At 49.7% G+C, this 115,478-nt stretch overlaps 2 protein-coding genes and 1 non-coding gene across 4 annotated transcripts; 2 read left to right on the forward strand and 1 right to left on the reverse strand.

Moving 5' to 3' along the window:
• The first annotated feature begins 20,535 nt into the window (after positions 1–20,535).
• On the forward strand, positions 20,536–89,916 carry RAB7A (RAB7A, member RAS oncogene family). 2 transcript variants are annotated; one of them, XM_065884897.1, is made up of 6 exons: positions 20,536–20,764; positions 73,477–73,537; positions 76,239–76,365; positions 83,764–83,982; positions 85,489–85,617; positions 88,519–89,916. In XM_065884897.1, exons 2-6 carry the CDS (start codon positions 73,485–73,487, stop codon positions 88,612–88,614), a joined length of 624 nt encoding a protein of 207 aa, XP_065740969.1. In that variant the 5' UTR covers positions 20,536–20,764; positions 73,477–73,484; the 3' UTR covers positions 88,615–89,916. The 2 variants fall into 2 exon arrangements, with proteins under 2 accessions (XP_065740969.1, XP_065740970.1); XM_065884898.1 differs by having other exon boundaries at positions 20,603–20,764; positions 73,484–73,537.
• LOC136130132 (U6 spliceosomal RNA) lies at positions 46,046–46,152 on the reverse strand. The gene has a single exon (XR_010656324.1). It is a non-coding gene; the product is annotated as a U6 spliceosomal RNA (small nuclear RNA).
• A 20,483-nt stretch (positions 89,917–110,399) lies between the features above and the next one.
• H1-10 (H1.10 linker histone) lies at positions 110,400–111,041 on the forward strand. Its single transcript, XM_065884896.1, has one exon. The coding sequence runs from the start codon at positions 110,400–110,402 to the stop codon at positions 111,039–111,041; it is 642 nt and encodes a 213-aa protein (XP_065740968.1).
• Positions 111,042–115,478: the final 4,437 nt, after the last annotated feature.

Consider the following 115,478-nt stretch of genomic DNA (forward strand, 5'->3'; position numbering starts at 1 on the left):
TGTTTACACAGCTGAGCAAGGTCTGGGCCAATTCCTTTTAGCTCCTGGCATATAAAAAGAAGAAGACTGAAACAGGGTAGTACGTCTTCTGGTACAGTGTAAAGGTTTCAGTTTACCAACCTAATGCTTTTAACATAAAAATGATGATGCAGTATAACTGGGACATTTTTAAAATAAGTACAGAAAAGGGCTTCCCAGGTGGCGCAGTGGTTGAGAGTCCGCCTGCCAATGCAGGGGACACGGGTTCGTGCCCTGGTCCAGGAAGATCCTACATACCGCGGAGTGGCTGGGCCCGTGAGCCATGGCCGCTGAGCCTGCGTATCCGGAGCCTGTGCTCCGCACGTCCGGAGCCTGTGCTCCACAACAGGAGAGGCCACAACAGTGAGAGGCCCGCGTACTGCAAAAAAAAAAAAAACAAAGTACAGAAAAAAATTAAATAAATAAATCTGTAGAACATAAAAAGTATTAATTCATTTTTAAAAGGTATTGGAAACTGTAGGAGAGAATGCTAATTTTGCCCCAAATCAGTTCTCTACTTTTCATGTTATCATGACCCTCAATTTTTAGCTGGATATATGGTCAGCCAGATCAAATGCTACGTTTCCCAGATTCCCTTGCAGCTATGTGAGCCATATGATTAAGCCTGGTCTATGGGGTGTGGGACCAAGTGCTCTGTGCACTCCAGGTCCCCTGAAAGGGAAGAGGCCTTTTCCAATAGACAGTCAGCCACATTGGGCCATGCAGACTGGGGCACCCCAGGGACAGTTGAGCAACAGTATGTATATTTGAAGCCTGGCTCCTTGATACTGCAAAGCTGGGCTATTAATAGATGAGAAAGAAACCTGTCAAGTACACAAGTGTTCTGGTTCTATTCGAGCAGCTGAAAGTACATCCTGATTATTCCTGGTTTGCAACTATGCAGTTATATGATGAGCGCCGCTGTCTTGCAGATATGACTTAATCTGTACACAGTGTACACAGCATTAAAATCCTAAATGTAGTACCTGTTTGTGAATGTGTGGTGCAGGTGTGTTCTTCCTGAGTCCCTGCAATAGGGAGTTGGGCCCAGAAAAGACATTTACTGTGTAAAAGAATTAATGATCTAGGAAGTCATATGTGTTTTTTACTCTGTCTCAGGTGTTCTTTTGGCAAGGTAGCCTGTTCCCAGCTTTAAAGGAGTTTCAGCAAGATATAGAAAGCTCATTTCATGGAGATGTTCATCACTGTGAAATACTGGAAATGAAGTAATAATAAATCGACATGGGAGGGATTAAAGAAATATTCATTTAGTCAAAGGAAAATTGCAGGCATTAAAATAATGACAATTATGTGTCAAGTATAATATGCTTTGAAGTTATGCTAAATCAAAGAAGATTATAAAATAAGGTTCAAACTGGGAATCCACCTGTGTCAGGAAGTGTGTACACAAAAAGAACAAAAAAGTCCTGATCACGTACTGTGTGCTAGGCCTCCTGCTGAGTCTTAAGGATACACAAATTAATAAAACATGGTCCTAGGCTTCCTTAGTGGTCCAGTGGTTAAGACTGCACTTCCACTGCAGGGCACAAGTTCAGTCCCTGATCAGGGAACTAAGATCCCACATGCCACGCAGCCAAAACAAAAAAGCCATATGGTCCTATTATGGCTCTCTGTTATGATACCTGCACCCAGTGATGTGCAGTTAATTGCTTAAAAGCTGCCTGTCATTTGTGGGTGGGGGGAAATATTTTGTAATTTTGCCAGTTTCTGTGGTGTAAGCGTTTCCACCGTGGCTGATTTCAAGCTACCAATGGAACTTTACTGAAGGAGGGAATTGGGAAGAGATGTACACAAGTGGCTCTTCAGAGTCAGCACAAGCTGCTTCCTGCATGTCCCTGGAGCCTTCCACCACCTAATGTCTACCAGTCAGGAGGTGGCTGTTAAATAAACAATAACGTATTCATAGAACGGAATACTAATCAGTCATGAGAAGATCATACTTTGGAATAATTAGTCATATTTGAAAAATGTCAAGGTTTAGTTTCAAGTTTCAACACAAGCAGCTGTGAGTGAAAATGACGGTGTGAGTGAAAATGGCAGTGTGAGGATTACAAAAATTGCTTCCTCCAGAAAGTCAACCAGGAGATTGGCAAAAATTGTCAGAATCAACTTTTTGAGAAGTGTGGAAACTAGCCAAGGTCTTGAAACAAGCTGGAGAGCACTTATTCAAGAATAAGGGTGAACACTACAGATTCAGTGCAATGCCTTTCAAATTACCAATGGCATTTTTTACAGAACTAGAAGAAAAAATCTTAAAATTTGTATGGAGACACAAAAGACCCCGAATAGCCAAAGCAGTCTTGAGGGAAAAAAATGGTGCTGGAAGAGTCAGACTCCCTGACTTCCGACTATACTACAAAGCTACAGTAATCAAGACAATATGGTCCTGCCTCAAAAACAGAAATATAGATCAGTGGAACAGGATAGAAAGCTCAGAGATAAACCCACACACCTATGGTCAACTAATCTATGACAAAGGAGGCAAGGGTATACAATGGAGAAAAGACAGTCTCTTCAATAAGGGGTGCTGGGAAAACTGGACAGCTACATGTAAAAGAATGAAATTAGAACACGCCCTAACACTATACACAAAAATAAACTCCAGATGGATTCAAAACCTAAATGTAAGACCAAACACTATAAAACTCTTAGAGGAAAACATAGGAAGAACACTCTTTGACATAAATGACAGCAAGATCTTTTTTGATCCACCTCCTAGATTAATGGAAATAAAAACAAAAATAAACAAATGGGGCCTAATGAAACGTAAAAGCTTTTGCACAGCAAAAGAAACTACAAACAAGACGAAAAGACAACCCTCAGAATGAAAGAAAATATTTGCAAACAAATCAACGGACAAGGGATTAATCTCCAAAATATATAAACAGCTCATGCAGCTCAATCTTAAAAAAAAAATAACCGAAACAAAAAATGGGCAGAAGACCTGAGTAGACGTTTCTCCAAAGAAGACATACAGATGGCCAAGAAGCACATGAAAAGCTGCTCAACATCACTAATTATTAGAGAAATGCAAATCAAAACTACAATGAGGTATCACCTCACACCAGTTAGAATGGGCATCATCAGAAAATCTACAAACAACAAATGCTGGAGAGGGTGTGGAGAAAAGGGAACCCTCTTGCACTGTTGGTGGCAATGTAAATTGATACAGCCACTATGGAGAACCGTATGTAGGTTCCTTAAAAAACTAAAAATAGAATTACCATATGACCCAGCAATCCCACTACTGGGCATATACCCAGAGAAAACCATAATTCAAAAAGACACGTGGGGCTTCCCTGTTGGCGCAGTGGTTGAGAATCTGCCTGCCAATGCAGGGGACACGGGTTCGAGCCCTGGTCTGGGAAGATCCCACATGCCGTGGAGCAGCTAAGCCCGTGTGCCACAACTACTGAGCCTGCGCGTCTGGAGCTTGTGCTCCGCAACAAGAGAGGCCACGACAGTGAGACGCCCGTGCACCGCGATGAAGAGTGGCCCCCGCTCGCCGCAACTGGAGAAAGCCCTCGCACAGAAACGAAGACTCAACACAGCCAAAAATAAATAAATTAAAAAAAAAACATACTGAAATTAAAAAAAAAGACTCATGCACCCCAATGTTCATTGCAGCACTATTTACAATAAATAGCCAGGTCATGGAAGCAACCTAAATGCCCATCGACAGACGAATGGATAAAGAAGATGTGGTACATATATACAGCCATAAAAAAGAACAAAATTGGGTCATTTGTAGAGACTTGGATGGATCTAGAGACTGTCATACAGAGTGAAGTAAGTCAGAAAGAGAAAAACAAATATCGTATATTAACGCTTATATGTGGAACCTAGAAAAATGATACAGATGAACTGGTTTGCAGGGCAGAAATAGAGGCACAGATGTAGAGAACAAACGTATGGACACCCGGGGGGAAAGTGGCGGGCAGGTGGTGGTGGGATGAATTGGGAGATTGGGATTGACATGTATACACTGATATGTATAAAATGGGTAACTAATAGGAACCTGCTATATAAAAAAATAAATAAAATTTAAAAAAAAAGGGTGAGCAGTGAGTGTTATGACATTTTAACTTGCCCTAGACTCATCCTCTGTTCTCCAGGTCCACAGTAGCCTTTAGAAATAACAGCCTGCATTTCTGGTGCTGCATGGCAGCTACCAGAGGAAGAAGAATGGAGCTAGAACTCATTAAAGAGATGCTCTCAAATGGATGTCATTATTTGATCAGTCTGGTGGTTCCCTGGAAGCCCTCAGTTGCAAGGCTGCCTTGGAGCTCACTCAGTGTGAAGTCTTCTCTCTAGAGGACATTTTTAAAAGAACAATTACAGGCAAGTTTTTTAACTATGTGATTGTTAGAGGCAACAGATAAGAGTTGGGTCAAACAGTAGACCTGAAAAAAAAAAAAAACTTAAAAGTTTAGGGAATAGAGTTCCATAAGGGCTTTGGAAGCTTTGATGCATTCCGGGAAGTCTGGATGGTCGTGCGCACGTGTGGGTCTGTGTGCCCAGGGATGTGCACTTGCTCAGAAAAGAACTGAGAAAACCCTAAGCTCTCACCTTTGTTGACCCTGAAGCATTGCCCACTCAGGAAATGAAGTCTAAGGTGGAGTTGTAAACTGCCTGTCTGCACCCTGAAAGCCTGTCCTAGCCACACTCACAGCCCCTTGGCAAAGAATGGGAGATTTATTTGTTCCAGGCATTTAAAGAAATCTCTGTCCTATCATTAGCTGACCATTAACTGAATAGAAACTTCAGTGACCTTATGTGACAAAGAATACAGACACTATAGAATTAGCTCAGGGTAGTTCCTTAACTACTACGACAGGCAGTAATGACAACAGGCCTTGGGGATGGAGAAAATCATATTTCTAGAGCTGTACATTCAGTTATTTAAAATTTCCAGTTTTCACCAAAAATTATGAGAACACTTCCCAACTCATTTTCTGAACTCAGAATTACCCTGACACCAAAACCAGACAAAGACATCACAAGAAAAGAAAACTACCCGCCAGTATGTTTTGTGATCGTAGATACAGAAGTCCTGAACAAAATACTAGCAAACTGAATCCAGTAGCATCTAAAAAGGATACACCATGACCAACTGGGATTTATCTCAGGATGCAAAGCTGGTTGAACGTATGAAAATCAATGAATGTAATATACCATATTAATTGAACAAAATGGAAAAAAAACCACATGAGCATCTCAGTAGATGTAGAAAAAGCATTTGACAAAATCCAAAACTCTGTATGATTTTTAAAAACCACTTAACAAAATAAGAACAGAAGAGAACTTCCTTGAATGGATAAAGGGCATCTAAGAAAAATCCATGGCTACCATCGTATTTAATGGTGAAAGAATAAGAAGTTTTCCCTGAGATTAGGAATAAGACAAGGATGTCTGCTTTCATTACTTCCTTTCAGCATTGTTCTGGAAGTTCTTGCCAGGGCATTTAGGCAAGAAAATGACATAAAAGGCATTCAGATTGGAAAGAAAGATGACATGATCTTACATATAGAAACTCTTAAGGAATAAATACACACACACACAACACACAGTGCTAATAAACAAGCTTAGCAAGGTTACTAGATACAAGATAAATATACAAAAAAGTTCTATATCTGTGCACTGGCAATGAAGAATCTGAAAATGAAATTAAAATTCCATTTGCAATAGATTGAAAAGGATAAAATACTTGGGAATACATTTAACAAAAATGCAAGATTTATACACTGAAAAGTTCAAGACATTGTTGAAAGAAATAAAGAAGATCTAAATAAATGGAAACACACCTTGCATTCATAGATTGGAAGACATAATACTGTTTAGATGATAATCCACTCCAAACTGATGTATAGATACAAAGCAATTTGTATCAAAACTCAACTGCCTTTTTTTTTTTGGCAGACACTGACAAGCTGATCCTAATCTCTTGGAAATGCAAGGGACCCAGAAAAGTCAAAGCAACCTTGGAAAATAAGGACAAAGTTGGAGGACCTCACAGTCCCCAATTTCAGAACGACTGCATAGTAACAGTAATCCAGACAATGTGGTACTGGCATCAGGATAGACATGTGGATTAACGGAACCGATTAGAGAGTCCAGGAATAAACCCATACATCTACAGGCAATTGATTTCAGTTAGGGTGACAAGCTCATTTAATGGGATCAGAATATTCTTTTCAACAGATGGTACTGGGACCACTGCAAAAGAATGAAGTTGGATCCCTAACGATACCATATACAGAAGTTAATTCAAATTGATCAAAGGCCCAAATGTAACCGCTAAAACTGTAAAACTTTTAGAAGAAAATGTGGGAATTCCCTGGCAGTCCAGTGGTTGGGACTCCATGCTTTCACTGCTGAGGGCCCAGGTTCAGTCCCTGGTCGGGTGGCTGGGATCCTGCAAGCTTCGCGGCCAAGAAAACAAAGAAGAAAACGTTAGATGTAAATATTTACGACCTTAGAGTACACAATGGTTTCTTAGCTATGACATCTAAACCGCAAGCAACCAAGGAAAAAAATTAATGGGACTTCATCAAATTTTAAAACTTTCATGTGTCAAAGAACACTGTCAAGAAAGTGAAAAAATCCACAGAATGGAAGAAAATATTTGCAAATCATATATCTGCTAAGGATGTATGACCCAGAATATATAAAAAACACAATAATAAGACAACCCAATTGAAAAATGGACAAAGGATTTGAATGGACGTTTCTCCAGAGAAGGTATACAAAAGTTCAATAAGCACACATGAAAATATACAAACTTCATTAGTCACTAGGAAAACGCAAATCAAATCCACAACGAGAAACCACTTCACACCCACTAGGATGAGTACAGGAAGAGAAAAATGGGCAATGACAAGCGTTGTCCAGGATATCAGGAAATCAGAACTCTCACCCACTGCCGACGGGAATGTAAAATGATGCAGCAGCTTTGGAAAGTACTTTGGCAGTTCCTCAAAAAGTGATACGCAGAGTTGCCGTATGACCAGCCAGGTTTATACCCAAGAGAGTTGAAAACATCGGTTCACAAAAATGAGTACGTGAGTATTAATAGCAGCATGATTCCTAGTAGCCAAAAAAGAGAACAAATGTCCGTCAACTGATGAATGGATAAACAAAATGTGTCTCTCCATAGAGCGGAATCTTTCTTGGCCATAGAGAGGAGTGAGCACTGACGACACACCACAACACGGAAGAACCTTGAACACGTTAGTGCTCAGAAACCAAAACGCAAGGCCGCATGTATATGCAACTCATATGTATCCATATATGTAATATCCAAATACTGCATATATGCATTTATGTGCAGTATTCAGAATAGGCAAATCCATAGAGACAGAAAGTAGGTCACTGGTCTCCGGGGCTGGGAAAGAGGGAGTGGGGAGTGGCTACGAACGGCATGGAGTTTCTTTACGGGGTGAAAATGCCCTGGAGTGAGTGGTGCTATCTCCACAACCCTGTGGATATACTAAAAACCACTGAGTTGTACACTTTAAAATTGGTGAATGGTAAGTTCTGTGGAATATGAACTATATCTCAAATAAACAACAAGTAGGTTACAAAATAATGTTTCATATGAGTGGTAGGAAGGCAGCCTCTAAAATGACCCCCAGTGATTTTCATCCCCTTGTGTATCCCTTGGTCTTTGGTGCGGGCCAGATTTAGGGACTCATAGCAAACAACACAGCAGAAGTGGTGGAATGTCGCTTTTGATACTAAGTTCTAAAAAGATGGAGCCTGTCCATCACCCTTCCTCTCACACGCATCCCTCGCTCTGGGGAAGTGGCTCCAGGCCCTGAGCAGCTCTGTGGAGCTCCCGGGTGGGGAGGAACTGCTGTCTCAGACAAGCCATTGCAGACCTACGCCTGCCAACAGCTGCGAGAGTCAGCATCCAGGTGGGTCCTTTCCCCGTCAAGCCTCGAGGTGACTTCAGCCAGCACGTCAACTGCAGCCACGTTACCCCTGGATTCCCGACCCTCAGAAACCATGAGATAATAAAGGTTTGTCGTTTTCAGCTGCTAAGTTTTAAGGTGATTTGGATATTTTCTGAAGGTAACTACTGCAGTATGTTATATCAAACATAGACAAAAGACACAAATGATGTATACCACGTGTTGTTTTACCAGTTGTCTCTAGGTGGAATGATTGTTGGTGCCTCATTTTCCTATTCACAGATGCCTGATTTTTCTAAAATGTTCATTAATGAACATATGTTGTTTACATAATCAGAGAGAAAGTGAAAGTGATAGCTGATTTTAGGATGCTCAGGAACCATTTGGTAACGTAAGTGCCTTTGGTATAACATTAGGTAGAATAGGCAGTATAAAAACGGTCCATAGGGAATTTCCTGGCAGTCCAGTGGTTAGAACTCCGTGCTCTCATTGCCAACGGCCTGGGTTCCATCCCTGGTCGGGGAACTAAAATCTCAGAAGCCACGTGGTACAGCCAAAAAAAGAAAAAAAAGTCTGTATACTGATACTATCGCATAAAAATTCCATCTGCATCTGGACAAAGCCTGGAAAGGAAAACTCAAAACAGTTAGTTCTTTGGAGTCTCTGTTTTGAGTATCAAATTAATCGTTATCACGATGTTTAATTATTGAGTTCCATTCAGCGGAAACATTGAAAGTAAAGAAAGATCCCTGAGGCAGAGTGGAGGCCAGGCCCCAGTAGGAGGGGGGAATCGTGGTGCGTGCTGTATGGGATGCAAGGTCAGGCGTTGGAATGGAACAAAGGACGGACCCAGGAGAGGAATAGGACACCAGATGGGTGGATCCCGGTGCCTGGTTTAATGAAAGGGCAGAGAGAGAGATGATCCAGATAACTGTCCCACACTTGAGATACCTCCAGAGAGCACGGAGAAGGGAAATGAGGCTACCCTCTCAGCATTATTAATAACAGCCTTCCCCCCACTACCCGAAAGTAAAGCGTTCCTAAGAAACCTTTCATAAGCCAAATGGCGTAAGGCGAAGGAGCAGTTACCTTAGGACACATCTTGCTCACAGATGCACAGAAGAAATCTGGATAAGATGCTTGCAGACACAGTTTAAGGCTTGTGGTGGCTTGACGCTGAACTGAGTGTGGCTCCTGGGGGAAGGAGCTTGGCGGGGCCGCTCCTGCTGCTGAGAGCGTGCGCTGCCTCTGTGACAGCTTGCTGCAGAACACACGATGAACACTACTTCTGCTTTTTGCCTTTTATCGTAAAAGTGAAAATCCTCTTCAGAGATCTTTTGGTTAGTGAAAACAGGTAGTAACGTAGGTCTTTCGTAAAAGCGAAGTGGCATAAAGCGAACTTTCAAAAAGTGGGGAATACCTGTATTAGGTTATTTTGAAAGTTTGACGTAACAGTTTGTGTTCTGTTCGCCTTGTTTCTTCCAAGAATGGAATACGGTCCTGGCCTTTTAAGTTGCTCACTAGTGCAGTCAGTGGGAGAGGAATGTCTAAACGGTGTGATAGTGGTCATTAATATTCAAATACTGTCCAGATATTCAATGCTGTTCATTAATACTCAGATTATCCTCCTTTCAGGGTCATAGTAAGATCATGCTTCCCTGCCTCACGGAAGTTGTTGTGACCAGGTGACAGGCTTTGTCTAAGGAAACATGAATGGAGGCATCACGTTTTACATGTGGGCAGGGGCCTTGAAGAGGCAGAGCAGGAGTTTCCACATTTGCGCCCTGGAACAAACACAGCAGCGGCTGGTCTGCAGTGGTGGAGGCTGGCGCCATCGGCCCGGGTTCCTGAGTGAGGACGAAATTAAAAAACAGTCTGGTGGTGGATATACAGACCTACACAGGGGATTCAGTTATATAGCACATGGCATGCACGCGCATGGGCACGCGCGCACACACACACACGCGCAGAAAGGAGTACAAGACTGAGGAGCTCTGAATACGACCAATGTCCGTGTCCTCCACTGAAGAGCTATAGCTTTGCAAAAATGTCACCCTTGGGGGACATTCAGTAAAGTGTTCAAGCCATCTCTCTGCATTATTACACCTACATGTGGATCTACAATTAGCTCCAGAAGAGAAAAGTGACAAAATTATTCCTGTTCCGGTTATTTTCCGATCTTGCTGAATACGTCAAGGAGAAATTCTAAGTGTGATAGCAGTGCGTGTGTTGCATTTCTCTGACACTTGCAAATACACATTTTGAACAAAGAAAGAGCAGGCTTCCTTCAGCAGACAATATCTAGTTATAATTCAATAATGCTTATTTTCATTATGCTTCTTTTGCCAGTTATCTTCTATATATGTCAAGAGAGACTCGTTATCCCCTTGTGATGGTGATACAAAGTTTTTCTTAAAAAAAGTTAAAAAAATTTCTAAGTCAACTCCCTTTCCATAAATAGCAGTATTGATGGCATGGGAAGATGGCTTGCAAACAATGGAGTTTGAGGGAACACAGACCCCCTGGGAAGAAAATGTAAAATTAAAAAAAAAAAATTAGTGTTAATTGGTTGAAGAATCTCAATGTCTTGTAATATAAGTATGAAATATGCTCTGGGTAGCAGATTTCTTAATGACATTAAAAATTTTTGAAATGTAACATACATAGGAAAAAGCATTCAAATAATAAGTAAGTGTATAACTCAGTAAAATTCTCCCCAAGTGGAGTATAAATGCCATGCAATTCCAGCCTATATTCTAGCAGAATTTTTGGGGGTGGAAATTGACAAGTTGATTCTAAGGTTTACATGGAAATGCAAAAGGCCAACAATAGCCAAGGCCATCCAGGAGGGGAGGGAGGAAGTTGGAGGGCTCTCACTGCCAGATATCAGGGTCTATAAGTATAGTGAGTAGTCTAGTGTGCTACTGGCATAAAGACGGGTAAACAGATCATGGAACAGGACAGTCTAGAAATAGACCCGTAAATACCCAGTCATCCGATTTATGGCAAAGGTGACACTGGAGAGCAGTGGGGAATGGGCCATCTCGTGAACGGATCTTTCAGGTCCCAGCTGCTCCGTGAGCACTGCCATCTCTGTTGGGCCTGCATCCCGCACAGGCCGTGTGTGAGTTATCCGCAGAGCCCTTTGGGGCCGTCCCACAGCTCAGGTCCGTGATGAGGGAGGGCTGACTCAGGTTTGAACTCTTCCTGCCCCCCTGGCTCATCCTCTTCAGGTGCCCCTCTTCAGGCCAGCCCTCCTGGCTGCGGAGCCAGTGAGAGAGCTGTGGTCTCCGGCCTCCACGTTGGCCCCCGTGATTCTTACCGCGGGGGTTCACGTCCTTCCGTGGTCCCCTCTCCCACCGAATGGGAGCTGACCTGTGTGACCAGCTGAGTTCTGTGGAGGTGATGACATAGGACTTCAGGGGCTCGGGCCTATCCGACGTTACAGCGTCTACCTCAGTCCTTCAGATCGTTTTCTCAGGGGGAAGCCAGCTGCCGTGTTGTGTGGACACAAACAGCCCTATGGAAATAAGCTTATTGGTCAGCACCAGTCGGCCAGCGTGTGAGCAAGCCCCAGGCAGGCCTTCAGATCATCCTTCGCGGCTCTCAGCTGAGGCCGCAGACAGCACGGAGTAGAGATAAGTCACGCACGTGACCTTCAGTCTGACCTCCTGGCCCACAGGGATCATGAGATAAGAAATGACCCCAAGTTTATGGCCCTCAGGTTTGGGAGTGCTTAGTTTTGTAGTAGTAGATCGCTGATACAGAGGCTCAAGCCTGCTGCCCTTTGGACCAACCCCTTGACTCTGGGAAAGGCCTGCCTAGTGGCTTTACCCACGCAGGTTTGCAGGCAGCCGCCCTGCAGCTTCCTCTTTGAGCCCCTCTCCTGTCCCTGCCAGGAAGGCAGAAGGCAGGATCCACACATCTGCTGCCCACGACGCAGAGGTTCCCTTGGGGAATGAGATGCCAGTCCGTTCTGCTTCCCCCACCCCAGCTTTACACCTCACCTTGGCAACGGCTGGGGAGGGGGAGCCCAGTACTCTGGGCTCAGCGGCCCTGTGACTGCAAGAATTCCCTCTGTCCCCTCTGCCCACGATTCTGCTGCTGCTGCTTGTGTGGGTAGGGGAGGAGGGGAGCCGTCGTGGCGGGGCCAGTCCTGCCGCTTCTCTGTGCCTGTGCGCCCCCGTCTCAGCCGATGTCCTAGTCATCCGAAGTGTCAGATCCTCCATGCTCTTTGCCCTCAATTTTAGACCTTGGCTGTCAATACGAGGAAAACAGGAAAAGGCCCTGTTGACCTCTGGATCAAAGGCATTCACGACCCACCACGACCCAGTCTTTGTGCGTGAGTTTCCTTACTGCTCCTGCTTCCTTCCCTTGAACTCTGTTCTCCAGGAACACTAAGCCGTCAGCAATTTCTGGAATGAGTTATGTCATGCGCTCTCTTTTCTCTAAACGTTTGCACCCAGCTATCCCTCCCAAGCCGTCGCCTTCCTCTTGGCCCAGCAGGTTCTTAATCATCCTTCATGAGTCACCGCAGCACCTCCGGCTCTGGGAAGCCCTCCTTGACTACTCTGTCTCCCAGGCTACCTCAGGTGTTTCTCCTGGGCCGCCCTCACTCCTTCACTTCCTATACCCAGCGATCACCACGCTGTACCAGTGGCAGAGGCAGACAGCTCCCCAGCGAGGTTTGCTCTCCCTCTTCTGGAGTGCACAGCTGTTGCCTCACCTGGGCCCCTGTTTCGTAGGTCCTCATGCATCCAGGTATGCAGCATGACTAGCTCTTACCAAAGTAACACGAGCAGAGGTGGCATGTGTCCCTTGCATACCCAGGCATTAAGAAGAAGATGTGCCATCTCCACAAAGTTCTGCCCCTGCTACCAGCTCTATCTGGACAATGGCAAGCCCCTTGGGAATGGTGTGGCCACAGGGGGGAACGAGCCCGGTCCCCACGTCAGTGTGTGGAGGAAAGCCGCCTGCTTCTGTTTTGTTTGAGATCTGACTCCTTTGGAGGCCTATTTGTTATAGCAGGTAGGGTTGCCTTCTGTAACACAGTACCGTGACGGTGTGTTTACCAATATTTTCTTTTTTAAAAAAAACTTATTTATTTATTTATCTTTGGCTGCATTGGGTCTTCATTGCTGCGTGCGGGCTTTCTCTAGTTGCAGAGAGCCAGGGCTACTCTTTGTTGCAGTACGAGGGCTTCTCATTGCAGTGGCTTCTCTTGTTGCGGAGCACGGGCTCTAGGCGCGTGGGCTTCAGTAGTTGCGACACGCAGACTCAGTAGTTGTGGCTCGTGGGCTCTAGAGCGTAGGCTCAGTAGTTGTGGCGCACGGGCTTAGTTGCTCCACGGCGTGTGGGATCTTCCCGGACCGGGGCTCAAACCCGTGTCCCCTGCGTTGGCGGGCGGATTCTTAGCCACTGCACCACCAGGGAAGTCCCTACTAATATATTCTTGATGAACTAGCCTTAAAGGAAAGGGGGGAACTCTTTATGTGAAAGGAGAGGAGTAGGGGGATGGGAGAGCAATGAATTTGTTAGTCATTCAGTGAATATTCGCTGAGTGTCTGTCATGTCCCAGGCACTGTTCCAGGCGTTGAAATCACAGCATCAAACCAGGTAGACAAGGTCCCTGCTCTCAGGAAGGGGGAATTCTAGGAGGAGGGAGAATTTCCCCATAAAACAAGGAAACGAATAATTACAGGGGATCCTTGCTCATTGAGGTGACTTTGGAGACAATGTAACAACGTAACAAGGTTATATTGACCCGTGAGGGCCTCCCTGTAGTGTCATTTGAGTTCAGTGGTAAGAAGGACCCAACCCGGAGAAGATCTTGGAAACGGGGGCAGGGGGGACTGTCTGGGCCAGGGGAGCTGGATGGGCAGTGGCAGGGGCAAGCTCAGTGTATCCGGGAGCCGGAAGAAGCTGGTGCGGCAGGAGGGGCCTGATCCCAGGAGACAGGGAGGCCGGGGGCCGGGGCCACTCGCCACCCACTGCCCTGCTTTGTTTCTGTTCCCCATACTTATCACCATGTAATATACCATAATATTTTATTTCTTTATTTGGTTGAGCCGGTTCTTAGTTGCGGCCAGCGGGCTCCTTAGTTGTGGCATGCGAACTCTTAGTTGTGCCATGCATGTGGGATCTAGTTCCCTGACCAGGGATCGAACTTGGGCCCCCTGCATTGGGAGCACAGAGTCTTAGCCACTGGACCACCAGGGAAGTGCCTAATATACTATATATTTCACTTATTTACATGGTGAAATTCTGTGTCTGCCACTAGAATATAGGTTACATGGAGGCAGGGATTTTTGTCTGTTTTGTTCTCTGCTGTCTCTCCAGTGCCCGCCACGCAGTAAGTGCTCAAGCTACGTTTGTTGAATGAATAAATAGATGAAAGATACAAAGGCCAGATGATGTAGGGCCTTGAAGGCCGTTCCAGGGGGATGCAAGGTGCACACAGGGGGCCCGTGTTGGTCAGGTGAAGGCAGGACGAGACACCCACAGCTTGTCAGGATGGAGCCCCAGGAGGGCTTCAACGCACAGCATAGGAAGAACGACGGGTGGAGGCGGGCGCCCCCCGTCCCCACAGTGCTTGTTAATCTGAAGCACAGAGTCTGAAAGAGTCAGGCGCAGTGACCCCGAGAAGGGGCACCCACCGAGACGCGGCCCATGGGAGAGAACGTGGGAGGGCCACAGCTGCTGAGGGCACAGCGCCTGCCTCCCAGCCGGTTGACTTGGGGTAGTGGGGCAGCTCTCCAGCAGTGGCTGCACTGACGCCTTGCCTCTGGCCTGGCCACCTCGCCCCTCCTAAGGTCGTTGACGTGCTCGTCCATCCTGGGCTGTGAGTGGGGCGGAAGTTGTCATCCTCGTGCCACAGAAGAGGAAACTGAGGCTGAGTTGTCACCAGGGCTCTTTTGGATGCAAGTGACAAACATCTACTTGAACTGCCTTGTCTTACCTCAGCTCCCCGGAAAACAGAGCCCGAGGCCCAGCTTCACATGCTGCTACTTTACGCCCGGGTTCAGGACCCGGCAGACCAGGTGGGGAGCGGGAGGGAAGTGCGAGGTGAGTGTTACGCTGGCGTGATGCTCAGCAAGGACCGCCGCCAGGTTGACACAGGACGCTGCCACGTGGGAATTCTGATGAACACAGACGACGTTTTAGTACCAGTATTTTTATTTGCTAATTCTGACAAACTTATTCGCACGCGCCGTCCCCAGGAAGGCCGTTAGGAACAGCCACTGGGGAAGGTGGGAAGGTGAAAGCAGATTCTCCTCTCAGCCCCTCACTTCCGGCGTCCGTCCTGTTGGCCAGTTTCCCGGTGGGGATGTCCACGACCTACGTTTCTGGGCTGTGGTTACTAGGGGAGCCGAGGCCTCTGAGCTTCTAGGCAGGTAGGACCTGGGTCCTGCAGCTGCTCAGCTCCATGGAGACCAGCCCCAGAGCGGCTGGGGCTCCCCAGTAAGCACGTGGCAGAGGCTGGGGGACAGGGAGGACTGGAGCATCTCTGGATGAAGCGCCCCTGGTTGTGTCCCTCTGACGCGTCCCTGCCGCCCCACTTTAGCTCTGCCGCACACGGGCTGCGCTCTCCAGGTGGCAGGAAGCCCCCAGCAAGTCTAGGCCTGGCTGACTCTTTCTCCTGGGAAAAAAGTCTTCTTTCTCCCAACAGGTCTGCTCCCTCCACCCCACAAAAAAGACCGTGATGCTCTGGAGCTGCTCGAGTGCCCGTCCGTGAAAGGGTCACTGTGGGCAGAGGGCTGCAGTGCAGCCTTGTGGGCAGGAAGGCTCTGGAAAGCGGCCTGTGGCTAGTTGTCGGAGAAGCAGGGTCTAGTGTGATGTGTGGTTGTCTTTTTGTGGGTGTTCCCCCCCCCCCCCACACACACACACAGCCCACCGGCACCTCCTGGAGCTCAGGGACTTGGGCTGTTTCATCTCTGTGTCCCTGTGGTCAACCTGGAAGCTGATTTTTTTTTTTTTTTTTTGGCTGTGCTGTGCAGCATGTGGGATCTTAGTACCGTGACCAGGGATCGAACCCGCACCCCCTGCAGTGGAAATGCAGAGTCCTAATCACTGGACCTCCAGGGAAGTCCCTAATTACATTTTTTAAAAAAATATATTTATTTTTGGCTGTGTTGGGTCTTCGTTGCTGCGCATGGGCTTTCTCTAGTTGCGGGGAGCGGGGGCTACTCTTCGTTGTGGTGCGCGGGCTTCTCATTGCGGTGGCTTCTCTTGTTGCGGAGCACGGGCTCTAGGCACGCGGGCTTCAGTAGTTGTGGCTCTCGGGCTCTAGAGCACAGGCTCAGTAGTTGTGGCAGTCCCTAATTACTTTTGAATGAATGGATGAGCGATCACATCTTAAAGAAAAGTGCCTGAAGCCACCACCCAGAAACCGACATGTAACTCTGGTCTCCCCCACATGTGATGGAGCACCTTGGAAGTCACTTTCACGTGCGAGTCCCACAGTGACCCAGAGAGGCGGGCTCATCAACACCATTTCAGAACGAGGACACCGGGGCCCAGGGAGCTCGGGAGAGCACCTCAAAGGCACAGGGCTCTGGCTGAGCGCTGGGCTCAGGGCAAGTACCAACAAGGGAAGACTAACTCCTGGGCTAGTGAAAACTGCCAGGGGTGGAACCTTTGAGCCAAACCATCTGTGTTTGAATGGAAAATCTCAGAGAACTTTATCAATCATGCAAAGCTGCACCACATAGAAAAATTCAACGTTTGACCCTGCGTTGAAGTGGTCAGACGTGTACCCAGCGGGTGCTGGGCCATTGAGGCAGGCCAGGGCAGGTGCTGGTCCCCAGGCTGGACGAGGAGGGAATGAATCAGCAGACATCAAGCAAGCAGTATCCTGGGGCTGCGGCGGGCCTGGACGGGCCATGGGTTGCCGTGGGAACAGGGGAAGGGCCGCAGTGAAGCAGCCTGTGAAGGGAGACACACCTCACACATAGACACGCACACGCTCTGCTTCAGACCCTGCCCGGGCTTCTCCTCACACGCAACACACACGTCAAAGGCCTTCCCACCACCCATGAGATTCTGCGTGAGCCAGCTCTGCCCGTCTCCCCACCCCCTCTCTTCCCTCTCTCCCTTCCTCATTCTGCCCAACCACACTTGAACAGGACACCTTGTCTCTGCACAAAGCTATTGCCTCTGCTGTTCCCTTGTCCAGTAACACCTTCTGCTCAGGTAATCTCAGCAGGGTCGCTCCATCTTGTCAACAGGTCTCTCTGCTCAAATGTCACCTCCTTAGGGAGCCTTTCTCACCACCTGTGTCGAATATCACCTCTCCTCCACCCTCCCTCACTGTCCGAGAAGCCCATCTTATCGCCTGCATCCCACTTATCACTCTGTGGATTTCTTTTTTTAATCTAAATATTTTTTAATTAAAAAAGTTTAGTTTATTTATTTGGCTGCACCGGGTCTTAGTTGCGGCACGCGGCGTCTTCGTTGCCGTGTGCGGGATCTTCAGTTGAGGCGTGCGGGGATCTAGTCCCCTGACCAGGGATCGATCGATTGTGGGCTCCCTGCATGGGGAGCACAGAGTCTTAACCACTGGACCACCAGGGAATTCCCTAATTTAAATATTTGGTAGTTAATAGAGTCCCATAGTTAAAACTTAAAGATAATATAGGGACTTCCCTGGTGGCGCAGTGGTTAAGAATCCGCCTGCCAATGCAGGGGATATGGGTTCGAGCCCTGGTCCGCGAAGATCCCACATGCTGTGGAGCAAGTAAGCCCGTGAGCCACAACTACTGAGCCTGCGCTCTAGAGCCCGTGCTCTGCAACAAGAGAAGCCACCGCAATGAGAAGCCTGCACACCGCAACGAAGAGTAGCTCCCGCTCACCACAACTAGAGAAGGCCTGCGCAAAGCAACGAAGACCCAACGCAGCCAAAAATAAATTTATTAGGAAAAAAAAAAGTAAGGCCAACCCAAATGCAAAAGGAAGGGAAGTAGATTCCACAGCTCAAAGGAAGGAGGAACAAAGAATTTACCACTTTTTTTAATCTACCGTGGTCTACCTTCAGGACACAGATTTTGTCTAGTTCTCCTGTGTGCCAGATATGCTCACCTCCTCCCAGAGGCCCTAAAAATCTCATCCCAGTACATCATTGGCTCACAGTGGATCTTGTGTAAATCAGGTCCTGGTGCAAATGAGGCCCCTCAGGAGATGAAGTTCCTGTGATTCCTCAAGAACAGTTTCTTGAATATGTTTCTCTTGATCTGAAGACCTGTGAGCTACGGAAATGTTTTCTACTCTCCACAGCACAGAGCCAACAAACAGAGTTGACAAGCATATGACAACCGGAGCAGACCCTTCTTTTCAAAAGGGGAAAAACAGGAGTGACATAGCTACGACTGGGTCACAGCAATTTTGAAATCCAGTTAGGCACATGTTGTCAGTTTTCTGATAAGGGTCCAATCCTGCTCCTTGGGAATAGTTCTCTGCAGCTCCTGACTCCACCTTCTTGGCTGAAGGGTTTCTTCGGAGTAGTCCTTTCTTTTTCATGAGAAATAGCCATGTTTGCATTTGAATAGCCATCTTGGTCTGCTTCTTAGAAAACTGGGGGTTCACAGGTCTCTTTTTATTTTTGTGCTCTGCCTTTTTCTGTGTTCTCTAGTTGTTCCTTTAAGCCTAGCATCTTGAATGGCTGCAGAGTGGGGTGGAATTACCATAATTCTTGGCTTCGGAGTCCATTTCCAACTTGCATTGCCCTGAATACTCTATAAGTGGTACTCACTGAGCATCTACTGTGCCCCGGCACTGTTGTAATCAAGGATATGGCAATGAATGAAACAGACAAAATCCCTACCCTTACGGAACTGCCATTCTAGTGGGGGAGAGGGACAGTAAACAAGCAAGAAAGCAATATGAAGAAACAAGAAAGCAGGAAGGGAGATAGCAAGTGGATGTTTTATGTCTACTGTGATAGGAAGGGGAACTTCAGTTTTATTTAGGGAAGGCCATTCTAGCTGAGAAGATGACATTTAAGTCAAAACATGAAGAAAGTGAGGGAGTGGCCATACAGATATCTGAGGGAAGAACTGTCCGGATCGAAAGAAATACAACTGCAAAGGCTTTAGGTACACGTGTGCCTTCTCTTTTCTTAAACTAGTGTAGTCTGAGCCGACTGATCAGAGGGGATGTTAGAAGGAGATGAGGTCCGAGAAGTATCTAAGGGGTCAGGACTTTTTTTTTTTTTGGCGGCGGCTTGCGGGATCTTAATTCCCCAACCAGGGATCCAACATGGGCCCTTGGCAATGAAAGGGCAGAGTCCTAACCACTGGACTGCCAGGGAATTCCCAGGATAGGACCTTTTGTTTGTAAAGCCTTTAGTTTTTATTCTGACCTATGGGAATAGTTTGAGCAGGAGAATGACATGGTTTGACATTTTTATAGAATTACTCTGGCTACTGTGTTAAGACTGGATAGGGAATGAGGTGGGAGCAGGAAACCAAGGTTGTTGCCATAATCCAGGTGAGAAATGATGGCGGTTCAGGAAAGGGGGAGTCACATTCCGGATATCTTTTGAAGCTTGTGGATGAGGGGTCCGAGAGAAGGGGAGTTGAGTTAGTTTCCTAGAACTGCTGTCACAAATCATCACAAGTTTGGTAGTTAAAACAACAGAAATGGGCTTCCCTGGTGGCGCAGTGGTTGAGAGTCCGCCTGCCGATGCAGGGGACGCGGGTTCGTGCCCCGGTCCGGGAAGATCCCACATGCCGCGGAGCGGCTGGGCCCGTGAGCCATGGCCGCTGAGCCTGCGCGTCCGGAGCCTGTGCTCCGCAACGGGAGCGGCCACGACAGTGAGAGGCCCGCGTACCGCAAAAAAACCCCAAAACCAAAAAAAAACAGAAATATGTTCTCTCAAATACAAAAGTCTAAACTCAACACCGTTTCTCCCCGCCCTTGCTGCTGGCATTCTTTGGGTTGTGGCTACTCACTCCAGCCGCTGACTCCATCGCCACGTGGCCTTCTCTTCTCCGTGTCTCTTATATGGACACTTGTCATTGGATTTAGGGCCCCCCCCCATGGTAATCCAGGATGGTCTCTCTCCAGAGCCTTAATTACACCTTCAAATACCCTTTTTCCAAATCAGGTCACACCCACGGGTTCCAGGATGTGTAGGGTGGGTCACTATTCAACCCACTACGGGGATCAAGAATGATTCCAAAGTTTTCGTATCCAGCAACCAAAAGAATGAAGTTTGCATGAACCAATAAGAAAAGGCTATGAGAGGAGCATGTTTTTGAAGATGGAGCCAAAGTTCTGAGTAGATTCTAATGTGTGCAGGTGGAGCTGGAGCTGGGTAGGGTGCCCCGCCCTCCGCAGAGCTCTAGTGGGTTCAATTTCTTTGCTTCTCTTTTGGTGTTAAGTTCAGGGTCTGAGGCATCGGTGGGTGGGTCCAGCATGGCGCCACCCCGCTCCCGGCCGGGCCTCAAAGATGGCCGCATCCACTGGGGGCAGACATGTTTGGGCCACGTGACCCAGGCCCAGGCCCGAGGCGGCTGAACTTGACGCACGGTAGAGGCGGGGCTCCTCCCCCGCAGCCCTGGCGTCGAGCGTCTCGTGACAGGTACTTCCGCTCGGGGCGGCGGCGGTGGCGGAAGTGGGAGCGGAGCCGGAGTCTTGGCCATAAAGCCCGAGGCGGCGGCGGCGGCGGCGGCGGCGGCGTTGGGAGCTTGGACAGGCCGAGGAGCCCGCCGGAATCGGAGCTCGGACTTTCCTTCGCTCCTGTCGACCCCTCGTCTCCTCCTCGGCGGACCCCTCGCGACGCGCCCGGCCCGGAGCCTAGCGGAGCGGCCGCGGTAAGTGGCGGCCCGGCCCCATCCCCCTCCCGGCCCTAGGTCGCCGGTGCGCGCCGTCCGTGTCTTGGGCAGGCCCGGCCCGGCCTCTTGGGGAGCTCCGTGTCTTCGGGCCCGGCGTCAGGCCGGCCGAGCGTCCGCGGGGGTGTCAGAGGTCGCCGGGTGTGACCCCGGCTGGCGCCGCGCACGCCCGTTTCCCGGGGCGTCCGGCCCGAGACGGCCAGGGCGACCTGGCCTGGGCGGCCCGGCACTGGGGCGGCGGCCGAGGGCGGGGGCCGGCCGACCAGCGGCGGGGGCGCCGCCCACCCTGCTCCGGTGCCAGGCAGAGCCGCGTGCCCGCCGTCCGGTCCTACCGATGCGGATGAGGGTCCCCGACGCCGCGACTCCACGGAGACCCGGGTCACGTGTCCCGGGCTCCCTCGGGCGCCTCGGGCTCCCGCGACTGGGAGCTTTTTATCACAAAGACGTTACGGTGAGGCGTGGAAGAAGTTTCCAAACTTGCTGGGGGAGAGACGGTGGCTGGGTGCAGAGCTGTGTTTGGTTCGGACCGCGGCGGGGCCCGCTTAGGGCGTTCAGTTCGGGCTTCCCCGAAAGGAATGGTTCGCAAAACTGGGAAAATTGAAAATAACAGTAGCAAACATTGGAGCGGTTACTGCATGTTAGGCAGCGTGGCAATATTTCTGCACCGATTATTGTATTTAATTCTCAGAATAGACTTCTCAAGTACCATTATTGTGCCTACTTATAGGTATGGAAATGGAAGATCGGAGAGGTTAAGTCATTTGCCCAAGGTCGCAGAACTAATAAGTTATGGAGCAGAGATTTGAGTCCAGGCGCCCAGACGCCAGAGCACTGTGCTCGGCCTCTGGATTGTACTGCTTTCTGATGCCCCTGAAGCTTGTGAAGTGTCTTTTGCCCCCTGGTATCTGTCTCTCTCCGCCTCCTTTCTTTCTAGTGATGTCATTTGGGAAGCCTTTTCTGGTGCCATTAGTTCTGCCTTAAAACCATAACATATTACATTTGCAGTTGTGAGTTTTAGCGCACTTTTTTGTTTGTAAGTAGTGTAGTGCCTGTAAACTGGGAGCTCCAGTATCATAGCAGAGTACTCAATTGAGGTTTGAAAGTTTTTGTTACCTACGTCTTTTGTCAAATGAGTTGGGCTGGCAGTCCTGCCATGTGGTTCTTTCCTGTTGAAAATACTGTATCTTCTCTTTGGATTCCAAAAGAACAGGCTCTTGTCTCTTCCTTGTGACTGAAGCAGCTGATTCCCCGCATGACTTCTCATCCATGGATTGATAAAGTCTTCTATTGGTGTGCTTCTCTCTTCAGACTTAGGAGAGTTTGTTCAGATTTGAGTCTAAGAACTGGAAAGTGAGTTGTGAGTACTTCTCCTGAAGATCCTGTCCAAGCCCTGTTGTAGTCTGATTTCTTTTCTTTTTTTTTTAAACCTTGTCACCCAGCCTGATATCCTTAAGTGGGTATTAAGTGTGGTAGCCTTAAGTATTGTTTCATCCATTCATCAGATGTTTTGAGTATCTACCATGTATCAGGCATTGCCTGTTGACTCAGGGAGATAGGCCTGGTTCCTATCCTCAAGGAATTTAAAGATGGTGAGTGACCATGGCCAGGAATTCTCTTGTGGAATGGCTTGGCGGTAGAATTTGAGATTTTTTGTAGAGAGGAGTTATTTTTCATCTCAGCAAGTGCATTCAGAGTAATCCAGGCAGCACGGTGTTCTGGGTAACTTGAAAGCCTTGTTCATTTTAACAACAGCGTTTGATTTGGTTTGCTTTTGAAGAGAGTTCGTAGAAGATAATATCACAGTTTCTAAATTGGTCGTGTGTTTTGAAGGGTAATTTTCATCTCTAAACTTGTTTTACCTTTTGCTCTCCAGCATTTTTTGTTGTTCGCTGAAGAGGGGGTTGGTGTCACTGTCACCTTACAGAGCGAATGTCCGCTTCGGGGGCTGTCTGAGCAGAGGTGCGCTTGGCGGGCTGGGGCTGCTGCTTTAGCCGACAGTGGAAGTTTCATGTGCCGCCTCCCAGTCTCAGTACCAGTATCATCCTAGATAAAACCCTCCGCCACCCCACGTCCCACAAGTCCTCTGGTTCCCCTTCTTTAAGAGGGGATGTGAGTTTTGCATTTGTGGTAGAATTTCAGGAGTAGACAAACAGAAGGGGGAATGGAATGTAGAAGATACTCTAAAACAGCTTTATTTGGACAGTTTTTCAGGTAATTGTTAGCAACCTCGTGGAGCAAAAATATTTCTTGGTGCCAGCCAGGCCTGACCCCTGCCCTAGACCCCATAAACAAAGAGCATTGCTTTATAGTACGGTGTGGCTTTGAATCCAGTTCCTGACCCCACCACCAGGCGAAGCAGAACGTTTGGGTTGTTTGATTAGCTTTTAATAAATTTCCAAAGGGACCTGCCCTGAGAACATCCTTGCCCTTCGGTTTGGCGTTAGCCTTTCTATGCAAAGGTGTAGCAAGCCCAGGCCACACACGTGGGAGAGCCCTTTTATGCACTATTTCTCTCTGAGATTTGACGTAAATGTTTACCATTATTACTGTCATGAGTTGTCTGGCTCTCCATCTACGTAATTCACATACGGCTAAGGAGAACTCACCAGGCTGTTGGTCTGGGAGTTGGAGTCCGGGTGTTCCGGGGAAGTCTGGAGGAGTCCTCCTGCATGAGGCCCAGACGGCGGGTCACCTGGCACTGATGTCATCCCTGAAGGAGGCTGGAGCTGGGGAAGTTAGCTCCCCCCACTTCGCTGCTCCTGGCTTTCTGCTGCTTCCTGTCTCCCCTGTAAGGTGGCGGTTGTATTCCCGGCATTTATTCCTCTGCGTGATCACACCTGCGTCTGTGACTGCCGTCTGCTAGAGCTGTGTGCTTCTGTCTGCAGTTTGCTGCAATGTGTTGATCTCTTCAGTTATTTGCTCTCGCACCTTCCCTGTATTTTCTGCTTTTTCCTTCCCGCATATGGCATTAAACACAGAAAAATAGTTTGCACTTATATTTTAAAACTTGTTAATGGCGGAGTGGTTAGTGTGATTTGTGAATCAAAAGTAAAAGTGACGCGGTGCGGGAAATCAGAACAGGCTTTTTAGCACCGTCTCCGACTAGTTTCAATTTTAGTACTCCAGGCTGTGATTTCAAAAACAATTTAAGAATAGCTACTTGCAGAATGTCTCCATGGGGGAGGAAGAGAGCTTGGGAGTTGGTTCCAGTGGTGACATGCAGTATTGGCCTTGTTCATCTCCCTGAAGATGCAGGGCTTAATGCAGGGGATCTCAGGCCTCGCCCGGGGCTCTCTGTTTTGGTGATGTCGTCACTGCCGCGGAGATCAGTCTCACTGATTCTGTTGTCCATATCCTGGTTGTCTAGGACTGCTTGCTGTCCGCACAGAGCACGTTTGAGCAAGCCCATCAAGGGAGGCAGGGACCTTGCTTGGCTCTCAAGTGGCCTTGCGTGTGTGCCCGTCCCCAGGTGCAGGGAAGAGCCTTCTCTGGTCTCCCGCCCCCCTCACAGCTAGAGGGCTTGCTCTTACTACTGCCTTTCCTGGACTTAAGCTCAGCTCAGTTAGGGAATACTTTAAAATTTCCATTGTGAAGTAAAAAGTTACATCGTTGGTTTCCAATCTTGGTATGCAGTTTTAACTTTAAAAATTTATTACCGTTTGAGTTGTTTTGAGAGTACACAACAAAGCTACTATGAATTAACCTTTAAAAAACCTGATTGTAACAGCACAGACTTTATGAAAAATAATGCCTCTTACATGTGCTATTCAGTCAGGCTACCGACAGTTCTCTGTGTACTTACACGCCAGGGACCCCAGAAATAACTCTGGGTCGTTTGGGTAACCCACAGGTTAAGAGCCACGTTAAAGTCCTCCAACCTGTCCTGTTCAGTCGATGGTTGTTAAAGAACGTTCTTTTTTTTTTTTTTTTTTTTAATTAATTAATTTATTTCTTTTAGGCTGCATTGGTTCTTCATTGCTGTGTGCGGGCTTTCTCTAGTTGTGGTGAGCCGGGGCTACTCTTTGTTGCAGTGCACGGGCTTCTCGTTGCGGAGCACGGGCTCTAGGCATGCAGGCTTCAGTAGTTGTGGCGCATGGGCTTAGTTGCTCCGTGGCATGTGGGATCTTCCCGGCCCAGGGCTCGAACCCGTGTCCCCTGCCTTGGCAGGCGGATTCTTAACCACTGCGCCGCCAGGGAAGTCTGCATTCATGTTTTGTAGAAACTTTTCCTACGTGGTATTTGTCTTTCAGTGTTTTTTAATGTTTGCCTAGTGCTTAACAGTTCACATAGGATTTCAGCTGGTGTTCACAGCAGCCCTGCAGGCTTAAGAGGGTGGCCGAGCCTGGGTGCTCCGGTGGCCCGGCTACTCTAATGCTAGTCTGGGTCTCCTGAAACACAGCTGAGGCTCTTCCTGATGCACCAGCCTGGCTTTTTGATTATTCATGATTGCTGTAAAGCACTCAGCATTTGACTCCTTATAAAAACGTATCTTTCTTCCACTGTTTTTTATTTAAAATGACAGTTCTCTTTTGCTGATTATTAAATAAGCCATTTCTTTAAAAAAAAAAAAAAGCTAGGAAAATTCAGAAGTAAAAAGAAGAAAAATTCAGTTCACTACTCTGAGGCAGACCGGAGTGTTAACTGGTTATTTAATTCTTATGAATGTATACTTTAATGAGTTTCAATTTTTAAAGTATGGTATGAGAGATTAACTTTGGAGGGCCCTGGATATTCTTTGGATCCTTTGACTCGTGGGACCCCTCCAGATAAACACTCAGTGGTGGGAAGCTGGGATCCGGAGACTAGCTGGATTTTTCAGATGTTTAGTGGCAGCAGGTGAAGAACCTGATGCATTCGGTACCATAATGAGGTTTTTGGCCGTGGTGACAGTGGGTCAGTAGGTTGTTGCAACTTGTCATTTCTACATGTTAGTGAACTGTGAATTTGCAGTAGGGCATGTGAAAAGCGTACAGATAAAAGAACAACTTCGAGAGTTCTCATAAACTCAGAAATAAGCCCCCTAGTGCCTCCTTCAGGTCATTGTCATCCCCTCCTGCTGCTTTTTAAAATACTGTTCTAGTTTTCCATTTACCTTTTTTTTTTTAATATTCATTCATTTATTTAGGCTGCGCTCAGTCTTAGTTGTGGCATGCGGGCTCTTAGTCATGGCATGCATGCAGGATCTAGTTCTCCAACCAGGGATCAAACCCTGGACCCCTGCATCGGGAACTTGGAGTCTTACCCACTGTACCACCAGGGAAGTCCCTCCTCCTGCTGATTTTTAACACTGTAGTTTAATTTTGTCTGACTCGACTTTGTGTAAATCATACACTGTGTATCCTTTTGTATCTGTCTCTTTGAGTCATTGTTGCCTGTGAGATTTTCTGTTGGGTGCAGTGGTAACTCCATTTTCATTGCTCAGTAGTATTTGATTATATGATACACCGTAGTGTTTTTATTAACTTATTGATGGGCATTTGGGTAGCTTGTAGTTTGTGGCTGGTAAAAATAATGCTGTATCGGGACTTCCCTGGTGATTCAGTGGTTAAGATTCCACGATTCCACTGCAGGGGGCACGGGTTCAACCCCTGGTCAGGGACATCCCACGTGCCATGCGGTGCGGCCAAAAAAAAAAAAATGCTGTATGGATATTCTTGGGTTTGTCTTTTGATGACTGTATGCACACATTTCCATAAGTTAATACTGAGGAGTGGAAAGTTTTAGCATGTGTATCTGTATATTGCTAGGGCTGCTATAACCAATACCACAGACTGGGTGGCTTAAACAACAGAAATTCATTTTCTCATGATTCTGGAGCCTAGAAGTCCGAGATCGAGGTGTTGGCAGGGTTGGTTTCTTTAGAGGCCTCTTTCCTTGGCTTGTAGGTGAACGTCTTCTCCTTGTGACCTCATATGGTCTTTTCTCTATAGGGGTCCGTGTCCTAACCTCCTCTTCCAAGGACACCAGTCTGATGAGGGCCCACCCTCATGACCTCGTTTAACTTTAATCACCCCTTTGAGAGCTCCGTCTCCAAATACAGTCATATTTTGACATTTTGAGGTACCAGGGGGTAGGACTTCGTAAATTCTTGGGGGGTGGGGTGGGGGACAAAATTCATTCCGTAACGGTATATGCTGCACCTCGGTAGACGCTGCCAGCTTTCCGAAGCTGTATACTGCTTTACCCTCCCATCAGCGGTATGTGAGAGTTCCAGACATTCCACATCTTTGCTGACGCTTATTTTCATTTTGCCCTTGTGGTGCTAGCATCGTATCTCCCTCCGGTACCAGCATGGGGAATCCTTGAGGGGGTGGGGAGGTTGTTTCTGGAGCCATATGTGTCATAACTTGAGACTGCCTCTTGTAAATGCTTTTTAAATCCGTTGGGGATAGAAAAGCAGAATGACTTCAGTCTAGTGAACAGTTAGCCCCCCTTAGTTGCCCTTATGGGTTAGTTTTTGCATTTATAATCTGGACTCATTCCTGGGGATGGAATTGGCTTCAAAGTGTCACCTGCAGGGTATAAATCAAGCCATGGTAGAGAGTGCTTTCACTGAAGTTCTTCCGTCTGACACTTGGATTCCCTCATACACGTGCTAGGACTGGGTCTGTTTTGCATGTTCTGACTGACCATTTAGGTATTAGTTGGTGTTTGACCAGCCGCCTTCTGGCTGCGTGCTCTTGAGCTTTGTGCATCCACTGTAGACCTCGGTTTGATGGGAATAATATTACATGCCCCTGCCCTTTCCCCACTCGAATCTCCTTGAGGGCAGGGATGAATCATTATTCTGGCATGGATCTTGAAATATTACTCAGTAAACTTAAAAATATTTTTCCAGTTCTCACTTTGGACACTGTTTTACTATCTGTAGCATGTAAGTTTTGCTTCTGGGCCACTGATTAATATGGATAGCCTTCCTGAATGATAAATTATGTGTTCTGTGTTCATTTGACACAGTTTTATTGTCTACTGTAAGAAAATACTGCTGACAGCTGTGGGGAGTATCAAATAAAAAACACTGGAGGTTTAGGAATAATTGTAAAAACAAGACAGGTGAGAGTCACAAAAATGCTGGAAGTGTTCAATGACTGGGTTAGGTGGTGCTGAGTAGATTTTGGATGAATTGATATGGAGGAGAGACTTGGGAAAGCCATTGTAGTTGGAGGGAATGGCATAGCAAACGAATCGAGGTGGGGGAACGTAGGGCAGATGGAGGGACTATGGTACCTCACATTGGGGAAGGGCAGTATGTACGGGGGCCAGACTGTGGTGGGGAGGGGACGAACTCCAGTGCCATGTTGAAGGATTTATGTTTAACAAAGTGGTACTTCACTGGGTGGTGCTAGGATAGGGCGTAATCCTTTCACTTGATCGTCACAATCCTATTGGGTAAGACTGATGCTGTCCCAGTTATGGATTTATAGTTTACCTAAAGAGAAACACATTAAGGGATGAGTGGGGCTAGGACTGAAATACAGGTGGCATGCTTAAACCTTCAGAGAGGTACTTGCTCAAAAATGCCTTTAACACAGGTTAAAAGTAAGAGCTGGTTTGGGGGGATGGGCTGGAGAAAGAGAGCAGTTAGCTTGGTTTTCTTCTTGAGCCACTCAGCCCATGTGGACACTTCTTACCAGTTTATGGGCAATGTTTTATTGGCTAAATGCCTGAGATAATCTAGGGTTCATATCAAACGTTCAAACTATTGAAAAATAGTTGTGTGTAACTCTCGTTTTCCATTCTGTCTTACCAACAAATTAAAAAAAAGGCACTGTCATCGTGGTCTGTGAATACAGACTCTTAGCTCTTGGTTTGGCACCTACATTTAGGACAGTGGGAGCATCATAGTCAAGAATCTGTTGATCCAGGGGCTGCAAAGTCCTCGTGACAAGAATTGCTTTCCAAGGAACTTTGAGAAGGTGGGCTTAGTTTTTCCCCTCCCCACACATGAATCTGATACCTTGAACAGAGTATATATATACACACAGACAGATAATCTCTTTACTTTTTGTAGAGCTTAATGGTTACCTTGTTGATGCTTCACTTCTAAGTTCAAACTAAGCGGCAGCATTTGCCTTGTCAGAATATTTTTTCAGATGCAAGAGCAGCCTGAAAGAACATGCTCAGTATCCCGACTAGCGCTCCATATTCCAGGTTGGCAGATGTGTCTTTAACCCCAAGAATGCTGAGAAGAATAGCGCCTTCTTTTTTTAAAGACAAGTACTTTTTTTTTTTTTAAATTAGTTTATTTTTAGCTGTGTTGGGACTTTGTTGCTGTGCGCCGGCTTTCTCTAGTTGCGGTGAGCGGGGACTACTCTCCGTCACCGTGTGCGGGCTTCTCATTGCCGGGGCTTCTCTTGCGGAGCACGGGCTCTAGGCGCAGGAGCTTCAGTAGTTGTGGCTCACGGGCTCTAGAGCGCAGGCTCAGTAGTAGTGGCGCACGGGCTTAGTTGCTCCGCGGGCCTGTGGGATCTTCCCGGACCAGGGCTCGAACTCGTGTCCCCTGCATTGGCAGGCAGATTCTTAACCCCTGCGCCACCAGGGAAGCCCAGAATAGCACCTTATGGAAGAGAATAGCCTTTGTAAACTTTAGTGATCTTTTTTAAGTGTTCTTTTAAAGTGTTTTTGAAAAGAGGGATGCTTTGACTAGTCTGTTTCTTTTGAAATGTAAATTTCCAGGTAGTGAGTTTTCCAGCAGCATCTGACTGAATTGGCTGGGTTTTTCTGTAGTAACAAATAATCTCAAAATGGCCAGCGTGGGGGCTTCCCTGGTGGCGCAGTGGTTGAGAGTCCGCCTGCCGATACAGGGGACGCGGGTTCGTGCCCCGGTTCCGGAAGATCCCACATGCCACAGAGCGGCTGGGCCCATGAGCCATGGCCGCTGAGCCTGCACATCTGGAGCCTGTGCTCCGCAACGGGAGAGGCCACGACAGTGAGAGGTGAGAGGCCCACGTACAGCTAAAAACAAAAAAAAAGGCCAGCGTGTCCAGTATGGACTTTCCAGGGGCTCTGTGTCATCCTTACTCCAGCTGAAGAAGCAGCCGCAACAGTGTGGGACGCCGTTGGCTGTCTTGGCAAAGTAAAGGAGAACTGCTGGAGGGTCTTGCTCCCGTGACTAAGTGTTCCAGCCCAGAGATGACACGTCACTCCTGCTCGCAGCTCACTGGTTAGAGTGAGTCACACTGCACAAGGGATCAAGAGGCGCTTGACTTGGAAAGCACAGAGTTGGAAATACAGTGGCTGGCTTCCGTGGGCGAGAGCTGCTGGGGGAAGGTGCCTCATCTGCAGATTCCTGTTCCGTTAGCCAGTAATTTAAACGCAAAGAAGATACCAAGTTGCCCATAAATCTCTCACAAATCAGCTTCCTGTCGTAAGAAATTTATTTCTTTTAAATGATAAGTGGGATAATCTCAATTCGATTTGCACGAAGTAGGCGTGAAAGGAACGTTTGAGTGTGAGCCCTCCCTTGCCTTCTACATTTTCAGTACCCTCGCCCAGCCCCCCCCCCCCCCCCCATCCTTCTTGTGAAGTGCTACCGGATAGTCTTGAAGAGGTCCTTAGGTCCCATTCCTTCCCTGGCGCAGAACCCTATGTTTTTCTACACGAACTGTCTCCAGCTTGTCTTCCTGGCTTTGTCCTTTTGATGCAGACCCTGTGTTGCCCTGACTTGCTGTATTTAACCTTTTCCTGACCGCACTTTGTGCTCTGCTTCCTACAGTTCGGTTCCTGCCACTCCCCTGCATCTCCGTGTTCTGTGTTGGCGTCCTGCCTTGCTCAGGCACCACCAGCTTCATTTCCTAAGTTTTTCCCATCATATTCCCACCTTTCACTGAAACCCTGGCACCTGTATATGTGTGTCTTAAACACATGTTATAGGTGTTCTACCTGCTCTAGGAGAGGGTCTTAGGGTAAATTCCCAGACTTATTTATTTAAACCAATAAGCCTTTTGTGGTGGGCGGGCACTGTGCAGCTTGCAGGATCTCAGTTCCCGGACCGGGGATTGAACCCGGGCCGCGGCAGTGAAAGCCCTGAGTCCTAACCACGAGGCAACCAGGGAACTCCCAGATCCTAGACTAATTTATGTTTTCCCTCCAAAGGTAACCATATGTAAGAAAGAACTAAAAATACGTTCCCCGAGTGGCTTTTGATAGATACATACACAAACACATCTGTTGTGCTCCCTGCTGAAAATTCCTCACCTTGTTTGAAATTGGTGGACCAGAAGCCGGAAGATTGTAGAGGCTTCCTTAAGCAGGGCCACGGGATGGATCTCAAGGGAGTTGCTAAGCTTCAGTTTCCACTGCTGGAAAATGAGAGTACACTGGTCCCCCCTTATCCCCAGTTTCGCTTTCTGCAGTTTCGGTTACCTGCGGTCAACCGTGGTCCAGAAATATTAAATGGAGGATTCCAGAAGTAAACAACTGGTAACGTTCAATTGCGTGCTGTTCTGAGTAGCATGATGAAATCTCGCTCCTTCCCACCTGGAATCCCCAACTGTCCACGTTCTCCGCTCCAGACGCCCAGGCCTTGACACCGCCACGGCCCCACCATCTGGGATCGCTCCAGGCGGTGGTCCGCCTTCAGGTGTGTAGTCAGAAGGCCAGCAGCGGCGGGACGCCATTTCATCCTCTCAGTCACAAGAAGGGGGGGGGCGAGTACAGTACAGTAAGACATTTTGAGAGAAACCACATTCGTATGTTATTACAGTATATTGTTAAATTGTTCTGTTTTGTTATTAGTTATTGCTGTTAATCTCTTTGCTTGCCTGACTGAAAGTTAAACTTTATCATAGGTGTGTATGTATAGGGAGAACAAAATGAACAGGGTTGGGTGCTATGTGTGGTTCCAGGCATCCACTGGGGTTTGCCCGTATCTCCCATGGATCGGGGGGACTAAGTGCCCACAGGATCCTCCCTATTCTCATCTTCTTCGGCTCTTGCTCATACTGCAGTGGCGTTTGCAGTATCCTAATTGGCAAGATGACATCATGGAAACGTAAAGGACCCGTTCAGCCACGGAGAAGCTGTCACCTATGTGGAGCCCTGCTCATTCACTTCTTTAGAGGAGCGGGGGGGAACCTCACTGCTAGGTGGCTAGATTTTTCCTAGAATGACTTGTTTCTAAATTACAGAGGCAGTGTAGCAGTCTTAAAGTGAACGGTGCTCTGTCATCCTTCCGATCGTTGGTGACCGTACTTCCAGACTTACGCTTTTCTGTTTAAGGGGGTCATACAGTGCACACTCTGTGTCTCTTGCTCGTTAAAGACTTCGCTCAGCACCCATCCGTGTCAGTGCCTGCTGTCGCTCGTGGCTGTGTGCTGCTGCTGCTGGCGCAGGCTAACGGTCCTCTCAATGAACACTTCGGGGACTTCTACCTTTTCTCTGTCACAGAATTATTTACTGTTTATCTTTGTCCAGTTACCTGGTAGTTTCCCTGAGATATAGTGGTCATACGTAGGTAAAATTTGGTACTCATTACCATAGTACCCCCAGGAAGGTTGCGTACTTAATATTTGTAGTTGGAGAATTCTATTTATATAGTTGCCAATTGTCAGTTTTCTTAGTGTTTGCCAGTTTAACTAGTGGGGAAAATTTAAATGGTGCCTCATTGTTTAACATTTCCATTTCTTTGATAAATGGATTAAACTTAAAAGATTAGCCATTTTTCTTTTGTGAATTGGCTTTTGTTCTTGAAAGCTCAGGTGAGGGTTTTTAAAAAACTGTATAGCGGGGCTTCCCTGGTGGCGCAGTGGTTGAGAGTCCGCCTGCCGATGTGGGGAACACGGGTTTGTGCCCCGGTCCCGGAGGATCCCACGTGCCGCGGAGCCTGCGCTCCGCAATGGGAGAGGCCACAGCAGTGAGAGGCCCGCGCACCTCCAAAACAAACAAACAAACAAACAAAATGTATATAGCAAGGGATTTCCATGTTGGCACAGTGGTTAAGAATCCGCCTGCCAATGCGGGGGACATGGGTTTGAGCCCTGGTCCGGGAAGATCCCACATGACGCGGAGCAGCTAAGCTTGTGCTCTGCAGCAAGAGAAGCCGGTGCAATGAGAAGCCCGCGCACCGCAAGTAGAGAAAGCCTGCGTGCAGCAACGAAGATCCAACACAGCCAGAAATAAAAGATAAATAAATTTATTAAAAATAAAAACAGGGCTTCCCTGGTGGCGCAGTGGTTGAGAGTCCGCCTGCCGGTGCAGGGGACACGGGTTCGTGCCCCGGTCCAGGAAGATCCCACATGCCGCGGAGCAGCTGGGCCCGTGAGCCATGGCCGCTGAGCCTGCGCGTCCGGAGCCTGTGCTCCGCAACGGGAGAGGCCACACAGTGAGAGGCCCACATACCGCAAAAAAAACCCCCCAAAAAACATATATATGTATCAAGAATATTTCTTATACAGTAAGAATATTTTTTATATAGGAAGAATATCAACGCTTTTTCATGTCGCAGTGTTCCTGGCTTGTTTCTTTTGGCTTGGTTTGGTTGATGCTGTGTTTTTGTAGTATAAAAACTTTCCTGTAGTCATGTCTGTCAATTTGTTTTGTTTTCTGGGTTTCATATTATACTTGGGCCTTCTCCTTTCCTAGGACAATAAAAACAATGGTTATTTTTTTCCTAGTACTTAGCACGTTTGGAATTCTTCTGTATGATGTGATGTCAGACTCTTTTTTTCCAAATGCATAGTTGCCTCAGTATTTCATTGTATTTTCATCTTTTCCTCACTGACTAGAAAATTTTTTTTATCACACACACTGATTTCTCATCTACACGTGTCTTTTGTGAACGCTTCTGTTCCGTTGTTTCTGGGACAGTGCCGCTGTCTTCCTGGCTTCTCTGCCTCATGATACGTTTTCATAAATTAGGCAGTTTTCCTTCTTTCACAGAACTCTGTGGAAGCTGTGCTCAAAGACCTGTTTGCTTCTGATTAACTTGGTGCTCCTCCTGCGCTTGTCCTGTCCTTGATCAGTTTGTCAGGCAGATTCATTTATCAGGAAATCTAGAGGAAGCCTTTTCCTAAGATGCCCTGGTAGGGGGAAGGAGCTACCTCCAGTCCACCTGCCGTGTGTCTGGGGCAAACACCGTATACTTGCTTGTTCAGTCAGCAGGTTTTGTGGAGCACCTACCACGCCACAAGCTCCCGTACAGAAGGGCTTGTACAAACAGTAGAAAACCTGTACTGAGCCCCGGAAAGCCTTGGGTTTGGGTGGTGATGTACATATCTGTTCATCCTTGTATGTATCCCTGTTGCCTTGTGTAATGGGTTGGAAAGCAAGTATTGGGTTTTAAACTGTGTTCATGTTGCTTTTAAGCATTTCACGTTTTGCCATCTCTGGTCTTTTCTTGCAGTATTTGAGCATACAGTTACTTCATAATCGGCACTCTGGATGGATTTTTTTTGTTAAATTTTATTTATTTTTTGGCCATGCCATACTGCGTGGTGTGCTGGATCTTAGTTCCCCACCCAGGGATAGTACCCGTGCTCTCTGCAGTGGACGTGTGGAGTTGTAACCACTGGACCGGCAGTCCCCTGGACGGGTTTTTATTGTTGACTGTTCTTGTCTAACTTTGACAAGTTAGATTTCTCTGTCTTTCTTAGTGGGGGGTTGTTCATAGCAGATTCCATAAGAATGTGCCAGGCTTGGCATGCATTAAAATGTTTCTTTTTACTAATTAATTTTCACAGATAAAGAGTAGACCATTGGGCCAGTCTTTATTTTCAGGGCTTTTGAGGAAATGTTAGCTGTCTGAATTGTGAAAAACAATTACCTTTTTTTTTTTTTTTTTTTTTTTTTAACAATTACCTTTTTGACAGAAAAAGTACACTGGGTCAACCAGTTCTTTCTTTTTTCTCTTGCTTGTTATCTTCTAAAGGTGTAGCTCGTCATTTGTGCATGTTGTGATATGAAGTCCTGTCCGTGGTCTCCTGTGTTGCAGGTACCCACGGTCTGCGAGGGGAGGAGGGTGAAGCTTGGTGCCCAGGACCCCTGTTAGCCCAGTGGAGAGGCGAGGCTCCGTAATCAAGAGTCCTGGGGGTGGGGGCAGGTCAGGGCGGGAGAGGAGGAGCTCATGTGGGCCGGTCCTGCCATGTACCCCCTCTCTGGGCACACAGTCAACCAATAACTTCACCTGTAGCTGTTCACAGGCCAGAATCAAACACTGTGTGTCCAAATCTGAGAACTAAGTTGGTTTTTCGCTTCCTGTCTCCGTGGTGCAGGGGTGGAAGTGCGGTCTGTAGACGCCTGAGCTTGCAAAGGCTACGCCCGGCCGGTGCCACGCTAGGGAAGTGCCCAGTGGGGAGGCGGCTCCTGTCCTGGGGGGGCCTCCTTTTGGCTGTGTGACACTTGAAGAGCTACCTACAGAGGGGACGATGTCATATGAAAACCGATTTGATAGGAGGCTTCCGGACAGGTGAGCAGGCGATGATGCACTTGATCAGTCCAGAAGGAAACTGGAAAACAGTCTGTGTCTCCTCTCAATCCCTCCTACCTAGACATGACCGTGAACCCTTTCATTGCTTGGTTTTGACTTTCAAAACTGACATTTCATAGGCTTCAACCTAATAATGGAAGCATAATTGGTTCTGTACCGCTTTAAAAGAAGAAATCTAACTACATTTTAGAAGGTCCATTAATAATACGTGTAAGTCTGTCTGGTATGTATTTAATGTATTCTGAATATGTATTTTGAAGTAGGGGCAGAGTATTTTCCCTACTTGGGTCATTTTTTGGCTGAGAGAAGTACATGGAGGGGAGGAGAGAAGTGGACCCGTGACCTTCCAAACATGTTGACGTGCGGAACCTGGAAGCAGGCTGTGAGATTCTGGGCCTGATTGACTGAGGGGGTGGTAGGCCTTGAAAACGCGAGGCGGGAGGATCGGGACTGCGTGCAGTGCGAGAGCGGGCCTGGTGTGCAGCACTGCGCACGTGACTTCAGGGCCGCTGGGCTTTGCGCTTTTCAGCTGTGTTATTTGAGAGCCCAGGTAGCAAGTACGTGATGGGACTGAAAGCAGGTTTGCGGTACTCTTATTTTCCCATTAATCCCATTTTCTCATGGCAGCCTATCCATACTTACATGTCGAAAGGGAAAGGACAAGAAAACGCAGAGGAGATCATTCTGGGTGAAAGGATTTGCAGCTGAAATAGCTGGGGCGTGAAGCGCCTGACGACGGCTGTGGCTGTGAAAGCAGGAGAGCTTGTTGGGCAGGTGTTGGGTAGCTGGGGGCTGGGCGGGGCACGCGCAGTGGAGTCGGATGGAAGGAAGCAGGGCAAAGTGCTCCCGAAGAAAGGAGGGACCAAAGATGCCCAGGCAGTGCTGCGTGCTGCGCTGCCCTTGTCTGTATCAGCTTCCGGTGACACGGAGAGGTTCCCAGCTTCCCCTTGCTGCTCATCGGTGATGATGTCACGCTCAGGGCCCCTGAGGGCCAGCTCTTGGTGCAGTTTTCCTGTTATTGTTGGAGGAACTTGTTTGGTAGGAATTGCTGGGTGTTAGCACATTGGTTTTTCACGTCGTATCCTCCGGCTTACCCACTGGTACAAATTAATTGCCTCAAAACTGGCGTTTTGTTTTTTTTATTTTATTTATTTAGTTTTGGCTGTTCTGGGTCTTCATTGTGGTGCGTGGGCTTCTCATTGAGGTGGCTTCTCTTGTTGAGGAGCACGGGCTCCGTGTGCAGGCTTCAGTAGTTGTGGCATGCGGGCTCAGTAGTTACGACTCGCGGGCTCTTGGTGCGTGGGGTTCAGTAGTTGTGGCGCACGGGCTTAGTTGCTCCGCCACATGTGGCATGTTCCGGACCAGGACTTGAACTGGTATCCCCTGCATTGGCAGGCGGATTCTTAACACTGTGCCACCAGGGAAGCCCAAAGGCATGTTTTAGAGAAGGTTCCTGGAGTGAGAGCTAAGTAGTTCTCCTGCACAGAGCATTCTTTGTATTTTTTCTTATGTATGCTTCCAGAAAGATGTTTCTATTAAGATAAAAGAAGGTAAATATTCTAGCAAATGTCCAGGCTCCTAATGGGGTTAGGGTTAGGGCACGGAGTTGGAAGTATTAACTTCAGCTGCAGCCGCAGGCACTCGGAAGTTGTCCCGGGAATAAAGACTCCAGAAGTAGATTCTTTGTCATGCTCCTTGTCAGCCACCTCTTAATAACTACGTTCCACCCTAGTGCTTTGAACAGTACTTAAACCCTGGAGCAACTAGGCTGACGCGGGGGGTCTGCGCTGTGAGATGAGATGATCTTTGCCTGTTGCCACACACTGTCTCTCTCGCTGTGCTCTTCTGTGGTCACAAGATGCTTAAGGAAGGAGTTACATTCAGGGAGGAGTGACGCATCCTGATCCTTTACCAAAACTGGAAAACAAACCATGCCTTACATTGAAAGAATATGCATGTACCTGGCATTTTCTGCTGAGAGAACTAGCAGTGATTCAAGGGCTTGAATGAGCTTGGTCGAGGTCTAAAAATTGGACTGAGTCACTGATATTTAAATTAAAAGACTGTAGACCCCAGTGATGTCACACAAAATGACAGAGTAGGAAGCTTTAGTGGCCGGTTCCTCTACCAGGTCAGCCGTTGAGCTGGAAAGAGGGGTTGGAATCAGCTGTTTTGGAACTCCGGGACCTGATTCGATGAAGCCTTCCTGAGGGGATAGTCTGTCTGCTGGTCTTTGCTAAGCGAGTGGTGGGCTCACAAGTGGACAGTTCTAGCCCTGAACAGGCAACAGTCAGCAATCCTTGGAGAGCAAGAGAATCAGATTTCCAGAATTGCACACTATAAAATACTCAGAGTGTCCATTTCTTAACAAAAAATATTACGGAACATAACTAAGAAACAGGAACATGTGGCCCATTGACAGGGAAAAAAAAGAAAAAAGAATTTGACAGAAACCATCCCAGAGGAGGCACAGATGTTGGGATTACTAGTCAGACATTAAATCAGCTGTCTTAAATCTGCTCAAGGAGCCAAAGGAAACCATGGGCAAAGAAGTAAAGGAAATTGGGAATACAGTGTCTGAACAAAATGAGGGTATCAAGAAAGAGTAATTATAAAAAGGAACCAAACAATTCTGGAACAGAAAAGTATAGTAACTGAAAGAAGAAACTTACTGGAAGGGTTTAAGAGTGATGTGAGCAGAAGAATGAGCCAGCAAGCTGAATGTTAAGACAACTGGAGTTATTCAGTGTGAGGAGCAGAAAGGAAGGAGCGCAGCCTGAGTGTGAATGGATCGAACTCCCCTGTTCTAACTTGCAGTAATGAGGGAAGTAAGAGGCAGCCTTGGGCCACTCCGGCCCGAGGCGCAAGGGAGAGGAGAGCTGAGCGCTCCATCATTGCAGCCGCCTGCCTCCAGGCCCTGAGCTGGAGCCGCTGAGCACGGTGCACCAGTGGGGGTGGTCCTGGAAGCGGGGGTGTGTGTGTTGGGGAGAAGGCGGTCCAGCCCCGGCCTCCCAGCCTCGCTCCCCATCTCTGTCCTGCGTGTGCCTGACACCCCAGCTTCCCACTGCCCGGATGCCTGCTCTCCATTCCCTGCACTCAGACCCACGCCTCGGGGCCCAGCCAGACTTCACCTCCTTCACGAAGCTGCCCTGATCCCTCCCACCGCAGGTGAGCGTGCGCTGTGGTGTGTGTCCTCCTTGGTCCCTGTAAACAGGTGACTGCACTGTAGTTGGGTCCCTGTCTCATCTCCCCAGCTGCACTGGGAGCTCTTCAGACAGGATCTGTGTCTGATTCCTCTTGGGGAGCCCAGTGGTGCTTGACCTGGGTTGTGGGCATCCCAGGTAGAAAACCACACATGCAAAGTGTCTGTGGGAAACTGAGCAGTGAGTAAAGTGCAAGGCGTGGGCGGTGCTGAAAGGTCTGCAGCGGGCCAGTCACACAGGGTCCAGAAAGCCCAGTAAGGAACTGGGACTGGCCGGGGAGGGGATGAAAGCTGGCGATGGATTTCAAGGAGAGCAGCACTGGTTGACTGCACATTGGGCTACTTAGCCTAAAAAACCAAAACTGGGGAGATTAAGGAGTGCAGCAAGATCCCCAGCCCGTCCCAGCCCTCCTCTTGCTTCCCCAGCTGTGCTCCCAGGGTGTGGCACGAAGGCGGAGCCTCTCTGATGGGTCAGATGCAGACTCATGGGCAGGGTCACTGAGCATTGAAAGGCTGTACACACAGCGCCAGTGGGCTGAGCAGCGTTCCTCGGGCTTCCCAGGAGCCCACGCGGGAGCTCCCAGACGGACATCTGACACACAGATTCACCACCTAAAATGGAAATACAAGGTTCCTGGGAATCTGGAACTTGCTTTTTAAAAGGCACCTTTCCATCATCCCCTCCATCCCTCTGGGCTGCTCTGTGTTATCAAGACTCCTCCCTATGGACCCCCCAGGATGTCTGGCTCATGCGGAGCTCCCCTAGAACCTCAAGCTGCCGAACAGCCCATGCTTTGGTCAAGCCTCTTAGAGGGGCCGCTCCGTGCCACTGTTATAAAAAGGAGAAATCACAGTAGAATACAAGTCCCATATTGCAGTCAGGGAACTCTACTATACAGGAAGGTGACCCCAACCCTCTTTGGGGGGGCACACCCCCTATCACTTCTCTGACTCCCCACACAGGCTGGTTCATGGTGCTTTGTTATCCTATAACGAACCTCTTGCTTGCAGTGAACACAGGCTGCGTCCTCTGACATAAAGCATACCAGTGTTTTCTTAGGTCATTTTTTCAAGGTAATAGAAATAAAAACAAAAATAAACAAACGGGACCTAATCAAACTTACAAGCTTTTGCACAGCAAAGGAAACCATAAACAAGATGAAAAGACAGTCACAGACTGGGACAAAATATTTGCAAACAGTGTGACTGACAATGGCTTAATTTCCAAAATGAATAAAGAGCTCACACAACTCAATAACAAACAACCCAATCAAAATATGGGCAAAAGACCTAAATAGACACTTCTCCAAAGAAGACATACAGATGGCCAATAGGCACGTGAAAAGATGCTCGTCGCTAATTATTAGAGAAATGCAAATCAGAACTATAATAAAGTATCTCCTATACCAGTCAGATTGGCCATCATCAAAAAGTTTACAAATAACCAATTTTGGAGAGGGTGTGGAGAAAAGGGAACGCTCCTACACTGTTGTGGGAATGTAAGTTGGTGCAGCCACTATGGAAAACAGTGTGGAGGTTCCTCCAAAAACTAAAAATAGAATTACGATATGATCCAGCAATCCCACTCCTGGGCCTATATCCAGACAAAACTCTAATTCAAAAAGATACGGGGCTTCCCTGGTGGCGCAGTGGTTGAGAGTCCGCCTGCCGATGCAGGGGACACGGGTTCGTGCCCTGGTCCAGGAAGATCCCACGTGCCGCGGAGCGGCTAGGCCCATGAGCCATGGCCGCTGAGCCTGCGCGTCCGGAGCCTGTGCTCCGCAACGGGAGAGGCCACAACAGTGAGGCCTGCGTAACGCAAAAAAAAAAAAAAAAAAGATACGTACACCCAAAGTGTTCATAGCAGCACTATTTACAATAACCAGGACATGGAAGCAACTTAAATGTCCATCGACAGATGAATGGGTAAAGAAGATGTGGTACATATATACCGTGGAATACTACTCAGCCATAAAAAAAGAATGAAATAATGCCATTTGCAGCAACATGGATGGCCCTAGAGATTATCATACTAAGTGAAGTCAGAAAGAGAAAGAAAAATACCATGTGATATCACTTACATGTGGAATCTAAAATATGACACAAATGAAACTATGAAACAGAAAGAGACTCACAGACATAGAAAACAAACTTATGGTTACCAAAGGGGAAAGGGAGTAGGGGAGGGATAAATTAGGACTTCGGGATTAACATATATTGTACAAACTACTATATGTAAAATATATAAATAACAAAGTTCTGTATAACACAGGGAACTATATTCAATATCCTGTGATAAACCATAATGGAAAAGAATATAAAAAAGAAGGTATATATGTATAACTGAGTCATTTTACTGTGTAGCAGAAATTAACACAACATTGTAAATCAACTGTACTTTAAGAAATAAAATAATTAAAAAAAAAAAATCCTGGGCTTCCCTGGTGGTGCAATGGTTGAGAGTCCACCTGCCGATGCAGGGGACGCGGGTTCGTGCCCTGGGCCGGGAAGATCCCACGTGCTGTGGAGCAGCTGGGCCCGTGAGCCATGGCTGCTGAGCCTGTGCGTCCGGAGCCTGTGCTCTGCAACGGGAGAGGCCACAACACTGAGAGGCCCGCGTACTGCAAAAAAAAAAAAAAAAAACCTTCATGCTGTGGACTTCATGAAAAAGTGCCTGGAGGCTGGAGGAGCTCTGTTGATTTTTTTTTTTTAAGGACCCTGATGACCAGCTGGGCCAGCATCACCTTAGTGAAGTTACCTTGGCCAGTGGTTTTGAGGAGCTTTGAACAGTCCATACAAGCCTCCTTGTCAGCAGGGAGGCTTCAGTGAGGCCCTGCACCATGGCCACCTGCTAACTACACTAACTCACAATGTTAACCAACAATGCTAACTATGCTGACATTGCTAGCTACCTTGTTTTATTGCAGTTTGCTTTATTGCGCTTAGCAAATATGCATTTTTTAATATCTTTATTGGAGTATAATTGCTTTACAATGTCGTGTTAGTTTCTGCTGTATAACAAAGTGAATCAGTTATATGTATACGTGTATCCCCATATCCTTTCCCTCTTGAGCCTCCCTCCCACCCTCTCTATCCCACCCCTCTAGGTGGTCACAGAGCACTGGGCTGATGTCCCTGTGCTATGCAGGAGCTTCCCACTAGCCATCCATTTTACATTTGGTGGTGTATATACGTCATTGCTACTCTCTCATTTTGTCCCAGCTTCCCCTTCCCCACCGTGTCCTCAAGTCCGTTCTGTACGTCTGTGTCTTTATTCCTGCCCTGCCACTAGGTTCATCAGTACCGTTTTTTTTTTAGATTCTATATATGTGCGTTAGTATATAGTATTCATTTTTCTCTTTCTGACTTACTTCACTCTGTATGACAGACTCTAGGTTCATCCACCTCATTACAGATAGCTCAGCAAATATGCATTTTTTTACAAATCGAAGGTTTGTGCCAACCCTGCGTCGAGCAAGTCTGTCAGTGCCATTTCTCCAACAGCATTTGCTCAGTTCAGGTCTCTTTGTCACATTTTGATAATTCTCAGAATACGTCAGGCTTTTTCATTATTATTATATTTGTTATAGTGATCTTTGATCAGTGATCTTTGATGTTACTGTTGCAAAAAGATTACAGTTCCCTGAAGGCTCAGAGGATGTTTGGTAGTTTTAGTAATTAAGTATTTTGAAATTAAGGCCATGTATATTTTCTTAGACATAACACTATTGCACACTTAATAGACTACAGTATAGTGTAAACATAACTTTTATATGCACAAAAAAGTTTGTGTGCATATAAAATGCCTAAAAGTTTATGTGCATATAAAGACTTGATTTACGGCTGTGTTCACTTTATTGCATTGGTCTGGAAGCAAACCTGCAGTATCTGAGCTCCCTGTGTACTGCCTGTGCTAACCAACTACAGTAGCAATACTGATTACTAACAAGGCTTACTATGCTAATGATGCTAACTAAACAAAAATGTCTTATTTCGAGAAAAAAATGTGAGCTAAAGATCAAGTAAAGATTATCGGTAGATCTCTCATCAGAAACCTTGGAGGCCAGATGGCATGGTTTGAAGTATTCAGAGTATTGAAGGGGAAAGCTGTCAATCAAGAATCCTATACCTGGCAAAACTGTCCTTCAGAACTGAGGGAGGAATTAAGACCTTCCCAGATCAACCAAAGCTGAGAGAGTCCTTTACCACCAGACCTGCCTGCGAGGGGCTTGTCCTTCAAAAGCTGGTGCTGTTGTAGCTGGTGTTAAAAGACTTACTTAAAAACCCCCTTTGTGGGGGGGCACACAACATAAAGATGTAATTTTGTAACATCAGTAAGTGAAAGGGAGGCGGGTCAGAGTTGTATAGGAACAGTTCTTGTATGTTTTTTTTTAAAAATTATTTATTTATTATTTTCGGCTGCGTTGGGTCTTCGTTGCTGCGCGCGGGCCTTCTCCAGCTGCAGCGAGCGGGGGCTACTCTTCACTGTGGTGCGCGGGCTTCTCATTGCAGTGGCCTCTCTTGTTGTGGAGCACGGGCTGTAAAGCGCAGGCTTCAGTAGTTGTGGAGCACGGGCTTTAGCTGCTCCATGGCATGTGGGATCTTCCCTGACCAGGGCTCGAACCTCTGTCCCCTGCATTGGCAGGCGGATTCCCAACGACTGCGCCACCAGGGAAGCCCTCTTGTATGTCTTTGAAGTTAAGCTGGTATAAATTGGCCTTACACTGTTATTAGGATGTCAGATGTAGTTCCATGATAATCAGAAAAAAGAGCCATAGGATATACGCAAAAGAGGAAATGAAGAGGGAGTTAAAATGTTTCACTATGAAAATCAGCTAAGGACAAAAGAAGATAGCCATGCAGGAAGTGAGGGAAGAAGAGCCATAAGGCATATGAAACACAAAGGAAAATGATCGAAATAAGTACTTCGTTATTAGTAATTCCTTTAACTATAAATGCATTAAACTGTCCAGTTAAAAGACAGATTGGCAGATTGGAGAGAAAAGCATCTATCTACTTGCTGTCCACAGGAGACTCACTTCAGAGCCAAAGACATAAAAATGTTTAATGTAAAAGAGTGGGGAAAAGATACATGCAAATAGTAACCAAAAGAGAGGGCGACTATACTAATCTGAGGTAAAGTAGATTAAGTACAGCAAGAAGATAAAAACAGTGATTAACATTTACACACCATTTGACAAGCCATCAAAATATATGAAGCAAAAATTAACGGAACTGAAGGGAGAAATAGTTCGACAGTAATACTGAGTGACCCAGACAGAAGATAAGTGAGGAAGTGGAGGACTTGAATGACACAGTAAACCAGTTCGGTCCAGCAGACACACGACCCTATCCACCACCAACAGAACACGCATTCTTCTCAAGTAGACATGGGTCATTCTCAACGATAGAATATATGTTGGGCCATAATTTAAGTCTCCGTATGTTTTTCTTTTTCTTTTTTTTTTTTTTTTTTTGCGGTATGCGGGCCTCTCCCGTTGCGAGCACAGGCTCCGGACGCGCAGGCCCAGCGGCCGTGGCTCACGGGCCCAGCCACTCCGCGGCATGTGGGATCTTCCCGGACCGGGGCACGAACCCGTGTCCCCTGCATTAGCAGGCCAACTCTCAACCACTGCGCCACCAGGGAAGCCCCAAGTCTCCGTATGTTTTATAAAGTAGACTGTCATACAAAGTACCTTTGTGACCACAAAGATGATGTTTAGAAATCAGTAACAGGAGGAAAACTAGAAAATCCAGAGATGTGTAGATGTTAAATAACACATTCTTAAAGAACTAATGGGCCAAAGAAGAAATCGCAAGAGAAATTTAAAAATATTTAGGGACAGGGAATTCAGTGGCAGTCCAGTGATTAGGACTTGGTGCTTTCATTGCCACGGCCCGGGTTCAATCCCTGGTTGGGGAACAAAAACACCCCGCAAGCCGTGCGATGTGGGAAAAAAATTTTTTTAGGGACAGATAAAATAAAAACGACATACTAAAACTTATGGGCCATGGGACTTCCCTGGCGATCTAGTGGTTAACACACTGCGCTCCCAATGCAGGGGGCATGGGTTCGATTCCTTGTCGGGGAATTAAGGTCCCGAGTGCTGTGTGGTGTGGCCAAAATAAAGTTTTAAAAATAAAACTTACGGGACACAGCAAAGAAGTGCTAGGGGGGAAATTTATAACTACAAATGCTGACAAAGATTAGTGCAGAAAACCCTTTAGATTGACTAAGAATTTTAAAAAGGCTCATATTACTAAAATCAGGAATGAAAGTGGGGATGTTACTACCCATTCTATGAATAAAAAGGATTATAAGAGAGTCTTAGGAACACTTGCACACCAACGAATTGGATAGCGCGGATGAAATTGACAGTTTCCTAGCAGCACACAGACTGCCAGAACTAAACAGGAAATAGACAATCATACTTGTCAGGCTGGGAGAGTGAGTCCGCTATCATAGACCTCCTGACAGGGAAAAGCCCTGTGTCTGATGGCTCCACCGGTGAGTTCTAACAGACGTTTAAAGACAACACCAGTTCTTCTCAGATTCTTCCCGCACATTGAAGAGGGGGCAAGATTTCTTAACTCACTCTGTGAGGCCAGCATTGCTCTGATACGAAAGCCAGACAAACACTACAAAAAAAAGAAAACCACAGAGTAGTATCTCTTATGAACAGTGATGCAAAAGCCCTTAACAAAATACCAGCAAATCAAATTCAGCAGCATATTAAAAGGATTATATACCATGACCAAGTGGGATTTATTCCTGGAATGCTAGGATGGTTCCACAACCAAACAGCGATCATGAATACACCGCATTAACAGAATGAAAGGGAAAAAAACCATGTCATCTCAGTTGATGCAGAAAAAGCCTTTGACAAAATTCAACACCATTTCACAATGAAAACGAAACACTGGGAATAGAAGGAAATTATTTCAACATAATAAAAGCCATGTATGAAAAACCCACAGTGAACGTTATACTCAGTGGTGAAAGACTAATACTTTGTCTTCTAAAATCAGCAACGAGGCAAGGATGCCCACTTTTACCCCTTCTATTCCAAACACTACTGAAAGTTCTAGCCAGAGCAGTTTGGCAAGAAAAAGAAATAAAACATCCAAATTGGAAAGCAAAGAGATACATGGTCTTATACGTGGAGTACCTTAAAGATTTCATACCAAAAAATTAAAAAACTAAAACCTGCTAAGAGCTAATAAACTAGTTCAACAGTTTCAGGATACAAAGTGAACACACAAAAATCAGGTGCATTTCTTTTTCTTTTTTTTTTTCTTTTATAATTAACTAATTTATTTATTTTTGGCTGCATTGGGTCTTCGTTGCTGTGCGCAGGCTTTCTCTAGTTGTGGCGAGCATGCACTCTTCATCCCGGTGCATGGGCTTCTCATTGCTCTGGCTTCTCTTGTTGCAGAGCACGGGCTCTGGGCGCGCGGGCTTCATTAGTTGTGGCTCGTGGGCTCTAGAGTGCAGGCTCAGTAGTTGTGGTGCACAGGCTTAGTTGCTCCGTGACATGTGGGCTCTTCCCAGACGAGGGCTCAAACCTGTGTCCCCTGCATTGGCAGGTGGATTCTTTTTTTTAGTAAGATATTTTAATATAATTGCCTTATTAATAAAAACATGGAACGCTTTGCGAAGTTGCGTGTCATCCTTGCGCAAGGGCCATGCTTATCTTCTCTGTATTGTTCCAATTTTAGTATATGTGCTGCCGAAGCGAGCATGGCAGGAGGATTTTTAACCACTGCACCACCAGGGGAGTCCCCATCAACTGCATTTCTGTAGACTAAAAATGAACAATCCAAAGAGGAAATTAAGGAAACAATTCCATGTACAGGAGTATCAAAGGGAATAAAATACCTACAAATAAATTTAACTTGGTAGGTGAGAAAGACTTGTAAAGTAAAAACTATAAACATTGCTGAGAGAAGTTAAAGATGTAAATAAGTGGAAAGACATCTCACATTCATGGATTAGAAAAATTAATATTCTTGGGAAACCATCTACAGATTCAACGCAATCCTTATCAAAATCCCAGTGACGTTTTTTGCAGAAATAGAAAAACTTATCCTAAAATTCATGTAGAAAATCATGGGACCCTCAATAGTCAAACAATTTTGAAAGCTCAGAGTTGGAGGTCTCTCACTTCTTGATTTTAAAACTTACTACAGGGGACTTCCCTGGTGGTCCAGTGGCTAATACTCCATGCTCCCAATGCAGGGGGCCCAGGTTCGATCCCTAGTCAAGGAACTAGATTCCACATGCCACAACTAAAGACCCTGCATGCCTCAACTAAAGACTCCACATGCTGCAACTAAAAGGTTCCTCATGCCTCAACTAAAAGACTCCTCATGCCACAACGAAGATCTCGCACACAGCAACAGAGATCCTGCGTGCCACAACTAAGACCCGACACAGCTAAATAAATAAATAAACTATAGTAATCAAAACAGTGTGGTATCGGGATAAGGATACACATGTAAACCAGTGGAACAGAATAGAAAGCCCAGAAATTAATCTTCACATTCATGGTGGATTGAGTTTTGACAAAGGTTCCAAGTCCATTCGGTGGTGAAAGCACAGTGCCTTCAGCAAATCATAATGGTGCTGAGAAAGCATCTGCCTGCAGAATGATTTGGACCCGGACCTATCATCATATAAAAAAATTAAAACCGGGCTTCCCTCATGGCGCAGTGGTTGAGAGTCTGCCTGCTGATGCAGGGGACACGGGTTCGTGCCCCAGTCCGGGAAGATCCCACATGCCGCGGAGCGGCTAGGCCCCTGAGCCGTGGCCGCTGAGCCTGTGCGTCCGGAGCCTGTGCTCCGCAACGGGAGAGGCCACAACAGTGAGAGGCCCACGTACTGCAAGAAAAATAAAATAAAATAAAAAAATAAAACCAAAGACCTAAATCTTTTTTTTCTTTTTAAAATTTATTTTATTAATTTATTTTTGGCTGTGTTGGGTCTTTGTTGCTGCGTGCGGACTTTCTCTAGTTGCGGTGAGTGGGGACTACTCTTTGTTGTGGTGCGCAGGCTTCTCATTGCGGTGGCTTCTCTTGTTGTGGAGCACGGGCTCTAGGTGTGCGGGCTTCAGTAGTTGTAGCGCACAGGCCCAGTAGTTGTGGCACACGGGCTCTAGAGCGCAGGCTCAGTAGTTGTGGAGCACGGGCTTAGTTGCTCCGCGGCATGTGGGATCTTCCTGGACCAGGGCTCGAACCCGTGTCCCCTGCATTGGCAGGCGGATTCTTAACCACTGTGCCACCAGGGAAGCCCAGACCTAAATCTTTTTTAAAAGAATTTTATTGAAGTATAGTTGATTTACCATGTTATGTTAATTTCTGCCGTACAGCAAAGTGACTTCGTTACGCATATTCTTTTCCATTATGGCGAGTCACAGAATATTGAATATAGTTCCTTGTGCTATACAGTAAGACCTTGTTTATCCATTCTATATATACTAGTTTGCATCTGCTAATCCCAAACTCCCAATCCATCCCTACCCCACCCCTCTCCCCCCTGGCAACAACACATCTGTTCTCTATGTGTGTGAGTCTGTTTCTGTTTCATAGATATGTTCAGTTGTGTTGTATTTTAGATTCCACATGTAAGTGATATCATATGGTATTTATCTTTCTGACTTACTTTGCTTAGTATGGTATTCTCTAGGTCCATCTGTGTTGCTGCAAATGGCATTATTTCTTTCCTTTTTATGGCTGAGTAATATTCCAGAGCATGTGTATGTGTGTGTACGTGTGTGTACACATATACATGTATATACATACACACACACACCCCATATCTTCTTTATCCATTCATCTGTCATTGGACATTTAGGTTGTTTCCATATCTTGGCTATTGTAAATAACGCTGCGATGAACATAGGGGAATGTATCTTTTTGAATTAAAGTTCTGTCTGGCTATGTGCCCAGCAGTGGGATTGCTGGATCATATCGTAATTCTATTTTTAGTTTTCTGAGGAACCTCCATACTGTTTTCCATAATGGTTGCACCAATTTACATTCTCACTAACAGTGTAGGAGGGTTCCCTTTTCTCCACACCCTCTCCAATATTTATTATTTGTACACTTTAAAAAAATTATATGGATGCGTCGGATCTTAGTTGCGGCATGTAGGATCTTAGTTGTGGCATGTGTGCTCCAGAGTGCTCAGGCTCAGTAGTTGTGGCATGTGCGCTTAGTTGCCCCACGGCATGTGGGATCTTAGTTTCCCGACTGGGGATTGAACCTACATCCCCTGCATTGGAAGGCGGATTCTTAACCACTGGATCACCAGGGAGTCCCTTGTAGCCATTTTTTTTTTTTGGCTGCACTGGTCTTCGTTGAGGTGTGCAGGCTTCTCTTGTTGCAGAGCACAGGCTGTAAGCATGCGGGCTTCAGTAGTTGCAGCACCACAGGCTCAGGAGTTGGCGGCACGCTGGCCCTAGAGCATATGGGCTTCAGTAGTTGTGGCACATGGGCTCAGTAGTTGTGGCTCACAGGCTCTAGAGCACAGGCTCCCCTTGTAGACTTTTCTTTTTTTTTTTTTTTTGCGGTACGCGGGCCTCTCACTGTTGTGGCCTCTCCCGTTGCGGAGCACAAGCTCTGGACGTGCAGGCTCAGCGGCCATGGCTCACAGGCCCAGCTGCTCCGCCGCCTGTGGAATCTTCCCGGACTGGGGCACGAACCCGTGTCCCCTGCATTGGCAGGCGAACTCTCAACCACTGTGCCACCAGGGAAGCCCCCCCTTGTAGACATTTTAATGATGGCCATTCTGACCTGTGTGAGGTGGTACCTCATTGTATTTTATTTTATTTTTTAATTTGGCTGCACCAGGTCTTAGTTGTGGCACGTGAGATCTTTAGTTGCAGCATGTGGGATCTTTAGTTGCGGCATGCAGGATCCTTTAGTTGCAGCATGTAGGATCTAGTTCCCTGACCGGGGATCGGACCCAGGCCTCCTGCATTGAGAGTGCGGAGTCTTAGCCACTGGACCACCAGGGAAATCCCCCTCCTTGTAATTTTGATTTGCATTTCTCTAATAATTACCGATGTTGAGCCTCTTTTTATGTGCCCGTTGGCCGCCTGTATTTCTTGGGGGGAATGTCTGTTTAGGTCTTTTGCATATTTTTTGATTGGGTTGTTTTTTTGTTATTGAGTAGTGTGAGCTGTTTGTATATTTTGGCAATTAAACCTTTGTCAGTTGCATTGTTTGCAAATATTTTCTCCCAGTCCATAGGTTGTATTTTCGTTTTGTTTATGGTTTCCTTTGCTGTACAAAAGCGTGTAAGTTTGATTAGGTCGCATCTGTTTATTTTTGATTTTATTTCTGTTGCTTTGGGAGACTGACCTAAGAAAACATTGGTATGATTTACATCAGAGAATGTTTTGCCTGTGTTCTCTTTTAGGAGTTTTATGGTGTCACATCTTGTATTTAAATCTCAAAGACCTAAATCTAAAGAGTCAAAACTTTGAGGGACTTCTGTGGTGGTCCAGTGGTGTTAAGACTCCATACTTCCACTGCATGGGGCGTGGGTTTGATCCCTGGTTGGGGAACTAAGATCCCACATGCCACGTGGTGTGGCCAAAAAAAAAAAAAAAAAAAAGTTGAAATCGGGGATATTTCAAGAGATGGATTCAGCAGTGATTTTGTGGATATGATACCAAAGGCACAGGCAACAATAGAAAAAAAAGGTAAATTAGACTTTATCACAATTAAAGACTTTTGTGTTTCCAAGGACAGCATTAGGAGAGTAAAAAGTCAGCTTACAGAATGGGAGAAGATGTTTATAAATCATACACCTGATAAGGCTTAATATTCAGAATACATATTTAAAGCTCCTGCAAGTCAACAACAAACAAGCAGTTTGATTAAAAGTGGGTTCAGGACCCAAATAGACATTTCTCCAAAGAAGATATAGAAATGGCTGATCCACACACACAAAATACACAGCATCACTAGTCGATAGGAGATTCAAAACAGTAATATACTACTTCACACGGATTATGATGGCTCTTGTTTTTAAAAATGCAAAAAATTTGTGTTGGTGAGGATGTAGAGAAATTGGGACCCTCGTGTATTGCTGGTAGGAATGTAATATGGTGCTGGAGTTGTGGAAAGCAGTGTGGTGGTTCCTTAGGAGATTAAACAAAAGCACTGTATGTCCTGGCACTTAGGTGTATATACCGACAAGATTTGAAATCAGAATCTCAAACAGATACTCGTACACTATTGTTCACGGCAGAATTATTCACAACAGTCAACAGGTAGAGAGTACCTGTGTGCTCATCAAGTGGTAAATGGATAAGTCAAATATGGTATCTAGGTACAGCGGTGTATTATTCACCATATAAAGGAATGAAGTTCTGGTGTGGGCTGCAATGTGGACGAATCTTGAATTGAAAGCGTGCCAAGTGAGATAAGCCATACAGGAAAGGAGAAATATTGTATGACCCCGCGTACAAAAGCTATTTCGATAAGGCCAATTCAGAGACAGAGGGTAGAATAGAGATTACCTCTCCCTGCGGTGGGCGGGGGGGGGCAGGAAATGGGGTTATTGCTTAATCTGTGTAGAGTTTCTGTTTGTCCTGATGAAAAAGTTCTGGAAATAGGTAGTTGTGATGGTTGCACCACAGGGTGATGTTCTTAACACACGCAGAAATTAAGATCAGTATCTTCTCTTCAAACAAGTTCTTTCTCCCAAATAAAAGCCAGACAGCATCTTAACTGACAGATCTCTGACCTTGAAATGTGATTTTGTAGTTACATCAAGGTTGGTAAACAGCAGTAGGGAAGCGGAGAACCTCTATTCTAAAGCTGCTGTCCTACGTCGACCACGCGTCACCACCTTGTAGTGTGCTCAGCAGCGCTGCGTGGACCTGTGCAAAAGCACGCAAACCTGACCTAGTTACGGACTGTTCGGCCCTTTGCCTTTGCAGCGTGGTACTGGTGTGTTTCCACCTTGAGTTAGTGTTTGGCAGTGATATTCCTGAATGTTATCTGAGGCAAGCTGTGCATCGGTGATCTTCTGAGGCATGTGGATCTTTATTTTGCCAGAATCTTGCCAGCACAGTTTGAGTCCCTTTAAACCTATACTTCAGTAATAACCTGTGGATAGTAACCTTTGAAATGGAAGCAGAGTGTTCGGAAACTTCTGACATCCTGTTCTTCAGCACTTCCTCCTCAGCCTAAGGAGCTGGACTTTGGCCTGAGCCCTGCAGTCTGCCGGGTTTTCACATCTGCCTGGTGTGATGGTTAATTTTGTGTGTCAACCTGACCGGGCAAGGGATGCCCAGGTATTTGCCTAAAGCATCATTCTGGGGGTGTCTTTGCCGTGTTTCTGGATGAGATTCACAGTTGAATGTGTGGACTGAGCAAAGCAGGCTGCCCTCATCCAATCCTGGGAGGCCCAACTAGAAAGAAAGGCTGAGGAAGAGAATTCACTTTGTCTGCAGGTTTTCTCCTGTCTTCCGTCTCAGACTGGATCTGACACCACCAGCTCGCCTGGTTCTCAGGCCTTCACACTGCAGATCGTGGGACATCTCGGCCTCCGTAATCACGTGAGAACTTCCTTGCTAAATCTAAGTACTAAATCTCATGTATGTATTATATAATCTCATACAGTGTTACATAAACATAAATCTCATACATATGAAGTTTATTTTATTTTTTTTACAAACAAAAAAATTTTATTGTAGTTGAATTTTGTGTAAATTTCTGCCGTACAGCAAAGTGACAGTGATACATTTATGTATACATTCTTTTTTTTTTAACATCTCTTTTGGAGTATAATTGCTTTACAGTGTTGTGTTAGTTGTTGCTGTATAACAAAGTGAATCAGCTATACGTATACATATATCCCCATATCCCCTCCCTCTTGCATCTCCCTCCTACCCTCCCTATCCCACCCCTCTAGGTGGTCACAAAGCACCGAGCTGATCTCCCTGTGCTATGCAGCTGCTTCCCACTAGCTACCTATTTTACATTTGGTAGTATATATATGTCAGTGCCACTCTCTCACTTCACCCCAGCTTACCCTTCCCCCTCCCGTGTCCTCAAGTCCATTCTCTATGTCTGTGTCTTTATTCCTGTCCTGCCCCTACGTTCTTCAGAACCTTTTTTTTTTTTAAGTTTCCACATATATGTGTTAGCATACGGTATTTATCTTTTTCTGACTTAATGAAGTTTATTTTTAACGACAGATTTGGTGTCAACCGAACCATTAGGCTCTGTTCCTTCACCCTCATGGTTCTGTTTCTCTGGAGAACCCTGACTAGCACATCTGGCGTTAACAGAGTTACTCTTCCTAGAGACAGGCCCCAGAGCATCACTATGCTGATCTTTACCGTACCTCTGCTTCACAAGTACTTCTTACAGTTCAGGGAACTAGTCTGATTTGAGAATGGCCAGATGTACTCTGACTGGCAAAAAGGTCATTGCAGTCGCCAAGCCAACAGGCTTTTTTTTTTTTTTTTGCCGTACGCGGGCCAGCCTCTCTGCGGCATGTGGGATCTTCCCGGACCGGGGCTCGAACACGTGTCCCCTGCGTTGGCAGGTGGATTCTTAACCACTGTGCCACCAGGGAAGTCCCAAAATGATTTTTTAAAACTCTATTTCAGTCATTCCTTCTGTATTCCTTCTACTCTCTTTTTAAAATTAGTTGATTTACAATGTTGTATTAGTTTCATGTGTACAGCAAAATGATACAGATATATATCTATTCTATTTCATAGTCTTTTCCATTATAGGTTATTACAAGATACTGAATATAGTTCCCTGTACTATACAGTAGGTCCTTATTTTTTAATCATGTATTCCTTCTACTGGCATTCATGTGTTAAAAATTTTTTCCCACTTGTCAACTGGCAAATTTTTCTCCACTTGTACAATTCCTTTTTTTCCCCCCATAAATTTATTTTATTTATTTATTTTTGTCTGCGTTGGGTCTTCGTTGCCGTGCGCGGGCTGTCTCTAGTTGGTGGCGAGCGGGGGCTGCTCTTCATTGTGGTGCACAGGCTTCTCGTTGCGGTGGCTTCTCGTTGTGGAGCACGGGCTCTAGGTGCGTGAGCTCAGTATTTGTGGCTGTCAGGCGCTAGAGTGCAGGCTCAGTAGTTGTGACGCACGGGCTTAGTTGCTCCACAGCACGTGGGATCTTCCCGGACCAGGGCCCAAACCCGTGTCCCCTGCATTGGCAGGCGGATTCTTAACCACTATGCCACCAGGGAAGTCCTACAATTCCTATTGAAAAGGCAGGATACACTAATTGTTTTTCTCTATTCATGGGCTTTCAGAGTGAGGAATTATTATGTGAAATAATCTTCATCAGAATTTACACTTTGTAACATTTTTGGTAGCTGATTATAAAGTCATGACTGCAGAAAGGAATCATATGGTACATTTAGTTCAATCTTACATTTGCTTTCCTGATGAGTGTCCTGTCTTCTGCTTACCATGACAGTGTTTTCCCTGTGCTTCTTGATATATCCTACTTTATTCAGCAACTGGTGGTTATTCCGTTTCCTTGATTCAAAACTCATTTGTTAAACCACTGGTCCGGATCCTGTCCTCTGGAGTAATGCAGTTGGGCACACGTTTATTGTGTATTGAGGCTGCCAGTGTTTGAGTGCCTTTTTTCAGTGGAGCACATCAGAGTTCATGTGATGTTTTTGCGTTTGTGTCTGTATAGGTGGAGGGGCCAGCTGAGAACCTAGAGATTTCTTCACGTTAGAAGGTGTTCCGGTGTTATTTGGGTTGGGTTAGGCAGGATAGGTGAATAGGTGTGAGAAGCAGTGACGGTGAGGAGGGGCAGGAAGGTCATTCCAGTTAAAAACATGTCACGGCAGAGTCCGAGGTAGATGAGTTGAGGGCGCTGGAAAGGGACTGGATCTGGAGAAGTGGGAGGCTGTGGGCAGGAGCCTGGTGTGCGGTCAGGGCCATCACTGCACTGCTCCTGGTTGCCGTGGACTGGGTGGAGGGTTCCTGGCAGCCTCCCAGGAGAACCTGGGAATCCATGTCCCGCCCAGCGTGGTGACGGCGAGACATCTCGTGTTTTCACCTCTCTTCTCCGTTTTTGACTTTTTAGTCCTGGGGGCCCGGATTATTTTGCTTCCGTGTAGTCTGTTCTGTGTTCATGGGTTGATGCCCGTTGGGATGTGTGTTCTGGAGTTGTACTTCAGCACAGGTGGACTGGCTGGGGCTTACTGGTGTCCCTGAGGGCTGTGTGTGTTTGTAGCAGATGCTTCGTTCTTGATTGGACTCTTGCTGCTGTTCCTTGTATCTTTAAATGTTAAGAAAGAATGTATCTTAATTTTAAGTTTTGTATTTGGTGGAAGATTCCCTCAGTCATGGGGTTCATCTCAGGAAGAAGGGTGGAGACTAAAATAGGTTCTGTAATTGAGCTGTCACAGGACAAGGAACCCCACAGCGCACTGAGTTGGAAAACGTTGTACTGGATTAATGTCACCAGGACCCAGTTGTAGCTCCAGGAATTTGAGAAGTAGAGACACGTTGGTCTCTGGCTCCTCTGCCTCTTCATTCTCATATCTTCTCAGGAACACACCCACCTTTTACAGAGTTAGGAATTCAGTGTAAGGCCCAAGGAGAGCAAATTACTTACCTCAACTTGCACAGCTCGTAAGTTTCAGAGCCCAGATTTGAACCAGAGCCTTCAGGTCCCAAGCCCTTGGTTGGTCTCTCATCCCCCAAGTTCCTCTTGCATGTGAGTGAGGAGCAGATCTGAGCCCCTCCGGGGGAAAGGAATTGGGAATGCCCCTGGAGCCATAGCCTGCTGACCAGCCTTGTGTGACCAGCTGTAGACCAGTAGGAATCTTGTCGCTCTTCATGTTCTCTTCAGAGTATTGCGTTTTTGCCTCTGAAGATGAACCAAAATGCTTAAAACTTTTTTGGAAATGTTGGCTGTTTAAGTCTAGCTGTTGGGTTTTTTGTTGTTTTTGGTTTATGGGGGGCTGGGGGGGCGAGCGGAATGCAGGATATTAGTTTCCCAACCAGGGATCAAACCTGCGCCCGCTGCAGTGGAAGCACGGAGTCTTAACCACTGGACCGCCAGGGAAGCCCCTAGGTGATGGGTACTGTTAAAAGATAATTTTCAAGAAAATGTAAGATCATGACTGTCATTTAAATATGAAATGAACAAAGAACAGACATACATGGAAGTTGGTAATGTTGCAGGGAACCTGCAGTTGGACACAAAACTGTCTTTTCCGTGGTGGAAGTTTGTCCAGGTAGAATTCATTTGTGTAGACAAGAGCCATTTGTTCTACCATCGTTACTACAACCTACAGTTGGTCAAGGGCAGTGAGACCCCAGAGTCTAAGTAGTGCATCATTTCCCATTGGAGGCATCCCATACTTTTTTTGTTTTTGGCTGTGCTGGGTCTTAGTTGCAGCACGCAGGATCTTTAGTTGCGGCATGCGGGATCTAGTTCCCTGACCAGGGATTGAACCTGGGCCCCCTGCATTGGGAGCGCAGTCTTAACCACTGGACCACCAGGGAAGTCCCCCATACTCTTTTTAATTGCAAGTTCCCTTACAGCATATGAGTTGATAATGCTACTCTCTCTACTTCTTTCCTTTCATATTAAAATTTTTAAACACTTGTTTTAAAAATGTTTTTGTTGGGGAGGCTTTGTGAATTGAAGCCCCAGCGGTTACATATTAGGTTTAATGTACTTTGATGACATGATATGAAATATGGTCTTTATTTTAAAGATGATGTATTTGGGAACATTTTCTTCTTCAAGTATCTGTTCTGAGAATGATGACCCTTGTGACAAGGTATGGGACTCCTGGTACTCCTATATTCCTAGTATCTGACTTGGAAGCAATACCCAAGGTTTTGAGCCTGTAGACCCTTAAACTTTGGACAAGAGTTTGCTGCTGTAACTAGCATTTCCCCTGGGGATAACTCCACCTGTGCGCTTCAGTGTCGGAGAGGTAAATGCTGTGTAGCCACAGTTTTGTATTCCTTTGATCTTATTCTTTGGAGAGGTGGAGGGGTTTAGGTGGTGTGACAGTGCAGAAGTTGAAATTGAAGTTCACTGTTTGGAAGAAGCAAACCAGTGTTTGGAACTAAAGGGCTCTTGCATACCCGGACAGCCAGCGGCCATCGAGAGTCCTTATGTCTTCAGTTAAACGTGAGGAGGGGTGGGCTGCCCTGCAGGGAGAGTCCTCTTTGGGGGTCTGTTGACTGGAGAATAGCAGGAGCGCGGGGGAGGAGAGGCAGCACTAATGCAACCTTCACATTTGTAGCCTGGCCTCTGGCCACAGCTTGTGTTGACTTGAGGAGGAAGGCCGCTGGCTTAATGATGCTCTCCACCTCGCCCTCCTGGGGACTCTCGTTGAATCTGTCTTCCATTGGTTTCCACCTTTCCTCTCTTAGGAGGGTAAAGGACACATTTGCTTCTCATCTGATAGAGCTCAGCCTGCCTCTCTGACTTCTTTCCCTCTGTCTTGGTGGCATGTTGTATCACGTGACCTGGGCTTCCCTGCCTGAGATTCTAGAACATGGACCCGTGAGCGGTGGCGTTAACTTGTTGGCGCCTAACCTGACCAGGCGTATTACATTCTGCAACGTCTGCTGTACTTGTTTCGGAGCTTTAAAAACTGCCCAGTGTGGAGACAGGTTATCACTTACCTGACTGGATTTTTGTCTTTTATTTTGGCTTCTTGATTAGGAAGTGGCCAGGAAGAAATTGTTTTGAAATGTAAGTCTAGCTGTGTGAGACACCTCAGTCACCATGGTTCTTCCAAGGGTTCTTGAGAACAAAATACGTGTGACCACCTTCCGCAATCGCATCCAGCTCCTAAGAGGATCTAATGAAACTCTCTGCACTGTCAGGAGAAGACTTTCACACCTAATCAAAGGAGGATTTCAAGATTTGGTTGACGTTTTCATACTTTTACCTTACGCAGGCAGATTGGTCAGTGTGACCTGTGTCTGGTCCTTGATGCTCCTTGTGTAGTTCACAGTACGGTTTGCTTTCAAACAGTTAACTGGACCTCAGTCTCAGTGCGTTACAAAGGACCTAGGGTAGTGTTTGGACACGCCTAGGCTGCTAGGGCCAGTGGCTCCAAATATTCTGAAGTGGTTATGATGCAGCCAATATCTTGCTGTAATATTCTCACGAAAAGTTCGCATGTTAGCTAATACTTTCTAAAGTTTGCTCTTGAGGACCTGGTATCTTTACTGTGTTTTCAAGAGTGAAAGAAGATGGGCTAGATAATCAGTAATTAATGGCCATAAATCGAGATATGAGATGTTTGAGGACTATCTACTAGTGCTAGTAAAATCCTCCAGGGTTGTTTAGACCAGCACCATACCATAAAACTTCCGGTGATGATGGAAATGTTCTCTGTGCTGGCCAGTGCGGTAGGTGCTAGCTGTGTGGCTTGTGAGCACTTAGTGTGGCTTGTGTGGCTGAGGAGCTGTATTTGATTTCATTTAAATGGGTAGTGACTGCTGTGTAGGACAGCACAGGCCTAGACCAGCCTTTCTCAACCTTTTTTTTTTTTTTTTTTTTGCGGTATGCGGGCCTCTCACCATTGTGGCCTCCTCCGTTGCAGAGCACAGGCTCAGGACGTGCAGGCCCAGTGGCCATGGCCCACGGGCACAGCTGCTCCGCGGCATGTGGGACCCTCCCAGACCGGGGCATGAACCCATGTCCCCTGCATCGGCAGACGGACCCTCAACCACTGCGCCACCAGGGAAGCCCTCTCAACCACTTTTGATTATTGCACCTCCCTTCTGCTCCGCAGGGCTTTTTAGATTTTTTCCCCCTAATTGTCTCCCCTACCCCAGTAAAGTTTTAATACCATGTATGTACTGTGTCTATCTGTTTTTATATTGCGGCTTCTAGAGGGCCACAAACCATTGTTAATAACACCCCCGCTGGGAATGCGTGGCCTGGACTAAGCAAGGGTTGGCATTGTCGAGAAGCTTAGCCCCACGGCAGTACGCGTTCCTGAACAATTAGAATGACTGCTAAGGCTGGTGGTACCTGTGAGTGCAATTAAGAACATCCAAGCTGAGTGAGTTTTTAGAGGTTTGTAACGTTCTCCACATCCTTATGGCATCACCATGTGTCAGTAATGGGCGGTACTTTTACAAAGAGGCAGGCATTTTAAGAAGTACAGTGAATCTGATCTAGTCAGAGGTAAGCGACCAGGAAGTTGAGTGATCTGGAAGCCACGTTGCGTGGACAGGAGTTGAGAAAAGATGTTGGCACTGGTGATGGAGTGTCTGAGTGTCTCTAAATCCCTCTGCAGCCTTTGACAGTGGGACACTGCACAGGAGGTACTTCATGGTCACTGTGAGTGTGCAGGCAGGAACTGGGCGAGGTGTCGGTGCCACGGAAGAAGTGTCTCTGCTAACAAAAGCTCAGGATAAAATGACTTCTGAGGACCCATTATGGCTGAGTTTAAGGTGATTTGGCTTTGTTCTACCCTTGGCCTCACTGGTTTTTTTTCCCTATCTATTTATTTATTTATGGCTGCGTTGGGTCTTCGTTGCTGCGTGCGGGCTTTCTCTAGTTGCGGCGAGCGGGGGCTCCTCTTCACTGCAGTGCACGGGCTTCTCATTGCAGTGGCTTCTCTTGTTGTGGCGCATGGGCTCTGCGGCATGTGGGATCTTTCCGGACCAGGGCTCGAACCCGTGTCTCATGCATTGGCAGGTGGATTCTTGACCACTGCGCCACCAGGGAAGCCCCCTCACTGTTTTTAGAATCACACAGAACCCCTTGTGCAGCAAGGAGTTGTGAAATAGCCAGCTGAATGTGGCCACTGAAGTTTCCAGTTTAACACTTGAAAGCTACAAAACAGCATGCTCTGTTCAGCTTACAGAGAATTATGATGGCTTCCTTTTGAAATAAGAAGTGTTTGTAGTTTTCTGTAGGTAAACCCCAGCCTCCAACCCAGTAACTGACACCTACTGGACCCTCAGCAGGTGTTTGAACTGAACTAGGTGTTCTTACCCCTAGGTCATGGTTAGTGACCACTGTTACTGAAAAAAATGGGGATACGTGATTGGACATGTTTAAGTCTGAAGCATGGAGGACGGATTGCAGGACATGGGATGTTTTAGTCTGAGATCGTCTGATCGACGTGGGTCAGGATCTTGGGAGCCACCCTCCTGGGGCGCACATGCCTGTACAGTGAATGCCCAACAGTAGAAGCAGAGGCAGGAATTCAAATTGTAAGTCGCTTAGTGACCCAGTGCCCATTTCTCAGTTCTGCTTTTTCTTCCATGGCATTGGCCATCGATCTTCCTCCAGTGACAGGTCTCGTGCCAGATATGACTCCACTGCAGTGTTTGCTGATGTACGGCACAGGGCCTCAGTGCTGGTGTACAGTGTGGTTTTAGGAAGCACGTCAGTGAAGGTGCGATTTGTCTTAGATGAGTAACTAGGACCTCAGACACATTTATGTGGGTTAACGTGCGAATATAGCAAAAGTCAAACAGGTAGTATGAGAGGCTGTAGTGATGAGAGTTGGAAAGTGAAGTAGTACTAGTTGACCAGGTACACGTTTTTATTCACTGTTAGAAAAGCCCTCATGTCATAATAGCCACTTATTGAGTAGATTTAATGAGCCAGATAGAGCTTTCTCTGCATTATCTCACTTGTAGGGGATGCTCATTTTTCACATGAAAGCACATTTAAGTTCACACAGCTGGATGTGCGAGATGGGATTTCATCCCATGGTTGTGACCCAAAGCCCATAGTCTTTGCATGGCCGTTGCACCTCCCCTGTGGAGGGGTGGCCTTTAAATTGCCTTGCTTGGTCAGTTTCTAGCCGTCCTTCTCTCCCTGGTGTTCAGTACAACCATTTATCTGCCTCCCTGAGAGTTTGGGAGCGCCCGCTTCTGACTGTCATTCAGTGGGGTTGTGAGCGCAGGTTCCTTAAGCAAACTGGAATGGGACGGTCAGAGCAGAACTATAAAATAGAACCTGGCCTGGTGCCTGGCACTTAGATACCCCGTGAAAATTTCAGTGTTGGAGAAGCCAGTGATTCTTGTTGGAAGAACTCTGGAGCCGGACTGCCTCATTTCAAGTCCTGGCTCCAGGGACTTTCCCTAGTGGTCCAGTGGTTAAGAATCCACCTTCCAACGCAGGGGACATGGGTTTGATCCCTGGTCGGGGAACTGAGATCCCGCATGACGCGGAGCAACTAAGCCCATGCACCGCAACTGCTGAGCTCTTGCGCTCTAGAGCCTGTGCACCACGACGAAAGATCCCTCCTGCTGCAACGAAGATCCTGCGTGCCACAACGAAGATCCCGTGTGCCACAACTATGCTATTTAACATAGGTAAATAAATATAAAAAAAATCCTGGCTCCAAGATGACTAGCTGATGGCCTTGGACAAGTTACCTTACTTTCTGTGTGTGTACGTTTTGAGTGCTAGGGAGAGGCTGCCATTTGAGCCCGAGCTGAATGGAAAAACATTGCAAATGCCAGGACAGTTCTCCCTGTGGCAGAGGCTGGTGCCCAAGGGGTGGGGACGCTTGCTGTGCGCCTCCTCCTTTCACCTGCCTGATGATTGGACATAATCTACCTGGGCTGGAGCTGAGGAGCAGCACCGAGGGCTGCGGAGGCCTCTAGCGGAGCAGCGCTGTGCGCGAGCGGCCGAGTCCCCTCTTGGCCCAGGCAGACCTTAGTGAGAGGCGGGGCTAGCCGCGAAAATGATCCAGGCCTGGGACTTGCCTGCTGGTCCAGGAGGTAAGACTCAGCGTTCCCAGTGCGGGGGGCCCAGGTTCGATCCCTGGTCGTGGAGGTAGATCCCGTGTGCCGCAGCTAAGAAGCCCGCATGCTGCAACTAAAAAAAAAAAAAAAAAGATCTGGCATGCCACAGCGAAGATTGAGCATTCTGCAGCTAAGAGCTGGTGTAGCCGTAAGTAAATATTTTGTTTAAAAAAATGATCCAGGCCTGGGGAGGAAACGGAGCTGCCAAGGCATTTCTTTATGTCTTGTGTAATCCGTCTAGATTTTTGCCTACTCCCTTAAACCTTTACTGCTGAAGGATCACAGATCACTGCACACAAGAAAGTAATGTCTCTACCTTTTAAGCGAGAGCACAGACGACAGTTAATACTGTGGCGGATCCAGAGAATGTGCCCTGGTGAGAATGGTCAACCAGGCTTTTCCTGCTGAGTGATGGGCAGGAGGCTTAAAGTCTTCATGTGAATAAGCGCGAGCCTTGTGCTTGGAAGCTTGGCATCATCCGTGCGGGCCGACCCTAGCGGAAGGCGCTCGCGGGGGCAGCCCCTGGACCCGTGTCTCCACCAGGGAAGGCTGTGCTCTCCAGGCCCGTGCGGGGCCCCGTGGGAGTTGTCCCCAAGCCCTCGCGTGCGGGGCCCCGTGGGGAGCGGCAGGTGCACCTGAGACGGAGCACCTTGGTGACGTTGTACTCCCGTGTCCCGCCTGTCTTGGCCCCAGGCCTGACGCTCCACCGTCTTGGTGACGTTGTACTCCCGTGTCCCGCCTGTCTTGGCCCCAGGCCTGACGCTCCACCGTCCTGCTTTCTCATCTCAGTCCCCTAGCACTTTCCCCTGGGCTTCCTGGGACTGCTGGGACTGTCTGTGAAGCTTACGAGGAGTTGAAAACACTGAAGCGTCAGTTTGGACACGCTGATGCTCCTTCTGAGGCATCGCGTGTGCAGCTGTTTAGCCTTGCTTTGGAAAATGTTCGGTGTTTCTGCCGGTTGGGTTCTCTCTTCTACACCACTCTTGTCTAGAAGTCCATATTTGTCCTGCCCTGCGTATTGTTTGTCTTCTTGCCACCAGGCAGCAGCCTCTAGGAGGCAAGGCCCACCAGCATCGTCCTTTGCACTCTCGTCCAGGGAGTGTTGCTGTTCCCGTGTTCGCACAGCGGTGCAGACTGAAGTCATAAATCCAGCACAGTTAACACTGAAACTTAAGATGTAACTAAGTACAACCATGTCTTTTAAAAATAGATTTGATTGCAAGATTACCCCAGGCCCTCTAGTATTGGAGGAGAGGGGAATATGATAAAATTCAACTGAGTTCATGTTTTTCATAGTCTTGGAAATCTCTGTAACCTATAACATGGAAGTAGGTGAATGTGAATCTCAGAATACTTGCTCCTTACCAGATCCTTGAGTCAGTTAAAGCAGTGGCTCTTGAACTTTGCAGAGTACAAACATTCAGCAAGGCAGGAAATACCACACGTCCTGCGCACTGCCCCCAGCCATTTACGACCCTCGTGTGGGCACCCTCTTCGGGCAGATTCCATTCTGGGTTGGTCAGAGATACTGGCAGTATCTCTGCTTTTAGTGGGGTTTTCCTACAGTGAAAGGTAACTATTACTCAGATTCTTTATCACATCTGTATTTTGATCCATGTCTGTCCTCCACTCAGTTAACATATTTGCCACTTAAAGACATTTTGAGCATTAACCAAGCAAACCATATGCTTAATTGAGTAAAGACCTTCTCTTCTTTATGTCGGGGTCACTTCAAACTTAGCATGTCTAAATCAAACATAATTCCCTTCCAGAAAACACCTGGCTCTTTTTCAGGGTTCCCTGTCCGAGGATGCTTTTGGTTGCATTGTGTGAACCTGGGTGCTCCGTGGCACGCCCCTCGTGTCCTGCCTCTTCTGAGTCCAGTTCATCGCTTGGTGCTGCCCCGCTTTTCTTGGCCCTGGGAGCACCTCCGTCCCCCTCAGTCTCGCCATGGCTCTGGTGCAGTCCCCTCGCCTGGAGGTTACAGCAGCCTCTTCACGTCCACTGTAGGCTCTCCTGCTGCTAAACACTTCCCCTCCCCCCGCGGCGGGCAGGTCGATGGCTTCACAGTATGGACACTGCTGTGTAAGAAGCGCAAAGGGTGGGCTTCTCAGTGCTCTGGTTTCAGCGCCCCGCCGTGGCCTGCTAGGTCCCCTGTGGTCTGGCCATCAACCCCCAGGTGTTCGTTTCTCCCTGCAACAAGGCGTTTGCATGCTGCATGCGCTGGTTTTCCTGCCAGGGAAGTTTTGGCGTGCTTCTCCACCTTCAGATCCAGATTCAGCCAGATCTTCCTGGAGGAATCCTTCCCTGACTCTCCCAGCTAAGGTAATTACCTTTAAAGTTAATTTAATATGTCTCGATCACGGTAGTCTTTTAAAGGAGTTGGGCACCTCCTTAATGTGCTATGTAATGAAAGAGTGTCTATCCCTACCCGTTGGGCCCTCAGAGTGTCCTTTTGAAGGCTTCTAGTAACATCTTCCTGCTGAGTTCCCACGTGGAGGTGGTGGTTCTAGATGGAACATCAGACCAGCAGCCTGTCTGCTAGTATCATTACAGTAGTAAGTCTCACTTGAGCACACAGGTTATGCGTTATCTGCAGACCACGTATTTCAAGCTGTACAACCCCAGTGTCTCACAACAGACGGCACCTCTGCATGGATGGCAGTGGCGCTCCGTTAGAGGACCGCAGTCCAGGGCGGAGAGCCTTTCGAGGACGGCGGCAGAGGTGAAGGCGGTCTTGCAGGTGACTGTCGTCGTGTCCTGCACTGCCCGCAGGCTTCCACGTGGTCAGAGAGCCATGCCCTGACGGTTGACCTCTTCCACCCAGAGGGCCCTGTAGAGCCCCGTCCTCCCCTGGCAGTGCGGGAGAGTGTAGCGGACACAGTGGAGGAAGGCGTGAGTCTGTCCTGGGCTCTGGGGAGGTCACAGGGAGCTTCTCAGTGAAGGTGGCATTTGACCTTAAGGGAGTGAGGAACAGCTCACCACAGACAAAACCTGGTGCCCTCGGAGTTTATAAGCAAGATTTAAGGGTTTAAGGTTATTCTGAAACAGTTGTGTTGAATGAAGGGAAATTGGGAACTGGACAGTGGAAGGGCACAGGAGGTGTGCTAGGCCAGGCTGATGACTTAGGGGAGAGGAGAATGTGCAAACAAGGCAAAGGCCGGTCACAAGCCAAAAGGAGGCCTAACTGCCTAGATGCCTGTTGTACATTCAGAGGGAGTGATTGTCGTGCCCAGTTGCTGAGTTCTGTGTTCCAGTCTAATCCAGTCTCCATTCCTAGAACACCAGCACTGTCCTGAGCGCCCTGGAAATGACTGGATGATTCCACAGAAATGGCTTTTGGCCTCCTACATTTTTCTCTCCTTCACTTCCTTGTACCTGCTTTTGGTCCCTGTACCACCTGATCGTGGAGTTTCAAAACATCTCCAGTTTCCATCTTTCTTTATTGGTGGGACATTTTTGCTACTGTTTGAAGTTATGACTTCAGTTTTAGTTCTGTAGCCTTTAAAACGTTATTCAGTGATGCTTTCTTTTGCCTCTCCCCTGGGCTTAGAACTTGGAAGCCATTTTCATTTTTAACCCAAGCCAGTCTGTCACACCCCGTCCTTTTTCCTCTTTCTTGTAGTAGAATACTTCCTAGATTTGCTAATAACCCTTGGGTCGTTAAAGTGGCCACGCTTCAACTCCCATCCCCAAGGACACGCTGGCCACCCTTAACAACACGAAGTTGTCTCAACCTTCCTGCTTCCCCAGGTGAGATGAGCGGTTAAAATGCTTATTAGCCTGGAGACAGTCAGTAGTGAGCTTGCAAGGGAAGCAGCTGGTAATGAGAGCTTACTACATGCATCAAAATGGTCTGTTTGAGCTCAGGCCTCTGGGTAACTAGTCCTCCTTCACGCATTTGTGACCTGTGTTCCCCAGGCCCGTCAGGCAGACCTCTCTTCTGTACCCAGCATGACTTCCTTCCTTCCTTCCACCTCCTGGCTGGGAGGTGCTGTTGAGAGACGTTTTTTGTTTGTTTGTTTGTTTATTTATTTACTTTAACATCTTTATTGGGGTATAATTGCTTTACAGTGGTGTGTTAGTTTCTGCTTTATAACAAAGTGAATCAGTTATACATATACATATGTCCCCATATCTCTTCCCTCTTGCGTGTCCCTCCCTCCCACCCTCCCTATCCCACCCCTCTCGGTGGTCACAAAGCACCGAGCTGATCTCCCTGTGCTGTGCGGCTGCTTCCCACTAGCTATCTACCTTATGTTTGGTAGTGTACATATGTCCATGCCTCTCTCTCGCTTTGTCACAGCTCACCCTTCCCCCTCCCCATATCCTCAAGTCCGTTCTCCAGTAGGTCTGTGTCTTTATTCCTGTCTTACCCCTAGGTTCTTCATGAGAGACGTTTTTTATTCACCTTACAAACATTTTACGGCTGTTTCCTGATACTTCAGAACCCTTGCACAGTGCCTTTTAGCCACTGGAATGGAAGTTGTCTTGGTGGTATTACTGGCTGAAAATTCGGATCTCATTCTGACTTTTCTCTTTCCTTCTTAAGCTCCTCTGGGATCGGAATCCAAATTCATATTTGTGTCACCTTTTTCTCTCTCAAACTGATATTAAAAGAAGTTACCTGTGGGACTTCCCTGGTGGCCCAGTGGTAAAGAATCCGCCTTACAATGCAGGGGACACAGATTTGATCCCTGGTCAGGGAAATAAGATCCCACATGCCCTGGGGCAGCTAAGCCTGCGCACCACAACTGCTGAGCTCCTGGCCTCACTAGAGCCCGCGTGCTGCAACTACAGAGCCCACGCGCTCTGGAGCCCGCGCGCCACAAGACACAGCTAGAGAGAAGTCCGCACACCGCAACGAAGAGCCCGTGTGCCACAGCAAATATCCTGTGTGCCACCACTAAGACCCAGTGCAGCCAAAAATGAATAAAATAAATAAATAATAAATCTTAAAAACAAAAGTTACCTGTTCTTATCAAAACCCTAACATTTTTTGCTAGACATTTCTAACCTCAGACGTCTGCGGTGGCAAAAGTAACACTCCTGCTTGCCCCGCAGCCAGAGGCTGATTATCACAGATGGCCAGAGATGATTACCAAGCCTTAATCTGGGATACATCTGCCAGAACAGTTTGTCAGATGTTTTTGTTAATGAAAACAAATGTATAAAGTCTTGATATCTCTTCCAGATATTCCCTGTGTATTAAAAGTGTGAATTGCATTTACAGTTTTTACTACAGGAAATCTCAGGTGTTATGAACCTCCCTGCCTCCCACCAGTGACTCAGCCTCAGTTATCATCTCACCCTGTCTTTGGCTGTGCACGTGGTCTCACCCTGTAGGTTATTTGAAGCATGAAATGCCGTCACGATCTTGGTGATCAACCCAGTGTAGTGGCTGAGATGAAGGCCTTTGTAATCAGTCCTGGGCTCCACTCTTATGTCTGAATATTTTTAGAAATGCAGTGATCACTTATGAGCTTCTGTGTCCTCATCTGTTAACTGGGACTTCAGCCCCATGGGCTTGTCCTGAGGATTAAGTAGACGACCTCGCGGAGGCCTGGGGTGCAGTTCATTAGCTGTAGCTGGAATTTGCTTCTTGCTGTTTCATGAGCTGTACCCTTCCACTCTTCAGGTCCTAGTCTGCTTCCTCAGTTTGGAAAGTTAAAAAAGAGTCTGCCTACAACAGACGCTACTGTTCAGCTTGACGACCAACACGGTAATATTACGTGAGTTCAGATGCCTTCCCCGTCTCTCCACGTAACCTTCTTCAGAACTTTATCAGCAGACATCGCTTGCCTCCCTCTCTCGAGCCTTGAAGTCCATCAGTTCGGAGAGCGAGAAGACGGCTGGGTTTCTCTAATGGTCAGGAACAGAGCCCAGACTCTCGGAAGGCAGTGGGATGCTGGGTAAAGTTTAGAATGGTACTTCTTTTCTGCTCAGAAGCTTACAACTTGGCGCAGTCTGTGTCCCAGTGTTGCTTCCTTCGCGATGTTATATTTAGACCGTGCATGCAGTAAATCACATTCTAGTAGGTAAAATAGGCAGAGACCATCAGACAACTGAGAAATACATGGTGGAAATGTTTGACTCTCCTAATGTAAGGAGTACAAATAGAACCCGCTGACCCTCATTTGTAGCTGTCTATCTGATTAACAGTGATTTGTGCCAATGATAGCTGGGGGTGGTGAAATTGACATACTAGTTCATTGCTGGCACGGGTGGAAATAAAGTTATTCTGGAAACTAATTGGTCAGCGTATTTCAAGGGCCTTTCAAATACATGATTTAGCTGAGATATAACTCATTTGTGAGTCTGATCAGATTGTATACATGGGTTCATCTCATTATAACTAAAAGCAACCACTTAATAACAAAGGAGTGGGATTGTCCATATCCTGAAGTATTACCAGCCTTAATAACGTGGGGAGATAGTTAATGTAGAACAAAATGGGATGCAGAGTTATGAACAGTATGATCTCAGCTGTTCGAAGGAAAACTGGAAAGACTTATACCCTGATGCTAATAGTGATTGCTTCTAAGAGCTGGAACTGTGTTTGGCCTTTGTCTTTGCTTCATTCTTTTGTACTTTTCTGAATGTTGTACAGTTCAGTACTTTAATGGGGGCAGAAAAGTCAACTGTCTGGTTAGGCGGTAGCTGTTAAAGGTAGGCAGCTTGGAAACACAGACCAAGTAAAAACATTAATGGACTATAGAAAATCAATTGGTTTAACTGTCCCAGCTTTGTTGAACCTTTAGCTCTTGTTCAGATATTTCGTGTCATCGTTAGTTTTGTATCAGACACACATGCAAACCAGAACAGCAGTTTTTGACCTCACGTCACTGATTTTCCAAACCTTGTGTGTGCACCTCAGTCCCCAGAGGGAGCTTTTTAAAATGCCTGGTTCCTGGAGAACCAGGGGAAAGCTGGTATTGTATTGATGAGTGGCAGGGCAGTCAGGTGTTGGGTCTGGGCTTACCCACCTGTTAACTCCAGCTCTACCACTTGATTGCTGTGTGACCTTGGACGTGATGACACCTCGTTCAGCGTCATCCCCTGCGTTTTACACTGTTGTCTTGACGGCTTTGCAGACACTTTGCTCTCACCTCCTTGGCCCTGCATCTCCCTACAGGGCCTCACCTCCACTTGAGCATAGTCAGCGTGTTTCTGGTCACCAGGCCAAGTCGTTCTACCTCCACGAACTCAGACTTGGCGGTGGCCCGCTGACCCCCAGCTTTCTCTCTTCCCCTCTCCAGCCCTTTATCCTCGTTGCCCTCCGCTGACCCCTCTCCGTCAGTCCCTTTCTGTCCTCACTGACCCTGCCTAGCCCAGAGCTGGGGACGGTGTTTTCCTGATGTTTTTACCTGCTTGGGGCTTCCTTGTTTTGTCTGCCTTTATGGCCAGCTGGCTGCTGTGCTTCAGCAATGAGGAAGGCGGCAGCTCCAGCTGATGGGGGGAAGTTCTGGTTTTTGATTCATTACACGGGAAACACTGTACGTGAGGGAAAGAATCGATTCAGCGTATGGAATAGTTAGTGTTCTAAAAAAATGCTTCTTCTTCCAAGGAAGAACGCACCCCAGAGCACACTGATCAAGTTTGGTTTGATAGCAGAAGGAAGGAAGTGTGTTCGAATATATCTTATTCTAGAAAGGCTTTTAGAGAGCTTCCTGGATTAATGGATGCTATCTAAAATGTTCATGTCCAGGCAACAGGGGTTAGGGACCTCATATAGCTCCTTCCGTTCTCTCTGCCTGCTTCCCTTTCTCCTGTAAAAGTGTAAAAGGGAAGTGGTCTGTGCGTTGAAGAATGGTTTTCCACTTAGAAATTTCTAACTTGGTAGGATTTTTAAAGGTAATTTCAGTCTTCAGAAATTCATGAAGATGGTGGTGGAAATGGGTAACAGAAAGCAGGGGCTGCCAGTGAAGGCTCTAGAGCCACTGCTGCTGGTGGCAAAAGTTGTGTTCAAGGCTTCGTTGGGTTTTATTTTTTTCTTAGCTCTTTTCTAGAAACAAGTGCCCCATTCTTGGTCCTGGAGAACATTAAGTACAAAAACATAGCTCTTAGCTTCTGCCAGTTTGAAGCCGTCAGCGTCCTGGTGAAGCCAGCCGGGGGTTTCCTCCGGGCCGGCGCCCTGCTTGCAAAAGCCCGACTGTTCACAGGCACCGGGCGAAGAGGAAAGTCTGCCTTTAGGTGCGCCTCATGGCGAACAGGAATATTCTTGCAAGCAGAAAATTTACCTGAAAAATCAGCAGGTGAACATTGTCCTCCAAAATGGATATAGCTTTTTGAGTTTAAAAGAAATGCGCTCTTCACATGAACATAAAGAAAACGAAATCATTTGGAATCCCACCACCCAGAAAAACCTGCATATCTTGTATGTATTCCTTTCAGCTTCATACATAGCCATTCTTACATTTACATCTTTACTCCGGTGGGAATCTGTTGTGGAAGATGAGGTTTAAGGATGTTAATTCCGGCTCTCACCACTTGGTAAATTGTTCATCCTTTTGCTGCTAAATTTTGTAACGCTGGACCTGCCGAAATTGTTCCTTTCTGGACTCTCTTCCGTTTATTCCAGCCCGTGGTGTTCATACTGTATTTTTGTAACATACTTTCCAAGACTGTTAGGCAAATCCCTGTCATTACTCTTTTTTTGAGAGGAATGGGAGGGACTCTTGTGCATTTATTTTTATGAATAAAATTATAATTACTTCATCAAATTCCAAAAAAACCCCCTTGGAATTGTTTAAATGAGGAAGAATTCATATCTTTACATTAAGGCTTCCTATTGGAGGTATCTCTTCATTTATTCAGATTTCTTTGTCTCAGTAAAATTGTCACTTTTCTCATTTAGATGCTGTATGCTGTTAATCACTGCAACAGTGGGTGCAGAGTACATTTGGAAGATCCTTCAGGAAAGTGAATTAGCAAAAGTTACGGAAGTGTTTATACTTCTGACTCAGTTACCCCATTCCTAAACAGTACCCGTGGGTTAAGGTGGACGAAACCCTTTCCCGTGAGTGAGAATTGGCCCTTTGTTTAACTTTCTAGCTGTTTCCCTGGGAACCCCACTAAAGGCAGCGCGGTTTGTGATAAAACGTCTCCTGGTTGGTGATTGCATCTGACAGATGGGGAGTGGCTGTGAGTACCTGATGGGCCCCAGGCCCACTGGAGCACAGTGGCTCTCGCGCTGGACGTGTCCCTCGTGGGGAGCCCCCCAGGAATGAGGGCTCAGAGTCAGGGTGGTGAGTCCAGGCCACCTCCCTGTGCCTGAGCTGTCTGCGGTGTGGGCTGTCGCGAGGACAGCCAGCGATCCGTGTTCCTCAGGGCCGGCGTGGCCTGTGATAGTCACGTGAGTTTGAGCCTAAGAGACCTCCCCAGGGGCATTGCTGCGGCCCAGGAAAATGACCCCACAAATGGAAGTTCAGAGCTGTTTCTTATGGCGTTGTTTTTCCCAGATTTTTGATATATTAAACAAAAGGTAGGAATGGCTATTAAAATGCTTAATTCACTCAAAGAAATATTAGACACTGAGACTCTCATGGAAGCAAGTACTGGAAAACAAGGCTAAATAGTAACATGGGAGAGACAGAATACTGGGTTGTGTGCGGGGCTGGGTGAGCTCTGATGGGGACTTGGGACTTCCCGGCTGTGCCCTCCGCTGGGTTCTGGGGGTTCTGTGACTGGGTGTGCAGGTGAGGAAAGACGCTCATGCGGCGTGCGCTGCTGCCCAGGAGGGTCAAGGTGGCTGCCCGGGCCCACGTGCCACCGCTGTGAGCAGAAACCTGAGAGGACACAAACGTGAGGTCTGTCATGTGGGAACAGGATGGGTGAAGTGTGTTTCTTATTTCCTCCTAATATTATGAAATAATACTGGATGCACCGTGAGCCTTACTAAACCGGGTCATGGAAGTCCCTTTTCCCATTCTCAAAATCAGTGACTTAAACATTGTTTAAGAATTTCTTTGCAAAGCTCGCCTTCTTTTCATACCTTTCCTTAATTTGCCCTTTGGATTTGAAACTTGTCCCAACTGTCATAATCTGATCTCTAGCCCAAAATATGGTACCAGACCTTGGGGTGAGACTCTTAGGTTAAACTTTGGTCAAGGTAGTCCCTAAGGAGGAAGGTAGGGCTGTGGATCTCGTGGGTGATCATGGGTGATTGGGGGTGTGTACCTCTAACTGCAGAGAGAAAAAACCAACACCAACCCTAGATCTGATGGATGACTAAAGGAAACAGGCAGAACTCGGGCTTGTCTTATGCCGCCCCCAGCTAGCACTGGTGGGCGCCTCATAGACAGAAGCTATGTCTGGACACGAGGCTTTGGGCTCTGAGACAGCTTGCCCCGGGCTAGGTCGTGGTGCCTGCTAACTGCCTCTGCTTTGACTCCTGTCCCCACACCATTTCTGAAGCCGTGGAAGACACCACTTTCAGGCGCGTAGGGCTCGCCACCTAATCCTGCCCTGTGGGCACTAGCTCGTTCTGATACTTTCCTTCAGTTTCCTTGTGATGCCACCAGCTGAAAGGGAACAGTTGACAGCCAGGCATCTGGAAGCCGAGGCGTGGAGCTGAGTTACCGCCTGGGCTCTGCGACTTACTGCTTCTCTCGTCTGGGCCTGCGACTTACTGCTTCTCTCGCCGCCTTCTGGACTCTGTTCTGCTGTTTATTCATCTCGGTTTTTGGCACACATGAAAATCATAGCACCAACATTTACTAACCACTTAACTATATCCTAGTCAGTGTCCTGAGCATTTTTCTCATCCAGGCCTCACATCACCCATGGGACGTATGCCAACAGGTTAAATGACTTGCCCCGGGTCACACAGCTGGAAAGTGGCAACGCCGGAGGAGCATGGGATCGGGATTTGCATGCTTAAGTCACCCCCACCGTAGGTAGGCAGTGCGGTCATCCTCACCTTCAGGAAGCCAGGTGGATAAAGGTGAAACTAAAGGTAGCTTTTTTCAGACCCAGTCTTGACTGTCTTGTCTTCCCAAACTATGGAAAAATAACAGGCTTTATTTAACCCACATCCTTACCTACTTTGCTTAAGTATAAACACTTAATTTCCCCCAGCTCCACTGAAGGTAGGAGTCGGATATTGCCCCGTGACTGTTAGTGGCAGTCTCCTGCCGTGGCTGTTTCAGCGTCTCCCGAGGACGATGGCCAGGGCTGGAGGTTCTCAGAAGGCATGGGTGTCATTTCTGAGGCTCACGTGCAGTCATAAATTCCTGATTCTAGGGGCGGTTGCAGCTCTCCTGGGGATCAGCTGCCTGAGGAGTGCTCCTCTGGTAGTTGTCAGTTAAGCCACTGACATCGGGGGCCAGAATTTAGGGCTCCTGCTCTCTTGAAAGTTGTTCATCTCCTGAAAGTTACTGGGTCAGGCCCTGAGGACTGAGGGGCAATTAAGACAGGAGGCCGGTCTCAGTAAGTAAATTGACCACGCGGTCACGTGGTGGCAGAGTTGAGCACAGATCGTATTGTCTGGTCGAGGCTGGGGAAGGCTACCTGGAAGGCTTTCTGGGGAAAGGTGGTCTCAGGAGCTGCGAAGTCAAATATTAATTTGTGCACTAACCCAGTATTTGATAATCCTCTCCTTGGCACTGGAGAATAAAACCGTGGGGAATAAAACTGTTTTCACAGAAATTATTAGGAAAGGGAGAAGAGAAATGAATATAATACATTAAAATGTCAAGTACAGTTTATCCTTGAACAGCACGAATGACGCGACCCTGCTTGGTTGATACCGTGGATGCAGGACCGCGGATGTGGCGCCGCGGATGCGGAGGGCCGACTGTTAAGTTAGAAGCGATTTCCAACTGAGTGGAGGGTCAGTGCCCCTAACCCTTGAGATGTTCAAGAGTCAACTGTAGTGGTAAGTACTCTGAAGAAAAAATAAGGCAGAGTAAAGGATAGACGGCAAACGGGGAGAGGGTGTTCCACTTTACTTCAGATAAAGTGGTCGCCTCCGAGGAGTGATCTTTGAGCAGAGACCTGCCTGAAGCAGGACCCAGCTGTTGAGTAAATGGAGCATTGATCCAGCATCCAAGTGGGAGAATCATTCCTTCAGACTCCTCCCAGGGGCGGGAGGCCCTGACACGCTGTGTGGCCGAGCTCTTGGGTCCAGAGTTCCAGTACTGATACTGTGTTCCGTCGAAGGCCCTGGACGGCGGGGAGCCACCTGCAGAAGGGCTCAGGCGCAGTGCTCTTGGGGCTGCCGAGTAGTTTTGTGCCCAGGGAGGTGGTCCCCCTGGGTGTTCCCATCCTGCTTACGTGCGTTCTCCTCTCTTCTAGCTTGAAGGATGACCTCGAGGAAGAAAGTGCTACTGAAGGTTATCATCCTGGGAGATTCTGGGTAAGTGTCCCTCCTAAATTTGAGCCAGCACACTGGCCTGGGTTTAAATTTCACCCGCTTGGAGCTCATGCCCTCTGTGCTGACATTTGCTGCTTCTATCTGTAATAGCCGTGGCATTAGGGCCCTACGTTTCCGTGCTCTTGGGAGCACAGCAAAAATCGGAATGACCCCTAGTCAGGTAGTCCTTTGTTCCCCAATTTGGGGCATGATTTAGGGAAAAGGGTGGCTGTTTGAACTCAATTAATGATAGTTTCACGGGGGCTTCCCTGGTGGCGCAGTGGTTAAGAGCCCACCTGCCAGTGTAGGGGACACGGGTTTGAGCCCTCCCTGTGGCTCCGGGAAGATCCCACATGCCGCGGAGCAACTAAGCCCATGAGCCACAACTGCTGAAGCCTGCGTGCCTAGAGCCCGTGCTCCGCAACAAGAGAAGCCACTGCAATGGAAGCCTGTGCACCATGAGGAAGAGTAGCCCCCGCTTGCCACAACTAGAGAAAGCCTGCGCGCAGCAGTGAAGGCCCAACGTGGCCATAAATAAACAAGCAAACAAACAAACTTATTTTTTAAAAAAAGAAAAAAAAAGAATCCGCTTGCCAATGTATGGGACATGGGTTCGATCCCTGGTCTGGGAGGATCCCACATGCCGTGGAGCAACTAAGCCCGTGTGTCACAACTACTGAGCCTGCGTTCTAGAGCCCGCGAGCCACAACTGCTGAAGCCCATGTGCCTAGAGCCCATGCTCCACAGCAAGAGAAGCCACTGCAATGAGAAGCCCGTGCACCGCAACGAAGAGTAGCGTCTGCTCACGGCAACTAGAGAAAGCCTGCATGCAGCAAAGAAGACCCAACGCAGCCATAAACAAAGAAAGAAAATATATTTTTAAAAAAAATTCATGGAATCCCTTTCCCAAGCTGGTTAGACTAGGGAGCGCTGTTTATGTAGGCTTGTTGCTGTTGGCGCCGTGTCCACGAGATGGAGGCTTGGGGTGCGCTGAGCAGCACACGCAGACCCCCGAGACACTGTGGGCTTGGTTCTGGACCGCCGCAACGAAGTGCGTATCGAAGTGAAGGGAGGCACGGGAACTTTTTGGTTTCTCAGGGCATCTAAAAGTTAATGTTTGAACTATACTGTAGTCTCTTAAGTGTACAATAGCCTTATGTCTAAAAACAGTGTACAAACCTCAATTTAAATGCTTTTATGGCTAGAAAATGCTAACCATCATCTTAGCCTTCAGGGAGTCGTAATATTTTTGCAGTAGTAACATCAGAATCACTGATCGTCATAACAAATATACTAATGAAGAAGTTCGAACTATTGCGAGAACTAACAAAATGTGACACAGACATGAAGTGAGCAAATGCCATTGGAAAAATGGCCCCAATAGACTAGCTTGACACAGGGCTGCCACAGACCTTCAGTCTGTGAAAAGCATAGTTTGCACAGAGCGCATTGAAGTGGGGTATGCCTGCCTCCTCCTCCTGCTGTGCCCGAGTCGGTAGAGCCTGGGACCGGAGAACTGGGTCCGCGTCTTAGATCTGCTGCTGACTGCCTAACTAGCTAGTTCTTTCATCACTGTTAAGATTCAGGGGGTTACGGGGGGAGCTTTTCAGACTTGGCATCTGAAGTGACCCATGAAAACTTAGACCAGAGGCTACATATTTTTAAAAACAATATGATAATAAATGCAGGTGCACGTCCTTATTCCAAAGTTCTTTTTAATAGGCAGTGATTTTTCTAGCGTGGCTGGCTTTTTTAATCACCCGAGGAGCCTTTTAACAATTAGCATTTGCCCAGACCAATGGGTAGGACCTGGTTGGCAGTGCTTAAATACACGCGCACTCCTCTCTCCCTGTCCCCGCTTCCGCTCACATACATTCTCCTGGTGCCTCTGGTATGCTGTCAGGATTGAAAGTACTGCTTTTAGCCTGTGTTACCCAAACTTGCCTGATTACACATTTCCTGTCTTTTCCCCCTGGAAATTCTGGTGCACGTGACCAGGTGGAGAACACTGCCTTGGGCTGTTTGTATTTCCAGGTCCCCTCTGCATGTGAAATGCATGTGTTCCTTTGTGAAAAGGAAGGTATTACTGGCTGTGAGGAAGGCTTGCGTTGTCTTTGGCCTGTCCTAACTACCTCATCACCAAAAAAAATCATACATTGTCTCTTGCTGAGTTTTCTCACTGGAAAATACGTCTGAAGGAGCATACTTTGAGGTGGATTCTGGTTTGGTGGAATACTGGTGCTTTTTTCTGCTTCAGATTTTAAACTTGGAAGCAGCAGATAGGTTAACTGGCGTAAATGTCTGCTCGGAGCCAGTGGCTTCCTCTGGCTATTTGCTTGGACTGAACAGCAACCACTAAATGGAGACACACCCAAGGCGGCAGAGATATTTTTGGACTAGTGGAGCGAACTTACTGCTGGGGCTTCTTTTAGAAGGAGAGTATGTGTTGGCATGCTTCTGGAAGGAGAGAAATAACACTAGGCTCTACCCACTATACCAGAACCTAGAAGCAGCTTTTCTAGATCTGGCCTGCATCTGTACCCTGTGTTTTCGTCCCAGGAGAAAGCATGTCGTCAGGCAAGTGAACTGGGAAGTTTTCCTCCTCTGATGGGGGTGGGCAGGTTCCTTCCAAGCTGCAGGCGTCAGAGCCAGTTTTCAGTGCCTTCCTAGTTGACTTACACTTGTGGTTTTTCTCCAATTCCAGAGTCGGTAAGACATCACTCATGAACCAGTACGTGAACAAGAAATTCAGCAATCAGTACAAAGCCACAATAGGAGCAGACTTCCTGACAAAGGAGGTGATGGTGGACGACAGACTGGTTACGATGCAGGTAAGCGCCCGTCTCGCCTTGGCCGGCCAAGCCTTGGTCATTCCGTCTTTACCCGTTTTTCATGCCTAGGCATCTTCCCCTCCCTGTTCTTTAGATCTCACTATTAATATTCATGGATAATTGGCTTATGGGTAGGATTGCCAGATAAAATGCAAGACATCAAGTATGTCCCAAGTACTGTGTGAGACATACTAAAAATTTTTCATTTTTTTCCAGAGTTCAGATTTAACTGGACTTCCTGGTTTTCATTGTTTTTTTGCTGTAAATTTGGTAACCTACAGGTTCTTGTCTCATGTCTCCAAAATGTGTAACTTGTCTCTTTCCTAATACCCTCGCCTAGTTCTTCAGGCCAAAAAAATCGTTGTGTCTCTCCTAGGTTCTTACAGCAGCTGTTAAATTAGTTTTCCTGCTTTTCTGGCTTCTTGTAATCTGTCCTATCTGTAGCCCTTAAAGTTGTGTTTCTATTAAGCCAATCTGGTTTTTCATGTATCAGCTTAATCTGATTTCAAGGGCTTCCCTTTCAACAGTTAGGATAAAAACAGATTCCTTCACATGGCTCTTTGAAAGCCTTCACATTCTGGCTACAAACTATTCTTCACTTTTTCATCTCCTGCCAGTCCTTCCGAATCACGTGCTGCTCTTACAAAGCTGTAGTTGAACGTGTCTCTCCTTGCTAGGCCCTTTGGTCACAGCTGCACCCATCCTGAAGTCGCCAACTTTCAGCCCAGGTGTTGTCTTTGGAAGCTCCCACCTCCACACCAGTTGTTCCTTACTTTCTCTGCTAAATGATGTCCTGGGGAGACTGAGACATGGGGGTCCTAGCGAGCGCCGGGCTCGCTGAAATGTTTGGATGGTACAGGTTGCAGATATTTGTTTACATGTGTTGACCTCAAGCTGTCACATGCACCCAGGGGAACTCAGACCTCCAGGATGGGGCTAATGTGGCTCCCCCATACCGCAGGCATACACACAGAGGTGCTCAGTGTACAGCTGGAGGTGGGCAAAATAGGTCAAGGGGATTAAGAGGTACAAACATCCAGTCATACAGTAAATAAGTCCTGGGGAGGTAATGTATCGTCGGCAGGATCGTAATAACTCTGTGTGATGACAGATGGTAGCTAGACATCGTGGTGGTCCTTCTGTAACTTACAAAAATAAAAAAAAATCAGTGTCCGTACACCTGAAACTAATATAATATTGTACGTCAGTTATACTTTAATAGCAAGTGTGTGTGTGTGTAAAACTAAAGTTTGAATAGGCCAAGCTTGAGAGAAAAGGAAATTACCAGATAACAGGAAAGAAGAGAGAACTGAAAGGTCATCGTAAGCTCAGGGGCTCCTGCCGTGGTGATCTGTGAATTTATAACGGGGACTTGGTTCTGTCTGTCATCACGGACAAGAGGCGTGAACTGCACAAGGTGCGGGCCCAGAACCCCCTGCACACATAGACACACACTCATTAGGACCTTGGAAAGATGGGAAAACAGGACCCAAAACCTCAGCCCACGCAAGTGGCAAAGCTGGCATGTGCGGTGCAGGCTGGGCCTTTGCTGCTTGCTTCCTGGTTGGAGACTCCCAGTCCCACTGTGCCCGTGTGTGGATTCTCAGTTTCTGCTCTGCCAGGCACAGAGAGTTTAGTCTGGAGGATCTGACATAACCCTCTGTCACTCCTGGCAAATACAAAGATAAGACCACCCTATAGGGACAGAGGATGAGCTCGAGGGGGAATAATGGCCTGCAGAAAATGCCCACAGTGACTAGAGATTTCTTGGAATGGAAACCATAAATGAAAAGGGGCACTATAAAAAACGAGGATATGGGAAGCTTAGAGCTTCAAGAAGTGAAAAGACAGTCACTGAAATCAACTGAGCAGTTAAACCTCAGATTAAACATAGCTGAAGAAAACAGTAAACTTCAAGATTAAGCTGAGCAAATTACCTCAAGAGTAAACTCGGAACTGGAGTGCCAAAATTCAGAATCCTAAAAGCAACTGGAGAGAGAAGACAGCTTACAGATAAAGGAACAGCAGTTAGATAAGTTCTCGGCTGCAACAGAAAGCAGAAGGGAAATGGGATGTCTACAGGGTGCCGGGGTCAAACGCCACCTGAAGATTTCCCGTGTCCCGTAGCAGGAGAAGCAGATGGAGAGCCACGCTGTGGTTCTGACAGCCAGGTGGGCTGATGAGAAGCGAGACTCTGTCCCTCCTGGCTCAGGGGCCATTCTGATAGAGCCCCACAGGTACCATGAGCTCGGATCTTGGAGTTTGCCGGAGTCAACCCCATCTGGAGAACCCAGGGCACCAAAGCAGAGTCTGGAAAGGGTGGGAGAAAAGAACATGGTCCTCAGGTTGAAACAAAAGGCTGGCCCTTGTGCTCCTGCGGCCAGTTTAAAAGACTAGAATTAAATGAAAACCATCGTCTCCGGACAAAGGCGTCATCATGTTGGATCTTGAGGAATCCTCCCCTGTTTTTCACGGGCCTTCAGCACTTGCAAAAATAGATAATTCAGATTAAGACAGCAAGGCAGGAACCAGTGGAAACCCCCCTGACCATTCAGAGTGGTCTTTGTATTTAAAGAAACCAGGCAATCTTGTGTATCTGTGGAGAAGAAACTAAGCAGGTGGTGTAGGTCAGTAGAACTTCTAAAAATGAAATGCAATAACCACAGTTTGGAAATATAGAGAGTGTTTTTAGCAACAGATAGGATACACCACAAGAGGGCTGAAAGGAAGAAAAATGGTGGGAAATGGGGAAAAGAGGTAAAAAACAGGATTCAGTGAGTAGGTCGCTTGCACTTAATTTTAATTAGTCTCAGACGAGCGAATAGGTGAAAGGTGTTTGCTGAGGATTTTTCAGAACTGATGTGGCACCACATCCACAGATTCAGGAGAAATACAGAAGTCTAGAAGAATCATATGGAAAAAAAATTCTTTTAAGACAAACTTGAAGGCAGCCAGAGGAAATAGAATGACCTGGAGGAGCAGCAGTGAGGCTGCCAGTGGGACTGGCAGGCTGTGGAGTGTGAGCCGGGGCTGTCAGCAGGGTGTTCTGGGCCCTGGAAACGCCCGCCTCCAAGAGAAGGAAAGTGAGCGCCTCCTTAGGCTCGGGCAGAAATCCTAAGAGACGCACTTCAGGCGGAAGTGGAAGGGTCTGAGATAAGATAAACTGAGATAAACTTAATTGTATGCATGCATCTGTGTTTAGAATTATGACCCTAATAGTAAGAGTATGTAGCTTCAAACCAGTACAAGGAAACCGGGATTGGAACTGTGTAATTTAATGTGTGGGGAAAGATGAGTGACCGTGTGCATTTCTTAAGTTTCTTACGTTGTTCAGGAAGAAGCTAGAAGTCAATCGGTATTAAACATTAGATGGAGTCAAGTGTGCATGAAAAACCTAAAGGTAACTTATGAAGCCACAGTAATGTAAACAGTATGACACTGTCACAATGATCCCCAGATCGAGGGGACGGAGGGCACAGAAACAGGGCACGCCTAGCTGACACTGGGTAGGCAGAGGGGGCTTTGCGGAATGGGGAAAGGACAAGTCAGAGGACAAGTCGTACTGTAAACAGGCCTCTGGGCCGGCGGCTTTCCATTTGCTGAGGAGTAGCCAGAGTGTTCAACACCTGAATGGAAAAAGCATGAAATGAAAACCTGTAAAATGAAAATACAGGTTCTTTTGGGATTTCTTAACTTGAGGCATTTAAAATAGAGAAAGCACAAATCATAAAAGGCTAAAGATAGTAGACCACAGTAAACATCTGAATAACAAGATTCTAAGTAACGAACTACAGACTGGGAGAAACTGTTAATAATGCCTAATAGGATCCATTCGGCAGAATGACCTAGTGGGTAATAGGCAACTCTCAGAAGAAACCACGTCCTGTGGCCTGACGTCAGGGAATTACCAATTTAAAAGGCTGACAAAATCGAGTTTTGGCTAGAAGTAGAATATTCTCAAACCGATGGTGGGAACATATCCGTGCAGCCTTTCAAATGGAGACTTTTGTTGGCTCTCCAACGTCACACACACACATCCCTGACAAGCAGCCAGTCTGCATCTGGGTTCAGAGCCTAGGAAACTGTGGGCCCGACGACAAGTGAGGAAGAATGCTCACTGCAGCCTCTGTGCAGTCACGAAAAACTACGGATAATGTAGAAGACCAGGGAGTCAATGGTGGTGTTTTAAGGCAACGGGATACTGTACAGCTGTTAACATCTGGAGGAAAAACCAAAAAGATGCAGAGGATCTTGTACATAATATATGTAATTATGTTACGTACACTGTCTGTGTGACACAGGTCTCAGGGGCCGCTTACTTCTTCGGGGAGAAGGGAATGGAAGGAAGGCTGTGAGGAAGGGCTGACTCGCTTCCTGAAGAACTGATGTAGAAACAGTAGTGTTAATAGTTGTCACCTTGGAGTTCTGGGTAGATAGATATATTGGGTGTATTTTGAAGGTAGAAAATAAAGTATTTCAGTTAAAATATTACAAATTTTGAAAGATCATAGCCACAAGACTGTACTTCTGTAAGTGTTAAGTTAAATTAATTTTGGAAACTTGCTGAGAATAACCCCCAGTTTTTCAACTTTTCTTTTTAATTCCTTACTTTGCCTTCTCAGTATCTGAGTTCCAAATACCCATTTGGTTCCGCCAAGAGTCATAAAGTTCCTATGTAATTCTGCTCTTGGGATCCTGTCCTAAAGAACCAATCAGAAACACAGGAAAGACTCTCTGTGTTAAAGCTCATTACTGAGTTACTTATAATTATGGAAAATTGGCAGCAATATTTTTTTAAAATGAGTGAAGTGGTTTGCTGAGTCTGTTGGGCAGAGTAAGGATGTGCGCTCTCGCCGGGGAGGGTGCTGTGTGTTTTGTGGGGCGGAGAGGAGTGGCCTGTGCACTGAGATTCCAGCTGCGTGAGTGACCCTGCAACGCGGGCACCTAGAGAAAGATGTGTGCTCGTGAAGACCTCTGGGTGGGAGGACACCAAGAGTTTCGGGGCATTTTTTGGCTTTTGCTTTACTTATCCAGATATTTACATAATGACAATGTTATTTCTCTAATGGGAATTTTGTTGTTGTTGTCCAAGCCTATATTTAATTGTTTATAATTTTTTTCCCCTGTGTTTCTCTTTATAGAAGTCGTTGTCAGTTTTTACCTGCTGTGACAGAGTTCTTGATTCTCCCTCCACCTTGGTCTTCTTTTATGGGAAAAGGCTCTTTTCTCCACTCAGGGACACGCATTCAGGGTAGGACGTCGGACAGCAGGAGAGCACAGAGGTGACCCTCACAGGGTCCGGCTGCTGCCGCGCTGTCCACAGAGACCGTTTGTCCGCATGTGTGCTCTGCTGCTCACGTGGGGCAGGGCGGTGCTCTTCCCTGCCCACTGAGAGCAGCCACAGTCTTCGGCTTTTGTTTCTTTCATTGCCCTTCAGCCTTATCATCACTTCTTGTGGTTCCCAGCGGCTGCTTCCTTCCGCGTAGTGTGAGCACTGCTAGGCCCCGCGTGGACATTACCACAGCCTCCTGACTCCACGCCTGCAGGCACGCTGAATCCCCGTGGCCACTAGGACGTGTCCTCTTCAGGAAGGTTCTTCCCAGAGTGCTTGGAGCACGTGTGGGCTCGAGGTTCCCGGGGGGCGGGGGGCGGGCAGGGGTAGGCTGCCGTGGTCGGGCCCCTTGCGGCCAGAGCTGTGACCCGGAGTCTGTGTGCTGGTTGTGGAGGGCCCCCATACGTCGGAAGAGAGGGCTGCATGGGCCCTGCAGAGCTGCCTTCCTTGGAGGGTAACCTCTGGGCTGGGCTGGGCTGGGCACTCTGCCTCGCACTGATGGGCGACCACAACAGCCCCCTTCCGCATGCACTGTCCTTGGCCTGTCTGTGAGCCAGAGTTTAGCCTGTGTAGTGGCACTGCTTTATGGGAACTTCTTTAAGGGGTTCTAATGCCGCCGTTTCCAGCTTTAGATATTTCCAGACAATATTTAAGTCCTGGCCCTGCTCCTGTGTGCCATGATGTTGTTTGAGCCCGTCCCCAAGGGAGAACCAGCCTTCAGCATTTGCATGTTACGTTTCAGGGCTCCTTTTGGAGGACATTCTGGGCGGTGGCGTGGGGTTTAGAACATCAGGAGTTGGGTAGTATTAAAGAAACGCAGATCTCACGGTACTGTTCTGCACCACCCTTGTGTGTAGCCGCTCACTCTGCGCGCGCATCCTGTGCGGTGAGGCGCTTCCTACCTGAGCTGGAAGCTGTCTGTGGCCGTGCTGGAGTTGGCATGTCCCCGAGTGCTGTGGGCTGCCTGGGAGGAGCTTCGGGGCGGAGCTCAGCCCTGCTTCTGCAGAAGAAACTGTCGTGGCTCAGTCCACACTCCATGTTGGTCTAAGTCGCAGGCCTTCGGTTCACTGGCTGGTGCTTTGGACATAAGGTTGAAATTTTTTTGGGTTATGAGGATTTTCCGGATTCTCCTGTTGCTCTGAAGCTAAGTGGTTTCCTGCAGACAGTGGAGCCAAGAGGTGAAGACTCCTGTCAGCTGGAAGTAACTGCGAACCGCTTTGGACCCCGGCACCGTGGCTCGCTGCGGGTGTGTGGCCATTCTGGAGAACACTAGTCCTCTCCAGGCAAACCGGGGGCCCTGTTGGGATCTGGGGCGTTGAGGAAATGCATCCTTGCTCTTGGACCTGGTGTGGCAGTGAATGGTGGGAAGTTCTTTGAGCTGAGCGCCTGGTGGTCCATTGATGAGAAGCGACTTCGATCTGTCTTCCTTGGTGTATTCTCGCATTGCTTGTCCCTGTATTCCTCTCTCCCTGTCTCCTTCCCACCCCTCCCCCTTTTCTGGTACTTTTGTTTCCTTTGTCTCTTAATTAAGGTATAATATAACTAAAACATTGGGGTTTTTTTAGGTCAACTTTATATATACAGTACAATGCATACATTTAAATGTACAGTTTGGGAGTTCCCTGGTGGTGCCGTGGTTAGGACTCGGTGCTTTCACACTGCCGTGGCCTGGGTTCAGTCCCTGGTTGAGGAACTGAGAATCCCGCAAGCCGCACGGCACGGCCAAAAGTAAAAATAAATGTACAATTTGATGAATAATCACTTCCCTAGATTTCCATCACCCCCAGAAAGTCCCCAGGGTACAGAAATCTTATGTTTACATTCAGATTTTCCATAAATATCTACCCATGTGGCCACCACCTCGATCAACGTTTCTTTAGCATCCTCCAGACGCATGGGACACGTCCACTTACACTGCTGTCTGTCGGTGTGCTCTGGACACTCGGGTGCTGAATTCTGTTCCTGATGAGTCCTGAAGTGATTGTCTCTGGGGGGGCCCCTGGCATCCTCCACACACCCCACTCCTGGCACTCCGCCCCAAGGAACGACCGTTCTGTCTCTCGCAGATCTGGGACACGGCCGGACAGGAGAGGTTCCAGTCTCTGGGTGTGGCCTTCTACAGAGGCGCAGACTGCTGCGTGCTGGTGTTTGACGTGACTGCCCCCAACACGTTCAAAACCCTCGACAGCTGGAGAGACGAATTCCTCATCCAGGCCAGTCCCCGGGATCCTGAGAACTTCCCCTTCGTTGTGCTGGGAAACAAGATTGACCTCGAAAACAGACAAGTAAGTGCCGACGATGCCGGGGGTCATCACTGTGGGGCTTGAGAACCTGAGAACCCGCCGTCGCTGGGGTTAGGGCGGCTGAGTCACGGGAAGGGCCTTCTTGTAAAGGGGCGGCTAAGTTTCGGATGACAGGTGCCGTTTTTAGATTTGACTGGTAAGAAACTATATGCCGCAGGGATCTACACCCCATGTCTCTGGCTGCGTGTGCCCCATGCGGGGGTGGGTGTGGGAGACAACTAACTAGCCACCTGCCCAGCCCTTGGAATGGGGCCTTGTTCCCTAACCTGTAAAGACCTACCATCCTGGCTTCCCCATGGACAGACGGGCAGCGAAACTCTGCAGAGGCCGGTATTCCCTTGGGAATTACGGCAACAAAGTAGGAAGCGCACCTAGTGGGGCGAGTGGGGCTGCCTGCACCGGCCAGCTCTCTTGGTCCGGTGACGGGATTTGCCTTGAGGCCGTGTGACACTTTGGTCTTTGGGATGCAGAGGCAGACTTGCCCTTAGTCTGGCTCATGCACTCTTAGATCGGGGATGCTTCCTGAGTCTGATGCTGTGTTCATCTGACGAGGACGCTCAGATGCCAGATGACGGCGTGTCTGGGGCTGTGGTGCCCCGGAGGATCTCTCTAGCGTTTTCCTCTCCTGTGAGAGCCCCCTGCTTCTGGGGTACTGCGTGAATTTGGAGGGTTCTGTGCTGAGCCCAGACCGACTCTGGGGGTGCATTACCTCCTGGCCAGCTGCCTTTGGGGACCAGGGCCCAGGAGGCCAGTTCACATCCCCATGCTGCCCCTGCAGCTGTGACTTTGGGTCATTACTACCTTTACCTTTGCCTCTGAGCCTCGTTCCCTTTCTGTGCTGGGAAGGAGAGGACTCGAGTGTCACCTTCTCAAGTGCTCTCTCTGCGCCTCAGGGGCCTCCCTTGATCCTCGTGTGTACAGGAGATGCTTTGGGCTTTGAGCAAAATTGCTCTAGGTTCCTTTCAAATAGCATTTGTCTGGGGAACGTAGGCTCTTAAGTGTAGCTAGGTGTATTTCTGACCACTCATCTCTTTTTCTCCCTTTCCTAAGTGACCTGGTCCTTCTCATGCCTGAAAATGGGCTAGGGTGGGGAGAGGTCAGGACATGCGAGGCAGGGTGAGGGCCTCGGGGCTCTGGTGCCTAGGTGTGTGGTCAGGTGAGGTGCCGTGAGCAGTCACAGAAGGGGCTGCGGAGCTTAAGACCAAGCTGCCAGGCCTGTCCTGTGCTGAGGGCTGCCTCTGAGGTCCCAGGAGGGACGGTTACTTCTTCCTGGGCTGGCATCTTACTCCCTTCAGAAGCTGCTTCTAATCTTAGTGTGGCTGAGGGTCCGAAGGTGTGGGTGGCAGGCGGGGTGCTTTGGCTCCTGGCTCTACTGTGTGTAGGGGTGACCGGGGCGGCGGGGGGGGGGGGGGGGGGGGGACGGGACAGTCCTTCCCTGGTGGGATTCCCGCTGTTCCCTGCACACACATGCCCTGCCTCTTCTTCCAGGTGGCCACAAAGCGGGCACAGGCCTGGTGCTACAGCAAAAACAACATTCCCTACTTCGAGACCAGTGCCAAGGAGGCCATCAACGTGGAGCAGGCCTTCCAGACGATTGCCCGGAACGCGCTGAAGCAGGTGGGTGTCCAGCGGTGGTCTGGCTACCTCTGGTGATGGGCCGCTGAGCCAGCCCCGGCCTGGCTGCCTTGTCCTTAACCTTCTTTCCTCGCTGACTCTTTTCCATGTAGCCAGAAACCCCAGGAAGGTAATGGCACAGTCTGGCTAAGGCTTCCAGAAATTCCGCTCACTTGTGAATAACCTCAACCGTGCGGGGCAGCAAAGACCTCAGCCAAGGTCTCCCTGGTCTGAGCAGCTGCAGCTGTCAGGTGGCCAGGCCACTAGATGGCCCTGGTCAGACTGGTCCTTCTATTCGAGGAGGGGATAAACTGGGATTTGAAACCAGCTCTGCTGCCCATCATTGGATCCAGTGTTTGTGTTTTTTGGTTTTTTTAAACAATGTATGTATGTATGTATGTATGTATGTATGTATGTATGGCTGTATGTATGGCTGTATGTATGTATGGATGGATGGATGGCTGTATGTATGGCTGTATGTATGTATGGCTGTATGTATGGCTGTATGTATGTATGGCTGTATGTATGTATGTATGTATGTATGTATGGCTGTATGTATGGATGGATGGATGGCTGTATGTATGGCTGTATGTATGGCTGTATGTATGGCTGTATGTATGTATGGCTGTATGTATGTATGGCTGTATGTATGTATGTATGTATGTATGTATGTATGGCTGTGTTGGGTCTCTGCTGCTGTGCTCGGGCCCTGTCTAATTGCAGCAAGTGGGGGCCACTCGCCGTGGTGCGTGAGCTCCTCACTGCAGTAGCTTCTGTTGCGGAGTGCGGGCTCTAGAGCGCAGGCTCAGTAGTTGTGGCACACGGGCTTACCTGCACCGCGGTATGTGGGATCTTCCCGGACTAGGCTCGAACCCGTGTCTGCTGCATTGGCAGGTGGATTCCCAACCCACTGCACCCCCAGGGAAGTCCTGTTTGGTTTTTTTAATCATATCTGAGCTGTAAGAGACTGTGGGCTCTAGGAATTGTATTCGTTGGATAAAGTTTCCCTACATTTTTTCTTTATTTATTCAACTGTTCTCCCGAAGTAACAGTGGCTTCTTGTTGGCAAGTGCCAGTTGAAGACTTTGTGACTCAGCAGCTCTGTTGGGGCCAGTGCGTTGAGGCAGGTCCCAGCATTGTCAGTCGTCTGTAGTGGGCAGGTGAGGGGTGCGGTCGGAGGCAAGGGGCCCGTGGCAGCTGCAGAGGGCAGGGTGGTTCTGCAGCTCCTGGGAGCGGGTTTACAGAAGGCGTGCTTCTCAGCAGTCGGGGCACCGGGCCTGCGGGCTGTACAGGAGTCGTTTTTCACCAGTTCCCGTTGGCTGGCATCACTGTTGGAGTTTTCCTCTCTGAATACTGCCGTCCCTAGAGCGTCGTTACAGTGACGAGCTGGCATCTTGGGAGTGAGGTGGTTAGATTTGCAAGGTGTGTGTATTTTTGCGGGCAAGTGCCACCTGGCTTTCCCAGGGACAGTAGTAATCCTTCAGTTCCTGCCAGCACGCTGCGGGCCTCCCCCTGGAGCTCCGCTGACACTCTCCACGGCAGAGCCCATAGGCAGCCCTCGCGCGGGACCCCGCAGTGCTCAAGAGCGCTTTTGAATTGAACCTCCCTTCACCTGTTACTGCAGTGGATTTTTTCAATTCCTTTGGCCATAGAGAATTTTTTAGTCGAGTATCCAGTATTCACATACGTTGGGGTCTGTCCTGGCCGTCTGCCTGCTCCTTGCCTGGACCATCTTGATTTCACTGCCTCTGCGTCTGACCCCTGATCAGGCAGGCCTCCCCTCACTAATTTTATCTTTTTTCTTGGCTATTTTTGGTTCATTTTATTCATTTTTTCTTTCTTCACCCCCCCTCCAAACAAGACCTTATTGAGATTCTGATTGGAATTGCATTACAGCCGTTGTATTAGTCTCTCTGGGTGCCTTAACAAATACCACAGACTGGGTGGCTAAAGCAACAGACTTTTATTTTCTCTCAGTTCTGGAGCCAGAAGGCCATAATCAGGGTGCCAGCAAATCCGATCTCCGGTGAGGACTCTCTGTTAAGACAGAAAGTAGCTAAGTGTGTGTGAAGGGCTGAGGGCATCAGATAGGGTCCGGGGTGGCTGCCCATGGTGCAGACTTTCTTTTGGGGATGACAGAAGTGTCCTGGAATCACGGCGTGGTGGCGGCTGGCAACTTTTGAATATACTCGACAACACGGCACACGCACAGTGCTGTGTTCAGCAGGGCTTTTTTTTAAAAATATGTAGTCCTAGAGGTTGTTACTTTTATAGCAATGGTGAATGGATAGAACCAGTCCCTGCTTTCCCAAATCCTTGAACAGTTCCTGCTGCACAGGTGCTCAGTGTTTCAGTGACAGATTACTTCTCTACATCAGGAAGTAGAAGGCTGCTCCTCCCTGGAAACACGCTCATCAGCGCAAGGCCCGCTGAACTGACCCCAGTCTGTATCCCCGCCAGACAGAGGGATCCGTCCTCAGCTGGGCTCTGCGTGTGCAGATCCAGAGATACAAAAAGTAAGCTAGACCCTGAGTCCAGAAAGATGAGAGCGGGTAGGGGGCCGGAGGAGCGCCCAGGAACCTTGAGGAAATGCTGGCTCAGAGCGGCCAAATCCAGGCCACGGGAGGGAGCGTCTACCTTCTTGTCAGGCGTTGGTAGAAGCTTCGGAGCAGGCGGCGGCCCCCAGGCTGACGTCCCACGGAGGGCGCGGCGGCCCTGTCCTGCCTGCCTACTCAGTGTCACCTTGCCCCATCTCCCGCTCACTTGGCTTCGAGCACCTTCTGCCAGGGCCCTCACTTCACTGCTGGGCCTGCTCCGTGCCCATGCCCCCCATCTGCCCGGGCTGAGCTCGGGAGTCTCCCCGAGCCTGGACTAACCAGCCTGTCTCTCTCTCTCCTTGCCCAGGAAACGGAGGTGGAGCTGTACAATGAATTCCCTGAGCCCATCAAACTGGACAAGAACGACCGGGCCAAGGCCTCGGCAGAAAGCTGCAGCTGCTGAAGTGGCAGAGAGCAGAGCACAGAGTCCTTCGCGAACCAAGAACACAAGTAGGCCTTCCACCATGAGCCCCTCTCCTCTCCACACAAACAGTCATCTCTCACATCCAGCTGCCAAAAGAACCCCCAGACACAGTCTGCCCTGCACACATACACACACCCCCGACACAGACAGACTCCATAGCCCAGGCCTGTGACGGCTCCATCGGGGTCCCTGCGTCAGCCCTCAGATGGCAGCAGGATGGGCCAGCTGTAGAAATCGTTCCAGTTTGGAGTCAGCCTCGGAGACGACTTCTTTTTGTCCACTGGAGAGAGAGAACTGTTTACAGTCAACCTGTGTCTAATTAGTTCTGGTTTTTTTAACTTGTCTTGTGGTCTTTTTACCCCCCCACCCCCCCCACCCCCGTGAAGGCTACCACTTGGGAAGGCGGGTGCCCTGCGCTTCATTACAGGCTCACACCCAGTCTGATCAGGCTGAGTTTTGTATGTATCTGTTAATGCTTGTTACTTTTAACTAATCAGATCTTTTTACAGTATCCATTTATTATGTAATGCTTCTTAGAAAAGAATCTTATAGTACATGTTAATATATGCAACCAATTAAAAATGTATAAATTAGTGTAAGAAATTCTTGGATTACGTGTTTAAGTCCTGAGATGCAGGCGTAGAGATGGAGGGTGAAGCCTGTCTGGATCGCAGAGTGTTTAGCCACTCAGATTTCAGAAATCCAGCTGGAGGCAGTATTCTGTACAGTAGACACGAGAATCATGTACGCCTTTCCATCAAAGACTTAGGAGCCAAAAAGCTTTTCATCTCTCCAGGGGGAAAACTGTCTAGTTCCCTTCTGTATCTAATTTTTCCACGAGGTTGATTTGCATAATACCACAGTGTGTGCGATGGAGGAACGGCTGTTTCAGAAAGAGAAAACTCTCATTTCTCTTTTTTTTCTCTGCTCCACACTTTGAGACTCCCTTATTAGATCAGCATCCACGTACAAGAGAGAAAGGAAAAGGAAAATCCTACCAGACCTGTCCTAGGGACTTTACCTTTGTTCTGGAAGGTGCTCCTTTCGGGGCTGTGGCATCCTTAGGTGAGCAGACCTTCTTTCCTTCTTCCCGGTACAACCCGCCATGCCTTCCCCGTGTCCTGGGTGTGGAGCCAGGCAGCTGTGCCCCAGGACCTGCCCCGCATTGTAGCTTGCTTCTCAGAGCACCTCCCTCTCTCCAGAGGCCTGCATTCTAGGGTGTGGGCCAAGTTCTTCTGTAAAGAGATGAACGTGATGCCAATAAAATGTAACAAGAACAAAGACCATCTGTCTTCGCCCTGTCTTTTTTCCCTCTTCCAGACTCGGGCTCAGGAGAGACCCTGTTAGCTAATCACTGCCGTTGCCTTTTCTGGGCCCGCAGGACTCTGAGGCAGAAAGAGGCCTTCTCGTGTCCAGCCCTGCATACCTGCCCCTGGCTTTTGTCTTTTGCATTTTTAATAACAGTATTGGGGGGGGACCCTGCATGGAGAGAGCACTGTCCCTTTAGAGGAGCAACCACGAGCTGCTGGGACCCACGGACGCCACGCACAGCCTGTGAGTGTCCCTCGGCCTTTGTGCTGTCTTGTCTTTTAACTGGTGTGGTTGCTCATGCTGCGATGGTCGCCCATCACGTAGTTCTGGATTTCTGATTTTTCACAGGACAGGCAGATCTGGCAGCACCAGCCCCATATTCCAACACAGATAAGCTACAGCCGGGACTGAGCAGATGCCGCCCAGAGCCAAGTGTACGAACTAGTCGTGTTTCCCGCAGCAGGGCAGTGTAGGTTTCGCAGACGTAGCCTTTGGATTCTACTTGGGTCCACTTCTCAAGCCCCTCGCTCGTGTCCTTCCCCCGCTGCTCTTGGCCCGGACTTCACGTGTTAAAGTAGTGTCGTCAGGAGCTCACAGCCACAGAGCCGCTGCGGCCGGAGGGGCTTACCCCTGCTGCGGCCCCGCACCCTGGGCTGGGCCTGGTGGGTATGCTGTTTGGCCTCAAGAGGAGCGGAGTCCTTCCCAGCTGGCGGCCTCGTGCTGGGCCGTGCTGTGTGGACCAGGCTGCTGTTCTCAGAGCGGGTCCCTCTCGCCCTAAACCCTGAACGTGACGTGGAAACGGACTTTGACCTCTGACCTCAGCCATGCCCTACAACTGGTGACCATCCTTACACTGACCTGCTTGATTTGAAATGAGCCCGAACGTAACCTTGTGGCCCTGGTCCCAGCCGTAGCTAGCTGACTCGAAATTTGACCTTGAACCGACCTCGACTCTGTGCTCAGCTTCGCCTTGTCACTGACAGGCATGCTAACATGGTCCCCCTTGAAATGGCCTTGAATCTGACCCTCCTCCTGACCCTGTCATATTCCAACTTCGAAGTGAACACTGAACCCTACCTCCCGTGACGGCCTTACTCTCCAGCCTGAGACTAATCCCACCCCATGTCCCGTCAGTGGCTGGCTGACCTTGATCTCACCTTATCTACCTAAACTGTACGTGCAGCTACACTTACCTGGATTTGGTTTCTCCACAGTGAGAAGTAGGGCCGAGACTGAACTCTGCACTAGTACGGCATCTCTTCCACATCCCCGCGTCAGCGTGAGCGCGTGCTCTTGAGAGGAGCGGGTTTGCTCCAGCGAGCGCGAGGCTGGCTTCTGAGGAGAATGGGGTTTGGGGTGTTTGCACTCACGCAGACTCTGCTCAGTAACAGTTAAGTCCGTTTGGATTTGCCGTGCCTCCCGGTGAGAGTGTGAATTGAGAGGAATGTGTGCTGCTGTGTTTACATTCTTTCTAACAAGGGGAAGTTACTTCTGAGAAGAATGGGACTGATTTGTTGCACGGATACAGATTCGTCTCAGTGGTGCCCCTCAGCTTGATCCAAACCCAGTCGCCCTGCGAATGTGCATGGCTGCGCTTGCATTCAGCTCACTCCAGCGCGCCGTAAGGAGTCTGGGACTGACGCTGTTGCACTGATGGGAGTTCTTAGCAAAACCTCTATTCAGATTGGTCCTAATTCCTCCTACGTCTCAGTAAGAAAGTGCCTTTAGATGAAGGTGTGTTCCATCGCTCCCGTCCATGTTAGTTAACACTAACCAGCAGTAAGGTTTTATCTCTGAGAAGAGTGCCTGAGGCTGAGCTCGTCTGCACGTATCTAGTAGCACTAGTTAGAGCTGAACGGAGGCCCATCACGGTGTACACTGGCCTGCAGTGGTTGAGACCAAGCTGTTTACACTAATACGGGTTCTCCCCGCTACCACTAACTACACTCACCCTAATCGGCTCAGGCTCTCAGCAAGAGCTTGCTGTTGAGGTGAAAGTACACTGCCGAGTACGTTCACCTTGTTCCATGAATCCCGACCCAGACGCACTCAGGTTGGACCTCTTGCCTTGTCACGACCCTGAAGATCTTCCTGGACCTCGCGTTGATGTTGGCACCTCTTTGCCTTCCAGATGACCTGACCACACGATGTCCTAATTTTAGGTTGACTTCCTACTTCACCTCAAACCAGATGTTTACCTTGAAACTGACCCTGATGCAGTCTCTCACCCAATGGATATGTGTTCCTTGTGAATTGCCCTGATTTTTACCTTGTCCTGAACTTGACCCTGTGTCGCGCTTACGTTACAACCTTGGAATGACCGTCCTGATGCTGCACGTTAACCAAAGTCGGTGCTGAACTGGTCCTTGAATTTGATCGTCTTGAAGTTGACCTTGAAATTGACCCTCACCCCTGGTCCAGATCATGCTGCAAATGTCTCACAGAGAAACTGACTTGAACCTTGAACTTCTCAACTCCAGTCTTGTCCTTCACACCGGGATGCTCCTGCCCATAACCCCCTTGAAGCAACCTTGGGTAAGCTTTCAAATTAACATGGAACCTGACCTTCATCCAGTGTTCTGTGCCTCGCTCTTTTCAGCTTGATCTTGAACTTCACCTTGAACCTGTGTACTGAAAATCACCTGGCCTCAATCCTCCTTGAATTTCACATAAGAACTTGACCTCACATATGAAAGTGGCCCTGTACAGCAACAAAAACGCAACCCAGTAGAAAAATGGGCAGAAGACCTTAACAGACATTTCTCCAAAGAAGACACACAGATGGCCTACAAGCACATGAAAAGATGCTCAGTATCACTAATTGTTAGAGAAATGCAAATCAAAACTACTCATACCAGTCAGAATGGCCATCATTAAGAAGTCCACAGGAATTCCCTGGTGGTCCAGTGGTTAGGACGCCATGCTTCAACTGCAAGGGGAACGGGGGTTCAATCCCTGGTCGGGGAACTAAGATCCTGCATGTGTGGGGGCAAAAAAAAATGAGAGCTGTTCTTTAAAAAAAAAAAAGTCTAGGGCTTCCCTCCCTGGTGGCGCAGTGGTTGAGAGTCCGCCTGCCAATGTGGGCGACACGAGTTTGTGGCCCGGTACATGAGGATCCCGTATGCCGCGGAGCGGCTGGGCCCGTGAGCCATGGCTGCTGAGCCTGCACGTCCGGAGCCTGTACTCCACGGCGGGAGAGGCCACAGCGGTGAGAGGCCCGCGTACCGCAAAAAAAAAACACACACACGCAAAAAGTCTACAGGTCACAAATGCTGGAGAGGATGCAGAGAAAAGGGGACCCTCCTGCACTGTTCGTGGGAATGTAAGTTGGTGCAGCCACTATGAAGAACAGTATGGAGGTTCTTCAGAAAACTAAAATCGAACTACCATATGAGCTGGCAATCCCACTCATGGGTGTATGTCCAGAGGAAACTCTAATTCAAATAGACACGCACCCCTATGTTCATTGCAGCACTGCTCACAATAGCCAAGACATGGAAACAACCTAAACGTCCATCGACAGAGGAATGGATAAAGAAGATGTGGTACACAGATACCGTGGAATACTACTCAGCCATGAAAAAGAACATTACGGGCCAGTATCTTTGAATATAGGTGCAAAAATTCCAAACAAAATATTAGCAAGCCGAATCCAATAACACATAAAAAAGATCATACACCACAATCCCAAGTCTGAATCCAAGTGGGATTTAACCCAAGTTCACAAGGATGGTTCTCAACATTTGCAAAATCAATGTGATATATACCACATTAACAAAAGAAAACTCAAAAACCAAATGATCATCCCAATAGATGCAGAAAAAGCAAAAACAAAATTCAGCATCCATTCATGATAAAACCTCTTACCAAATGAGAATAGAGGGAACACATCTCAACATAGTAAAAGCCATTTATGACAAACCAACAGCCAATATAATAGTGGTGAAAACCTGAAAGCCTTCCCGCTAAAATCTGAAACGAGACAAGGATGCCCACTCTCACCACTTCAATTCAACAGAGTATTGGAAGTCCTAGCCACAGCAATCAGACAAGGAAAAGAAAGGTTATGCAAACTGGAAAGGAAGAGGTAAAGCTCATTATATACAGATGCTATGATATTATATATAGAAAACCCTGAAGACTGCACACAGAAATTACTAGATCTAGTAAATGAATTCAGCAAAGTAGCAGGATACAAGATTAACATTCAAAAATCAGCTGCAGGGACTTTCCTGGTGGTCCAGTGGTTAAGACTCAACCCTTCGACTGCAGGGGCCATGGGTTCCATCCCTGATTGGGGAAGTTATGCATGCCACGAGGTGAGGCCAAACAAAACAAGACAAAAAAATCGGTTGCATTTCTTTACACTAACAATGAAATATCAGAAAGGGAATGGAAAAAACAAGTAACTTCTAAAATAGAACCAAAATCCCCCAAAATCCTAGGAATAAACCTGACCAAAGAGGTGAAAGACTCACACCCTGAGAACTACGAAACATTAATAAAGGAAATTAAAAAGGATACAAAGAAATGGAAAGATATCCCATGCTCTTAGATTGGAAGAATACTGCTAAGATGGCGGGCGATACTACCGAAAGTAATCTACAGATTTAATGCCATCCCTCTCAAAATTCCCAAGGTATTTTTCACAGAAATAGAATAAATAATCCAAAACTTTATATGAAACCATAGAAGACCCAGAATTGCCAAACCAATCCTGAGGGAAAAAACAAAGCAGGAGGCATAACTCTCCTATACTTCAAACAATACTACAGAGCTACAGTAATCAAAACAGTGTTGTGGGGCTGCCCTGGTGGCGCAGTGGTTGAGAGCCCGCCTGCCGATGCAGGGGACACGGGTTCGTGCCCCGGTCCGGGAAGATCCCACATGCCGCGGCGCGGCCGGGCCCGTGAGCCATGGCCGCTGAGCCTGTGCGTCTGGACCCTGTGCTCTGCGATGGGAGAGGCCACAACAGTGAGAGGCCCGCGTACTGCAAAAAATAAAAACAGGCAAAGGATCTCAAGAGACATTTTTCCAGAGGACACACACAGATGGCCATCGGGTACATGAAAAGATGCTCAACGTCACTACATCGGGGAAACGAGGCAAGACCACGATGAGATACCACCTCACACCTGTCTGAATGGCTGTTTATCAAAGACAAGAAATAACAAGTGTTGCTGATGATGAGAAAAGGGAACCCTTGTGCACTGTTGGTGGGAGTGGAAGAGAGTATGCAGGTTCCTCAAAAATCAAAAACAGAATCATGCACCGCACGTTTGTGGGGAACCTGGAGCTGAACCGTCTGTAGACGAGCTGCTTCTGGGTCGGCCCTCGACACCGGGGTTTGTGAAAAAGTAAAACAAACAAGTAAATTGAAAGAATAGAACTATCAACCCATCCAGCAATTCCACTGCTCAGTATTTATCTGAAGGAAGCGAAAACACAGCTCGAAAGACAGCTGCACCCTCACGTTCACCGCAGCACTATTCACAACAGTCAAGACAGGGAAACAACCCGAGTGTCCATCAACAGATAAACGGATAAAGAAGATGAGGTACACGGATGCAATGGACTCTTAGCCGTAAGAAACGAAAGAAATCCTGACATTTATGTCATCGTGGATGCACTTCAGGGCATCAGGCTAAGCGAAGTAAGTCAGAGAAAGACAAATACTGTATGATCTCCTTGATATGTGGAATCGAAAAATAAATAAATAAGCCAAACCCACGGACACAGAGAACAGACTGGAGGTTGCCAGAGCTGGCGGGGGTCGGGGGTGGGGGGTGAAATGGGTCAAGAGGGCCAGGCTTCCGGTTCCAACGTTGGTCCTGGGAATGTAACGTCCTGGATGGCGACCAGGGTTAATCATACTCGACCGCATATTTCAGAGTTGCTGAAACAAGCTGTCTTACCTGACGCGCGGCAAGCCACAAGCTGAGATACCGAGGTCGGCAAGCCGAGCGAGGAGACAGGAGAACAGACGCCCCGGCAGGCAAGGGGCCCGGTGGTTTCGGGATAAGGAATAAGGAAGCAGGGCGGGGTCTTCGCGTGGGCGGGCGTGGAGCAAAGTGATGGAAGCAGGGTGTGAGCCGGTGGAACTAGGCCCCCGGCCTCTGCACGTTCAAAAGGCCGCCCCGGGGACAGCTGCGCAGGCCCAGTTGGAGGGCCGGTGGTCCTAACCGGTTTCAACCGGCTCAGCTCTAACCGGGTACAGCTGACCCTGGGCTTCCGGACACTGTTAGGCTGCGTGGAGGACACGCAGGTCTTTTTGTAGCAACAATTAAAACCGCCTTGACGAGTCAAGGCAGGTTACAGGTGGAACGGATTTAACTAAGCAGTCCCTGCAGTTTCACTAAGAGACTAGACCTTACAAGTTCTCATCAGAAAAAAAGAAACTTCGTAACGATGTATGGTGACGGATTTGACTACACTTACTGTGGTGATCACTTCACAGTATATACAAAGAGCGGGACACCTGAAACTAATGTCATGGTAGGTGTCAGTTATATCTCAGTGTTTAAAACGTCAGCCCCTTTTTGTGAAACAAACACTAAGCTAGCAATAGAAGGAAACTGCCTCAACATAATAAAACCCACATATGAAAACCCCACAGTCATCGTCATACTCGCGGCTAAAGACTGAAAGCCTTTTCCCTAAGGTCAGGAACAAGACAAGGGCGCCCCCTTCCATCACCACGTTCCGCAGAGCACCGGCAGCTCTATCCAGGACACTTAGGGCAAATCAGAAATAAAAGGCCTCCAAATTGGAAGGGAAGACGTAAAAGTATCTTTGTTCACAGATGGCACAGTCTTGTATGTAGAAAACCCTGAAGAGTCCACAATATAACTAGAGATGATAAACTACTTCAGCAACATCGCAGAATACAAAAATCAACACACAAAAATCAGCTGCATTTCTATATGCTAACAATAAACAATCCAAAAAAAGTAAGAAAATAATTCCATTTACGATAGCGTCAAAATTAATAAAATAGGGCTTCCTTGGTGGCGCAGCGGTTGAGAGTGCGCCTGCCGATGCAGGAGACGCGGGTTCGTGCCCCGGTCCGGGAAGATCCCACACGCCGCGGAGCGGCTGGGCCCATGAGCCATGGCCGCTGAGCCTGCACGTCTGGAGCCTGTGCTCCGCAATGCGACAGGCCACAGCGGTACCGCAAAAATAAATAAATAAATAAAAATGGTCAAAAGACTTGTATATCTGTCCAAAGAACATACACAGGTGGCCAAGAAGAACATGAAAAGATGCTCAATGTCACTAGGCATTTGGGAAATGCAAATCAAAGCCACCTTACACCCAGTAGTATGCCTATTATTCAAAACAAAACAAAGGGACTTCCCTGGTGGTGCAGTCGTTAAGAATCCGCCTGCCATTGCAGGGGACACGGGTTCAAGTCCTGGTCCAGGAAGATCCCACATGCCCTGGAGCAACTAAGCCCGTGCGCCACAACTACTGAGCCTGTGCTCTAGAGCCCGCAAGCCACAACAACTGAAGCCCATGCACCTAGAGCTCGTGCTCTGCAACAAGAGAAGCCTCCGCAGTGAGAAGCCCACGCACCGCAACCAAGAGGAGCCCCTGCTCGCCACAACTAGAGAAAGCCCGCGCGCAGCAACGAAGACCCAATGCAACCAAAACAAAACAAAAGAAACAAACCCAAAAAAACAGAAAATGAGTGTTCCCAAGGATGTGGAGAAATTGGAACCTTTGTGCACATGGAAATAATGTAAAATGGTGTGCCTGTGTGGAAAATAGTTTGGTCATTCCTCAAAAATTTAAATGTAGCGTTACCATATGAGCCAGCAATTCCAGTCCTATGTATCTACCCAAAAGAATTGAAAGCTGGGACTCAGAGAGATGGTCGTATAGCAAGTTCATAGCAGCATTATTTGCAATAGCTATAAGGTGGAAACAACCCAAGTGTCCATCAACAGATGATGGGTAAACAAAATGTGCTTTATATATGTATAATGGAATACTATTCAGACACAAAAATGGAACGAATTCGGAATAATGCTGCAACATGGATGAACCTTGAAGCCATTTTGCTAAGTAAAATAAGCCTGACATAGGAAAATAAATATTGTATGACTTCACTTAGATGAAGGCACTAGAATAGGAAAAATCCTATCAACCGAAAATAGAATAGATGTTGTGGGCAGTGGGGGAACGGAGAGTTACTCTTTCGTTGGTACAGAGCTTCTGTTAGCAATGACGGAAGAGTTCTGGAAATGAACAGTGGTGATGGTTCACTACGCTGTGAGTAGATGTCATGACACTGAATTGTACACTTAAAAACGGTTAAAGTGGTAAAAAAGTTTGTTACGTGCATTTCATTTTTGTGTTTAAAAAGGGGGGGGAAGGAAACTGCCAAGCTAAAGAAGTCAAAGGCAGTGCCTGCAGCTTACGAAACCCGAAAAGAGGGCTCAGCCTCACAGAACCCCAGGGGCCCCTGCCTCTGCCCGCAAACATCCTCCATCCTCTGTGATGTCCCTGTGCGGGGTGCCCTTTCAGCAGGAGCGCCCGTGCGTGGGCAAAGCCACACCGCACACGAGACAGCTCGGCCAGCTCGACTTCTGCTGCCGCTCCCCCGTGTATATAGAGAACACGAGCTTCTTCCGAGGTGTGGGAGGCCGCAGTGGTGTGGGGCTAATTTCTTTGGTCATCAAGCCCTAAAAGAGCCAGTGGGCAAGGCCTGCCAGCCCCACTACCTGAAGGAGGTGGAAGCGGAGGGGGCCAAAGAACACCCCGTCAGGCACCCCTCCCTCCCCCAAGAAAGGCCCCAGACTCAGATTGCCGCCCACTCCCCCCCACTTGGAGTGGCTCTCACCCACCCGGCATCCCGGAAGTTGGGAAGCCTGCCCCTGGACCACAGGGAGCCCCAGGGCTCACCTGCTCCCGCTGGGGGCAGGGCAGCGTTTCCACTGCCCCGAGGCAGGCATTCTTTCTCTGGTAATGCCCCCATCCTCCCCCGGAAATCCTAGTACCCGTCAATTATATCCCAATAACACTGGAAGAAAAAAATCCTCATGCCTGGGCTCTACCTTTGGCACTGTGGATTTCACTGTCCTGGGAGAAGGCGCTGGGAGTTTTTAGAGCTCACGAGGTGATCTGAGCGTGCAGCCAGGCTGAGAACCACTCTTCTGGATTGTGACCAGTCAGCAGAGGCCGTGGCCCAAGGCTCCTTAGGGAACTAGGAAAGGAGCCGGCGTCACCGCGGTCATCGCGTTCCAGTGTCCGTGGTCCTGCAAGATGACGGGTTGGCAGCAGACAAGTATTAGAGGGCACAGCAGTTGGTTTCTACTTCTGTTTTGTACGTTTCTGGGAAGGGGAAGAGAGAAACCCCCTTCCCTTCTCAGTCAAGGCCTGAAGCCCGAGGAACTACCGTCACACGCCCCTCACTGTGCGCAGGAACCGTCCCCCTGGGAAGTCACACCTGGACCTGGAGGCGCCCAGGGCTCCCCGGAGCAACAGGGCCCCTGAGCTGCCCGCTGGGGCCCCAGAGCAGGGCGCTGGCTTATGCACAAGTGCACATCGCTGGTTAGCACATAAACCATCCGGAAAGGGGCCAGGAACGAGGTGCAGATTTTCAGGGCTCAGTTTGGGAATCTCAGTACTGCGCGGATGCTGCCAGAAGCTGCCTTGGAAGCCAAGCTGCTGTGCTGCTCTTTCCACGCTGACCTCTAGGTCCAGGGGGTGGGAGGGGCTTTTGAGAAAGTCGGCTCACAAGTCTGGGGCCAAACTCAAAGCGGGAAGAGTGCACCCTGCGGCTGGCCTGGCACCTGGTGCTGAGAGGCCCAGAGACCCCCACCTCCCTCTCCATCTCCTTCTAGACTGGTTGCAGGATCAGTTTGGTAAAGAATCTTTGGGCAGCCCTTGCTCCTCAGGGAGAAGCAGGTGAGGGAGCTGGGCCAGGCAGGGCGCCACCCTGAGGAGCCCCCAGCCGGCCAGTAACACGGAGGGATCTCTGGGGCTCAGGCACATGCAAAGAACAGTGTCCAGGGGGTCTGCACACAGCAGGCTTAAGTGGAGTTTTCATAAGATCACGGGCAGACAGGGCTGAATTTGCGCTGAAGTCCAGGCTAGCAAGCCAGGCAGGCCAACCCTGAGCTGCAGACGTGCCTTGTCTTACTTCTTACAATTTTTTCTTTAATCTAAATTTTTTTTTAATTTAATTTATTTTTGGCTGTGTTGGGTCTTCGTTGCTGCGCATGGACTTTCTCTAGTTGCGGCGAGCGGGGGCTACTCTTCGTTGTGGTGCGCGGGCTTCTCATTGCGGTGGCTTCTCTCATGGCAGAGCACGGGCTCTAGGCGTGTGGGCTTCAGTAGTTGCAGCACGTGGGCTCAGTAGTTGTGGCTCGCGGGCTCTAGAGCGCTGGCTCAATAGTGGTGGCGCACGGGCTCAGCTGTTCCACGGCATGTGGGATCTTCCTGGGCCAGGGCTCGAACCCGTGTCCCCTGCACTGGCTGGCAGATTCTTAACCACTGTGCCACCAGGGAAGTCTTTTAATCTGAATTTTGTATAATGTTGAGAGAAGAAGAGATTATAGACTAAAAAATATCGTTTTGCCACTTGTCTCCAGAGTATCCTGCAGCCCGGGGCCTGCCTTCTACCTGGCATAGCAGCGGGGGCTGGGCTCATTGCCCCCTTATGGGCGCACCGTGCCCCTCAGGTCACCAGTCCCTCGCAAACCATCTCATTCATTGATATTTTCTACCTGGCCAGGTAGGCCTGGAAGTCTGTGAACCCCGGGACAGATAAAATTCATGCTTTTGTCTTCTGTTTTGGCTTGGACTTTGGTTTGTTTCCTGGGACAAAATCGGAATAGAAAAGCATCCCAGACAGGTGGACAAGAAAGGCACAGAGGTGTGCAGTGGGGTGGTTCCACACAAGGACAGATCTCTGGTGGTTTACCATCAGGCAAATCTGCGAAGCTCTGGTCCCCAGTGTCCGGTGTCACCACAGGGGCTGGTGGCGTGGATTCCTGACATACAAAGGCCAGCAGGTGCCGACTGTACAGGCCTTGAAGGCAGCATCGGGAGTGGCCAGTGAGGACCAGTTAAAAGGTCACTCTGGAAGCCAGCTCTAGCGGTTGGTGCAGTGGCAGGTCAGGTGTGCACCAGCGGTCACTTGGCCATATCCCGGGAGAAGTCAGCTTTCAGGTTAGCCAGTCCTCTACTGGGGCTGTGGACATCTAAAAATCTGTGCAGGGTGCGGGTCTTGGGAGGAAACCAGCAGTTGGTCTCCTTAGCGGGCGTAGACGTGGCCTAGGCTGTTCTCTGAGCCTACCAGGCAGATGTCAAAGACCAAGGTCAGCTTTGCAGAGCTTCTGCCATAGCCTGTCTGGGATCTATGGGGGCAAGCGGTCCCCACAGCGGGACGCCTTCCCTGGTGGCTGCCCGGCGGCATCGGGGGGAGTCTTGCAGCATCCTTCACAGAACCTCATCTCAGAGCCTCGTCCAGTGCAGCCCCGTGGGGAGTGACCAGAGGGATCTGTGCCCAGGGGACGAAGTCCTGGGGTCTGGCCTCGGTGCCACCCCAGGGAAACCTTAGCAAGGCCTCAGGAGGACCTGAGGCAGGAAAGCTCCAGTGCAGGTCCTGGACCAGCAACAGTACCCAGGGGTCCAAGCTCTCCAGGCTTTGGGTCAATTCCTTTTCCCAAACCTGCCCCAGCATCAACCCTTTGTTAAACGAGAGACTCCCCCCGCCCCGCCCCTTCCTGGGCCTGTCGAGAAGGGGGTCTGGGGGTCCCCGTGTTGACATGCGTCTCCGGGCTTGAGGATCCGCGCTTCTGGTCCCCGGAGCCGCGCAGCCGGTGGGCTGTTGGGAGGCTGGCAGGCGGTCTCCATGGAGACGGGGCGGGGCGCGCGCCCAACGCCCGCAGGCCGAGCGCAGTTACCTGCCGGGCAGTCCAGCCGCACGGGCGGGGCGGGAGGGAGGCGAGCGCGGAAGGGCCGGGGACGCGGGTGAGACCACGCGGCGCGCCCCTTAAGCCCGGAGGGGACTTGGGCAGCCGAAAACGCAGAAGCTGGGCGCCGGCTCCCGCTCTCCCTGACGCAGAGACGAGCATCCTTCCAGAGCATCCCGGGGACCCTTTCCGCTCAGTTCCCTCCACAGCGATTGACCCCGGCCGTGGTCGTTACTCACCCTAAGGGTGAAGACTGTCCTTCCCGAGAACTGTCCCCGCTCCCCACACAGAAAGCTGCCCCAAGCTCTCTCCCGTTTGAAATGCTAGTTCCTCCACTGGAGCCAACTGCTCACTTGTCGAAGGCCTAGGGTCTGGGGGAGGGCAGGGGAAGGTGCTGTCTTGGAGCTAACCCCCAGGCTCTCCAGGCGAGCAGTTTAATACCTTGGGCAGAAAAAATGGGCCGAATCTCTGTACTCCCTGTGAGGGCCCTTTCTCTGTCACTTATTCAAACAAGTGTTTATTGAGCATCTACTGTATGCTAAGTACAGAGAATTCGGTGACCCACACACCAGACAAGCTGACTCCCGGTGGGGAGGAGAGACTAGGCTATAAATGCGAAAGCTCAAGTAGTGATAAGCCCTTTAAAGAAAAACTTGTCAAAGTGATGGGGAAAGATGGGGGTGGGTGGCCCTACTTCAGACGGGGTGTTTAGGGAAGGCTTCCCTGAGGTGTTATTCACCTGACTGGCAAGAAGGAATAGGGCCTGAGAGTCCAAGGAGGAGGGAACAGCAGCACAAAGACACCGCGTGGGGTGGGCCGGCTATCCAGGGCAGGGACAGGAAGGCAAGCCGCATAAGGCCGTGGAGAGATGTCTGTATTTTATCTTAAGTGTGATGGGAAGCCGCCCGCGTGTTTGAGGGGTGGGCAGTATCTGATGGGGTCCAATGGGGGCTTTGAGAAAACCTTGGCCTCTGTGAAGATGTGGCAACTGGGAGATCCACTCTGAGGCTTTCTCAGTCTTCTGGGGCAGATGGCGCCTAACAGGCAGGTCCAGAGTGAGCTTAGATCCCTCAAGACTGCTTGGGCCTCCTCCGGCTACCCTTCCGCCGTTCCCTGGCTCCGGGGCCTGGCCCGGATGGAAAGACTTCTGCACCCAAACCAGGCTGGAGCTTGGTGAACACCTGTCCTCATCCTGGGACCTAGCCTTGGCCTTGCTGCCCCTCCCCCGGCCCTGGCTAACTGGACAGATGAAGTGTCAGGAAGGGCAAGAGCCCTGCACTAGGAATCAGACTCAGGGCGCAATCCAGTGGCACCGTGTGAGCCCTGCGTCTTCTCTGGACCTCAGCTTCTGCATGTAAGGTGGGGACAGGGCAGACAGGACACAAGACAGGGTTGAAGGGTCTTCCCCACTGGATCCATCGACGGTCCCAAAGCGTTCAGGAATTAATACTGATTAGAGGGAAATAAAGTAAGGGAACTCATTTTTGGAGAGCCGTTTATGTCGAGCTCTAGACTAGGTGTTGGTTTGGTGGCTTTTGTTTCCCCCTTTCACAAATATAATTCTGAGTCCTGACGGACCTAACTCCTGAGTTTGAAGTTAGATTCCTTTCTAGATTCTCATCATTCAATGCTACACAAGACAGACAAGCTCTTGGGGGTGGGGGATAGACGCTAAAACAAAAGATACTTTAGCTACAGAAAACTTATGAGAAAAGGAATGAGGATGACAGGACTGAAGGAGCCGATGGAAGTCAAACCAGGGGTGGGAAGTGGGCTCTGGGAGGGAGGCCGCGGGGAGGGCAGGGGCGCCAGGACATAAGGTCTGAAGAGGTCAGCAGCCCCGAGAGCTGCAGGACGGTCGGGGAGCCCTGGAGGGTCCTGAGCGGGGAGGGCGGGGGCCCGGGCTGGGGGGTGGCAGCCCCCCCCAGACAACGGCAGTTAGGGAGTGGAGTCCCAGCCTCTCAGGGCAGCTGTGTGAGTTGTTCTTGACCAGGAGAGAATGTCGGGATCGCCAGTCACACTGACATGAGCGGCTGCGAGCCTCGCAGGCCCCGCGGGCTCTCGGCTCGGCCCTGGGACCGCGCAGACTCGCACTGGGACAGGAAGCCCGCCAGAGTTCGACTCCCATCTCATTCATTCAACGAATATTTATTGAGGACCTACTACGTGCCAGGCCTCATGCAGCATGGGTTGATCGGGTCCCTGCTCTCCTGGGGGTGGCAGGTATGAGAAAGCGAGAGGTGGGGTAAGACCAAGTGCTAGAAAGTGGGGTGGGGGGGCCGCCTTGAAATGAGGTAAACAGCAAATGCTCTGCCATCTCTTCCTGGCCAGGGGTCACTGGGGACCTTACCCAGTCTCTCCTGGGTCCCGGTTTTCCACCGCAGGCAGAAACGCAGCCCCGGCCGCATGGGATGGGTGGATGCCCGGCACCTGGGCCCAGGCTGCTCTCGCCCCCTGTAGGGCTTTGCGGGTCCCCCCCCTCCCCGCCCTGGCCCCCACGGGAGCGTCTCCACAGCTGAGGCTGCTTATAAGAAAGGAGATAAAGCCGAGATTCCCTTGTCGGCGCCTCTGCCCCGCAGGGCGACGCTGGAAGATGGTTTCTCTCTTTGTAGCGTTTTGTCCTGGTCGCCTGGGCCCCTCCCCACATGGTCTCTCCATCGCAAACCGGCCCAGGCTCCTCGGGCCTCAAACCCCGGGCCTTCTGGAGAAGAGATGTCAAGCTCTACCACAGCCCCAGGCTGGAAGACAAGTCTGGCCTCGCCCACTGGGCCGGCTCCCTCCCCGGGGGCACTGGAGCGGGCAGCCTGGGTCCCAGGAGACCCCTGCCCTGCCCGCGTCTCCTGGGCCAGGAGAGTCGCCGGCTCCCCTGTCCTTGAAACAAGGGCCCAAACGCCATCCAACTCCACTGCTCCCCCCAGACCTGGCCCAGCCAGGCAGAGACCCCCGCAGGGGAGGCTGGGCTGGGCAGAGGCCGAAAGGAAGGGAAGGGGAAGGTGGGGACGGCAAAGCCAGGCTGTGAGGGGGGCAGGATGCCACGTCCCTTCACACCCCCAAAGGCTGGTGGCCGCGGCCCAGAAGAGATGGGGGGTCGGGAAGCCCTGAGGAGGCGGCCAGGTCACGGGGGCGGGGGGATGGCGGTGCCTGAAATGGGGCGGGAGGTGGGGACACACACAGACCAGGCTGGGTGGAGTCACAGAAGTCGGGGACGCGGGTGCGGGGAGGAGGGGCGCTCGGAGGGCTGCACGGCCGCGGGGCAGCAAGGCTTAACCCGATTTATAACAGTGAATCTGGCGGCTAGTTCTGGGCTCGTGAACAAAGGACAGTCACGGAAACACCTTAGTAACAGCCCCGCCTGCCCCGCAGGAGGACACGACCAGATGGCTGGCGCTGCAGCCGTCAGGACAGGCGACCTGGACGCGGACCCGGTGTCCAGAGTCAGCGACAGGCAGCCCTGCGCGCGCACAGCTCGCGAGCTGGGGCCAAGGGCGGAGGCTGTTTTCACTTCACATCCTTCTACTCCCGTTGGGTTTTATACCACAAATAACTTCACCAAGAAAAAACTACCCAGCACTTAAAGAAATGAAAGGAAAGAAAAGTAAAAGTCCTGGAGAAGGTCCCCAGCTCGGGCAGAAGTGGAAGAGGGAGGTGGTAGGACCCCTCCTGGAGCCGAGCCACTGTTCACATCCCAGGGTACGGGCTCCACTCTCCACGCCGCGCCTCTGATCAGCACTGCAGGCCCGTCTCTAGGATGGGGTCCTTACTCGGCACCCACGGTCCTCAGTCCCCCGGAGTGGGGGCCTCCCTCACTCTGACCCTGACACACAGCGCCAGGCAGTGGCGGGTCCTGCCGAGGTCTGGCTCCTTCCACACTGAGTAGCACCTAAGTCCCTTCTTGACAACCTGCACGTTAAGGACAGCAGCACTTTGGGGGTGTCTGCAGGGGTGGTGGGCAGCCGGGGCCCCGGGGACAGGACAGGACGCCGTGGCAGCTCAGTCCCCCGTTCCACCTCCTCTAAGCGTCAGCATCTACTCGTCCGCTCCTTTGATCTCAGCCTTCCGCCTGGCGGTCCCGCCCCCGCCCCACCGCCGGCCCTGGGGGTGAGGGGCCAGAGGCCCTCACCACGTCCCCATTCAGGGCTTCACAATACACATTTGCATCTTAAAGGCAACCTCCCCACAGCCTCGTCTGGTGAATTCCCCTTTGTCTCCCCTTAAATACTGAAAAGCACTTAATGCCTCTTATTTACATTTCAAACACCAAACTGGGCCCAGCCCAGGCTAAGGCTGGAGCCAACCTCGGTTTAAAACACCTTTTGGGGAGACAAACCCTTTGGCCTCTTAACTGTTACCCCAGCGGCCCAGCCACAGCCGACTGGGCCTTTCCTACAGCAGGCTGGCGACCCCACAGCCCTCTGGGCCTCCCCGCCCGGGGCTCCTGCCCAGGCTGTCAGAAACACTCCGAGGTGGAGGTGCCTCTGTCTGCCCTTTTGTGCGTGCACCCCTTATACAGATGGCAACACTGAGACCACCCGGGGCCCAGGCAGGTGGGTCACACAGGGAGTTTGCGGGAGGGGAGCTCCTGACTCCCAGAGTCCACCTTCCTGCTGCTGCGTTGCCAAGCAGGGTGTGCCCAGGGCTGGGGGCCGGCAAGGAGCAAGGCAGACCCAGCTACGCTCTCGGAGCCCCCCAGAAATAGGCAAAACAGGGTCAGATGATCGTTAAGTGCTAAGAAGAAAATAAAGCAGGGTAACGAGACAGGAATCCCAGAGAGGCGTCTTTGCCCGGCTGGCCTGGAGGCTGCACTGAATGGGTTCTGGGTGAAAGGAGCTAGCCACACAGCAGGTGCGAAGGCCCCAAGGTGGGAGCCCCTGGTGTGTGGGAGGAACAAAAAGCCTGGAGAGGGAGGGCGGCAAGCGCGGCGGCTGGGGGAGGAGTGCACACAGGCACCTATGGGTGGGGGGAGAGGGAAGAAGAGATGAGGAGGGGCCCATGCTTTCTGCACGTTTGGGGAGAAGCAGGATTGCAAGAGAAAATGGGGAGTTTTTGTTTCAGCGATGACACAGAAGAGACGCTTTTTAGACATCCCAGGGGAAGCGGTGGGCAGTTCGCGGCGTCTGTTACTCGGGAGAGAGACAGAAATGGGCGTCACCAATGTATGGATGGTGTTTGGAGCCCCAGGACTGGAGGAGCCTGCCTAGGGAGCGTGCACCCGCCCAGAACATGCACCCCCGGCCCTGGGGAAGGGGTGGCCCTCTCCACCAGGCCCTGGCCAATTCCAGGTGCTCCTTTTCCCGTATTTTGGCATTTTCCCATGGGCCACGTGAGGCCTTCCCTACCTGTGACGTCCTTAGAAGGATGGCAGGGGGCTACCCGGGCGCGTTCGGTTCAAGAGGCATCCCTGAAGGCCTAGCGTCCTGGAGAACTGGGTAAAGCTGCTAACTGCCACCCAGGCCTCCGTGTCCTCACTTGTATAATGAGGTCACTGGGAGGAAATCGCCTCCCTGCCCACTCCCAAAGCCTAGAATTAGTCTCCCTGAGCCCTGGGCCCCAGGCAGCAACGCACCTCTGGGCAGGCCAAGGAGCCCAGCAGGGCCGGCCGGTGTGGACTCTTGAGCCGTGTCTGCTGCGTCCTCTCTGTGGACTGCCCTGCCTGCATGTGTCCATTCCCTGCTTTGATTCCTTCTCTCCTCCAGTTACGGCCAGGCCTCCCCCAGGGCAAGGGAGCCTCCCGGCACCCTTCACTGAACTGTTACTCAGGCCCTGCACCCTCTGCCCACTCCCCGCAACCCACCCCGGTCAAATCTTCAGATTTTTAAAAGGGAAAGCTGAAATCTGGACTGCATTTTTACTGAAATCGCCTGATTTTTAAATCCTGGAAGTCATTTAGGTCTTAGTAAAACACCAGGTGAAACAGGCAGGGTCCAGGCAGAGGGTCTCAGAGGCCGGCTCTGACGGTCAAGCAGCTTCCTGAGGGAGCTGCACTGGACAGACCGGCCCTTCTTTCTTGAAACTCTCTCCTCCTCGGCTTCCAGGACACCAGCCACGCCTGGCCGTCCCTTCCCCTCTGACCGTTCTTTCTCTGTCTCCAATGGGCAGCCTCCCTCTCCGGCCAGCCCCACGTCCTTCCTTCCCCTCCGATGACCCGGGGAGACAGCCCTCACCCCGCCTGCTCCTGCAACCAGCTCCAGATTCACATTTCCCGCGACCTGGCCCCCTCCACGGCGATGGCTGGGCAGGTTTCAGTCGGGGGTCCTTCTGGGCTATCACCCTCTGCTCTCCCTTTGACCTTTCAGAGACCCAAGCTGGAGCCCCTCGTGCCAGTCGCCCGGGGACTCTGGGCCAGCTCTCTCGTGGGCGCCCCTGCTCCCACTCGACCTCAGTGCGCCCTGGTCCTCCTGGGAGGGCCGCCACGCCCACCCCCAGCACGCCCACCCTCTGCTCAGTCCCAGGGCTTCTGCTCCCAGGCAGACCCCTCGGGGGCACGGGGTCTACACCTCGCTGCTTCTCACCCTGCACACATCTTCGGAACCCGAGGTCTTTGCTCAAGCCATGCAGTATCTGCAAGCTCCTTGCCACTGCTCCCCATTCCTCCCAAGGCTCAGCTCCCGCAGACCCGTGTGTCCCCCCCCCCCCCCCCCCCCACGTTAGGAACTTCAGATGGTCTTTCGTCACCTGGGCTGGGCTCGCTAAGCGGCCCTCCTCCCTGGGAGAGGGTCTTGGCCTTCTCTGCAGGAGCGCGGGCTGAGATCCATCTTCCCTCTCCTACGGGCTGTACTCTCTGCCCCCTTTTGTGGCTCAAGCCCCTGACCCCCCGCAAACACCCCACCAGCCTCAATTTCCTTCTCCCCTGGGGCTTATTCCCCAGTTTGTCGGAGAGCAAATGGGGGCCGGACAAGCGCTGTGACAGGGGGAAGCACAGACCGCTCAGGGGGCCTGCTGGGTCAGAAGGCCCGAAATGCACCCCGCTTTTTTGGCTTTCACGGCCTGCACCTCTTCTCACCCCCGGAGCTCCAGTCCAACCCCCACCCCGTCCCACCCCCTCTCCTCCATGCTCGGGCCTCAGGGAACTGTTTATCCTGCCGTGGCCGTGGCCGCGGCCGCAGGATCCGGGCCTAAATCACTCACCCCAAAGGGATCCGCCCTCCTCCCGGAGCGTCTCCCCGTGGCCTCAGCTCCCCAAGTGGGGGCTCCTTTGGCTTCGAGAAAGATGGTCCAGCGCCTCCTCCGCACCCCCAATACTGGACCCAGCGGCAGGGCCACCAGATTTGCACAAGCCTCCGCGTGGTACCCGCAGAGGGAGCCCCCGCTCTCAACTGCGCTCCCCACACGGGAGGGGGAGGGGTGTGGCCCGGAACGAGGAGCAACTCCCCTCCCCCATCCTCTCCGGGAAACCGTCCGAAGTCCGCGGCCTTCCCCTCTCTCCCAGCCGGAGCCGCCATTTGGCTTTGGGGGGAATGATGGAGGCTGCTCACCCACCATAAAATGGGGCGCTGTAGCATCTGCGGCGGGGGCGGGGCGGGGCAGGGCGGGCGGGGGCGGGCGGGGGGGGGACGGCGGCTAGGAAATGTCCCCAGAGAAGCACCTGCGGTCTTCTCCGCCGCCTCCCGCGTCCTGCCCAGGCCCCCGAGGCGTAAGGAGACCCCGGGCGCGCAGGGAAGGGCGCCAGCATCCGCTCTCCTCTTGCACTCTGGCGGAGACCCCCCTCGAAGCCGTCCCGGCTCCCTCCACACTGCCCTAGCCGACCGCGTGAGGGCGTGCCCTGTGTTAGTTCGAACAAATTAAAGCGCGTCTAGCGGGCAGGCCAGGGCCCCCCCGGACGCGGTCTGGCCTTGGGGGCCCGTGGACCACTCTTGGCTGACTGCCGCCGAGCTCCGGGCCGCGGGGCCTCCCCGGGGGCCCGCGCTATTCGGCCCTAAACGGGGTGCCCCCCTCCTCTCGCGCTCCCGCAGCCTAGGGTGCGCCCCTCCGTTCCCCTCTGCCGAGCCCTCCCTGGGCGCGGGCCGCCTCTCCGCCACGCCGCAGGCTCGGGCCCTGTCCGGGGCGCACGGCGGCGGGTGCGGCGGCGCCGGGGAGGCGCGGTCTGGGAAGCCAGCGGCCGGGGAAGGGGCTCCAAGAAGCACAAGTTGGCGCTGGCCCCGGACCAGGCTGTTGTTGTTCTCAACGTGGTCCGCCATAGAGCCATAAAAGCGGAGCGGGGCGCCCTCCTCGCCAGAGCCCAGCGCGCACGCCCAACGAGCTCTGGCGGAGGCGGCGACGCTCGCGAGGCCGACTAAACCCGCTCCGGCTACCTCGCGTCGGACTCCTGCGCTCCGGCCGACCCCGCGCCGGCCCCGGCTCGGGACCCCCGCTCCGGCCGGCCCGGCCCCCACCCCAGCCCTGCCGCCCGGCCCCAGGCACGGCCGCGGCCGCTCCCGCCTGGAGCCGCCGCGCGCCCCCAGCCCCCCGGCGCCCCCGCGGCCCCTCGCCTTTCTCTTCCCGGCGCGGCCCCCGGGCTTCCGCGCCCCGCCCGCCACCAACCCGCTCGCCACCATGTCTGTGGAGCTGGAGGAGGCCCTGCCGCTAACGACCGCCGAGGGGGCGGCCAAGAAGGCGGCCAAGGCCGGCGGCTCGACCTCGCTGTCCCCGTCCAAAAAAAGGAAGAATAGCAAGAAGAAGAACCAACCAGGAAAATACAGCCAGCTGGTGGTGGAGACCATCCGCCGACTGGGCGAGCGCAACGGCTCGTCGCTGGCCAAGATCTACGCGGAGGCCAAGAAGGTGGCATGGTTCGACCAGCAAAACGGGCGCACCTACCTCAAGTATTCCATCAAGGCGCTGGTGCAGAACGATACGCTGCTGCAGGTGAAGGGCACCGGCGCCAACGGTTCCTTCAAGCTCAACCGCAAGAAGCTGGAGGGCGGCGGGGAGCGGCGCGGAGCCCCGGCGCCCGCCTCCGCCCCGGCGCCTGCTGCGCATAAGGCCAAGAAGGCGGCCCCGAGCGCGGCCCCTGCGCGGCGCGCGGACAAGAAGCCCGCCAAGGGCCCGCAGCCCGAGAAGCGCTCGCACAAGAAGGGTGCCGCCTCCAAGAAGGACAAAGGCAGCAAGGCCAAGAAGGCGGCAGCCGCGGGCGGCAAGAAGGTGAAGAAGGCGGCCAAGCCCAGCGTGCCCAAAGTGCCCAAGGGCCGCAAGTGAACGCGGGGCCCCGGCGCCCGCTTTTCCACCCCGACTGCACGTAGGTTTTGCGCGGGGCACCGGCCCGGGCCGCCGTGCGCGCTCCGACTTCACGGGACCCGGGCCCGCACTGGCCTGCCCATCCCCCGCGTGGGAGCGTTTTTTTGTTTGCTTTAGATTTTTGAAACGGCCCTGGCGATGCTCCTATTGGCTCTCGCCCTTGGCAACGGGTGTCGCCTTGGTTACCGGGCCCCGAAGGCCGCGCCGCGCCTGCGCGCGAGGACGCGACGGCCGCTCAGTTCTTCCCGCCCCTTTCCGGGCGCGCGCCGAGCAATCGCGCGGGGCGCGGGGCCGCGCGGCGCTCTTTTTTCTCGTCGCCGTTTTTGGGGCACAATAAATTGGGCACAATAAATTGTTTAAACCTTTGAACCGCTCTTGTTTTCTTCCGAGTGGAGTAGGGTTGGGCGCGGCCGCCACGGGGCTTGGGCTGGACGGGGGGCGGGTCCCCAGCATCCCGGATCCGTTAGAGGTGCAGGCCCGGAGCCCAGCATGAGCGGGGGCCGGTTGGTCCCCGAAGGAGGTGCGGAGTTTATCTTGGTAGATGGGCAGTTGGGTCCACCGCCTGGGGGGTGGGGGAGCGGGGGCTTTGCGGGGTCTGCGGGTTAGAGATCTTCACGTCTCACAAGGTCACCGCACGCTGGGCCTTCACAGAGCTTACTGACTGCGAATTCAGTGAGGCTTCGTGTTACTGTGACAGGGACAGTGGAGCCAGGTTTTGGTTCACTCACCACTAACAGGTGTGGTCTGAGCAAGGCTCTGACCCTCCTGGAGCTTGTAAGTTACTCTGGAGTGCACACGGGACCCAGGGTTACAGACAAATGGGCAGGAATGACCCTCAACCCTGGGACGCCCTCCCACCCTTCGTGTCCATCATATGGAATAGTTGTGCCTCAAGTTGAGCACTAGACTTGAGGCCTATTCTGACATTTGCTCCTATGAAGGGACAACCCTGCAAAACGGGGAGAGGAGCCCTGGAGCAGTGGAAAGCCAGACAGCCTTCTGGGCAGACCAGGCTGAGCAAGGAGGTGAGAGAGCTTCAGGGGATCTCCCCTGGAGAAGAGGCCCTGGCCGGCAAGTGACCCTGACCGTGGCCTGGCAGCCACTACCTTCCTCTGGCACACAGGCTGGGTAATGGGGCAGACCCTTCCCACATTGGGCAAGTGGCCAGCCAGTCCCACTTCAAGTCTCTCTCCACCCTGCTGCAGGCTCTCCCCACTGCTTCCTGCCGCTGGGAACTGCAGGGCCAGCTGCCAATGTGTTATTGCCCTGGCCTGGCCTGGGCCCAGGGCACACAGCAGCGGGCCAAACCAGCACAGGTGCCTGCCCTGCCCACGCTTCCAGTGTGGGAGAAGTCGGGAGACAGAAGTCACAGGGGTACCACATCATTGCCCTCAAGGCAGAAGCTCGGAGAGAGAGACTTGAGAGCCAGATGGGGCCCTGATCTGGCTGGCATTAAGGCAAAGGCTGTTTTCAGTTCTTGGGAACTCCACCCACCTTGTCAGCCCATGTCCTGGCCACTTACTGATCAGTAACAGCTTCATCTACTTTGCAGTTTTGATTTGGGGGCAGCGTGCCCAGTGCCCTGCTGCAGGGCCACCGTGCCAGCCTCGGCCGGTCCTAAGCTGCCTGCAGAGCCAAGCAATAGGCCACCAGCAGCTAGCAGCAGTGAGAGGCCGCAGCCTCCCCAGGGCTCTGGGGGATGGCGCTCCTGACCAGCTAAACGGGAGCCCTCCCATTCCACACCCTCTTTCCCGAAACCAGAAACCCAAGCCCAGATGCCACCTGGGCTCACCCCAGTTGTCCAAGTCAGCATCTGAGGCTGGGGCCTGGGGCTTGGGTTTCTGACCCTCTCCTAGGTTGCCCTGAGGTTCAGAGAGGGTTGGAAGGGCTGCAGGGACCTGGGCATGTGGACACTGCTCCTTCCTGCCCAACCCTTTACACTGAGCCACCTCCCCTTCCCAGAGTCCTCCCTGACCAAAGCTCCACTCCTACTGACTCTCTATCCTTTGAAGACATCCACTGAGCTCCAAGGCCCCAAAGTGCCCTTCAGGTTGGCCTTATGCCACACTGTCCTTCCAGATTTCCCACTGAAATCCGCCCTTCACTGCTCACATCACCTGGCTCTTCCAGCAGCCTCTGGCCCTGATGCTTCCCCTCACACCCTTGTCACCACTGCCCCCCTCCATTCTTTGAAGTCTTAGCCTCTGGCTTGTTGTCCACGCCAAGGCCTATCTTCTCCATGTAGCATCTCATTCTTCTGATAATAAAAAGCACTTTAATTTTCTTCTGGAGACAAACCGCTCCCCTACTCTCAGGCCACATGGCTCTGGGGGGTCTGACCCTACCAGTCCCAGGGATGGTTGCGTGACCAAGGACCTGGCTGTTAGGTGTTTAGTCTGTTCCTTGGCCGCAATGATTGGAGAAACTGGTTCTTGACCCCAGTGAGTTCAATGAGTCAATCCTGAGACTTCCTGGAACTAGTGAGAAAGAGGTGCTCTCTCGCCCAGGACCACTAAGGGTAGGGACACTGGGGCCAGAGCTGCCAGTGGCCATCTTTGTCAACACATAGGGAAAACCCACCTGAAAAAAGAGCCAAGACATAAAGGTGGAGCCAAGAAATAAGGACATTAATGCAGCGTCTGGATCCAGCCATGCCTGAAGCTACATAGACCTGGCTATTCTGTGAGCTGATACTTGCTTTTCACATAAGCTAGTTGAAATTGGGTTTATGTCCCTTGCAGTCTGGTCTCTCATTCCTTTAACTCACTTTATCCTCCCATGCCCATATCCTGGACCTTGTCATCTATTCAAATTGCTCTTCCTCAAAACCACTCTCCTAGGGTCCCACTGTCCTCCACCCACAGGTCCCCCACCTTCCCAACTTGCTCACTCAGACCCTTCGGCCGAGCTGCATCTCTGTAGGTGGGTCCCACATCCTGAAGTTGAACGAACACTCGGCGTATGCCAGGCACTCTGAGGAAGGGCAGAGACCTCAGCCACAAGACAGCCCAGCGAGGGAGGTGTTCCAACACTCACCTTACTGGTGCTGAAGGTGTATTTTCCGCCCTGACACCACACTCATCTCCTGCACAGAGCGGGGGAGCTCATTTACTTACTGTGTCTCTTGGATTTGGCTTCAAGGGGCCTCAATTCCAGGTGAACACTGAAGGCACATGACACTGAGGCCCTGGAGGAGGTATCCAGGAGCAGCAAAGGAGACAAAGGACTAGGTGGTTTTCTTGTCTGTAAGACAGGGCACAGCAACAGCCCACGCCCGCACCCACCGATGGAGGGGACTTGGGTGGGGGGCCCACAGAGGATGAGGTCAGGGTTCTGAGCCTGGGTCCACCATGGTCTTTTCTCTGGGGCAAGACTGTTTTCTCCAAGCCTCAGTGCCCTCACCTATAAACAGAGCCAAAAAAGATTTCTCTTACTCACCTGCTGACCAGGGCAGTCTGAACACACCACCCCTGGCCAGGGTCTCAGGTTTCGGTCTCTTGCACCCCTTGGGTAGCGCTCTCTCCTCCTGTGAAGCCGCTTCCTTCCTCTCACAGGGCTGGGACCCTGCCTCCCTGTGAACCTCCTCAGGATCTCGGGTCTACCCTCTGCACTCCTGGGTTCTACTTCTCCCTGGGCCCCGGACAGCTCTGCACACACTGCAAAGGCCCCTTTCCAGGTCGAGCAGCCTGAGCAACCCAAAGGATGGGGTCTCCACCCATTCAACTGCTGGGGACCAACCCAGCTAAAGCTGTCCTCTGCCAGGGCAGGGCCTGGCACTGAGCACAGGACTGAAACCCATGTCCATGTTGCCTCTGACCTTGGCGATGAGGGTATCCTGCAGAAGCTGAGACCTTTCATCCAGAGCTCAACATGTCCACACCTGGCCCAGTAGTCAGAAAAACTGAAGCAGAGTCCAGGGAAAGTAGAGTAATTGCAGGCCCAGGCGCCACTTCCCAGCAAGGAGGTAAATCAGCAGCTCACCAACCAAAATGGTTGCTTCCTTCCAAATCTGGCAAGAATCTGCCTGTGGCCCACCCTACCGGGAAACCTAGCAGCGAGGGCGCTCTGGGAGAGGTAGTGCAGTGCAGCCAGACTGACGCAGTACGAAGCCATCATGGTTCCCCACTACAGAATGGGTGCGTGTGAACTGCATCAGGGTCTCAGACACAGAGGTGCACGGGCCCCAGGCCGGGCAGGACAGCCTGCCCAACTGGAGGACACAGACCCCCTGAAGAGGGGCAGTGACCGCCCAGTCCTGCTGATGGTCTCCAGGCAGCAATGCAGCGGAATGTGGACAGAGCTTCCCACCTTCTCAGACCTATTAGGAGCACCTCCTGAAAGTTTCTGATTTCCCCTCCCGAGGCACGGAGGGGCGTGGGCCATCCAGGGAGGCCTGGC

The sequence above is a fragment of the Phocoena phocoena genome, chromosome 10, assembly GCF_963924675.1.
Source record: "Phocoena phocoena chromosome 10, mPhoPho1.1, whole genome shotgun sequence".
Lineage (NCBI taxonomy): Eukaryota > Metazoa > Chordata > Mammalia > Artiodactyla > Phocoenidae > Phocoena > Phocoena phocoena.

Excerpts from the sequence above, each read along its gene's own strand:
- RAB7A (XM_065884897.1), top strand. The coding sequence starts at position 73,485 with ATGACCTCGAGGAAGAAAGTGCTACTGAAGGTTATCATCCTGGGAGAT. Across the intron at positions 73,538-76,238 it reads ATCATCCTGGGAGATTCTGG|AGTCGGTAAGACATCACTCA; the intron begins GTAAGTGTCCCT and ends CTCCAATTCCAG. Across the intron at positions 76,366-83,763 it reads ACAGACTGGTTACGATGCAG|ATCTGGGACACGGCCGGACA; the intron begins GTAAGCGCCCGT and ends TGTCTCTCGCAG.
- H1-10 (XM_065884896.1), top strand. The coding sequence starts at position 110,400 with ATGTCTGTGGAGCTGGAGGAGGCCCTGCCGCTAACGACCGCCGAGGGG.